At 35.3% G+C, this 144179-nt stretch overlaps 1 protein-coding gene across 11 annotated transcripts; it reads left to right on the top strand.

Moving 5' to 3' along the window:
- The first annotated feature begins 54595 nt into the window (after positions 1-54595).
- Positions 54596-136833, top strand: LOC127384259 (heparan sulfate glucosamine 3-O-sulfotransferase 1-like). Of its 11 annotated transcripts, none has more exons than XR_007889396.1 (5): positions 54596-54794; positions 58763-58819; positions 62067-62148; positions 128930-131433; positions 132656-136833. XR_007889396.1 is itself a non-coding variant. In XM_051618364.1 (3 exons), the coding sequence occupies exon 3, from the start codon at positions 129049-129051 to the stop codon at positions 129976-129978; it is 930 nt and encodes a 309-aa protein (XP_051474324.1). In that variant the 5' UTR covers positions 54596-54794; positions 58763-58819; positions 128930-129048; the 3' UTR covers positions 129979-136833. The 11 variants fall into 11 exon arrangements, 5 of the variants coding, with proteins under 5 accessions (XP_051474324.1, XP_051474322.1, XP_051474321.1 ...); XR_007889393.1 differs by having other exon boundaries at positions 128930-131496; XR_007889397.1 differs by having other exon boundaries at positions 128930-132757; positions 134057-136833.
- The last annotated feature ends 7346 nt before the right edge of the window (positions 136834-144179 follow it).

Here is a 144179-nt window from a genome sequence, read left to right as displayed (position 1 = left end):
ATCCTAGAAGTGAATATTTCTAAAATTTCTAAGTTTCAACTTGTTTAGGCCATGGATCGGACTTGTCTTACTAGTGTGGTTGTTTAAATATCTTAGACAATTGTGGGGTTTCTTGTTGTTTGTTTTTTCTTCAGAGAAAGCTATAAGCTTCAATGTACAATTTTGCTTAAACAAGGAATCTGGGTTGTCTGCTCTTTATTTTTCCATTAAAAAATTGCACACAGTCATAGAATAAAGTTTAGAAAGAAATAATCTGTTGTTTGAAGAGACTCTACTGAAAAAAAAAAAAAAAATCCAGGTCACTTATGAAGATGTTAAACAGCACTGGCCACAATATTGATCCCTGGGGGACCCCACTTGTGACCAGGAAAATCCATGTTAGCTTTTCTGCATATTATGCTCTTAATATACATCAGAAATAATTTCTGAATCAGCTTACCTAGGCAGATATTTTAAAGATTTGTGGTTTGTTGTTGTGGGTTTTTTCCACACCTAGTGTGATATAAAGATCATTGTGTTATCGGATACAGGTCTTCTGTTTTCATTTTTATTGGAATTTTAATCAGCTTATTAGAATGCCTATTACTAGAATACATATTAGGAATTAGCAGTATAGGAAATTAGAAAAATGGGTGTAAAATACAATTTTCATTTCCAGTTTCTGAAGTTCTTTCTCAGACCTACTCATTTTATAAAAATCTCACAATTACTATCCACATGACTGACATAATGTAAGTTTCCTTACTATGAAAATGTAAAATAATCATTAGCCCAATGTCAGTGTTACTCAGAATAGGCTAAGTGCTGAAAGTTTGTTCACTGTAAAGCCTACAGCAATTTGATACTAATTTTTCATGATAATACAACTTGATATTGTCTCTTTTAGTTTAAAGCATCTGCTTTTAATACCTCTCTTCATCTTTGCGTGTGTAGATACATACATGTACCCAGCAAGTGCCCTACATTTATTGTTATTTTGTAGAAATGATAGGAACTTTTAAATCAAGCTCTACTTTATGTTGACTCTAATGACTTTGTCCTGTCTCCATCACCCTTAGATTCTTGTGTATATGCTGTAGTTTGATCACCAAAAAGTTCTCTGTTGAAACATATTGTTTTAATTCTTATTTATGATATTTCTTGCAGTCTGTTGTATTTTTTTTAATTCAAAAGACCACAGTCATGAAAGACTATGGACTGTGAATGCTAAGGGAAAAAAAAATTATTTCTCAGTAATTAATTCCTCTGTGTTGTCACTATTAATGGAGCCCAAGTTAACAATTTTTGAACCCCATAATAATCTCTTGACAGCAGAATACATGACGTGAAGACAATCGGTTTAATGTAGGTTTTGATTCTTTTGCTGTAAGGCAAACTGTATGCAAAAACTTTTTGTGGCATTCCAGTTCACTTGCTCTAAGCAAAAAGGAACTGGCTGTAAGAAAACCTGGTAACAATAGCTTAAGGAGAATTTTCTAGGAATATGAGGGAAAAGTTACAATGCATGTTGAGAGATTGGAATAATTGTTTAATTTTCAAAATCTGTTATTTATGACAGCACCAAAAATCCTGTGTGAATGACAGTAGTTAATGAAGATGGATCCTGAGGGATGCCTAATGTAGCTTTCTAGTAGTCATGAGGTACTTAATCAGAATATGTCTTTACTCAGAGACAAATTTGAATAGGCATCCCAGAGAGTAATTTGTCTCACCTATTTGAGACGGCTGATTTCAGATGAAGAGGTGCCTATATCTTACACTGACTATGGAGAGAGTTCACTTCTTAACTTAAACTATATGCTTGCTTTTCATACAGCTAACTATAAACATGTTAATGACAGACAGCTGAAGAAAACTGCATGATTAGTATGTCATTATTAATATGTCTGCAAAGAACTTTAAAGCTGAGAAACACAACTGACAATTTAGTGTTAATGGACAATCTGTTAGTGTAATTCTGGTGAAATCCCTTACATCTAAGGGCTCTTTTTCCTTTAATCTCTTATTGCAAAGTTGCTTTTCTCAGATTATGTCCAAAAGTATTGTTGCCATAGCAGCAGGTTTCTACTTTTGAAGAAAGGAAACAAATAATGTAACATACAAAAATAAGCATAAATTTTTTGGGTGGAGAGAGGGTATAAAAAGTATGGACCTTATAGGAAGTTGATTTATGGATCAAGAGATAGTGTAGTTTAGTTTACCTTCTGCCAAAGGCAATTTTAATAGTGTTGAGAGTGTTTTCTACTGGGTTGGAGCAAGGACTAGAGAGGAAAACCTTTTTTTTTTTTTTTTTTTTTGGTAGAGGTGGTGGTGTACAAAACACAGCTGATTTATATATCCCAAAAATAAGGTTTAGCACAGATTAGAATTAGATCAGCACAGTAGAATGCATTTTAAAATTCACTTATATTCTTTGCTGTCCCTTGGTTTGTCCATGATGTTAGTATGCCTGTTCATCCTCTGCTCTCATTTTCATACCATCTGTCTCTTGCACTAGATGACAGATACAATAGCTTAAAGTGAGTGAACATTTGACAGGTATTATGGAAAGGACATGGGAAATGGAGGATCTATTCTTGATCTAGAAGAAGGCGTCTGTTTTAGTACTCATGGGTTTTATGGGAGAAGTGAGTTTTCTGAAAAAGACAATTCCGATACAGGTGAAAGGTTGGATATGAAAGATGGAATATGTTGTGGAAATAAAGGAGTTAGGTTGCCATAGGAAATTCTTGAAAGCTGATAACCCTTGAAATTCACGTTATAGTTAAGACATTCACTACACCTATTGCTGCATACCAGTTTTAGTGTGATATGACTTGTTTTATGTCAATTTGCTGATTTTCATATGTTGCAGTGTTCCCCAATCTTATTATAAAATTACAGTAGAGAAGAACAATGCTAAATCCTTAGAGTAATTTATATGCTGTCCTCAAAATCCATAAGCCTTGTTCTATTGCACTTTTTACTGTAATTGCTTCTTAGCTCAAATGGTGATGTTAATTTGAAACATTTACCTCTAAGCTGATTCCATCATTGATACTTTTATATCTTTGCAGTACTCTTCTCAGTAGTTACTTTGTTACTTCATAATCTGTTTCACCCAAAGTGAAACCTGAAGAAAAACCTGAAAGAAAAAGTAGATCAGAAGAAACCTATTACTAGCAAGGGGATCTGTAGTAGCAAGTGCTAGTATAATTTTGCTTATTTCAGTGCTCAAACTATAACATGGCCTATGCCCAGCTCCTACAGAATATTCAGATGCCCAGATCTTGCTTAGTCTCCAAAAGTTTGAGAAAAGAGCATATGCACAAATTGGTATTGATTTTATTCCCATGCATTGCCTTGGAAACACTTCTATATGCTGAAGATCAGTTATAATAGGTTGCCTCTCCAGTTGTACAGAACATTGCTGTGAGGTCCTTGATGCTTTCACAGTTCTTACGTTTTTCAACCACTGCTTCCCTTTTTTACACCCTGTGGAATTACAGCAGACAGAGACTAGGGGTTCCATGTTACTAATTCCAGTCATTGCATTTTTTGCTTGAAAACTTGCAAGTCTTTCCGGTGGACAAGAAATCGCTGTGTTCACCTGGAACTGAACTAGTTCACCCACTTTACCCAAGTGTGCATGGGATTCTTAGAATCAGTGTGTACAGTGAGGTTGAGCTGAAGTAGGTGTTGCTGAGAGAATAGTGAGCTCCTCTTTTTCTCTGAGAATCCTGGTGTTTTAGAAAAAGGTTGTGTTGTGAAAGTTGTGTAGGTGTCCCTTGTGAACAATTTGGAACTCGCCATTATGGTCTTGTAAAACATGATGGAAGCTCACTAGAATGTATGATGAAACTATACACCAAGAAGCTTAGTTTTTCCAAATCTTATAATCAGACTCTGGATTACACCATCCTGTATGACTCACTATGTGATGTGGATGCTACTATGTCAGTGAACTATCATAATGGCGTTTGTAACTTCAGGCCTATGCCTTCTTAACTGACAACTGGACTTGCACTGGATCAATGCCACTTTCTATTCTAAGGCTGTCTTCCACATGCTGTGTGCATGTGGCCAGCTCTTTAAAATTCCTCTGTGTTTAATTTCATGGTCCCCTTCTCGGTGTGTAAAGCTTTGGCAAACATTGTGCAGTTATTAAAGGACATTTACTGGTTTGTTATCATGGGTTAAAAGCACTTATTTGGGTTTAAAGTAATGAATTTTCCAGGAGACTTGTGCAAATAAGCATCTTTCAATGATTAGCATGATTATTTAATTATCTGCATGCTTAATTTTAACTTGTCTGTGAGATACAGAAATGCCACCACAGATAACTGGTTGTTTTTTTCTATAGTTTGTGTGCATAGGTATTCTAGAAAACTGTTCATTTCAGCAAACTGCAAGTTATATTTAGTCATCTTTATGTTAATTTTTGAAAATATTAATTTTCTTAGTAATAGATTTATTTTCAAGGCTTCTATGAATTTAAGTGCTTCTATCAAAATTTCCATATGATCCCAAGATGTCTTTCCACAAGCCAGTGTTTTGAAAGCTCTGCCAAGATTTTGTGCTAAATGTCTAGCAAATAAAAAACTAACAATTGGTAAGGATTTTTTGGGTTGTTTTTTTTTTTTATTACTGGATTTGAAAAGAGAACAGATTTTGTAAAATGAAACTAGGTGTCAGTTGTCTATAGTATTGCTTTTGAACGTATTAATTCAGTCACAATGAGGTCAGTTGGGAGTGTTTTGTTTTGACTTTTCTGATTTTGGGGGCTTTTATTGTGTGGTGGTGAGTTTTAGAGGGGTGTATGTGTTCTGGGTTTTTTTTGCTGTTGTTTGGGGTTTTTCTTGTTTGTTTTGTGTTTGTTGTTTTGGCTTGTGTGGGTTTTTTTGTTTGGTTTTTGTTTGTTTTGTTTTTTATCTTACTGATGTTTGTACACCAGTTTCCATGAGACAGTAACTGATTTCCACTGGTAAGGATGAGAGGAGAATCAAGGCTGCCTAAACAACAACTTTACAATATCTTTCTGATATTCTCCTAGCATTTTTTATGGCAATTCTATTTCTCAGTCATGTTAATTTTTAATTGTAAATAAAGACATAACTTCTCATTTCCCAGTTTGTAGCTGTGAGCAATTAATGTGCAGGCACTGGAAGAAGGTACAGATTAATACCACAGCTAAAGAAAGTTTCACATCTGTTTCTGCTCCTCCATCAATTTATGGTGCTTTCTTTTATATAATTAAAACAATCCTATGATTTTCAGACACAACAAACTTTCTATCTTGTGAAATTCATAATTCTACTCAGCAGGAATCTCTGCAAGTTCTCTCCAACTGAAGCAAACATGCAGGTACGATCGTGCAGATCTGTAAATTGCCTTCTTTTTGTGTGGTTTAGTTAATATAATTTATTTTTCCTGCAATGCTGATTTAACATTCAGTTAGAAAAAGCAAGACAGAAATGATGTAATTAAATGTGTATAAATTTAACAAAAACAAAATAAAATCTTTGTCTTAGAAGGGTCGGGTTTTTTTCCTGAAGCATATATGAAAAGAAAGCAAATGGAAAGATCAGCCTTTACTGAAAAAAATTTCAGAGAACTGTATGGGTAATAATTCTACTTATGTAATGGAATCTATCATTTTCTCTACCAGTACCAAGTAAAAATCAAAATGATTAAATGATGCTTAGATTCATTTCCACAAAACACAAGTATGACTAAATAGCAGGCTTAGGTCACTAATCTAAAATGAAAGTAGGTAATACAACATGTACCTTTCAGAAGGAACTGTAGTAAGCTTTTTGAACAGCTAATAACCTCTTTTTTTTTTTAAAATGCAAGAAAAAAAGATTACCATAAAAAAAAGATCACCTTAGATTCTCTCTCCTAGAGTACTTCCTGAAGGCAATTAGAACCAGTAGGTGATTAAATTTGAATTAAATTTCAAATTCATTGGACAGGAAAAAGAATATCTAACAATAAATTTATTTTGGCCTGCTCCCAGCTGATTTTAATAAAGCAGCATTTCAGTTAGTTGGCTGAAATTGAGTATCAGTAAGATGATGGGAGAAAAACTAGGTCACAAAGTGGACTTCCCTAGGCATTTATTTTTTTTTTAGGATGTTTTACTTTTCCCAGTTATTTGCATTTGTTGTTTTTTTGGGATTTTGTTTGTTTCTTTTGTTGTTGTTTTTTTTTCCTGTGTATATTTTTTAGGGGCTATCAAAAAGTATTTTGAACATAATTATTTGTATGTCTACTGTCATCTCAGAATTTAAAAAATATTTTCATGAAAATATTATTCTACTCTAAAAATATTCACTCTGAAATAATTTTAAATTAGTTACATGAGTATTACCAAAATCTGTCTCTTTTGATTTTCCACTTTCACTTGCTGCAAAGCCTGACATTATTGGTTTCCAGTTCTGAGTCAACAACAGTAGGGTGTGCCTGAATCTCTGTGAGGTTATTTCAATTCACATCTGTTCTTAAATCAGCTATTCAGCAGTATATTCAGCATCAAAAAACATATTTAAAGATGTAGTTAATTATTTGATATCTAAACGTCTAACTCTTATTAACCAATGCATCAGTAATGTGGTACTTTTTGAGAAGATAAGCCCGTGTTCATGAAGCTGTTTCTGCCAGTTTCTTTGGCAGTAACTTTACACATTGGAAAGCCTGCCTTTTCTGAGTTGGGGTTTTCACTGAACTGAAGATAATGCTATTTGTATAGTTACTAGATATAGCAAGACATTCAGTTTGTCCACAAATTCCTAGAGTAGGGAAGTGGGCTCCTTTTAAGGACTTCAGGGAAGTAAATTAGAAAAATAATCTTGGATATGCTGAACATTTGTATGGGAAATAATCTATAAATGGGAAGACACTTGGATGAAGGGGGAGCAGGAAGAGAAGGTAGTGGACATTTAAATAACAAAGATTTTTTAAAACTGCATTTATATGATGTATTGTGCAACTTTTTCCTTCTGGTGCAGTGAACTCTAAACTTCTAGTGGTCTGCTTGATATCCCGAAGGATCAGAACAATTCCCTTGTCTCATGCCAAATTTCTGTGTTTTTTATTAAGAATAACATTTGTGCATAATGCTTGAATGCTGAACTGAATTTTACCAATAGAAACAACAGCTGTGTAATGGGGTAAGAATTACATAAGCTTTCATTATTTATTTATTTAAAGGTTGTTTGAGTACTCTAGAAAAACAGGTGTAGCTTGGTAGAGCACTTGGTGTATCTTTTTCCAGTTGTTTTATTCGCAATTGCACTAGTTATACCTGAGGTTACCACGTTTTTTCTTTTCCTGTTCCACCACAATATCAATTTTTTTTTTGTGGTGTGTAGTTTCTTTTTTTTAATAGTGCCTTCCTTCTTTATGGGTGACTTCTGTCATCCCTTTATTTGTCCTGGAGTTTTGATAATGTTGCAGGAGTCTTATGTAGGTAAAAGCAATATGTAATTAATCAAATTTCCCAAGTAAACTGTGTTTCTAGATGTTATACTCCTAGCTGGTTTACTCTTTAGTTCATCATGTCTATTAACAACATGCTCGGATAAACCTTCTTTTTAAACATCCAGTGGATTTTTACCTGCAGCAAGGTGTAGTAAACCTATGCTTTTACCTAAACAAAAAGTAGTGACCTATTGAAAACTGATTAAAAAGTAGTTGGTTAAACATTAAATTATCACAAACTTTTTGCAAAGTGCAGCTGGACTCTGGTTTTTATTTTGTCTATTTATTACCAGTTTACATCATCATGAAGTTATTACATGCTTGCTGAATGTGAAGAATACTCCCTCCTTCATATGATAAATTCAGGTGCTTCAATAACACAGTCTCAGAAGGGTCTTCTTAAAAAGACAGAGCTGCTACCATACAAAAATTCATGGAAAAGTTTTCAGTTCCTACTGAACATCCTTGTTCCATCTTTCTGTGCTAGCTAGCAAGAACCTATTCATCATAGACAAGTAATGACATTTTTCCAAATGTAACCAGGGAGAAATTACTTTTTTGCTCTATTGACTATGTCGTAGAGGATTTGTCTTTTATTGTAAAGTATTTTGAATGCTATTTTTAGTTCCTTAAAATGCTGTTTCATGATTCACTGCTGCCAGCAATCTTTGTGTATAACTAGGTTTCTTCAAGTGCAGTGTCTGAATGTATTTCTAAGATTTTCCTTCACACTTTGAATTTGAGTACTTACATGAATCATGCTGTGTACTTGGTGAATGTTTTTTAGGTAACTTTTATTAATTCGTAATTTCAACCTTCTCCATGAGTGGTGTGTTTAAACAGAGGTGTGCCTGGTATGCCTTATTAATTCTGTGTTGTATTTTTTCCTCTTAGTGCGTTATTAATTCTGTATGTTACCACATATCTAAAAACTCTTCAGAGTGGCAAGATGTTAATTTATATGGTATTTGGAGATTTTAAAAGATTATTTCTTTTATTTTGCATTGCACAAATACTTATTTCCTCTGCCTTACAAAACAAAACCCTCATCTGAGGTTTACATTACGCTTCATGCTTAATGAGACAATCCACAGTCTTACAGTCTTGTTGCAAAATATTTTTATTTTCTAGTTCGCTTTGACTGTTTCCAGATACTGATTGCCCAGAGTAACTGAGGCGAGTAAAATTTATTTATGAATATAATAACTTTTGTAAAAACAGTCCTTTTTCTCTACTAAGTATTATTTTATTGTAGTGTATATGATTGCCTGTGGTCTGGTATAATATATGTTCGGCAAATGACAGCAGTAGGTAAGGCTAAACAGCTTTCAGACACTGATTGTTTGGATACTCACTGTGGGTGTTTATAACACTCTGGGTGTTGTGGTTTACTTACATGCTATGTTTTTGCTCCATGAATGAAAGTTTCTGAACAGAGGGACATCAAAGAATGAATTACAAATACTGTGTGCATATTTACCACCCTTGCTTCCAGTATATTTGACAAAGAGTAAAAGCTAAAGTGAGTATTCACACTGTGTAAACTCAGGCATTTAGCTGTAACATCTGTGTTAAGAACTGGTCTGTATATTGTAGGATAAGATGGGGAAGCTGAAGGTTTGTAATTGTGTTTTGGAGTTAATATTGGAACTATTAAATGGCACCGACTTCTTCTGTCTCGTTACCAATGATAGGACCCAAGGGAAGGGTAGAAAGATGTGCAGGGAGAAGTTTAGGTTGGGCATTAGGTAAAGATTCTTCATCCAGAGGGTGGTGGAGCACTGGAATATGCTCACAAGGGGAAGCAGCAATGGCACCGAGCCAGACAATATTCAAGAAACATTTGGACAACGCCCTCAGGGACATGGTGTGAACATCGGTGTTGTCCTCTGGGGTGGGAGTTGGATTTGGTGATCCAGGTTGTCCGAGAAGGTGGTTGAGCCACCATCCCTGGAGACATCTAAAAAGACAGATGTGGTGCCAGGAGACAGGGTTTAGTGGTGGACATGGCATAGTTGGGGTAGTGGTTGGACTCAATAATCTTGAAGGCTTTTTCCAGCCAGAATGATATTGTGATACTGTTTAATCAGAGAAGATGAGAAAATGTGGAACTTCTACAATTATCTTGGTAGTTTACAAAAGATTTCTCTTCAAAACACTAGCATTGTTAGTGAGTTCAACAAGCTGGATCAAACCTCTTCTGCAGTGTATAAAGTACAAATAAATTTTGGACTGTTCATTTTTTTTCCCTCCTCTGCTTTAGAAATCAGTAGCCTTGTAAAAATAATTTAATCTTAACAATCTTTTAGAACATACAGAATAGAAACAATTAACTAAATAAGTACCTTCCTGAAACTAGGATACAAAATTGGATTACTTTTATCATATTTTATATTACTGACATTGACTGATATGGCACCAAATTTTCAGTAAGCATAGCTTATCAGTGTTTCAAATTTATTGTTGTTTTGGAAATATGCAACAGGTTCAGTAGTACAGTAGCTCTATTTTAATTGATTAATACTATGTTATGGTCTGGGGCACCTTTTGAACTGTTAAAAAACAGTTCTTACAACATGCTGAATTTTCTTCAGTAAATCTCCTTTGGATCTTGTTTGGATCTAGTGTTGTTTAGATAAATTCTCAGTAGGACCACAATTTGAGATGCTTTAGCAGTTAGAAGTTTCTCCAGAGGGGCAGAAGGTTGGGTATCAATTTTGAAGAAAAGAGCAAAACTAATGAAAAGGTCAGAAATGTGAATGGACTTTGCTGTCTGTGCCAATAATGGTTTAGTGTAGAGGCTCATAGAATATATGTCGGTCAAGAATACAGAGCTGCTGCTAGAACAGTTTAAGTGGCCTACATCTGGCCACTTTCCTACCTCCTGGCCTTTGAGATGGAGATAGGAATCAGTTAAGAATTTACTTGACAAAGGAGAGTGGGCTATACTGTGTCCGATCATTAAATGTGATTCTGGGAAGTGTCATACATAACATTTTTTTTTATATGGAATATGTGGTATGTCTGGAGAAAGTCTTTGATAACCAGCAGAAAAAGCAATGTGATCTGCAATGGCAGGAAAACAGGGGGCCATTACCATAAGGAGTTAATGTCCTAACACTCTGGCTGTAATTTCTTCTGGCAATTTGAAGGCTCATACTTGAGGTTGCAAGGTGGTTCTGCAAGCCCTCCACTAGTTGTTGAAGAGACACGTCACTGAAACATGAACTCAAATTTTTTACTCTTCACTTGTTATGTCCTTCTGTCTCTTTCATCAAGTAATCACCCTGTAATTTTACCACTACTGTACTGTCTAGTTCATCCAGAGCACACACCTTACCTTGTCTTACAAAGGCTACACATCTCTGGTTATACAAATATTAAGATGGTATAGTGATAATGAAGCGAGATGAAGACATTCAGAACTCATTCTAATACACCAAGTTCTTCACTACCTAGAAAAGTTCATGTGAATTTATTTTAACATGAAAACCTACCTCTACTGTAATTATTTCATCGATAACATTTGGAGAGAAGCACAAAGGTAATATAGTCTCATAAATAAAAAATTCTATTTGTAGTGGCATCAATACAGTAATTAATAATTTTCTGTCTATTTTTTTTAAACTATGAAAAGTGTTTTGATGCTTTGCATCAAAAACCTGGTATGGTTGCAGTAGCTATAATATTTCTTTTAAATTATACTTCATCTTCTGGACTGTAACTGTCAACAGTCATGATTAACTTTGAATTATTTTTTAAATGTTTTTAATCTGCCCAGTCTTATATACTGCCATATCTTATATCCCATTTGTAACTTAGACCAGCTGACTTTGAAAAAATTGGTAGTTCTGCACTTCACTAGTAATCAATTGTTAATATATTGTTAATTGGTTTTTTTTTTACTCTCAGATAGTTGCTCTTTTAAATAGTGCAGCAAACTTTTCACGTAAATGGACTTTTCTAGCTTCACCTGAATAAACCAACTTCAATAAGCCTACGTTCTTTCAGTTACCCAAGCAGAAAATACTGCAATTCATTGACTTTTCCCCTCTAACTGTTCTATTCTCAGTTGAAATAATGTTTTTATTGCTATGTTTTGGGAATGCTACATCTGGACTAAGTTGAAAGGAGCATAGTGTCACATAACTGTAATTTGCATGGGGAGACTGGAAAGAAAGAAAGGTCTTGCCAAGTATGGTGGAGCCGTGGGATAAGGGGTGGTTCACAGCAGAGCTGTGACAAGAATCAAGTGCTAAAGAAGGTTTTGCAGCACTTCTCCATGGGCTGTGAAAAGATGCTGGCAGGCATGGTATCTGCTGCAGTGCAAACTCTGCTCTGTACCTGGGCTGTGTGGGTAAGAGAAGGCTCTGCTGACTTCATACACTCACTCAACCCACGTGGGACTGTCTGCTTGTGCCTGTTAGGCAGAGGAAGCCAGGGTTAAGTGCGGGACCTTTGGTGCTTTTCACATTGGATCTGCTCTCTCCTCACTAGCGAGGCATACCTTTTCTGCTGAAGTTCCTGATTTGTAGCAACGAGTGTGTACACCTGAAGCGCTCAGTCTGCGAGGGCAGAAACCTGCCTTGGAAGACTAAGGACTCTGCAATGACTGTATCTCAGAGTGCCTTATGAATTTGTGAGCCAATACAGTAAATAATGCTGAATTTATTTCCATGGGCACCAGGAAATAAGTCCTTACAGGTTTTGGGGTCACAGATTATGGAACATATGCTTTCCTGTGTTCATGAATAGAAGAATGAGGAGGGACTTCTGAGAATTGTCTGCATGAATATGTGTTGCACACTATGCTCCACCTCTGGGGATATAGCATCTCTGGGACTTGAGATAATATTAGCTTGGCATCCTGAGGGCATGGAAGGGAACCCAGGGGGTTTGCACAAATTTCCCTTTTGGGTTAGATGCCTGCTGATTTCAGCAGATAATTCTCCTCTGGCTTAACCCTTCCTGCCTGCCACTATTTTAATAAGCAAGAATTTTTAGGCATGAAAGCTCTTCAATATTGCAAGTCAGCTGCCTCATGGGTTTATTATGAGATTTATAAATACGCCTACATACTTCTCAAGCTTTCTTGTTCATCAGCTTCATAATGAATAACTAATTTATTTCAAAAGAGGATTAACTTTTTCAAAGTTTTTCCCCCAGTCACCAATTAGAAATGTATATCTCCATTTTTGGTTCTCTTTCATATTTTAACAGTGATCACTATTATTACCTAGTAGTCATTGCATACCTTTTTCATATAAACAGCATCTCAGTTTCAAAACTACATACAGTCTTTCAGTGAAAATCAATGTCAGGGGCAACACGCTGTTATTTTCCACCTCCATTACACATGTGCAGTGTACAGTATTAAAAAAGTAGAAGATGGATCAAAGTATTATTCTTTCTCCAGTATAAACAAGAGTACATGACATTCACATGGAGAGTCATGGCTTTAGCCACACTTAAGCTTGCTGGAATATTTTCTGTATCCAGCTTCCCAATTAAAACATTTGTCTGAGAGAAAATCCTGATAACTCTGCCAACTGTTCAGGTCATAACTTTTTAAAGAAATACTGGGGGAGAATATCTTTTATTATATATTATATACAAGATGGTATTTTTACATGATCCACAACACAATAGTTATTATTTTTTTTTTAGTTGCAGTTGATTGTGTTTAGTAATGGCCTTTAAAAGTTTTCTTCCTAGTACATTATAGTTACTGCTTCTAATCCTGGGGGTAGGGGAAAGCTGAAATTGTCTGGCTAGAAATACACCTGATAATATTATAAATAACATGGAAGACACCTTTGCCTTTTTTCAAAGCTTTTAATCTCTGAAGCTATAAGCTGCATGTGGTTTTACTATTTAGGAACTCTGGACTTTGCCAATGTCCTTGAGGAAAATGAAGGAAATAGAGAGCTGATATTCCTGGCACTCAGCATTTAGAGAACTTGGATAGAACATGTTGCTTCCAAAAAGCTTTGGCTCTTGATGTTTCTTTTTTTCTTTGAAATAGTAAGTTGTTCCTTTTTTTCCTATTTATATTACCTATTGACATGATATTATTTAAAATATAATAATATATAGATTACAGAGGTATACTCTGCTAAGAAATATTCTTCATCACAGTAAGAAGAACATTTCAGCTTATTCTATTAGTTTGGTAATTGAACTATTAATATGAGTAGCTAATATTTTTAATATTTTTTTGCAGTTGGTAGGCTGCCAGTTTGACTCTCTGATCCACTTTAAAGTGCAGCTGTTTCATCAGGTGTCATCTTGACAATGGAGAAGGTCAGAATCAACTAGTTCAAAGCAGCTGACATAACATCACATATAACTCAGCTTATATTTGAAAATAAAAATATTTCAAGGCCCCTATTTTGAATGCAAATCTGTGTGAACAATGCTTGTTAGAGTGTTAGTCCAGTACTGTGTTGCAGACAGCAATCCAGAAATAATAAATGAGAAAGATATCGCAATGAATATCAGTGAGCAGTATGAGTGGTGATCATTATTTAACAGCAAAATTCAAGTTCTCTGTTTTTCATTTTAGAAAGAGCCTTGTTTGTGCAGTCTGCTTTTGGTGGTGTTATGGTAATAAAAAGTAAATTTTCAAATTGTAGCTACAGAAGCACAATTAGAAATAAACTATGGAAACAGTACCATCTATTAGAGAAGCATAGGTAGCAATAAAAGAAAGGAGTTCTAGGAAGTGTGTTGAGGATAAGATGAACTTGGCATTACTGATAGGAAATAAATTAGGCAGTAGGAAGAATTTGTAATGAAAAGATTCATGGGCAGAATGTTCTTGAAGCATTCTTATGTTGGATAGTCTCCATTATGCAGCAACCTTGTTTCTGAAAAGTCATCCAGAAATTTAGTGGGAGGGGGGTCAGAAGCAAGACATGTGCAGCTTTGTCTTACAAATCAGATTGTGTGACCTAGCTGGATGGATAATCAAGTTAACTGTTAGCAAAATCAGATTTGTATGTTTGATAGTGCTCCTCATGAAGTAAATGATAGGGCTCCATTGGTTTCAGTTTAATAAGGAAGGTTTGGTCTTATGTTTGATATTCAGAAGAGTTTTACTTTCAATCTGTGGTTGAATTGTATTCTATATGGCTTCTTTGAACTTTCACAACAGAATTATTGCCTGTCTTGAGGAAGCTGGGAAAGGAACAGTCTTGAGTCAACATCCTGATTGGGTGCTATAGATGTTACCTCCTGCTTGGGAGAAACATGCTTTCAGTGTCTATAACTCCTCATGACCTAAGAAAGACACAATATTATTTTTAATGCTGTAGCTAATGCCTAGGATAGTATGTGTTTTGTGTTTGTTGCTAATGTCTGTTTTCCCTTCATTTTTGCACCCTTCCTGAAAACTCTGAATGTTGCCTGTCTTTCATCCTGTGCACTTTTTCTTTATCCTATTGTAGTAAGTGGTATAGATGGGATGTCCTATGTCCTTTCTTGTGATACAGTTTGAAGGCAAGAGGATGCAAATTCCTTTGCATCAACACCACTGTTTCAAGGTTTACAGCACAATGGAAAATAAGCAACACAGTCAGTTCAGATGTTCCCAAAGAGCACATGAACTATTTGGATCTTGTTACTTCATCTCACCCTATTGTCAAGCAATAATAAAGTATTAACAGAACTGCAGCTGCTCTCCAGGTGGTCGAAGTGCTATTTGCTCTAGCTAAAACTTAGTAGATTGGAAACATGGAACACATAACCTCATATCAAAACACTGAATGATGTAATAAGGTTCAAAGTTCTTATTTTAAACTGCAGACTGAATTTAGGTAGGAATGAATGGTACAACTGCCATAAGTATGGATGGAATTTTTTTATTATTTTTTTTTAATAGGCTAGAACATAGACCTCCAAATTATATGATCTGCTGTTTCTTGATTGGAACTAGTTTTCAGTCTTTAGTTATTCACCACTAATGCAAACTGATTCCTATTAATGAAAACTCTCAAATTGTCCTTCAAGGGGTTTTACTGTAATCTCTTTTTTGGCCTTGGGCTTTGAGAACCATACACCAAACTGACTGTAAATCTACTCTAGGGTAAAGAACAAAATCTTACAGTGAAATGTGACCCTGCAATAATTAACAAGGTGCCCCAGAGGGTTTCATGTATTGTGATAATCTTTCCTCTGGGCAAATTAGTGGTCCTTGTGATTCCTTGTAGATTCCAGTGTTGTTTTTATGCAGATGACTTTACAGTCTGCATTAGTGGGCCATCTGTCACAGACCTTCTAGTTGAAGTAGAATGTAATTTAAGCCTTGTGCAATTGATTGCCTAAAAAATAGATTTAACAAGCTCTTCCCATTTCATCTTGACTTTGAACTCTGTAAGGTTTTTTTGCAAAATATGCCATTTAAGCATAGTCTTTTTAGAAAATTAACATTTTTTTTCCACCTAGACGCTATTCCTTAGTTTTTATTAATTTTTTTGATTAACTTATCAATTACTATTGAATAAAATTATATTATTTTTCTACATTAGGAAGGGATTTTTTTCTTATAAAGAGACTTAGGGTTAGTTTCCTGTTTTTTGTTGCTACAAATTCATTCCAGTGGTCATGTATATAGTGTAGCTTTTTGTCAATTTACTTAACATTCAAAAAATGTGCCATATTTTTGTTTGATTTATTTTACTTTTTACATTTGGAGTTTCCTTAGGGACCCATCATGGACTGAACTGATTATGCTGAAATGCAGACTCTACCAGTGTTAGTTTTTTTACTTATAGATTCATCTATAGAAGCATGCTTACTTATAAGTAAGACTCCAAAGTCTTGTATTTTACATATTAGCATCCTGAAGACACTGATACATTTAAACATTCAAAATGAAAATTTTCTTGAGGTATGATCCTAATTATAATTTGTTCAAATAGTAAGTCAATGGTATTCCGTGATCTGTGTTTTCACTTTAATTTTTATAAAGTCCTAGATTTACTGAAATGGACACAAAACATTTGCACATTGGATATATTTTTTAAACTACTCATTTGTTTGTTTTTCAAAGCTTAATTTAGGTCCTAACTCTGGAGGTTTTCATTTAAATGAATGCATGAAGGTCTCTTCAGGGTTTTTGTCTTGTTTAAATAAACTGAATTGAATTGATTTAGTGTTCCTCTTCAAATTTGTTGAACTATAGGCTGTTGGAAGATGTAAAGTCACTGGGCTTTATTATGTATTACAAAGGGAGAAATAAAGGGAAATCCTCAGCAGGTTGTTTTGACATTAATTCATCCATTGTATAACATGCACAAAATGCTCACTTAAAAAAAAAAACGATCCTGTTTAATTATGTACCATTGGTTTATTAAAAAAAGGTAAATTTAAAAGTTTCCTTACATAATTCTTACTTTTACAACAAGTCTTCACTGAGTAAATATAACAAGCATCCTTATTATAATAGACATACTAATCATAGCATCCCCATTTAAAAAAGAAAAAAGGTATTTTTTGATCAATTAAGAGAATCAAATAACATTGATTTCTTATGTCCAAATGAAAACTCATCTCGAAACTAGTAATACTGGCCCTACCTATGTCATGGGAGATGTTATGTTGCAAATTAGGAGTTTTGAAAACTATTTCAAGCCAGGATGGAAAGCTAGTAAACTATCATAGTGACTGGAAGTCAAAGGGCTAATGTGACCTAAGATACAAAAGCAGAATAATGCCAAAAAGGAATTGCAAGATGAATACTATCTTTGTAGGAACAGGACAGTATATGTTCTTGGAATCCTAGGTTCCATTGCAACCCATAATTTGAGGAAGATGCTAAGTTATTAGAGTGGTACAGACAAGACCCACAAATAGAGTGGTAAGATTGGAAAGGAAGGACTTTGTAGCTCTAACTAGAATCAGTTCAAGGAAATCTTCCTGTGTGATGCAGAACAAACTATCTGATTGCAATAATCCTTTCCTGGAAAAATAACTATGAACTGATGATTATTTTTTATGAGGAAATATTATTAGGGTATTGTTCCAGAAATTTCCTTAAGAACAAAACATTCTTTGAGCTCTGATATAGATGTAATTAATCTATTAAGTTTTAAAATTGCTGATTATTTGTTTATGATATGTCATGGTTTATAATCATTCCTGGTTTCATTTGAAAATAACCTGGGTTAAAATATATATATTTTTAAACTCCTTTTAAGTAATCTATTGTATTGGCAATATGTAAAAGGTTTTCAGTGAGTAATTTTTAAAAGGCTCCAATTTACAATAAATACAATATAAAAGGCTTGTCTCCAGTATATTCTTGATAGCACTACTCTGGTGATTTATTACTGCAGTCTATTACCACAGCAACCATTTTTTGATAATGTGTAGAATTGAACAATAAATCTCTGGTATAACATCTGAAAATCCGATACTTTCTATGAATTTAATTTAGCAGTGTGTGAAGGTTTGTGTGTGTTGTGATGGTGTTAAGAATGCAGTCAGCTGTAGTCAGTGAAGAAACATACACATTTTAAGGGAATGACTCAGTTTATGCAGGGAAGATGTCTCTCATAGAAGGCTTTAGGAATTCTGGGTGACAAGTCTTATGACTTGGAAACTGGAATTATAAGCCTAAAGTTCAGAACCCTCATCGCAGAAGTATTTAGGTAATAAATTCTCATTAGTACATTTTCATTTGTATTTGCCATCTAACTTACATAAAGGATTTGAACCTGAAGCTAAGTACCCAAGGTTACATAGGAGCAAGAAAGTGAATGTCCAGGCTGATGGCTTGGCCATGAGATCATGTTTGCATGCACCCCATTCCCACCTGCCAGATCTTTCTAGCATCCTGTTACTCTAAGAGGAAGAATGAAAATGACTTAACTGTTGTGAGCTATTCCTGAGAAAGCAGTGATACCAAAAGGGTTTAGGGGTCACGGTGTAGAGCCAGAAGTATGAGACCTACCAAATAAATGCTGTAACAAGCAAAGTTCCTTGGTTTACAAGTAGGCAAATACTGAGTAAAATGAGTGATGCTGTATTGCATTGCGTTAATGAGACCATTATAACTGTGTTCCTCATGCGTTAAAATAGACACTGAAAAATTTGAAATTGTTCCTCTAGGAGACACAACAGTGATTCAAGGTCAGAAAACCTGCCTTGGAATGAAAGACAAGAAGCTCTATCTAGTTATTTTATTCAAGAAAAAACTGAGAAGCAATTTAATCTATTGGTATTCCCATGGAGAGAAAAATTCTGGTAGTAAAGGGCTCTTTAATCTATATGATAAAGAAAGAAAAATTCAAATTAGGCACTTTATACGTATTTTACAAGGGAAATTTGGGAAAGCAAAAGAGTGAGTGCATTTTTTATTGCTTTCAATATTTAAATATGGAGGCATTTTTTGATGTCTTGGTTTTTGTTTTTAATAAATTATAGTGAATTCAAGAAGTTATAAAGCTGATTATGGGCATGTTTGTGTGAAACTATGGTATATGATGCAGGTGACAACAGATGACAATAATCCTCTTTTCTTGCCTTTAGAACCCCTGTCTGATACATTTTTTTACTGTATGACTTGTGATAGCATCTAGACAAGGCTTAGATTTTTGAGTATTACCCAGTTAAACATGTGCATCTTGAAAACATTGCTCTGGCTCTAGAGATGTGTCAGTCTAAATAATTAGTAATGAACAAGCTCTTTGCTTCAGTTAAGTATAGAACTCACATAAGTCTGGAAGGGTTATCTGTGGAGAGTGAGAAGCTGGCTTTGCTCCTCTGTAGCAACAGTGGTTCTGGCAGAAATTAAGATTGCTTGTAAGAAGATTAACTGTGTGCTTTCATTACAACACAGGAGCCAAACTCACTCTGAACTGTTTCTTTCTTCACTCGGTTTCAATAAACAGTGATCTTACTAAGTAGTCTGGTAGATGTAACTTTTCTTTGGGTTACTTAAACATCCCAAGACTTTAAAACTTGCAAATGATTTTCAGTGATGCTGGCTCTATCCAGAGAGGACAGGTAGAATATCATATAACAATATGTAATAAATACATAAATGTCCTATGTTATTTAATTTCTGATTTGGAGTATTCCAGCTATTCAAATACTAGGCTGCTGATAAAAAGGTGTGATTTGTACTCAGTTGCCTGCAACTACAGACTGAATTCACAAAATCCGTCACTCAAAATTCATAGACAAATAGTTTTCTTGAAGTGAAAATATACCAAACTTCTGTGAGCTCTCTCTCACTGTCCAACTTTAAATTTAGTTTCTATGTGAATAAAATTCTATACTTCCGAAGTGTGACTCCAGAAAGAATGGGCACTTACATTTACATTCACAAACAAATAGAAAACCATGGATTTCATAATTTACACAGTGAAATAGATTAACTAGTCAAGTAAATCACACTGATTAATAATAAGCTATACTTATTAGAATATAAGCTTGATTAATTTGTGTTCTAGTTTTTCAAGTGAATTGAGATTTCTTTTGCAAATCTCATCTCAGTAATTTGCAAATTAATATATTATTAGGTGGCAAAATATGGGGTTTTTGATCTTTTCCTTATAGAGATGTCTTATAGATTTGGAAGCATGGAGAAAGCAGTAAAGTTCACCAAGGGTAAAATTCACTCCTGGCAGAAAGCCAGAAATATGACTGTGCTCTAGTTACTTTATGCTTGAGACCTCTTACAACATAGCTCTATTGAAAAAGAATGTGGGACTGGAATTCTTGAAGAATTTTTCTCAAATGAATTCTGGTATGCTGTGCTGATACTACTGTAATATCAGAACATCTCAGAAAATCAATTCATTTACAATCTGTACCACTCATGAGGAGTGAGTATTTTCCCAGACAAAACTGAGTGAAATTAAGTTTTCCCAAGGTCATGCATGAAGTTATTATTGAGGTAGGCAATAACTAGAACAAAAAGAAAATAGATTTTTTTATTAATTCAGATTTTTTTTGTGGAATATAGAATGAGAGCAAGTGACAATTCCTATGTAAAAGTTATTGCAAATTCATATGTGGATAATGGCATTATGTGTTGTTAAATTTTAGGTATTCTTCTTTGATCTTGATATTTTGAGCTTGTTTTGTACTTTGAGAAATAAACAAATGAAAAAAATCTATTAAAAAAATTGTAGACATTATGTTTTGCTGGAATAGAAGAAACATTTGTTGTTTTGTTTTTTTCCTTAACTGTGTTTGTGTGAAATAATCAAATCTGCAGATTTTCCTGAAAAAAAGGCATTTTTTTTCAATGTTTTCATGGAATGCTTGATGTTTGAAACAGGTCTGTTTATTGGTCTTTGCATTTCAATTCAGTTCCTTGACTAAAGGTTCATCCTTATTTTTTATTTTTTACAAAGGACAGAGTAAGAGATATATAGTTTTAAAAGAAATGAGAAGTGCATAACTTCAAAGGAGAGATTGGCAAACTGGTTCACATTAATTTTTATAGCTGTTGTCCCTATTCCGTTTTTCTTTTTACAACCTAAATTCTAAATGCATTGAAGCTGCAATGATAAGCACTGCTACTGCTCTGGTATGGAAGCAGTTTTGCATTTAGTTTTACTTCAGATTAGCAAAAATACATTCTCTATTAGGGAAAAGTAGATTCTTCATACACTTATTTAAAGGAGAGGTGAGAATGACCTATCAGGTGATCAATTTCCTACCAGTGCAAGAGGCGTATTTTCTTTATTATTAGAGGGAAGTATCTTGCCATGTACTTATTTAATTCCAGTCCTCTGAGGTTTTATAATATTTTTCACAGGAAAAATCTAACAGTGTTTAAAATAATAGCAAGGGATAGGTTGACTGTGGGATTACAAATCCTTTAACAGTTCTGACAAAATTAATCTTAAGGACACTGGATTTCTATGCTGATGGATTTCTACACTAGAAGGTACCAAAGAAAAGAATGTTACACAGTTCACTGCTTGTCCTTATGCTATAACTTCTTCTTTGGAATTGAAGTGTAATTCTGTGACAAACTAGGCACAGATAATAAACAGACCTGATAAATGTTTGCCCTACTTTGATTGAATTCTGGAACACTGAAAAAAGAAAATTTTAATCTTGTTTGAGTACATCTTTATAAGAATAATTCAGAGCTTAGTTCAAGATGTTTGCAGACCTCGCAAGCCTTTCTTTTCCCCTTCAAATCCTGTCAGGTTTTCTGCACATGCATGCTGGGTTCAGTAAATCAAATCTGTTTGACAATTATAGATGAAATTTGGAATTAATTTACATTCTGCAGTGGAATATAATTATGTATTCAAATTTCATATATAATGCTGAGTATCTATAAAGCATCAATAAACTGTGAAAGATCAAAAAAGTAACAAATGCCAAGAAAAGTGATAAATAAACATGTCCTGTTTTCACGTCTCTCTGTATATATATATTTTATAAAGATCTCAATTACATACCTTGAAAGCATATGTATTTTTAGAATTGTTTTTCAGCTTTCACTGTACTGCTTTGATTTGGACTAGATTTTTTGTTTTTGTAGGTATGAATCTGCACTTAAAAATTGGAGTGTGAAGATAGTAGTGGGTAGCAAAGTTTTTCATTTTTAATTGTTTTTCTGCAACAAAATTTTATCTGACAAAGTTGCAGAAAATACTACAATAGTTGGCAGGGAGACAGAGAATCTCCTCATTTGTTTATACATGTAAACTCGTATAGTTACCTACCTGAATCTCTCCATTATTCTCAGAAATAAAGCTGAAGTTCCTGCTCCCATCTCATTGCAATCACAAGGAAGGAAGACAGCATTTTTGGTTTAAGCCCCAAGCAACTCAGAATTTACAGAAAGCTGAAACCTAAATGCAGCTTTGGCCTGTAAAATGAACATTTGAATTCTAAAGCAATATATGAGTGAGGTAATCACTAGAAATACAAATATTTTCCACATTTTATCACTCAGTGCCAATATACCTGTTATTGCAGTATGCCAATACGGACTTGCCACTGAATAATTGCATAGTGGAAATACTCAAGTCCACTTAATGGGGTAAAGGTTACTCTTTCAAATATAGGTTTTGATGTTCAAAGAAGAAAAACATAAAACCAGACATGTACAAGCTCATAGTACCATGCAGGTAGGAAAAAAAAAAAGGTGCTGAGCCAACCATCCACTCTATCAGCTTTGGAAAATTGTGGCAATAAAGGAAGGTTCCCCATGACTAGAAAAAATGCAGGTGTCCCACCCCGCTTTCAAGGTGAATGAGCAGAAGGTGGAGAATTACATACTTGCTTCAGATTACAGGGCAATGCTGGAACAGATCCTCCTCCAAACCATTTCAAGGCACATGAAAACACAAGAAAAAAAAGAGACTATTCAGTGTGGATTCCCCAAGGACAAATTCTACCTGATTAACCTCATTTTCTTCTACAATGGGATGACTAACTCTGTGGATTAGGGGAGAACATTAGAGTATTTCCCTTGACTCCATCAAGGCTTCTGAGAGAGCTTCCTCCAGGATTCATCTAGCCAGCTAGGGGGGTATAAACTAGCTGAGTGGACTAAAATTTATGGTCAAAACTGACTGGCCTGCTGGATTAAAAAGTAGTATTCCAGAGTTGGTATTCTGGGTAATCCATTATAATTAGTTTTCTTCAGGGATCAGTACAGGATCTGAGACTGTTCAACATCATCTATAGTGGGTTGATGTAACAAAGTGCACCATTATAGACCTGTGGATAAAACCAGATGGGGGGGGAGCAAATACTGCACCTGGGAAGGAACAACACCATGTATCATCAGTTCAGGCTGGGAATCATCTGCAGAAAAGTACGTGGGGTCCTGATGGACAAATAGAATATAAATTAGCCATGTGACCTTTTAGTAATGGGAGCTAAACCCATATTTATCTGCATTAGCAAGAATGAGGCAATGGCGTTAGAGAAGTGAATATTCCTCTCTCTTTAGGACTTATGTTGATACATCTGAAACGCAATGTCTAATTTTGGTCTTCCCCCACCCAAAATAAATAGTAATTGACAAACTGGAGAGAGTGTATTAAAAGACTTTCAAGATACTTCGGTGCCTAGTGTGTATGAGGTATGATGAGAGGTTGTGGGAAGTGTATTTATTTAGTATGGACAAAATCTAAGCAGAGATCTAATTGCTGTCTTCCACTATGTAAAGAAGGATTATAGAGAAAAGAGAAAGATACTCTTCTGAGAGATGCAGAGTGAAAGGGCAAGAAGTAACAATTGCAAACTACTACTTAAATTGCCATTGCATGTAAGGAAAAAAAGCATCTCTTGCTAGGAGAGATTTTGAAATCCCCATCCTTGGAGATATATGAAAGTTAACCAGGTAAGTGTTTGTTCACATACATTGTGTGTGATTCTGTAATTATTTGTGCTCTGCTTTTAATATCCCTCTACCACCTATTTTGGTGAAGTGCCAGGTAATTCAACAGAATAAATACCAGCACTATTATCTACAGGAAGCCTTTTTTCTTTAAATAATTCCATGGAATGCACTGTTACAGACAGGTAATTTTCTGAATTACAGTAAAACAAAATGCTTGAAATAGATTAGAAAATTGATTATCAGGAAAAGGTTCCTTTCACATGAATAGTCATATACATCTTATTTCATATTTATATTCAAAAGAAGTGTATTGTAATTATCTTACACCAGCTTTCTCCAGGGAAAGAAGCTAAAGCACTTAAGTAACATTTCAGATAGATTTAAATTCTTTATTATGAACATAGCTATTCAGTTGCTGACATATAACAGCCAATGTTTTTTGCACAAGCTTAACCTGCAAATCTGATATTATTAAACAGTGATATGCTTAATAACATTAACTTACTCATTTAGTGCATCATAGTATCAATCTGTCTATTTAGAAAACTGCAGTGGAGCTTTAGCACGAATCACTTTGCATGATATCGCAACTGTGTTTTCACTGTGTACAGTTCTTAGTCTTGAAAGTGTAAGTAATATAGTCTGATTACTCACAGTAGACTTCAAACAGTGTCAGTGCACATACCTGGCCTAGGACTTTACTATCTCTACCCGTGTCACAGTTTCCTCAGTATCTTAGAGCATTAATACTAAAATCTAAACTGTAAATTTCAGAAGGGTGGATCTGATAAGTTTTTTCTTTTCACCTTTTCATCCCTAGCCCATTCTAGTAAATGCATTGTTGCTCTGTGAGGGTTCAGTGTTGTGGGTTTTTTTTTTAATAAAGTTTGTTTATAATGTTAGCAGTTGATATTGCATTTCTACTGGGAAAAAAAATGAACTGGATTCTGACTTCAGAAGACTAGGCATGCTACTGCCAAATCCATTATGTTTGGGCCCTAGTAATTTGCTGTTCTTAGTGTGTCATCTCACAGATAGCAATCCATCACATAAAACTAAGTCATTTTCACAGAAAGGACAAAACAAAACATGACTGATCTTGTCCTTTTTAAGAAAAGTTTTTAGGGGTCCAATTCAACAGTCAGATATAAAGTGAGTTCTATCAAATCTAGTGAGTGCTGTAGCAGTCCTAGATAAGAGGTAACCCATATAACAAAATATACCCTTTAAAACCAAGAATTTACTATGTAAAATGCAGCCTTTATTAAGTCATAAAACTACCAGAAAATTTCAGACTTCTCTTTAACAGTTATTGTAGCTGATGAAGCTCTATTTTGTTTGTCATTTCATCAACAAAACATGTAGTTTCTTTTGAAAAACATGTTGTTCTTGTGTGTTTGAGCTGAAGTTTCACCCTCAGAAAGAGAGGAAAAGACTAGGGACTACTGAATCCCAACAGAGCCCATTGTCCTGTTGTGCTTGGTTTTTGTTTGTGGTTTTGTTTGGGTTTTTTGTTGTTTGTTTGTTGTGGGTTTTTTGTGGTTTTGGTTGTGGGTTTTTTTCTCAATTATGTTATTTTGGGTGTATATGTCTGTGACCCAACAAATCAAATACTTGGCTGTGCTTGCAAAGCGGAGGGAAATTCTCAACAGCATGTTGATATGGATTTTCTAATTATACTTCAGAAGCTGTTTAGCAGTTCTAAGTAAGAATAAATCACATGCATATTTTACAGTTCATGAAAGAGAATTTTAATGTATAACTTAAATTAAGACACCAGGATATATGTTATGTGTTAGATTTATTTTGCAGATGTCAATCAAATTTATGTTTGGAGAAAAAGTACTCAAAGATGAAAATGGAGTAAGTTTAGAAAAAAGTATCACAAGTCATTCCTCACTTAAAGATCGGATGGGATTCTTGTTTAATTGCTTTATTAAACACAGTTAAATCCTGTTGCTATAGAAATCTGTGTTTCACAGAATGAGACTCCCATATACTCCTGTTATATTTCTTTATATAAAACTAGTTTCCTCTGTCCTGATAAATTTTGGTTTGCATAAAAAGTAAAAATAAAAGGTTTTAGTAAGCAAATTCTCAGGTAAGAGGTCTTAATTTTGATGGCATGATTACACAGAGCAGGAAAGTTTGCTTTCATGTTTTATTGGGAAGGAAGTGATAGGAATAAGGGATTTTAAGAATAAATAAATAGGGGAAAAACAAATAGGAAATAAAGTAGAGGTTAATTTAAGAAATTAAAGATAAAAATACAAGAAAAAAATGCTAAGAAATAAATGGTTTGAGGGATGTCATGAAGAATGAAAGTAGGAAAGAAACGCAAAGCAACATTTTGCTAGACAAGAATTTGCATTGTGTTATGATTGGGAAGAGTATGGGTTGTTGGTTGGTTGGTTTTGTCTTGTTTTTTGTTTGTTTTGCTTTTTTTGTGTTTGTTGTGGGTTTTTTTCTTTTTAGGGTGAGGGGGAACAAGGAAGGCAAATAAGCCATTCCTGCTTCTTACATTGCCATAGTTCGTAGTGTCCCAAATAGAGTGCTACATTGTTAGGAGGTAGTGCAGTAGAAAACATCCCTCATGCTATAGTAAGTTCATATTGTTCAGGCTTTTTACCCTCAATGCGTAGTGCAATTTGTGAAAATCTAGCTGAGTTGTTCTTGGAGTAAATACCATCCTAAAATTAATATGAAAGAAACACAACTTCTTAATTTCTTATGAAATATTTCTTGTGATCTTAATGCCACTAGTACATTCTCCACTTTAAGTAATAGTGTTTCATGCATATCAGTGGTGTCTGAAATCTACTGTGGTTGTATGTCAAAACCTTCAGTTGTCCACTTCATAAAACAAGTGTGGGGAAATCTGTTTCATTAAATCTGTTTAATTCAGTGATGGAACCTATGTTCCATTTTTTCTGCTTGTTTTTCTGCTTACTATATAACTCTTTTTGCACACCATTGACCAACAATACTGTAATTGCCTAGATCACATCTGGTTTTTTTACCTGTTATTGAATATAGGTTCCTTATTTGCAATGTTCACACTGTTAGACACTGTGCTCCTCTGACAGTTAAAAATTTTAATATGAGGGATACCTGTTTCCCCCATAATTCAGCTGCATGTGCTGAGCCTACTTTCGCTTTTATTTTAAATTTGAGTAGTTTGCTTCTTGACCTCACTCCTGCTTTGCCTTTTCCTTCATAAAACCGTACTGAGGATTAAGGTAAGGAATTTGTTTCAGGATCCTATTTAATCTCCTATTGAAATCCTTCTTTCCTTGTCTTTTCAGAATTCTGGATCAAGGACCTCTTGATCAATTCAAATTTTGGTGCAGACTGAAATTTATTGTGATTTCTGAAAATTCTAATTGTTCCCTCTATATTTTTTTAATTCCAGGGTGGAGTCCTATTTAGTAATAATTTCCATTCTTTATTTTTTTGGTTTTGTGTGGGCTGTCTGCTTGCTTGCAGCATTCAGAAGAAGTTTTTCCACTACAGCTGAAGCCTTGTAACTGAGAATGCTTGTGCTGTTTCCACATAGTCATACCAGGTGTTCAGCAACAGGGTGACTTTGCACGCATAGCCAGATTTGTTCTACCTCCTTACGTTTTTATGTTAAAGTAAAAACCCCTAAACTGAGATCTTTTTTGAGGCTTGCCATCTAAAGACAGGTGCTATACCAGCAGGTAGACATCTCAGGGGTAAGCAGACTCACAAAATTATGGACCCTTCTCTCTTTCTTTCAAAATAGAGTAGAAGTCTTCTAATATTGATAACTCAGCTAAATCCTTAAAAAAAGTAGAAAAACCTTAATTCTTTCTATTATTTCTTTCCTACATTCCTTTAATTTTCAATAGATTAGCTGCTTTTTTCTTGGAGGATGAGTTGTACAAATTATTAATATTAAAATCAATGAGCAAGCTCCTAGTGTTTATATAGACATATATCTCAAAGCATTTGCATAATGTAAAAATACAGTTGATGCTTTATTTACACTACATCAGAGCCATAATCCATAATGAAATCACATGGGATCTTCAGAGTCACGTAGAGAAATAGTGATCATAATTTCTTCTGAGATCACCTGTGCTATATTAAAAATTTTGACTCGTTATTTAATGAAAAAGATTATTCGTCTGGCCCATATAGTTTGTATCTCAAAGCAAATGAAATCTACAGAATATACATACAAATTTAAGACTTACTTATTCCAATTAAAGTGCTTTTGAATGTGCTTGGATTAAATTTTCAAAGGACATACCCATAAAACTTTCCAAAGGAAATGCAATGTTTTAATTTTTTTTAATTAAATACTTAGAAATATGTTTTTTTGTGACTATCAACTATTTTTAACAGAAGACCCTTCATGTTTAATCAACTGAATAATCTTTATATTATTTGTCAAATAATATATTAAATATTTTGTCATAAATTATCAGATGGGTATTACTCAGCTAGATCCAGATAGCTCCAGATTCTTCCAGTAAATCACTGTCATCATTAGACAGTGGCAGATTTTAGAAAATCAGCTTTACACCCAGATGTAAGCCTAACTAAAAAATCTGTATACTTAAATCCAAGGAATTGAAAGATGTCCGGGGACAGTTCTGAACTTTTATTTACTTCAGTCTCCCCCAAATTACAGATATTTTGTAGATGCACGCTGAAGCGCCTTCTTTATTTTTTTGAGGCCACACCTCGAATATTGTGTCCAGTTTGGGGGACAGTACAAGAAAGACATTGAGGTGCTGGAGCATGTCCAAAGAAGGACAACAAAGCTGGTAAAGGGCCTTGAGAATAAGTCTTATGAGCGGTGGCTGAGGGAACTGGGGCTATTTAGTCTGAATAAAAGGAGGCTGAGGGGAGACCTCATCACCCTCTACAACTATCTGAAAAGACATTGTAAAGGGGGGAGTGCTGGTCTCTTCTCACAAGAAACTGGTGATCAAACAAGCAGGAATGACCTCAAGCTGCACCAGGGGAGGTTTAGACTAGATGTTAGGAAAAACCTTTTCACTGAAAAGGCTGTCAGACATTGGAACACGCTGCCCAGGGAGGTGGTTGATTTGCCATCCCTGAATGTATTTGAAGGTCACCTAGATGTGGCACCTGGGGATATCGCTCAGTGCTGGACTTGGTAGAATAGGGTTAATGGGTGAACTTAATGATCTTAAAGGTCTTTTCCAACCTTAGTGATTCTATGATTCTGAAACAGAAAGCAGGGTAACAGCTATACTTAAAAGATGTGTCATGAGGGATATACTGGGCAAACTACAAGATCACAGCAGTCCTTATCTAAGTGTTCTGCATGCAAGCACACAAATAGGTATATTTAAATGTAATCATGTGTTGAAAAGTGTAGTTTTCATCATTTTTTCACAGTTTTTGTATGACTTCAGAGTATCACCTTGCTGTATTCAGATTAAAAGTCCATATTCTTAGGGAAAACAGGTACAATTTGGTGATTTATGGCTCTTGCAATAAAGCTGTGTGTGTTATTGGGTTACTCTTCTATGGTGTAATTACCACTCAGTGTGCTGCATTCTGAAATGTCTTCCAATTGAAAGGGCTTACTAAGCTGCAAAGAGTGGTATGGCTTTTGTGTGAGTAACTTTTGTATTTGGTTGTTTCTTTTCTAATGTAAGACAGAAACAATAGGCTATCTTATCCTACTGAAATGAATTTATTTTAGTCTTACTGATGGTACTGTGGACATGTGTGTGCTGTTGAAGATGTGCTGCTTCCTCAACACCTGCTGGTCTAAATTACTTGGAGACACTGGGAGTAGGCTTGCTTTCACAGGTATTTCTTACAACTAATTGCCTGTGAAAATTCATTTGGTTATTTGCAATTTAAAACGACAGGAGATGTTATGAGAGCAGTATGTGAAATATATTCCCCGCTCACCCATCTCTGGTTTTTAATTCTGTTGACTGAGCTTTAGCATATAGACTGTATTGCTGCTCCACTGACTACTGTATCAACAATTAATATAATTCAAATTTTATTTCTATATGAAATGAACTCTATACTTTATTGTATGTAATGCTTGTGGAATGGTATTCAGTTTTATGGTGGGGAAAATTATTCTAGTTAATTGGGAGTAATAATAATGGTATGTGCTATCCTGAACTTCCATCATTATCCTTTCACATAATCAAACTCACAGTCTTGTTTCAATTGGAATAGTTAAAAAATGTCCAGTAGGATTCAAATATTTTGTTGCCATGTGTTCCGTATCATCAGATTCTACCTAAGAATTTTTGAGCAACAAGCTTGCTAGCCAGGGATCCAGAGTACACACAGCTGCTTTTCTCCGTTAGTCTGGCAGCAAAGCTACAGAAGTCTCACTCTTTTCAATTCATAACCTGTGTGGATTAATTATCACCTAGGAAAGATACAGAAAAAGAATTACCAAGAAAGAAAAATTAGATTATACTACAATGTTTAAATTCTTGAGATAGTAAAAAGGCTAGCTTACAGCTGCAAAGAAAAACCCCAAATGTGGACTAGATTTGTCACATATGATTCAAGATTTTCCCAATACATCATTTTAAAGAAACATTTTATTTAGAAGTTAGGAGACTATGAAATCACCAGTATTCTCTGTGTGCAAACTACACTGGGCTCCATGCTTTATAAATTTGTGCTACAAGATGTTGCACATCTTTAGCATTTATTTGTCTGTGAATATACAGATACACACAAGTTATCTGTTTTCTGCTAAGCATTCTTTGTAATTTCATTTGTGAATTAAATCAGGCATTTTAAAATGATACTCTGAGCATGTTTTAAATGCTACATTGAAGACCTTTTTTTGTACATTGTACCTTCTGTCTATATTCTCATTTCAAAAGCATGTTGATAGCCTGAATTTTTTTGTGAATGACCTTCCTGCTATTCATAATGCAATGTTTCAGTTGGCTTTTGGTGTTATACTGGATCAGTATTTTGGAGGAACTACTTTTGCCATAAAAAGAAAGACTTTCACTCTTAAAAAAAAATAAAAAAAAATATATATATATATACATATAAAAATAAAAATATGCAAGCAATTTTATTATTCTGTCATCACTTTTTCACTCAGTAACTTTGGCTAAACTCTTATGATTTTTATTGACAGAACTTTTATCTGTTGAAAACAACCAGTCAGTCATGTGCACAAATTTAAATTCACAAAACAGTTTCCTCCAAATTGAACTGATCATTGTAATGACATATTTTCTTCATAACAGAGTGTATAATATGTACTACATCCAGGTGTCTTGGCTGATATCTAAATTGCTGGTTTCTGTAGCACTCCACTGCAAATGCAGACATCTATTATAGCTCACCTGCTTGTTTAGGTAAGCTTAGGGCATACCATCCATTTTTCATGTGCTCTAATTTCTGCAGGAATCTAACTTGCATAAAGGGCCAGAAAACATCTGTGGTACACCCCAGGCAAGTCCTTCCTTAAATGTTTGGCAGGTTAGGCCCATTGATATGGCTATGTACATTTTGTACTATTGAAATGTCTGAGAAATTATTTTCAACAGGATATAGGATTTTCATGGTTACTCTCATAGTGTTAAATGACTAATTATCTCCTGCTTCCAAATCAGAGGAGGTGAATCCACGCTGTTCTACACTATTTCATTTTATAACTTGTTTCTTTACCATCTAAAGGATTGTTGAAGCATCACTTTTTATTTTACTATGTAGGTATGCTTGCAAAAATAAATGACTTCTCAGATAATGTGTCTAAATTTACAGAGAGCTTTGAAGGTGAGCAACTTATTCCTGAATTTACATTTGCTGAATCCAAGTATTCAGAGGGAAATCAGTAATAAGAGCAGAGCAGTGAACAGGTGTGCTGTCATTCTTCTGTTTGCTTGATATGGATTCCAAACTGATTGCAGCCCAGTTAAGGTCAGCAATTTAATTCTTAAGAACAGGGGTTTACAATGATCCCGCCTGAAGACTCAGGTCATAACACCTGAGTTCACTAACATTCTCACTTACATAGTTCCCTCCCATTTCCCTTTCTTATAAAAGTTGGTAAAGTTGGCTTGACCTGTTTTCTGTCCTTTTTCCTTTTTATTGCGAAGTATGTATCTAGTTAACAATACCTCCAAATTTATATTTTTCTATCTTTTCTTTGTACCTTATCTACCTTTTTCTGTACATTGACTGCAAATGCAAATTTTGGAAGTTTTCAGCACTCAAAGGTCTCATATTATCCACCAGATAATGTTACTGATTTCTTTATTGATCTACTATCTTCGTCTGCCTTCCATTTTTAAACTATCACAAAGAATATCTATCCCTTTCTTTTACTGGTTAGACAACAATGAGAAAATTGTTCTCCAAAATAAGCACAATTGATGCCACTGGAATTTCTTATGTGTTTCATCAGTCATCTTACCACATTCAAACACAACCAGAAATAAAAAGTTGGACTAAAAAAATAAAGTGAGGATGAGTACACTCTATAGCCTTATATACTCTAGGACAAGTCTATAAGTACAATGAGACTTCTGCATGTAACTTCTGTCATATTTTTGAATACTGAATTTAAAACATAATAATTTAATGTGTGATTTACCAACTGAATGAAAAAAATCACATCAGATTTGCTTTATTAAAAATCTTTAAAAGGCAAGAACTACTATTGTATGCAAAGAAAGACTGATTTTGTAAGGGAAGAGTTACACATGTTTTTTAGTAGGGAAATATGTAAAAGTAAAAAATGTTGGTGCCTCAAATTAAGCAGATGCATTATATATGTTTTGTTTATTGTTTTTCAGGTGTAATTCCATGTTTTGCACCTAATCAAGTGTAGTTATAGCTTTCATATAATTTTCCAGTCTATGTGTACAATAAGCTGGGAGATTGCAATCAGAGTAACAGCTTTGTTAGAGCTCTCATTTTGAAGGAAATACAACTCTACATCAAAAAAATAATGAGGCTGAAGACAATTGGCTCACCTGTTTGAGCATGCACAGCAAAAACTTTCAGTTGTCTGCACAGCAACTAGTGTCAGAAGAGGGATAGCACTAAAAAGAGCTAGAGGAGAAGGGAAACAATTACATACAAAGTATCTGAAGCAATCATTATAACATGCACACCATGACACCATTTAACACAGCATTCTAGTCCCCAGTTTTCTTCTCTGTCATTGTCTTACCCTGTGTCATATCTAAAATTACACTGTAAATTCCTTGGGGAAAGTTTTGTCTCTTAATTTACTTTGCAAACTGCCAGCAGTCTTGGGGTACTGTATAATAACATGGTTGATCCCATTAGTTTGCAGATAAATCTCAATACAAATAACATCATGTGTTTAGTTTGCTAATGAGGATAGTAAAAATCAGGGATTTTTTTCATTATATCCTGTTACTTGCTTCTGACTCTGTGTAAACCTGCATGCACAGACATTCACACAAATACCACTTTGTAGAACCTCAGTCTTGCATATCTGTTAAAAAAGCATAGGTTCAGAGTTCAAATTGACAATTTTTTTTTTTTTTTTTTTTTGTATTCCAGTGTGGCTTAAGCTTACAAGGAGACACAGGTGCTCAGTATCTCAAAGGATGTTCTTAGCAATTGAGCCTGCTTATCCCTTAACTTGGGCAAAATTCATGATGAAATCTGAAGAGCTACAGTCTGTAAGTCCATGAATGCCTATTGCTTCTAAAGTCTCAGATCTCGGTTGTTGGCTCAGTGGGAATTTTATCTTGTGTGGTACTGAGTTGCTTCATCTTTCACTGACTTCAGTGAGAGCTGAAAGATTCTCAGCAGGTGATGGCAGGTACCAGTAGAAATTCACTTTGAGTATCTAAATATTAACCCTTAGAAGGAGTAATCCAATCTTGGGAGTGATAAGACGCATTTTATCCTTATACTTGCCTGTCAGTAAGCTACCCTCAAAATGGGCAGTAATGCTTTGTCTTCCCTCCCACCTTAATTTGGTGATCTCATAGAAAACAAATGTTTGGGGATTCCTTTCTAATTTTTTTCTTATTAAATTGGTTACAATATGACTTCATCTGTGATTGCAAATTGAGCAGACTGGATCTGAATATTAGGCAAAGGATGGAAAAAGTGGAAACTAGTGCCAGCATCCTGCCATTGGGTATTTTTAAATTTTTTTACTTAAACTTATTTTTAAACTTATTTTTAAACTGCACCCAGTTATAGAGGTGAAGGAGAGATCTCACAAAATTCTGATGATTTGCTTAATTGCAGCTGGGAGACTAATTTAGTTAGAAATTATCAGCATGTTGGTATTCTGACATTTTTGTCAAATCACTGCCTAGACATTAGGTTGGTTTATATATCTGGAAATTTCCTTTGCTGATATTTTCCCTACAGATCATCTGGGTAATTCTGAATTTCCAGAAATTTGAAATAAATTAGAAATTCGAAAATAGCTGAATTTTGTAGCGATAATTCAGAAAGCCTCTGAATCATCTTTTAATTCTAAATACAGTTTCGTAAGTTTGTTTGAATTTATTATGATCCTGCATGAAACTACAAGTTTTCAACAGCCACTTTAAGGAATTTTGTAATTTTTTACCTTACATTAAATTTTAAAATACTATCATCATCAATTATTAGTAAAGTTATAAATAGAATCCACCTAACTTCCCAAGTTATTATAGATCTCATCCATCAGTGACTATGGATAACAAAAGAAGGCACATGTTACAGCTCTATCAACTCTTGTTTTCTGTATTGTGGTACTTACCTTCATTTTTTTTTCCACATTCAAGGTAAATCCTAAATGGATGGTATCAGATTTTGTGAAGAATACCGAAAAATTTTATCATAGTTGTATATGTTTTTTCTTTTTAGCTATCTAGCTTTTTAAAATTCAAAATTTAGACTCAAGACCAAACTGTTCTAGACTCAGAATCTGTTTTTTGAAACTGCACTACTCAGGGTGACCTGTAAAGCATGACATAAACTGTGTCCCAAGTTAGTTTTGCTTCTACATTTCCTTATGCCTATTGAATGTGCTTACTGAAAATATTGCAGTGTTGTTTCTTTATACTGTGATATAATTAATTTGCTTTTTCCAAGGACAATCTTTGTTTCTTCAGAAGGAAAGCACAGCCTTGAATTTTTGTAATCAAATCACTGTCATCTACAGTATGCATATTTTCTTCCTAGAAGCACCAGTTTCTTAAAAGCAAATTTACTTTTTTGTGTAACAAAAAAGAATCAGTGAACTTCCTGAACTGAAGACTGAGAAGAGTTTGTAAGCCTGGATTCATTAGCTGGTTTAATTCAGCCATTTAAAAGTTGTTTGTCACTCTGTCACTCAAACTCCCTTTGTAACTATTAGAGAGAAAAAGGACCTGCCAGAAAGTTGATCACTTCTATCTTAAACACTTACAGATGAGTCCTAGATCAGTCACCTTTTTTAAAGATTATTACAAAATTTAGGTGAAAAAAACCAAACCCTTTCACTGCTGGTGAATGTTTGCTTAAAAAAAAAACAAAAAAAAAAAAGAGAGATTTGGTGATTGACCTCAGTGGAACAAGAACTGTGTCCAGTGAGCTGGATCACCGGGCTGGGTTTTTTAGTATCTTTTAATTAGGCACCAAGTGGTTCTCACTATCTGACTGTAGAACTCTATAGTTAATAGAAGTTTGTTATTAGGAACTTCATCAAAGGCTTTCTAAAAATATAAATAAGTAATGTCATCTGCTGTTAAAATTTGTACGTTCCACTACAATATCCACAAAATTAGGTGAGTAGAATTTCCCCTATGCTGTACTATGCTAGTTATCTCTTATTAAATTATTGCTATCCCTTAGAGGCATGTTCTGGAATATTTCCTACCTACTTATTTTTCAATGCTATTTCTCTTTGCTAATTACCTGGAAATCTGTAGGTGACATCTGACCCAAATCTGAAGATTAAAAATCCTGTTTTCCAGTCTTTAAAAAGAAGCTGGTGGCTTTTTTCTGATTGACATGAAGTTTTATGTTTTGTGTGATGAGATAGCCTCAAAACATGCATGAACTATAGATCAGATCCTCTCAGACTCTTTACAGTTCAAACTGGGAGGAAAAGAAAAGGAAAAGAAAGAGCAAAGAATTAATTTTAAAAGTCAACTACTTGCCCTTTTGTCTGCAGTTTATTCAGGGTCTGAAACAACCTACACAACTTTGAACAACTAACAAGTCAGTTTGCATGGCTGTGAATCGCTCAACTGTAGTATAATCTGCTTTGTACTCTCCAGACCAAGTTCATCCAGAGATGTTCCTTACATGCCAAAGAGGTAAAAAAGTAATGGAAAGCTCACTACTCCGACAGAAAAGTCCCCTTAAGATCCTTTTCCTCTAGTTCTTCCTGTAAGCACAATTCCTTTTCTCTTTACAAAGAAGTTAGTGTGGGACGAAATTTAGCCCCAAACATAGATGGCAAAAATAAACTTTTGTCATGTGTGTGAAAGCCTCTACTCTGTCCAGAGCCACAATAGCAAATGCTTCTTTGTTGAAAGGCAGAAATACACTATCCCTCATTGTTCTCTCAAGAGGAAGAATACTAACACTATGGAAATTACATACTTCTGCAGATAACCCATTAAGTGCTCTAGGCAATATTGATCAAGAAAGTTACATAGAAAACCAAAAATATCTCCAGAATTCATGGTTTACCTCTTGCAGATCTTAACTGGCTTTGTGTAGAATGCCAGTGAATAGTGTTTGTTTGGTTTTGAAGTGATGCTTGTCTCCAGTGAAAAGAAATCAACAGTGTCTAAGCACTCTTCAAAAATCTACTGTGTCACCAAGGACAAGAAATTGAAGTGAGACCCTTACCAACATTGTGTTGTTCCGTGCCATTATTAATGACAATCTTTGAAAAACAATCTTTAAGTAATACTTAGTAATTGTAAAGAATTTAAAAATTAATTATGCCACTACATTAAAATATGCAAGCTTATATAAATAGATATAATATCAATTATTGTAATTAAAATATTATTTTATTCTAGTTACTAATTTAAGAAAAATAACTGTTTCTAGAATATTTTTAATTTATTCACAAATTTGATAATATACCCATTCATTTTGTATTTTATTTATCTACAATTTATTTTGTATTCTTGTTCTTGGTGTTTTATTCCATAGTTGGCTCAAACACTCAGATAAATATACCATCTCATCAAATAAGGAGATTTTCTGTTTTTATATTGAGTGGGGGTACAGCTACTTTCATCTTCACTGGAGATTTGCAGAGAATATTCCTCAAGTAATTGTATTTGTAAAATCTGATTTGTACAGAAATCAACTTAGCAACATGCTATTTTTCTTTCTCTATCACACCAACTGAGATCAGCTACATAGGGTTTGATAGATAGAGTTGTGGGGGTGTGGAGTTCAATCATTATCACTAAACAAGATTTGAGAGACACATTGTTTCCCCATTGCTTTGCCCCCTTTTTTAATTGTGGGCTGGACAGGGATTCTACAGTGGTAAAAAGCTAAACACCAACTAGATAAGCCCAGTGCTGACCTATCATTCTTACTTTCATCAGGTTTTTCAGTGTTACATTGGCACTCTGAAATTGTGGTTATCCAAAGGTTGCTTGAATTGAATTATGAGATGATACAAAGTGACCCAAGATCAGAAAGGACAAACAAGTTCAGCGTCTTGAGCTGAGCCATCTGGTCTCATTGCTGTAACTCATTTATCAGAAAAGTTTTGCCTTGGTAGGACCAAAGGCTGATTGCAGAGTATGTAAACACCATAATGTTTCATTTATGAGAAGGCAACTTAATAGTGTTCAGCAGATTTAGTAAGTTCTCTAAGTAAATAAATAAATAGCTTCTAATAAGCAAAAAAACCACAAAACAAAACTGACAACACTGCACTGACTTTTCCTTTATTCATTTCCAGGCACCATTTATTTAAATGTGTAAGATAAAGGAGTTGTTTGAGAAGAATAAAAATATTATAGATGACAAAATTGGATTGTAAGACTCAAAGAATAAATGGCAAGTTGTCTGGGGAAATGCCTAGGGTAGCATTTTTTTCCATCTCCTTGAGAGATTTCTTGATGCACACCGTTTTGGAGTTTAATATTTCAAAATATATATTTAAAAAAAAAAAACAATGTAATATTTATTTACATAGTCATAGTGGTGATAGGAAGAGTGTGCCTTCATGTTACTTTAACATGCAGTACAATAATTACATTTGTTAATATGTCATAAACAAGTTTATATCCTCTTCTGAGGAAAAAATCAAAATTATACAAGTTAAATATATTAACACAACATTTTACAAAATAATAACTCATGATATATCATTTATTTCCATGAGTTATAGATGACCTCATAACTCATGTGTGATGGAGCAAAACAGAGCTGGAAGTGAGTTCAGAAAAATAATCAGTAGAAATAAATGGTGTATACAGAATCAGCCTGCTCTACAAGTTCTCTTTATGGAACACCAGTTTTCATTGTAGACTGTGCATTGATGGGCTGTAATTTTTTATCTGAAGTGCGGAAGCAAAATTATTGCCTTAGTGTGAGTGCTTGATGGCATTGCCAGTGGAAATAAGCATGCATATAAAGATAAGTAAAGGGGTTTTGTTGCATTTTTTACTTTTGCTCCTGTAAGCTATTATTATCAGCACATGCAAAGAGGAAACAATTACAGATCAACAGGAAAGAGGAGATTACCAAATTGTTCATATTTTTTTTGTAAATTCCTCATCAAACAGTGCAGAGATTCTGTTTCCCAGAATTTGCAGACAGCCCTGAATCAAACATAGATGAGCTGGGGCAGTTTAGTCTTGAGAAGAGAAGTCTAAGAGGGGACTTTATTAATGTCTATAAATGTCTGCAGGCTGGGTGTTAAGAATAGGCCAGTCTCTTTTTAGTGGTGCCCTGTGATAGGGCAAGGGGAAACAGCACCAAGTAACAACACAGAAGTTCTACCTCAACTTGAGAAAGGACTTTACTGTGAGTGATGAAGCACTGGAAGAGGCTGTCCAGAGAGGCTGTGGAGTCTCTTTCTCTGAAGACTTTCAAGACCTGCTTGGATGCATTCCTGTGTGATCTGCCCTAGGTGTGTGCCTGCTGCAGCAAGGGGTTTGGACTTGATCTTCAGAGGTCTCTTCCAACCCCTATGATTCTATGAAATAGTGGAGAGAGCAGGTGGATACAGAGGATCATTCGGTAACGAGTTTAGAGGAATTTGCTTTTATACCCTACTGGTTATAGTTTACCCAGAGAGTAACAGCATTTCAGGTACATTGTAGACAGCTGAGTTGTCCTTGTGTATATCTCCTGTTCCTACAATGTTTTATTAATACCAAAGAGCTTCCAAATGAGGGTTTCAGTGACTCTGGTCTTCTTCACAAGATACATGGGGATAACTCACCTGAAATATAGGTCATCTTCTAAAGGAACTTATCTTTGTATCTTGATTACATAGGAAATGTGGACAACTTAGCTGAGCTTCAGCACCTGAAAAGGTACAGTAGATGCATTGCTCAAACTAACCTATCATAGACTATCATGGTCTGCGGAAACAACTACTGCACATTATACACAAGGATGAACAAATGTGGGTAAAGAATTAACTTTGACCAGTACAAGAATTTTTGGTGCTCATTGCTAAAAATGGGGCTGTTAAAAGAATGGAAAAGTTATTAAAGGTGCAAAAAGCTGCCTTATAGAGAAGCATGACAAAAAAGAACTTGTCCCCTATGGCTTCCCAAAGAAGTTGTGATTTGTTTATGATCTAGAAGTGCAAAAAGAAAGTATACTAAGTGTTAAAAGACTAGCAGAAGAAAAATATCTTGTAATAAGAACTCCTGGCTGGAAGCTGAAACCAAACAAATTCAAATGAGAAATAAGGCGCAATTTAACAGCAGCAATGGTATTTAACCTTCAGAGCAAAAAAGCCAAGGGCAATGATTCTCCATTTCTCTACCTTCAAATCAAGACTAGATGTTTTTCTGTAATACATTAAAACATAAACTACTGAACTGAGTACAACTGAAAATGAAATTTAATGACCTATGATATACAGGGTCAGAATAGATGATCTAATGGATCCTTCCTGTCTTGAACTGTATGAAAAAGTTAATAGACCTGCACCGTTTTATGGATAAAGAATTTGTATTTCATGTCCATTACTCAGCAACTTTTTTCCTTTTTTTTTGTTTTTGTTTTGTTTTTGGTTCGTTGTGGTTTGGTTTTTTCCTTTGCAAGTTTTATTCCATGTATTACTGTACTGAGAGACAGAAGGCCTATCAACTCCTCACATTATGTATGTTTTGCAAATTTTTTTCAGTTTTCTAAAAGCATTAATGCCATCCTTGTCACTAGCTAATGCCAAATAATTATGCTTGGCAATAGGATCTTTGCACTCACATGTTTGTGCCCCTAATTAATTCAGATGTAATAATTCACTACATCTTCATTCCCATATTTCTCTTCCTCTGTGTCTCTGAGGTTTTGGGTAATTGGTTGGAATTACAAATTCTCAGAGTGTTGTGGAGTTTTATTACCTTCTTTTTCTCTCCTCATCTTTAAGCAGAATTTTATTTTCATGTGTCTTCTTGCCCTGGAGGTCTATACTACCTCCCTAGTGCTATCCTTATTCTTTTTCCTATTTAGTAGCTTAATCCCAGATTGATTCATTATATTTCTCCAAGGTGCACTATAGCAATTTTTCAGTTCTGATTTTTCTCCTGATACACACAGTTCTACTTTCACCTCCATTTCTTTCATGTTTTTGTCTTCCAGAAAGTCTGGAAGCCCTGTGTTTAGAATTAATATCCTTTCTTAGGAATAAACCATGTTTCTTAGGAAAGTACTACACTACCATGCATTTGATTACCAGATGTGCGTAATTTTAATATCTTTCTGTAATGACATCTCCAGAAAGAGCATCCTAGTTACGTGCTGGGTGCAGAGGCACCCCGTGAATAGTTTATAACTCTTCTCAGGGAAGATTCCCCTAAAGTGTCTTTTATCATTTAGTTTCATGGTGACTCAATTGTCCCATTGTTGAACAAGTTCTTTTTAACCATTATAATTGGTTCTATTAGTTCTAAGCCTCAGATCTTGTTGCTCTAGTACAAATAATTATACGCACTTTTTCTGATTGTGAGAGGATCTTTAAAATTATTGTTGCTGTTTTGGTCAGGATCTGAACTTTCTAAAATACAATGGAAATTCTAGTTTTGGGTGGGAGAAATTTTGGTAACTGACTGAACTAGTGAGTCCTTTTAATTCAGTGTCATAACTTTAATGACAGATAGTGTCAGATGCTTGACTGGACAGTGAAACAGTTGTTCAAAGGAAAAAAAATTTGAAAATGAGTCAAGCACTAACTGGCTTACTTTTACTGGCTTTTGCTTTTAATTTTTACTGAAGTGTCTGCAGGTTTTTGACATTTTAATAAAAACTACTTCATGTATTAAAATACTGGGAAAATAGGTTTTGGTGAAAAAGTTCTTGATGAAATAGCAATAAATATTTAATTAAAAATGACAGTGTTATGGAAAACTGTATACATAACAGAAAATACTGGAAGCATGGACAGTTTTATCTAATTTTCTGGGGAAAAGTAAAGTATTAGAATGCAAACCCTGGAAAACCTTACATACAAAGTTATAATAGAGAAAAAAATTACAAGTTTGAAATATTCAAAGTTCACTTTTTTGTTTAAGTTCAATAGCAAGAACCATTATAATCAATGCAAAAATATTCACATTTGTCCCAGAATATTATATAATTTTTACATATTTTTTATTTTACAATTAGATTTTTAAAAACTTGCCAGTAATGCCTAGAGCATCTCCAAAATTCAAACAGAATCAATACTGATACTAAAATCCTACAAATTATCTCTGTAATTTTCCATATCACTTTTAGTATTTCATTTCCCTGTAAACTCTAATACCCATTAGAAGTCAGTAACCCAGTACTTTCTTATTATACACTCTGTGTTTTGTAGGAGAGTTCATAGTTAATTAAGTGATGCTGATGGTCTCTAATGCAAACATACCTGTTAGATGATGTGATCTAGGATTACCTTCTTAGTCTTTTTAATACAGATGTAAATCTGAGACAGTCAGGTGTCTAGAGTGCCCTGTCTAAGAATTATTAGAGAAACATCGTTTGCTTCAAAAACATTGTGGAAAATGTGCTTTATTCCACCACTAAGAAATAATTCCGAAACCTGAAATCCTATATAAGAAATGTATTCTCCTGTCTATTTGTGCATGCAATTGTAAATCTATAGGAATGGTAAGATTATCCACTGAAATATATTCTTAAAGCAAAACCACAGTGAACATTTCCTAATAATTCTTAGCTTTAAATTTAGTTTGTTAAATTATGTTGGGCATCATCATTATGGTTTTTATAGATCTACATGTCACAACCACAGGATCTTACTCCTGTTTGGTAATATTTTTCTTCTAGCTATCCTTCGGGTTTGTTCGCATGTGCAGAACTTTACATTTATCTATACTAAATTTCATCTGCCGTGAAGAGTTTGCAGCCAAACTGTCCTTCCAGAAATCAGGGCAGTTCATGACAGTGAAGGCTATTTCAAGCATGTGCCAGCAAAATTCACTTAAGAGTACAATTGTCTAGAAGAGAAGTAGTGTTCAGAGGAAGCTAATTTCTGCAGTAGGTTTTCCATCTCTGGCAATGGGCAGTCATACAGATTATATTTTTTTCTTTGGAGCACTCTTGAAATGGAGTAAATACCAAGGGAATGTAGATTCACAACCTGGGATGTTTCTCACTTTTTTTTTCCCCTTTCCTATTTAAAAAAAATGTAAATGAAAATTACTATTTTCAGCATTTCCTGTGAATTTATAGCAGTTATTCTCTGGGATAATAAATACCAACTTATTTATTTCAGAGGATTTGAGAGGATTACTTAGTGAATGTTTAAAAAGCACTTTGAAGATAAAAAGTACTATTGAGCTGCTTAAGACTTACTGAATAGTTAATTATCTCAAGGTCCCATTCTCTCCCCTACCAGTTATTTCTAAATAGGCTAGAGTCAACTTTAAGCTTCATATCATGGCTTTCAAAGCCAGGCTTTTAAAATATTATTGGTTTTTAAAATGTGCTTTTTAGTGGCCTGAATCTGATTCCTTTGAAGTCAATGGCAAAAGTCCAACAGATTCTGCTGGAGCACAATGTTCAGAATAAACAAGTTGAAACAATGGTTAGAAGAGCTATCCACGTTATTTACGTGTTATCTTACTTAATGTTTATAAATGTATATACGTGTATCTATACTTATGTATACACGCACACATATATGTTTGTATGTACACAGATGGTGGTTTGCAACGAGTAAGATATGTGTTTTTATTTGGGACTTTAGGTAGATGGAACTCATTCCTTTATGAAGAGCCGCTTCTGAAGAGACATACTGGCTTTGCTAGGAACCTCCACAGGCAAAATGTGGGGGAAAAAAGCTCTAAGGGGCTCCACCCGGCTCCTGTGCTTTGGCCAGCTCACAGCTAACATACAGGCCTTGTATGAAGAAACCAAGAAAAAGGTAGGTGTTTTTGAACCCTGCATTTGTATTCAGCCCTTGTCCACAATAGAATCATTGAAGGTGATTACCACTCCTTCCTTTGGTATCTTAACTTAAAAACGTCATTAGTGACCAGTGTAAAGTAAAAGTTACTGTTTGCTAGGGGCAGAAATCTCCCTTTGGACTAAATGGTTTGGGAAATACCACAGACCTTTACTGTAGTAGACATCAGTCCTCCAAACACAGATGTATATACCTAATTTTGTAAACAAGAAATACCTCTTGATTCTGGTATGACTGGTGATTAGTCAGATGTTAAGTATTTGTTAATACTAGCACAATTATGTCTTGAATTCATCAATATATGCTGTCTGAGGAAAAAGTAATGATACTTACATATTTAACGAGTTCATAATTGATTTCTCCCTAAGATAAAGAACAGTATCTCAACCTGAACTCATTTAAATTTGACCTTTTAATGTGCTACAACAGCATAATATCTTATGCTTTTAGCTGTGTTGGCTCTTAAATCAGGGTCTAGATGTAAAAGGTCATGCTGAATTCTTGAGTTACATTTTTAACAAGACCAAATCTTAGGTTTTTTTCATTGTTAATACCAAGAACATGCAGGGATTGCAAGAGGAAGGAGTAAATGAGTGAGAAGGGATTTTATTAACAAATTGTTTTCTATGCCCTACGCTTTCTGAAAGCGAACACTAATCTGATAGTAAGCACAGCTAAAGATGTGATGGTTGAAACACAAAGCTCTGAAATTAAAAAAAAAAAGTTAATATTTATAGTGAGAAAGTAAATCTTGAGTTAAAAAATGAATGCTTGACCCATGTGTGTAAGACATTTCCAAAGTCCAGAAGTTAATTATAACTTTATGGTTTTATGCTTCTAAAATATTCCTCTCCCACAGAATCTCATGAAATATGTGTGTGTTTACAGGAAATTGTGGAAATAGTGACTCATCTTTTCAATAATTTACACTGGATAATTTCTTGAAAAGCAAGATCAGCAGGGGCTTTTTTCCCTGATTGCAAAGGATATGATTTGCTACCTCTGGATACTTTCAAAACAAGGAGAATTTTCAGAGTACAGTGTGAGTGAAGTTTGCTCTTTGGGAATGCAGGTTTACTACTAGTTGCTCCAGTCCTCTAAACCATAGCCTGATGTCTCTTACTATGGTTTTTCAAAACTTCATTGCTGATTGGTGTTCTATTTTCCAAACACTGTTGTATGTAAGTGTCACAAAATTCTCCCAACATAGAAATTTCTCAGGATTCTCCAGCTCTTCTTGGGGTGTTGGTACCTACTTTCTGTAGGCCATGGTGTTTTTCATAAATATGATTTGAGAGATTGAATGCAAGTGACGGTCAAAGATTCTAAAATGTGATTGAAACCTAAATTATATGTTCTATCCTTGAATTCTGCAAAAAGGAATGGAATGACGTGATGTCATGGAGGGAAGTGGAATACTAAGTGTTGTGACACTGCTAAGTTCAATTTAAGTGGACCAAGCAACAAATAGGCTGTGTCAGAAAAAGGTTTTCACACATGTACACACAATTAACTGAACCCCACCCCAATTGCCAGCCCAGTTAGGCAGCACAGTGAAACCCAGAGGAATCTGGCAGTCCCTCTGACCAGTCTATATGTCAAGCTTCTGGGCAAAGGCTTGGCATCAACACATAGCAGTTCCGCCTCAGGCACCCTCCTTCTACACTGTGTTGGGTGTCCACATTCCAGTGTTCCGCCTCAGTCTCTAGTGTCAAGTGTCTTTATAGCCAGATGTTGACATAACTGCCAATTAGATTGTAGTATGCCTTTCCAGCAGTTTCAGGTAACATTCTCCTGTCAGTTGTTGATCCTTGATCCACACCAAGGCCCATTACACTTAGATCCTCTTAGCATGTCAGCCATGGCTCATTATGCTTAAGCCTTGTTTTCAGTGTCCTCTTGGCCATGGCATATTACGCTTAGTCATTCAGCTCTCAGTCAAGGCAAAGCCATATTGCTACTGTGTCAAATGAAGAATATTTTCTATGTATCTTCACTCAATGTAAACATGGTAAGTTTATGAAAGTTTGGGATGATTTTCTATACCATGTTCCTGCATCCCAAATACTGGAGCTGCCTGTAGATGTTCTAGTCCATGATGTGAGTTTCAAGATCTACTTGGGTTCCACTAGTTGCTAGCTGAAAACCATAGCTCCAAGGTGAAGGGAATAGCATAACAGCAATATAGATACAATGGCATTTTTCCTTGCCTACATCTCCTATTGCAGGAGCTGCAAGAAGAAAGGGCACAGACTTGCCACAACAGATAGAACATGTCTCCAGGTTATTGTTATAATGATGTCAGAAATATAATGAACCCTTTCAAGTGTTTTTATAGACAGCTTTGCAGAACCAAACAGTACTTTCTTAATGAAGAAAATTCAGGAACTTTGTTTCTAAAAAATAGAGCCGGTTCCTGTAAATGTTCAAACATAACATGTTGTTCAGCATAATGAATATGTTAAATGAATAGCCACAGGATACAGAAAATGTTCTACAAGTCTGCTCCATTAATCTTCTAAGAGAGTGAGAATCTGCTACAACATTGGAATTTTCTTTGGGGATTTTCTTATTTAAAGCTTATTGTAGTCTTAGTTTCATTCTGAGCCTGCAAATAATAGCTAGCGAAATTTGGCCTTGTAGACAAGAGAGTAAAATAAATAGTATTAGTAGTCATCAATTAGAAAAGCAAGTAGAAAGAGTAAGCACGCATTTCAGAAGTCTGTATATAAAAAGTACATTTCTGAATGGCAGAAGTATTTTCAATTCTTGCAGTGACCTATATGATCTTCTCTTCAATATGCCTCACATGAATAATGCAGCCACCCCAAACTCATGCCATTAAAATATCGTAATAACTGTCTGACATGCACATGTAACATTACACTGGAGCTCAATTTGGCCCAGAGCATTCCATTAAAACACAAAGTGAGTTTCAAATGTATATGCTAAAATGAAACATCAACTATAATGAAAAAAGGAAGCAGAACAGAATGGGCTTTAGATATTAGTATGCATTTTCCTTTAGAGAACATTTTGCCACGCTTGTACTATCCATAATGCCACTCCATATTTGATGTACAATCAGTCCACATTCTATTTTGCTTTCAAAATTATCCAATGAAACATACAAGGCAATCAATGTACTGTGCTCTAGAGAGATGGTGGTATTATTTGAATTGTTATTGTTATTTAATATTTAGTTTTCAATAAAGGCTTGATTATGGTTCATTGTGTTAGCTACCATACAAGTACTTAGGAAAATGTCCCTAATCTAAAATTCTACATCTCAGTTTGAGTTATGAAGCTTTGATAAGCTCAGAAAATGACAGGTAAAGCATATCACAGTGGCCTGGTTAATCATTTACTCCATATTACCCCTGACCATGGAGAGACTGAGATCATGCCATCATCTTGGCATTCTTGTATCAGTTCAGGATATCAAAGAAATTCTATTGGAATTAAGGTTTTTGAACTGTTTCCAAAGACCTTTGACACTGCACCATAGAGAATTGGACTTTACATAGCTTAAAAAGATTGTCTTCGTAATACTCTGCAGAGTTCAGGCCCTTAATTTAGCAGTGAGGATTTCAGTCACAGCTAGATGAAAAAAGAAAAACTACTAGTGGGTGTGTTTGCCTTTTGCCAAACACCCGTAGATGTCCTTGATGTGAAAAGTGTATTCCAAAAGGGCAAAGAAAGAGTGGATTAATGATTGGAGAGGGTAATTTAAGGTTCCGAAAATCCTGGACATATTTTGGCTTGACCAAGTGTGCAGGTGAAGGTTCTCTTAGTGAATTTATGTAACTTTATTGTGGTTATCAGTGAGGAAAGTGGTTGTCCCTAACACCAGATGCACGTGGAATTTTGAATGTGAAATTATGAGGCAGACACATTCCCAGAAGAAAATAAATGAACCCTTTGGATTCCTATGTCTATAAGGTCATTTGGGGTACTGAATATTTTACAATCTCAAATATTATCAATGCGTCTATTGCATAAAATTAAGACCTTCATTTATGCACTGCTCCCCACTGTAAGGTATTTATTACATGAAGGAAGGACCTAGTGCTTCACAACTTGCCGGTCTGTGTGAAGGTTTAAGCACAGTTGTATGAAACTCATGAGTTGGTGTCATTGTACATGTGCTGTAACTAATTTCATGTACCCTCACAGTTTTATATTAAATCCAAATTTTTAGTCCACTTATTTTGCATTGACTAAATCAAATTCACTCGTTCATTTCCTTGCTTCTTCAAATTAGAATATAACAAACAATTTCTTAGTTTTCCAATAGAAATAGGGTAGATTTTATATAACAAAACAATACAAAATAGTTATTTTCCAGATTAATATGATACACCAGATTTCAGCCTTTAGTGAATTTTGTAAGGAAGTGGTAAACAGGGATTTGAAAGAGAAATATTGATGGGCCTGGTACCAGCATTGTAATATGGTTGAATATTAACATTTTAAAAGTTTCTATCATATGGAAAGTACTTAGAGTACTTACAAAGCATTTCCCATCACAGAAAAAGGCTAAATTTAGTAACAACCAGCCTGTCATTCTGCCTCCTTTTCAGCATTCCTGCTTTTCTTGGAGGTCATTTTTAATGAGTATGTACAAGCACCTGAAAATTCAGGTGCATAACAATTAAGGTAGCTAAAAAAAAAAACCAAAAGAGAAATTTAATTACTAGTTTCTATGTATAAGTCCACTCATTATTGTGCAGTGTGTCTGCATGTTTATCATAAATAAATTACTGTGGCACCAAAGAAAAGGGATGCTTTCGTTGTATTGCAGTCATGAAACTGGATATAACATGAAGGAAAATAATTTGCTTTCAAACTTATATGTCAGTGGGTACAGTTGGAAGAATGTTATCACAATTTAGTTAGCAAGTGCTTAATTATTTCTGTATAACATTTACCCCCCATTTAATATAATTGTCTGTCTGGAGTGGCTGTTGACCTAGTTTTCAATTAATTGCAAAGAGAATAAAAAATTGCCTTTAAAGCAGTGAATTTTTTTCCACTGGATTACCCATGAAAGCTGAAATGGTGAAATAATAACTGATAAACTTTGTTTCCACCGTCAGTAGTGAACCGGCATTATTACCAAAATCTTACAGAACAATAATGGCATTAGAAAATATACAGAATGTTGAGAACAGGACTCCACAGAAAATATTGCATTTATTTAGAAGACAGAAAGAAATTCTATCATCTCCAAATATAAAATAAAAGGCTAATTTATTTGAGTATTAACTCACTAAGCTTCCTATGAAATATTATGAGGTTATTATATGATTTCCAAGAATATTATTTCCAAGAAGGAAGTGCTGAGAAAGTGAATATAATTTTGAACCTTTCGTAACTGTCCACTAAAGACCAACAATCAGTATCCCTTTCCAGTGTATAACCATTTAATCTTTCTTTTTGAAAATTTCAGGTAGCTTTAGTCTTCTTTTAAAATTTAACCGTTGAAGTAGAACGAACATGATAATGACAAGGCCCCTTCTTCACCTGAAAGGATTCAAACCTTGTAGTGTCAGAGACTGAGCTAGTCCTACATGCACCCAGAGTCAAAATACCAATCATCACTCTATAGAGTTTAGCTACCATCAGATGATATCACGATTTTATAGTGGTGTTAGTTTCATAAATTTTGAATCAAGAATTTTCATGCAAATAAGACACACAGATGGAAACTAAAGTCAGCAGATGGTAAATACTCCCAAGTACCTGTGACTTCTCTGCTGTGCATCCTTCATAATTCCTTCTAATTTTTTTAATTATTTTTTTTTCAGAAACTTCTCTCAAAGTAATGGATAGCAATTAGGTTGCTGCTGACATCTCAGAATACAGGATACCTGCATACAATTTAAGTAATATGCAGACTGTAACTTACAGCATTACAGACATTTACTGCATGCATTTCATTCAGCACTGTCATAGCTATGGACTGTATTCAGCACTTGTTAGCAAAATCAACCTCAGTTAACTGAATCTTATTTGTCTCTTTCCATTTCATTATTCACCATCATTTGTTGTTGGTACCCACACTATTAGCACCTCATGAATCATCTTAGAGTAATTTAATCAGCCAAGTTGTCCTGCCACTTTATATTGGTCAACTCATGCTGCATTGGTATAAAGTGAAAGAATAATTTAGCCCAATGACTGTAAATTAAAGGAGAGGATGCTTTTAATATAGAGTACATTCTTATTGTTTGGACTTCAAGTTGGTTTCCCTTTAGTAGGTCTTTTTTCCTGTGTAGCTCACATTGATGACAAGGGTAACAGTGGCCATTCGTAGCTATTAGTGCAGTATGGCTCATAGGTATCAACCACTGCCAACTCCCAGACTGGCTATTATTCCCCATAAAATTACTTTTAAGTCAAGCATGCCAGTATTGACATGCTTAGCCATGGACAGTCCATTATCTGCAAATACATAATAAATGTTCAGGTCTTTGTTTAAAAAAGCATTTTATTTTATTTTTTTTATTCCCAGTGTTTATCACATAGCTGGATAAGAGAAGGACTGAAGACGAGTATAAAAGAAGATCAAGGAAGAATATAACACAAGTAGGAATTCTGTACAGGCAGGTAAAATTATAAGATCTTATATCAAGAGACTTGTATGTAAGGCTTTATTCATTAACACGAGAGGTTACCCACTGGTTTGTAGGGGAAAAAAAGAACTGTGAAGAAAGCCTTAGACACCACACATGTAATTTATTTATTTTTTTTAGAGTTGATTTATGAACTTTTACAGACACCTGTAAACTACAAAATACAGTGAAAGGTACGTAATATTCCTTCCTTTACCTTGACCTTTGATCCGTCAAAAAGACAGTACAAAATGACATTTTGTAGCAGGTAGCTAACTCCTTGCTTAGTTAGGGTTATTCCGGCCCTTTTCTGCATGTGTTATATTTCAGGTGCTGAACCTGCAGTAGTGAGCCATTTCTGTTGCTTTTGACTATAAAATAATTGGCAAACAACCAAGCTCATGAGGGGTGAGTATTTCAACACTGCATTTTTCACTAACTGTTGAGGGGCATTTTTAGCCTTTAAAACCTGGAAGGTGATGTCACAGGGAAGTGGGAATTTGAAAGCATGGTGCCATAGATGAACAAAATATACTCCAAAGACATGCAAATGTTTTGCACCCGTACATATATAGCATTTAATAGTATCTGTTCTATATAACTAACTGCAAACAACAAAAAAAGGGCATTCCTAAACAGTAAGCTTTCACCCAGAAAGCAATTTTTGTTGTTTTTTCTAGGACACTAGAAATACTGATAGTATTTAGACACAATATTGAGTTTTACTTGGACAGTTTAAATCAAGGATGCTCAATTTGCAAGGCAGTTGGTGCATCAACAGTTCATGTCCATTTAAATTAACCTAAACAATGGTATTATGGAGTCAGAATGATTTAAAACCTAGGAAAAATATTTTGTCTCTTAATAGTTTTCTATAGAGAATGTTGATGAATGTTGGACCCAAACATTTCCGGACACCAGTGTTTTTCCTTTTTTTTCCTTTTTTTTTTCTTTTTGTAGCCAGAACAAATACATATGGTCATTTTAATTTTTTTTTTCTGTTTCAAAGCTGTCAGTCAACTTGTGGCAGTAGAGACTATTAGGCAAATGACTAGAACCTTCATTGCATTTTTGTGATCATATAGCAGGACTCAGGATATTAAAGGGAGATGAGGCAAAGCAGCTGAAAAGGTGTGATAGATGAGGGATTTTTCCAGCAGACTTCTGGGAAAAAAAGACCAAAGTAATAGAAAGAAGCTGTCAGCATATCAAAGTAATTTTATGTTTTGTTTTTGTATTTAGGAATACAAATCTGATAGTTCTTGTAAACAGGAAGAAAAAAAATTCTGTTTAGTTTATTGCCATAACAGTCCCTGTGCACAGGTAATCCTCTCTGATTAAGTTTTTTGTGAGTTGTTTGTTTGTTTATTTTAATAGTTAATCTTAGTCCTTCCAAACTCTCTGCTCCATATAAAAGACAATGCAAGATCTATTTTTATCTTTGTGATAGGAAGTACAGAATTCTCCTTGCTTAAGGATGATGATTTTACCTGTGTATGTTTATATGCAGTAGCAAACAAAATTATGTGTAGAAGGGAAAAAAAAAAAAGAATGAGGAAGTGATTCCACAGTTCCAGATTGTAGAATACTGCAAATTTGGTGAACTCAGATGAAGAATCTGAGAAAGAGCCAGTTCCTTACCCAGTGTGCCTTTATATCTCACCACAGACGTGATGTGTACCAAGAACAAGGGCTCTGGTACCAGAAGTTGGAGTCACAAGTAGGTATTGTCTGTGGTTTTTCAGGTATCCTTGTATTTTACTAGGAAGACAACAAGTAACTAGAAGCAGAAAGGTGTTTCCTTCTCCCCCACTAAGTGGGGGAGAGAGGAGAGTGGAAGAGTGATATCTCTGAATTCCACATGTAGAATAAGCTTTAGTATAGTTATCCGTGGGCACTATCAAAACACAAGATGTTTGTAGTTTTTGAAAGATGTATTGGATGGGGAAGCTGATTTGTATGTCATGCACATAAATTTAAAGATAAATGATGCTTCTGCTCCCAGTGGAAAAGATGTTAGAAACTTCAAAGTCGTGTATTTACTTGATCTTTCATCCTTCATTCTGAAGTCAAGGAAATGAAGTCAACTTATCTAACAATATAGATAGGCTGTTAAGCAGCAACCAGAGCCAGAAGAGTTTACTGGCAACTAATGAATAGCAAGAGAAGATAAAAATCCCAGGCGGCAGTCATAGCCCTCAAATAATCTTGTGTGAAACAGAAATGCTGTAAGTAAGAATCTTGAACTTTGAGAGTTGCAGTTTAAAGGGACAGTGCTGGAAAATTCTACAGCATTTTGTGGAAAAATAATATAATTGTTCCATAACTAACTTTTATAAAAAAATTAACACTGGATTTTTCTCATTCAAAATACTCCAGATTTTATATCCACACTTTTGCATTTTATATTTTGACTTTTCCGTTCAACAAAACCATGTAAAATCAAAATGGCTGAGTATTTGAAATGCTATGCATATGAAAATGAAACTGACATTTTCATATCTGAAAAGAGCACACTTGGGACAGGATAAAAATGTAAACATTTTAATATTTTTTTCCAGAATCAATAGAAAATTGATTTGTTGCATCTGCATAGTCTGTCTTATTCCAGTCTTATGTGTTTATATGATCATCTCAGCTTTGGGGGTTATAATGTTGTCATAGAGAGAACATTTGGGCATTGATAAATATGATTGCCATGCCTTTATCATCAGTTACCTTCTGTAGCCTTTCCAGAATACAGAGATTTTCTAAGGAGCTTTTTTATTCACTCTTAATTCATTGGTGGAAGTACTGAGTAGTTTCAGGATTTATACTGATATCTGAAGAACTCCACCATAAATATTACTTCTTGTCCTTCAATTATTAAGTTTTTGTTCTGTTTAGCTTAAGATCTGTAGCTATTTTATGGTGCTAACTTATTATCAGATCTTACAGCATTGATTCAAATGCTGTATAAGGGCTATTGCATCTGTTCTGTTACTTTAATCAACTAAATAAAATTTTGTTGAAGAGTGAAATAAGGTATTTTGACAATACAGAATAAGTGTAAATTTACTCCTGCCATATTTGCAAATATGGCTGACATTGTTTTCCATCTGTAATTTTTGTCAGTTGACTCCTATAATAGTATTTCCATATTCTCTACAGGGTTCGTGCCAGGCTAACCAGCCTGAAAAAAACTATTGTCACTCCCCGCTGTTTATTTATTTATATATTTATTTCATACTGATACAGCATTAACACTCTTCCAGGCATCTTCTTCAAGACATTTCTACTACTAGTAGTTCAGATTAGTTCAGAAATCTCTGAAGATGGAGATTTCCAGTATAGATAGGTCACTAAGACAGTGAAAGAGACCAGGGCTTATGAAACAATGCGGTGATGCATAGCTGTGCAGTCATATTTGACAATCAAGCACTAAATTATAAGAAATGTACAGTCTTTAGATTTTTGTTGTTGTTTTCTTTTAAAGTTTCTCGTTCTTATACTTTCTCTTGAAATGCATCACAATCTTTCCCATTACAACATTCGAAGACTGTTTCATAATCATTCTAAACATGAGTGCCAGATGGACTTGCCCTCAGGCCAAACATACCTTCTGTCTTGACACTTCTTTTGTTTTAATGTGTTTTTTGAAAGACTGATAGCTTTGCAGAAGCTGCAGCAGAGATGTTAATGCACTTTTTAAAGCTACACAGATCCTATGGTTTACCCTTTGCTTTCCACAACCTTCACTGAATGCACATTGGGCAGACAAATGATCAATGCATCCCTCTCACAGCAATCCTTTTCACTGTTCATTCACTTCTTATTAGTAAATTGGGAAACGCAGTGAATTTTACTTGTTAATGTAGTTCAAACAATTATCAACCTGCTCTGATGCCAAGAATAAGTGAAACAATGCAAAGGAACTCTCATAGTCTGGCAGTAACTATAAAAATAAAATTTTATAATTTGTTTAACTTCTTTACTCAATTAAGAGCATGGTAAATAGCAAATGAAAGTTGATTTCAAACTGAACTTAATATTGTCCACTCCAGTAACTATTCCAATAGCTCTATATGGTTCTAAAAACTTCAGCATCTTCCTATCGACCCTTCATCCTTACACAGTAAGTATTCTAGCTTATCTTCAGGTAGAGATGAGAATCTCAAATGCAGTTGCTCTTGAGTTGTCTGCAGCATTCCGTTCTAAGTTAGCCCACATTCACTATCATATTTGCAGCCAATGCCATCACATTTTTCCCTTCCTAGATGTTCAAATCCTGGTAAAAGTATTGTAATAATCTTCAGTAGACTTTCATCATCTGTAGCCAGCCTGTCCTGTCATGGGTTTTTCACCAAGTTAAAAAGCACTGCTGTTATGAATAAAAAGACATTCCATAGAAACAAACAAGAGGAGTTTCTGTGATCAAATTCTACAAAACCTTATTTGACCAGTTGGTACTGAGTAAATATCTTCTCTCTTTGAAGACCTGCCAGTTTACCAGGCATGCAAATGAAGGCAGTGAATTGCTTAATGTTTGTAAAATAGTTTGTTAATTTAAAGCCATCTTATTGGTGCCCTTTGCTAAAGTGCAGGCAAGAGGTAAAGAATTATAAAGAATAGCAATGACTCCTTTCTTATATTATCTGTTCCTTTTCTGAGTTCTAGAAAGTCTCCGTGGAAGACATTACTGAAATAAACCTCAATCATAAGGAATTGCTGGATTGTCTTGCCTTGTCCTATTTAAAGGCTAGATCCAGGGCCTGAGGGAGCTCGCAAGACCAAGATCAACAAGGTGAGTTTAGTTCTGGTGGTTTTTTTTTCTGAACTAGACTTGATTAGCTATTGGGACAATACATTTTTGTATTTTGAAGCATCTATAGCTTTTAAAAAATACCTGTAAATGCATGATTTTTAACTGTACTACTGTCTTTACAACCCTAAAAGGTCACATCTATTATATTCTGCAGTCAAAGCAGCTCTGCAGGGAATTTTATCTCTGACATATGCCAAATTATGCAGAATCTCATCCATCTAATTGCACACCATGTACAGTGACTTTTAAAGAATATTTTTAGGCCCTGAGACTGATACTAACCTTTTAAACGTGCTCAATCCCTTTGATGTGCCACCTCCTATCACCTGTTTAAATTTTATCTTGTATGACTGTTAAAAATGAAAGCAAACAAACAAAAAATACACTGAAAAAAAGCCAAATAAACCCAGCTTGACTGATTTCTTTGTGTAAAAGCACAGAAAAATCTGCACCATCCATATTCAGGTGAAAAGATTTTTTTTCTCTGAACAATCATGTTACGGCTCATCATGTCATTAAGCCAACTATGGCTTAATTCCAGTGCCATCTTCTACATGAGATTCAAAACTGTTAGCACATTCCTGTAGTATTTCCAGAAAATATCTTCCTGCGTGGCCTCAGTGTGTTCTTGTACTCTTGTACTGCTAAATATTAACTTGTAGGACCATCTTTTGTATGGGTATTCAAACTGTCATATTGATTTTTGTCTCTGAGTAAAAAGTGCTGAAATGTACATTTAGTTCTGAAGGAATCTTCACTGAGATTAAAAGGAGTACATAGCAGATATCAAATTTCAGTGGCAGATGAGGCTTTCGCTCACAGAATTTTCTGTAAAAATGTCTGCCAGTATCTTTCCTGTACTTTTAAGAAATTTAGAAATTAAACTTCAACATGTGACAAGGCATTAATTACTGCAATTTATACTTTTAAGAAAATTATATGTGCCTACATATTTTATTTGTATAAAATGTTCACAGAGAGCTCTAATGAGTTTAAATTTACCTCCTTTTTGTTCAGCTTCTGCAAAACTGAAATTACTGTACATTTCAAACTCTGACTTATCTCTCTTCACATTAGAGGTTACTGGTCAGCATAGATTCCTTAAAATAATGCTTATCCGTCAAGAATTGTGGACTTCTCAAAATCAAAGAAGCCAAGCAAAGTTTACATGGAATATGATTGCAAAAATTTTGATCCCAGCCACGATATGAGGGCTTTGTATTTAAAACAGGAAAATGGTTTCAAATGTATAATTTCTTACCTGCACCCCAAACAAACGAACATAAATATCTGCCAGAATCTGTGAGAATTAAGAGTCGAAGAAGCTTTCACAGCTCCAGTAAAAATGTTTCTTCTACATTAATCTTCCTCGACTTTGTGTGTGACAATCACAAGAACTAGATTTGTGGATTTTTTTTCTGTCATGCGTATATGCGTATATTTTCTGTCATGCGATATTTTTGGTACAAATTTAACAGGAGTAGAAATATTTCAAAGTGTTAGCAGTTTGCTTTTAGTAATATTAATCCCTAAAAAACTTACCCTCCATACAATGAAATGAAGTAACTTTGAAGTCCCTTGTGCTAATACATGTTTTGACAGAGGTGCAATTCAGAGAAAAAACTACATGTAATTTAGTGTGGGACTCAATATATTTATGTAATTAGTTAGACTATAAATTAACAAACTACAACACTGCCAGATAGCTTCAGTGACTAAGACACCACAGAGAAAATGTTAACTGTTCTTTTTCCTAAAAAATATCGTGTGGTTAATAAGGATTGAATAGCACAAACTATAATTTAAAATGTGTGAAAGCTCTCTAGTACATACACCAATTCATACAGTACATTCTTCCTAACACCATTTAGGATTTTACATTATTATCTGCTCCATAAGGAGAACTCCAGCCACGTACAACAACGTTAGTTATGCCAAAGTGGAGCATTTGCCATGTTTCTTCCTGCAGACAGGGACTATACAAGGGTTCACAAACAGAAAAGTGTATAATTCAGAAATGTAAAGGTGAGTATTTTTTATTTGCTGTTCATGCTCATTTTAAAGTGAGTTTATTCAGACTGGAGTGCATTTCATTATTACATTTTAGAATTACTAAGAAGAAGGATATTTCCTCTTTAAAGCCCCCTAGAAAGAATAACTACAAGGGTAAAGGTGATGTGATATGGTTAATAAATATCACCATATGTGTGACTACTGAACATCTTTAAAGGCATTCAGAAAAAGCCATATTAAACATCAAGACTCCTTAAATTCCCTCGATGTCTGTGTTTGGTAAGGAGATGTCTGAAGTTCTAATCGATCCTAAGAACTAATGAACAAGTAGACTATTTTCCTTCCAGTTCCAATAAAACAATAATAGAAAATTCTTTCTTTAAGCTCACCTTGCTGCCAAACACCTGAGTTCAATCGGTGCTATCCCATGTGTGTTTTGTTATAGTATTTAAAATCTAAATAATCAAGATAACTGTGTCCAGAGGTGTTTCTGTTTCAGGCAATTGTTATTTCCTACTTTAAGACTGACTTGGTTGTTTTTGCAAAGTAATCGAATTGTTAAAAACATATTTTATTCTCATACTTAAACAGTTTAATTCTTCAGAAAAGCAGTAATATCTTCTATGCTGAAGGAGAAACTGTATTTTTTTTTTTTTAATTTATTTACACAGATGTAAGTCCAGTAGTATTTCAGATGTACATATTCTGGAAAATAGTTGATTGGAAAGATTAATATCTGTGTATTGGCTTGCCATTTCTGAAGAAACATAATACCATATGTTTACATGGCAGAAGTTAATAAATGATGGCAAATTCCTCTAGGCATTATCAAACTGTGTGAATTTGTGTATCTAATCAAATATTTATTAGCTGCAGCCTCTTCCTACACTGATTTCTCTTTTCATTTATTGCTCTAGGCCTTTCCGCACAACACTAAGGTGATACTCATGGGCATTTGACCCCTAAAGAAAGGCTATCAGTATGAAATAACCAACTTCAAAACCTCTGGCTGCCTGAATTTTAATTTTTGTTGGTTTTTGTTTTTGTCTTTAAGTAAACTGCCACTCCATTTAATTGTCTTTTCTAGCTCATTTACTTGAACTATATTGAAATTAAACAGAAACAAAATTTAATTGTCTATACTGATAATAATAAGAATTTCTATTAAATTGTGTCCTAAGCTTTTTATACTTTTATGTAAGCCCTTCTCAATGCTGTATACAAAAGTGATTTGTTCTGATTCTTCATTCAGTGTTTACTGTCTTGGTAGAAGTCTGCTCTGTATTATTTTCCTTTTCCATAAATGTATTAGATACGCAACAGATTTATTGCACTGAACTTGTCTGAAACTTTGGAACCAGTAGATGTACCAGTAAGGCTTGTGGGAGACTGATAGTTGCATAAAATGAAATGTCAATGAAAAAGAAGGAAATTTGTGCAAATTTCCCAAACAATACTGAGCCACCATTCAGTCTTTTGGGTGTGATGCCTTATTTCAACGCAGTTGGCTCAGAGGAGGTGCTTTGTGCTACTGAGCCAGCAGGACCAGCGTCCACTGCATTACAGGAGCATGAAGGAATGGGGCATCTCCTGTTTCCCCCCATGACCTTCAGCACTTTGCTGCACGAGGAAGTTCTCCTTTACTCAAAGATAGCCTTATGACAACATCTGGTTCTACAATGTTATTTTCAGAGTTTTGTTTACCCTGTCATATTGTATAGATTTATAGGATGGAGAATCATCTTCTGGGCTGTGATCAAATACGCTTTGCAACAAGACTTTGCTTCTCTCAGCACCGTACAGGAAATTGCCAGGATCTCTTTTATAATTTGAACATCTGTCCTTGAACATCTACTTTAAAACAGATTTTAAAAAAAAAGAAAAAGTGATTTGCTCAGGAAAATATAACTTCTGTGGGTTTTTCTTTATTTCAGTAGGGGCATAAGAAGCTTTGGAGGAACCTGTTTTCACTTGTTCTGCCATAGGAAATGGTATGTATATAGAGAAAACCAGAAGTACTAGTTTCTCATTCTGTTCTCTTTAACGTCCCTCATAGATTTTCCATTTACCTCAGAATTGTAGGCCAAAACAGGCCATGCAGGCCTTGTGTAAATAATGTTCTTATATGATATCCCATGCTCTCTAAAACAAAGACATCTTCAGAACTAAGCTAAAATTCATACTCTTGCAGAATGCAAACAAATGCACGTGGGCAAAATAATTCTGAATTGTAACTTAGAACACCACACGTTTAATAAAGAGCAGTAAGGGGAAAGTCTCAGGTGGGCACAAAGTCACAGACTTGTGAGATCTCTGTATTTATTTAGATTTATACTAATAGATGAAGAGGTGTCTACACTAAGCCCTGGGCATCCTTGGCAATCACAAAAAAAACATAAGCAACATAAAGAATGAAGCACCCTGCAGCAGTCTTTGCCATCCACAGCACTGTGTATTAGACCTTACAGCAGCAGGAAATGAAGAGAAACCAAGCCTCCCTCATTCCCTTTCACCCTGACCACCCTTCCAAAGAGAAACTTAAGTGCAGGATGACATAATGCATATAATATATCTGTTTGGTTTTTTTAATTACTGAGATATTATTCACACAAGATTCCCTGTGCACACATATACAGTCTTGTGCGAAATCTGAGTAACATTAGTTTCCATTTCATTTGTTCTGTGGTAATGAAAAACAAATCCCCAACAAGTAATAATTTGGCTAATAACTTGTTATAGATTCTTACACAGTGTTTGATGTGATAATTTTTTTGGTTGGTTTTTTTTGGTTGTATAATCATTCAAACATGCATATGGACAATTGATGTAACTAGAAGAAATTTAATATCATTCACAATATTCCTAAATTATCCGTTGAAGATAAAGAGCTCTCACCTACATTATTAAACCAATTTGGAGAAATCTAAATTTTAAAACTGATTTTTTTAATAAAACAATGGTTAACAACAACTAATGTTGTTCCATTAACTTGGCCCTGGACACTTCTATAACTGGGGCAATATTTAGGTATTAAGGAGTACTATGTTTCAGGTTCTGAATTATTTAGACCTGCTAAACCATTGAAATTGGCAAAGCTTTGTCCACTGCACTAGTCAAATATCTAGAGTGTTGCTGGTTTGTTGTTGTTTTTCCAAGTTGGGAAGCTAGTTGATCATATCGTTAAGCAACTTCATTAAGAGTTGAATTAGAAGAATACTTACCTCTTACCAGTTATCAGTCCAGTTTTTACACAGAGCAAAATTTCATAATTCCCTCCTGGGAAGTGCTTTGGTATGCTGATTGTTTCCCTTGTTTGCTCTTTCCTTCCACATTCTGAGAAGAGGCATGAGGGAACCATGTGACATTTAATGTCACTGCATGAAGTTGAGTCAGTTATGTGTCTTTTTGCTATTTTATTCTAAAGGGGTTTTTTTGGGTTTTGATGTGCACTTGGAGAAAGTAACTACTGCACACAAGCTGTGAAGGTGTCTAAGATTACTCCTTTTTCATCTAAACACTTATCTCTGTTTGAAAACTATATAGAATGAGATTGAATTTTTTTACAATTATTATCACCTGTTTAGTTAAAGCAACCAAGTAAAAAGGTTTGTAACAAAAATTTTAGGACTTAAGCATTTAGAGTGAATCAAAATGTCTGAGTTTGAAAGCATTACAGAAAACAATGCAGAGTAAAGGTTAAAAAAAAAAAAAAAGGCTTGTGTCAATAAACAAGGAGCTGACTGATAACAGTAAAATGAGTAAACTGTGGAATGTGCTTTTTTGCAGCAAGACTAGAAGGGTTATGTTTCAGTAGGATCACACATGGATCGATAGTCGTACAGTAACCCTCACTCTGAGAGCAGGAAATGGCAACATAGTTATAGCACTTCCCCCTTGTTATCCCAACAGAAAGACAGACTGTTCTCATATAGATACCAAACTAGAGAAAACAGAAACAGTGAACTGTAACCTGGCCTCAGAATGACAGAGGTCAAAGTAAGCGAGATTCTGAAGCAAAAGACTGTGTCATAATTATTTGACATGTGAAACGGTTTAAAAAGCCAGTCCAAAAACTGGTTCATTATTAGCAATTAAGAGAAAAACCTAAGAAAGCAAGGTCTTTGTACTAGCCATCCTGTGTCTCCATGCTTGTACAAGAGATCTTGACCAAACCACAGAGATCATGGCAAGACCAGAGATACACACATCTTGGAAAATACAAGAATATGAGTGAATGAAATACAAGAGAATGAAAGTGAATGACTGGAATCTGTTTTGTTTAAAAGAAATGTCACTCTCCCCTTCCATAAGGTTTTAAGCTGAATTTTGTGACAGTAAATACCTGCAAAAGCAGGCACTTTTTGTTTCCAGAGACCTGTTTGCATTTTATGAAGTGTGCAATATTTTTGTGTCCACCAAGGAAGCTAAGCCAAATTTTATTCCAATATCTTTATTTTCTTTCTTTCTCTAGAGATCCCAATGTGCTTTGCTTTTCATACAGAGAAGGAGAGATGATAGCTAAATGACTTTATGCACCTGTTTACATATGATACCTTGTCTCTAGGCAGATTACTTTGGAATTTAAGGGAAGATTTTTAAAGGCAATTCGGTATCTAACTCAACTGAGAAAACCACAAGAATTTTATTAAAGAAATTGATAAACACTTGCTTTACCATAAGGAAAATGCATTTTATTTCTTTTTTGTTTGTTTGTTTTTGTTTTTCTAATATGAGCCGATGTTTCTAATGAATGCAATGCAGTAACTGCTGTAAAAAATGTTTTCACACTGAAAGCTTACTTTCTTCTATACCATTGTAATTATAGAAGAGAGGGAAAGTAGAATTTGGGTTGTAAATGCAAGGAGGCAAACGCACTCTTATCTTGGCATTGTCCATCATATTTATTTACAAGCATGAGGATAACATTTGTCAGTATTTTGAGACTTTTGTTACATAGGCTGTTAAGCTTTCTGAATGCAAACACTGATGACCGTTATATGAATGGTAAAAGTAGTGTGACTCAATATATTGTATAAAGCTGGGTTTAGATTATTGATGTTATTTTAAATCTGAACTGATTTTTTTAAATTTGCACTTTAATTGGGGAGCATTTTTGGGAGAAAAACAAAAATAAATTCCACTTTATTGCTGGAGCTGCATCTTTAGTCTGTGGAGAAAAAAATATGTTAGAGGGAGAGAATGGAGTTCACTTTCATTTTCCTCCCTCATCACTTTTAGCTGAATCAAAGAAGACAAAATAGAAGTTGAGGTGTTGGATGAAGTCTCTTGCCACTTGGTCTTCCAAAACAGAGGCCTACAGGTAATTTGGAAGTTATAGAACTAACCATTTGCTTTCCATCCATCTCCTATTGGTTTAACAGAATCTCCTGAATGATTCGTTTCATGCTCATTCCTGGAAGCATTTCTAGAAGAAACCAGCTCCAAGAACAATATGGATTCTCTGCCTTTTACACTGTTCTGGCAGCAAAAATGATGTGGAGAGCTGAACTAACAGGTCACATTCTTAGTTTGCAAAAGTTTTGCCAAGAGATGTTGCAGATATAACTATTTTAGCAATCACGAGGTGGTGGTGAGATTAGGGAATACATTTTCAGGCAGCTTTGTGCTAGAGGCTGGTCTAATCAAAGATTGGGAGAATGGCATAGCTTAGATTATTTGGGGTCTTGTCCTAGATGAATTTTAGATAGACCTGGTATCCTTGTCCCAGTTTCTTCATGGACACTCAAACCAGGTCTGTGGACTTTTGATAATGAGACTGGCCTGACTAAGCACTATCAAAGTAGGTGGGATAATTCAGTAACTTTTGTTTTCTGTATAAGATCTGAACTTTATAGGAAAAATTTGCTAGAATTCTTAGAGCAAGAGATGCAGAGAGTTTTGTTCCCATCACTTTCTCCCTGTGGTTTGGGTTTTGTTGTTGTTCGGGTTTTTTGTGGTTTGGTGGGTTTTTTTGTTTGTTTTGGGGTTGTTGTTGTTAGATTTGGTGGGGTTTTTTGGGGGGTGGGTTTTGAGGGGGGATGTTGTCCCTGAGGTGTTCTTACGGTTTCTATTCAATTGTGTTTTATTGTAATTCTGTAAAGCAGCACTCCACATTGGGGTTTCTAGTGTTTCTTTCTTGGTAATGTATAGATGACTGAGTAATTTTGGATGAGCACACAATACAGTGCAAGGCTGTGTAGATATACGTGTGCTAGTTCTGAACCAGTAATCATAGGTGGTAGGAGACCCTTAAATATAATATATATTCCAGGAAGAAGGCAGCATTGTAATATACTGTCCTCAGCCAAGCTATCTACATCTGGTAAAGCAGCACACAGTTGTGATTATTTTGTTGTTAAAACACAGGCTATTATTTGTATACTTAAGTGTTCTTTAAATACATTAACATGGTTCACTGGGTCTCTACTGTCAGGCACGGTCTAGACTCACAAATGCCCTGTGGAATATTAAAAATTGTGTTTTGATGGTGCAGTACACTGGCGCTGCACAGAAGTGAATTATTATCGAATCTTGCAGGATAATATAGATTTGGTCCCAATTTGTTAATTCATGGTGAACTTTGCTCTGATAAAATCACTCCTGTATGTCTTTATTTGGAAAATTAGGGATACTATGGCCTCAACTACTATCAGGGTCCAAGCAGTATAAGCAAATTTCTGTTTGCTTGGAATAACATCAAGAAAGTTAAAATCTTATATTACAGTGTGAATGAAAATGTGAATTTCTGTAATTAGGAACAAAAGCATATTAACCTTAAATGAAGGTCATATTCTTACAAGGAGATTTATAATGAAAGTGGCAAGTACACCTGCTGCTGCAACATCATCCTCTGAACTGTACTGTATATAAGCTGTAGTAATGACTCATGGGTTTTGTGGGGTTTTCTAATTAATTCAATGATGGGTGAAATCACTTATGTCTTGCTTTTATTGTCTCTTTGTGACATTTGCCACATAACTACAATCTTTTAATGTTTCATAGGATCTCCCAACTATCTTATGTCCTCAGTAGTGGTCAATAGCATTATGATTGATTCTTTAAGAAAATTAGATCATAGCATTGCAGCACAGACTCCTAATGTCCAAAACTCTAAACTGTAGTACGTCAGCATTTCCCAGATTTTCAAGGGAAAGTCTTGTAAATTAAGGATTTATAACCGGAGTTGCATTGCCATCTCAAATTGCTTCTTTCATCAGATGTAAAAAAGTAGTATTCTGAACATCAACAATTTTTTATTATTCTCAGGCAAGAAAATTTGTTTATGTAAGTTTGAAGAATATTGATATAATTCTATTTCTGGCATATATCCAAAATAGAAAAGTATGGTCCTCTCAGTGGAACTAACAGACTGACCAGAAAGGGTTAAAATTATATCAGGTCAGAACTAGCAACTGCACAGACCTAGCAGCTTTGAAAAAAAATCTCAAAATTAAATAATTTCAACTGTTTCAGTTTACTGTGATACAGCAAACGATGTGTAAAATAATTACTTCCCTTAAAGATAAGTTCTAAGTGAGACAGACAGCCACAATATGTTTTCTCACTGTAGTATCTGTTAATTGTACATCTTTGATATCAGTTTGAAATTAGATAGTTCTAAGATTGAAGGAATATCCTCTGTCTTGTCCAAAACCCATGGCACATACACACAGGGAGTAACTGATGCCTGCATGTTTTCGACTTTTGGGTTGGATCCTAATCACACTTTTCTCCTTTCCCAACAAAGATTTTGGCCAACTTCATCTTGTTAATTTCATTTGACTCCATTTAAATCACTGCTTCAGGATGATGTGATGTTTGTCAGCACTTTCTTCATAATTCCCTGTGTTGTTCTAATTGCTGTAGTACTGTCCGAAATTTCTAACAGGTGACTCCAGTCAGATCTTTCTTTGCTGTTTACAGCTTCACTGATATTAAATCTTTGGGGAAGGAATATTCCAATTTATTTTTTTGAAAATGGTCCAAAGAAATCACAAAGTCTGAAGAGAGTAGTGTGAGAAGTAGATGTCTAATATAAAGGCATATTAAGTGGCAAAAAGATTAATAAAGCTGGCAGACTGTTCAGCAGGAAGATGCCTTTTACTTTGTTATGAAGTGTTACGGATGTCTTCTGGACTTGGCAGAACTAATGGCTAAGAGTCAGGCCTGTTATATATATAAGGTATTACGTATGTGTAAGATTGTTGGAGAAAACCAATCAAGAATGGAACCTTCATTAAAATGACAGCTTTTCTTAATCAGTTCCCTTCACGGCTGTCTTATTCAAAGGGTACAAGAATGATAGCTGACCTTCTGGATATAAAAATGACATTTAAAAATATGAACAAAGTCCAAATTAATTCAGTTATAAAAGGAAAATGCATTATATAATTTCTTTGTCTTTGGTATTACTGTTCTGCAGTGATAACCTGTCTCAGTTGAAATCTGTTGGAATTTGCAATTGATTTTAACTCATCAAAATACGCCATGTCCTGACTTTGGAAAAAGACTGACTGAAGAGCCACTCTGGTGGCTAAGATATGCTCTTGCAAAACGAGAGACATAGGTTTGAATTCACACAGGCTAAGGAGAACAAAACCACAGGTTTTATGCTTTTGAACAGATTAGCCTGATTGGTGAGTTTTGTGAAAGGCAAATATCATCAGCCAGCCAAGTTCCAGAAAAAGTGAGTCCAGATTCATTAAGTCCTCTTACAGACCTTACAGACTGAGGGGAACCTGGGTGCTGGAAATAAGTCAGATCAACTGTGATAATCACAGCTAATGTGGTAGTAGCAGTTGTCCACAGACCTCATCTGAGAATGGGATAATAAGCTGGAATCAGTGTTTTGATTTTTGTCCCTGCCCTATTAACCTTGTGCTGCAACCAGTTAATTTATAACAGAGAACAGGCCTGTTTGGAAAATTCATGATGGAACACTTCCATCAAGCAGCATTGCTTTGTCAGGAAAAAAAAATAAAAAGGAAATGTAATTGTTATCAATATTTTGAATGAAACATGAGCAACTTCTAATAAAATCCTGTTTAGCTTCCCATTAACTCACCTGACCATCCATTTTTCAATCATAAAAGTACAAACCCCCACTTTTTAAAGCCCCCAGTACCTTTAATAGAGAGAACTTTTTTGGAGCCATTTTATCAATGGTCTAGAGCAAGAGATTCCAAGGCATAATAATCTAAAGGCCATGTTGAATAGTGGCCATGGAATTGCACAGCAGAATTCTCACCAAAAATCTTTTGAAATTTATATATTCCAGCTTCTGGAATATGCTTTCAGAAGAATATTTGCTATTTCTGAATTTCTGCTTTCCTAAGAAGAAAAATGAAGGACTTTTCTAATATTTTTTTTCTTCCAGATTCTTTAAGGTAGAGAAAAGGCTGTTGGGTTTTACTCTACTCTTATGACTAGATTCTCATTTTTGACAGAGCAATGTACTAACTCAGTTATCATAACAGATTTTTATAACTACCTCTTTAATCTTGTCCTTGATAATTACAATAATCACCATCAGTTTTGTGGGCTTGTAAATGTGCAGAGATTAGTGCTGTATCTTCTCCTACCTATTGTGTCTAACATTATCTTTAAAAAGGCATTGGAGAGAGGATGTGGTAGTAATTTCACTATAAAGAAATCTGTACTTTGTTAGAATATGCTTTAACTAAATTCCAAAGAGCAGTAACTTTTCCTCGCTTGCTTGCTTCTGTAGCATAATCTTTTACTAAGCCAATGCTTAGTGAAAAAATCTTCTGTGACAGGTAAGAACTGCTCTTACTTTACAGCTGCAATATCTATAGGAGGAAAGGGAAATTCCTGCTCTTTTAAAGCAATGTCTGTTAATGACAAATACATCACTTCATATTGAGGGTTTCTTTTCATTAGTTAAATCAGCCAATAAACTATGGAAATATTTGTTCTAAATCTGAATATAATTATAAGCAATGTATACAAGTTGCTGTGTTGAGAAAATATTCTAATATGTTTTTCTTTTATGAAGCAATAGTAGAAAACAGAGGAGAGGGGCAGAATCTAAACCAGCAAATCCTTAAGTCATAGTTCCAGCAACAAATTTTGATGTGGTGAAAATCAGTATATGCAATGGAAATTACTCCAATATGAAAACATTGATCTTGTGGAGTTTTGTTTGGGGTTTTTTGGGTGTTTGTTTTTTTTTTTCCTTATTTTTCATCAAAATCACTGTGCCAGTGCAGAATATAACATGTTAGTGTATTGATTTGAGTTTCTCTACTACCCAACCAGCCACAAGCCAGCAGTGTATTGTAATGACAGCAGGTCATAGCAGTGTGTATCCATTGTTTCTAACACAGTTTCTTCTAAAATAAGGCCTATTTAGGTCTGAAGCAACAGATTTGTTTATTTTTGCCAGCTACACTGTATTGTTAAACTAGCATTTTTCAAACTCCTTACTGACAAAACCTCTGGAGCATAATTTAAGACTGGATCAAGTTTCAGATAAAAGTTTTCTCATATTTTTGCTAATCTAGAGGTACAAACTCCAGTCATTGTTCTTTTTCCAGTAAAGTGCAAGACATAATTAAGGAGAGCATACATGTGTGAAGTACTGAGTACAGCTTGCTAAATGTCTTAATCATGTTTATTCCACTGTGAGGCATTTGCTAATCAAATGCAGATAATTTAAGTTATTCTAGGTCTATCTTTAGATGTAAATAAATAGATAAAGAGGAAAAGGCCATGAAGTATTTTATACTCATGAAGTAGTTTATACTGTATCTCAAATGTGACTTGCCATAAAATTAGCATAATAGTTTTGGATTACTAACACCTTCCCTCTCCAAAATATACTAATTTATTGCAATGGAAAAATTGACCTTATTTGTATAAAGGTTTCAATATCTTGGCTTGACACATTTTTCAAATTAACAAAGCCTTGGTCCATACATATATTTTTTTTCTATATAGTTTCCATTTTGCATAATTGCATAGTAATTAATACCTTATAAACAACTACGGCAGCTGTATCCATTGCAGCAGAGATGACAGAGCTGTGTTGCTGCGTTTGGCTTTTTAGTCTAAAGCCATTTAAAAATGGCTAATGGAATTTCATTTTTCACCCTGGTATTTAAACGATGATAAATTTCCCTATTAAAGATCCCTGACATTCTGATATGAGAGTAGATTAAACTGAGTGACATAAGCCTCTGCCCTCTTGTGGCAGATCAGGTTGGTGAAGTAAGCTGACACTTAGGGAATATTTTCTTTAACTTCAATAGGGTTTCTACAAAATTATACGAAGTTTTAAGGGTTCAGTTCCAAAGATACTGAAATCTTCATCTACTCTCAGAGTTTCCTATTGGAGCAAGGCCCATGGAGTGAAAATGAGTGTCCTTTCTGATTCAGCTCTGTCTTTCAAGCTCTGCTTTGACTATTGGTATTTTCAATTAAAAAAAAAAAAAAAAAAAGTCCCTGTGTTACAGTGATGGGTGGAGTTCTGTTTGCTAAAGGTTGCTCAGACATTCTGCACCTTCTCTACTGACACTAATCAAGCTGGTTTGTCATATTAAATATCCTGGCATCCCTGATTACACCACTCAAATCATCAAATACAGGAAAAAGCCGTTAACAGCTCAGTCCCATATTCTATAGTTATCAAAGAGAGTCAGCTGAAGGGGTATTTAATCGAGGTGTACTGCAATAAAAATGTTAGAGAAAACTAGTGCAGGAATGTACTTGTATTACAAGGAGCCTAAGGAGTGTAATTTGGACATTTTGGCAAGGAATGTCTTTTTCAATGTCTTTCAAGGCACTTGCTGATTCAGCAAATTCCATTTCTTATTTTGAGCTTCTGACAGTTTGTGGGTGGCTAACCATGAACAGAAAAGGTGTAATAATAGGAAGAGGGGAGGGGCACAGTTGTGAGCAGAAGGGTCATGAGTAATTTGTGGACACAAGCTAAGAAGCTCTGGGTAAATCAAACAGCACAGGAGGTTACAGTAAATGAGTGATAATGGTTAAAATGTAGCAATACAGAAAAATGTAGCTAAGGGAGACTGGATGTCAAGTTTTGCTTGTCTGTGCAGAGCTGCTCTTATAAATCACTCTTGGAACCAGATCAGAAGGGTCGTTTTAGCTCTGATTAAGTATCATAAAAAGCCGAGAGACTTCCTGAGGGAAGAGAAATAGATAAGAAATGATCTGTAAAAAGAAAAATATAATCCAGAAAAACACCACCAAAAAAACTCTACAGGTTTGGCAAGTAGGAAAAAAAGCTCTGGCTAAGTATAATGTTGTAGTAGTATAATGTTGTAGTAGTATTTACTACCTTGAAACTTTGTAGATTTGAACTACATCAATTAGTTCTGTTTCAATCTTGTGTTCAGTGCTTTAAGATCAGAAATCCCATCTATTTAATTTATTGTGACATCCGTTTAGCTGTTGATTGCTTTTGCTGGCAATATGCACAGGTGCAAGAGTCTGCCTGCTACCCAGGTTTTGAGCTCAATAGTGCAGAGATGTCTCCCCCAGATGCCTTAGTGGCCACAAAGTATTATGATATGCTATTGTATTTAAATACTGACAGAGATATCGACCATAAATAAAACTAGATGGTATTCAGATATCAGATTGCCAAAGAAAAATGGCTGTAAACAAAGTAGCACAAAAACAACAAAAACAAACAAACAAAGCACACAAAAACCCCCCCAAGCCATAACAAAACAAAACCAACCAAAAATCAGAAAAATACAACATAAAAATAGGAAAGTAAAAATATACATGTTCTTAAAATTTGAAGGCCAGATTAAAAATGTAAAAAACATCTGTCTATGCCTTTGTAGTACAGTATCTGCTGAATGTCATAGCCAGTCAATACCAGGGAATATTCCAGGAATCAATCAAAAGAATACTATTGATCTGGGAATATATCAAAGAAAATAACAACAAAAAGTGGAAGAGAGGACAATGGAGCTTTGCCTGGTGTTTGTTCAGTGTTTCTGCTGTTGTCTGTAATGGATGGCACCCTTAATGCCTTTATATTCCAACCTTGCTGCTTTGCCTTATAGAGTTTTAGATATCTTGGCATCAAAATTATTATCTCCCAAACAAATAATAATAGAAAAGTGGGGAGAAAAAAAAAAAAAAAGGTGGTATGTGCACAGACTGAAAATATGAAGAGCCCAGGCTGACAGAAGAAAAGAAGGCATTTGAGTGGGTGTTGGGAGTAGGTAGGAAAGCTGCAGAAAGATGTGAATGAGAGAACAGGAGAGCTAGGATTCACAGAATCACAGAATCATAGGGGTTGGAAGGGACCTCGAAAGATCACCTCGTCCAACCCCCGTGCCAGGGCAGGATCACCTAGAGCACATCACACAGGAATGTGTCCAGGCAGGTTTTGAATGTCTCCAGTGAGGGAGACTCCACAACCTCTCTGGGCAGCCTGTTCCAGTGCTCTGTCACTCTCACAGTAAAGAAGTTTTTTCTGGTGTGATGAATCACTTGTGTTTGCAATGAACTTGGCCCTACCAAACCTATTAGGGTTATGCTGTCTTATGCATTTAATTTAAAACAAAAAAGAAACATTGTGGATTAGAATCCATGTAGTTATGAGGATATTTATTATTAAATCCCACTTTTTAATGTTCTTTGTGAACTGCTACTGTGGGCAGACAGCCTACCATTTCTCAAACATCTGTTTTGAAAGATTTGTGAATATTTGCTTACAGTAGCATGTATTCAACATTTAAGCACTTTCAGCAAATCTTTGAAACAATTAGCTTATAATGAGCAGCTTCCATGGTAGCAAACTATACTAAAATGCTTACAAAAACTTTAAAGTGTTAAAACTCTAACTTTAACAAGAAAAAGGCCACGTGATCATCAGCTCGCTCTTGGAAGCTGATGATGCCTTGAAACATCAACTCTTCTCATCTAAATGAACCTAATCTGTAGTTTGTAACTTCTGGTCACTTTGCAAAATGAAAAAATGCCTAAAAGGGATTTACCACAGTTCATTTCAACTGTTCTATTGGAGGTATTGCTTCACATCAAATATGCATCAGAGGGAGTTATTGTAAGATTATTACAAATTTAGAAAGCAGCAATGCTATGACAAGCGCATAGCTGTTTAAAACCTACATTTTAATTATTATTTTAATCCATACCTCTGCATCCTTAAAACTGAATGTTAACTTTCAGGACTCCAGCATCTGGGTGGTCTGCCCAGCACTCCTTCTGTTGTGCTGGACACTGGGCAATTGCATAGTATGAGATGTTGCATGCCATGAAGAGCTGATACTTCAGATAGACGAGAGATGAAGAAAATATTACTAAGGGATTACACATGAAGAAGTGAGAGCCAGACAGAATACATGTCCTTTTGTAAGACCACATGGCTTTCTAGCCAAAATAAGAAATAAACCTTGTTCTGATGTGTTGATCTATAAATGTTGAGTCACAACAAAAATTACTTAAAGCATTGACAGTAGGTATGAGATGTCAGTGATCTTTAGCAGAATGTAAAACTTGGTCCTCATACACAATGTTTCTTGGCATAGGCAAGGTGAGTTTTAGCATTATCTAAAATGAGAATAGGATTTCAGCCACTCAGTTCACCACAAATGTTATTCATGTTTTAATCTTTGGAAAGAAATGAAAGGTTTTCCAGCAGAGAATTTTATTGGTTGTTCAGAGTTTGAGATACATCCCCTTTAGTTAATGCTTTAATACCTTGGATCCAAACATCTATAGGCCCACACAGGAATTCTATCCAGAATCAGATCCTGTTTTCTTGAGAATTCAAGCATGCTGCATAACACATCTGCTAGTAGGATATGGAAACTCAAGACCATTCATCTGTTATTGATAGACCTCTTGGTCCAGAAGTAGCCACAGTGCTCTCAGTAACAAGAAGCAATTTCTATCATGACTTCAGTGGCCTTGTGCATTTCTCTTAATTGCTTCACTCCAGCATCCTCTGTCTTTGTTCCCTATGTCTTATGTGAATTGCAGTCTCATGGATCATATACTGTGATAGTGAAAGATACTGCATTTGTGAGAAAGTAATGAAAACTTAAAAACATTCATTTAGAAGACAGACCTGAAGTCCAGACATTTGGAAGTGGCTCCTTTTTTCCTTAGTGGTCAAACACATTTTAAATACTGTTGTAAAATATACATTTAGGACCACAGTGATAACATGTTCCTTCACTTTCTCTAAATAACAAAAGAGTTCTTGCAAATTGTGCAGATTTTAAAGACATAAATCAAATAACTGATGGATTCCAGTACCTGAAGGGGGCCTACAGGAAAGCAGGGGAGGGTCTTTTTACAGGGGCTTGCAGTGAGAGGACATGGGGTAATCGTTTTAAGATGAAAGAAGAGAGATTTAGGTTAGAGATCAGGTGTAAATTCTTCAGTGTAAGGGTGGTGAGACACTGGAACAGGCTGCCCAGAGATGTTGTGGGGGCTCCATCCCTGGAGGTGTTCAAGGGCAGGTTGGATGGGGCTCTGTGCATCTGTTCTAGTGGAAGGTGTCCCTGCCCATGCAGGAGAATTAGAACTCGATGATCTTTAAGGTCCATTGTTCTCTGTGATTATCTGCATAATTGCCCATTGTATTCAGTGTATTTTAGTAATATTCTAATTGCTATTATGTTCCTGAAAATGTCATATTTCTAGTCAGTGTCAACTGATGGTATATGTGCTTGGCATCATAAATTATATATCATATGAAAGAATTTATACTTTGCTAACTTGGCAAATTTGAGGGAGGGGAAGAATCTACTTTTTAAAAAATTATATTTTAAGTATCTTAGTATTGCTTTAGACTATGGTTTTGCACACGTAATGAAATTAACATCTCTGAATAAATTGTGCAAAATGACCCAAAAGACTACTTGACCAAAATGCCCTGTGAATACATTTACTTTCAGCTTTGAGTGTCTGCATCCACAGCAAATAGAAGAATAAGGTACTTAGTAACAATTTTTAAAAGCATAATAAGAGAAATAAGCTGTGGTCATATTCAGCAAAAATTCTGAGGCTGGTTCTTCTTCTACTCGTAGGTATATGTATTTCAGCTTTTAAAGGCAAACATTATTTCTGCCTGATCTTCTCTGAAGCAATGTGAGACAGTTCTCACTAAATATGAACAGCTGTGCAGCTTCAATAGCATAACACTAAAATGTAAACAGGCTGAACTTGCATTTGATGGCAAAATAGGGCATAGATAGATGCTGTGTTAACTTTATCAGATTCACTGTGTTATCCTTTAGGCCTGAACTCAGACTTTTAGTTAGTTCTAATCAGAAGACTTCTGCTTTCCTTGTTGGAGATTTTTCAAATAAGAGTCTTCTGGATACAGATAGAGCAGAGCCTGCATTGTATCCTTTGCCTGCAAAATGTATATCTTAATAGCAGAGCGGTTATTTCACTCATAGGCCTTTTGTTTTGTTCTTAGAACATTTTGTGGTACCTGAAACCACAGAAATACAATTATTCTTTGTTTCTTTGGGAAGGAGGTCTAATTAAGCGGGTCTCCACTGTCACAGGCACAGCTGTGAAAGATTTGACTGTGACATGAGTTATGTATCCCAGACTGAAGGCAAGGTTGCTCGATAGGTTTATTATTTGAGAGACAATCCACAACAAAAGAGATAACTGACATCAGAATAATGCAGATACAATTATTTCCTTGTTTTAGGTAATATTTTTTTTTGACAAGTACAGTAAGTTGCTAGTTGAATGTTAGCCTCTTCTTTAAAAGACTAAATCCATTACTGAATAAGCTTATATGATGGGTTAGAGTCCAAGAGAAACTAATTCTATTTAAAGAAAATATCCCATTTATCTCTAATATGTTAAAATGACCCAATTCATGTAGATATTTACCAAGAAATAAATCTAACTAAAATATCAAAAAAACAATCACAAAGAGACCAAGTATCAAAAATTAAGTTCAAGGGCCATCCTTTTTTTGTTTTAATTAATTTCCTCAGTACCCCACCTATAAAAAGTATACATTTCCATGTTAATCTCGTTTCTGATATTTTGTAGTTAAGCTCTTTCAGGCAAGGACAGAGAAATATCTAGCTTGCTTTTGTAATGCAAATCTTGCACTTTTCAGTCAAATGCTTTCAACTTCCTTTGTCAAGGGTCAATGACTAAGTCTCAGTGGACTTCCACAAAAGTAGATACAGATGCGAGAGGTCCATTTTATGATATATGTGTAAACAACTGAAGATGTTTTCAATGGGAAATCAATCCTTCCTGGAGCTGAGAACTCTGAACTTTGAAATCTGCAATGTATTAAAGAAGCTCCAGCAGATTCAGTCTCCAGGCTACTATAAAATGGAGTGAGCCTAGAAAATAATTTGGGAGCTGAACAAAGTGTAACAAACTCACTTAGAAGTATTAAAAGTATTCATTTTCATAATTTTACATTCAGAACCTTCCACATTTCCTCATATTGAATTAAGTATTTTGCATTTTAGATATACTTCTTTATTTTTAACCCCGGGTGTTTCCTTTCAAATGTTTTTTCCTTGAGACTTATCTGCTATCAAGCCTTTTTTTTTTTTTTTTTTTGGCCAAGGATTTCAACATTTGAGGCCATGGAGCAAAACTGCAGATTTTAAAAAATGTAATTAAATAACTGTCAACCAACCATACAGGTAAAGGAACTTTGAATGACCTGAACTTTACAGAAATGGAGACGTAAACAGGAGGAAACACAGAAAACATGGAGGGGATAAGATACAGATATGGGGTATTATTATTGTTGTTAGCGTAATAATCTACCAGTCTCTTTTCACTTGGCTGATTGACTTCACATTTCCTTTGAAAACTGTTTCCTTTGAAAACCCTGTTATTTGCATTAGTCTTTTCTGAATCTTTTACTATCATAAATTAAACCAGTGAGTTTTTATCCTGATAAGAGGATAATGATAATTCTGTAATGTCTAGGTAAATAAAAAATGCAGCTAACATTTTCTGAGCACCTACAGGAACAAAGCTAAGTTTAAAAACTTTCAGGAAAACAAAGAAAATTTGTAAGGTATTTCTTAACAGACTACTGTATTCTCATTTTCCTGCTTATGAAAAAGAGAGGAAATAAATTGTCAAAAACACCTAAACTGAAATTTGACCTTTTCAGTTAAGTTGCGAAGTTCCATCATCTTTTTACAGCCCTCATAATGGACCAATAACAGTCCTTTAATCATAAGTTCATGATTCACCCTTTGACATTTCCTGCATTCTGAGCTTCTCCATGAGGTAGATACAGTTGAAGCTATGAGCTTGTATGTGCTTCCCATATGCCACTCAGAAAACCTTACGTGGTTCCTGGAATTGATTACCCATTGTAAAAGTGTATGCCTCTGCCATGGTTGTTTTAGGAGCACTGAGAATACATCTCCTTTCCTTCATGGCTTCATGTGAAGGATGTTCTGCAGTGCTTACAAAATGGACTGCTGATATCTTCCTGTAAATTATTTTGGCATGGGTACAATTCTTCATATTTGCTGTGACACACTTGAACAACAGTGGCAAGGGTCATAACTTTTCAACCATGTTAACTGAACTCTGTTCAGAAAAGATCTAAGAGTAAATTACAAAGTTGTAGTAGTCTAATGACTTATCTACATTATTATTACTACTATTGGCAAAGAACAGTAAAAGAAAAAATTATATCATAGATGGATTTAATGAGCCAGCTAAGGTTATTCAGTGTTATCACAGCAATCAGTCTGACTGTATATAAAATGCTTTTCCGTGAATATTTTTTCAGCCTGAAGAATAATCAGTTATGCATCAAGGTAGGCTGACTAACAATTTCATATATCTTGCCTTACATACTAAACATACTGTTTTAAATCCCTCCCTTTGAAATCATTACTGCATTGGGGTTCAGCAGTGTAGTAGATTATCACAAATTCCAGGAATCAGGCAGCTGAAAATCTATACCAGTTGCTTCAAAATACAGGAGTTTAATGTATGATGAATGGCTATTTATAGTATGTATACCACTGGTGTGAATAACAATTTATGCCATAAAAACTGACAGGTTTCTCTCCTGATTTTCCAATCTAGTACTGAAAATAGTAATGCTACTGGGTTCCACATTGCCAACATATTACTATCACTACACAGAATTTGGCTTTTTTTACCTTGAATTAATGTACAGTTCATTTGCTTTCCTGTCCCTCCCCACTCATTTTCTCCTCTTCCTACTCTCCCTCCTTACCTCTCTTTGGTTCCTGTTCTATATCTGCTGCATCTGCCAGGCAGCTAAATTTTAAAATAGCTTTTCCCTTTGAAGTGCTAATGCCAGCACTACTATTGCTATAGAAAGTAACTTTACTGACTGTTGTGGTTTGCTTTTACTCTTTGTTTTATGTATTTGTATGTGCATCTGTAAGGTGTTAATGTGATTTAACAGTGAAGAGCTGGAAAAAAATGAAGATAAATAAAACTCAATTCTGAGATTTTTTGATTTTTTAATTTTTTTTCTAAACACAAGTTAAATCCCAGTTGCTCTACCTCAGGCTGTGATTTTGTCAGATCTCGCAAGCTAAGCAGGTCAAACATGGCGAGTAATTAGATAGCAGACCTCTGAGGAATATCCGAGGGTGCTGTATGTGGTGGCACTGAAGATTCAGTAGCTGCCACTATGCCTTTTCAGTAAGTGTTAAATCATTGCTTATGTTGTTTTTTCTTCATTCAGTCCATCAGTGGCTATTAAACATGACAAGCCTGTTCTGAACTTCTTCAGAAAACCGTAACAATTTCCTTCTTGCCAGAAGCTAGGAGGATGTTCTTCTGAAAGGATCACTTTGTACATACTCTTTTTATAGTCTTTAACCATCTGCTAGTGGCCAAGGAAAGAAAAGCAGATGGACTATACACTGGAGACAGAGCACAGGACCTTTGATCAGTTCCAGCATGGCATTCATATGCTTTTTTAATATCCAGAACTTTCTTCTGTATTGAGAACTAGAGCCATCACAGTTGTCATCTTCAAGATTGTTCTTTTTGCTGTGGAATAAAATACGTGTGTGTATTTATTTTAAACATCTAAACTTACCTTATTTACAGTAATGACCAACTGCTCTAATGTAACCATTATACACAGCATTTCATACTTGGGTTTTAACCTTAAAGAGTTTGGGAGTCCTTACTGATACTGTGAGATTTAGAAAGCTCAGAGGTGCCCATTTAAATATTTATTTTGTTCTTCTGCATTGGGAATGTTTCATTCATGAGTGCTTTGTATCTTCCATGTAAGTTGTTTCATGTTTTAACAGCTATAGAAGAAAACTGATTAATAATACAGTCGCTCATTATGTGTGCACTGAGAAAATCATTTGCACTATTCAGATTACCCTCGAGTTTTGGGAAAGATAACCTGAGATAACTGTTTCCTGGTCTGTGTAAGTCAGGAATGTGCTCATACTCTAGCAAGCTGAACAGTGGGTCAAAGCCTGATGGGTTGTCCTCTTGTATGGCTGTTGCTTTGAGCTGATCCTCTGTGCTTACAAGAAAGTACAAAAATCCTGTTTCCCTGCACAAGTCAATGGATTATTCTTTCACTGCTTGCTCCAAGGCAGTGTCAGCTCACTGTACCCCAAAGGATTTTTCCCTTTTATAAGCTTTTTTTTTTTTTTTTTCAAGGTTTCTGCGGGCAAATTCAAGAGATACCCACCTGCATTTTTTTCTTCTTTTTTTCCTAGACTTGTTGAAAAGGAAATGTAGGTGGATAAGCTGGACAGGTTACAGAACCTGAATCTCCCCATAGAAGTTGAGAATTAAAAACTCTTTCTCCTGTATTGGAATGTATTTTTTATTTAGCAGGTCTTTGGGGTGTTTGAATGATTGCTAGATATACCAGTTTCAGCTCCCAGAGTAAAAATAATTCTCATGAGCACCTTAAAGGAAGGTGTGCCTCTGAAAATGTGAGGTGGGAATTCTGTAAATCAATTAATAACAGTGTGTATATTTATATCTGAGATTTATCACTTTAATAACAGCATGTATATTTACATCTTAGATTTATCACTCTGTGACACAGCTTTGCTATTGTGCCCAACGGCTGATCAAAATTTGGGAGTTTGCAGACTATTCCCACTAGAAGGAGGACCTGTTAATAGAGATTGATTTTCTTTTCAGTGCAAACCCATTTCTAAAAAGCAACATTAAAAAAACCCTGTATCCTTAGGCATATCAGAAGTTGTACATATTGAAAAAGCTTTTTTCAGGCATTCAACCCATGTCTGCCTGTGCCAGCAGTCCAAAACCTGTCTAATTTTTGTCCTTGCTACCTGTTCTTTGGCAGTAATTTGACATTAGCTCCTTCTACGTATGGGCTGTTCCTGCATGTTTATGTATGTCCTGCATACATAGTCTCTATTTCTTTCACTTATACTTATTTTCTGCTTTAAATATTTTGCAAAACTGCTCCACCCACTTAATTCACATTCAGAGCTGGCTCTTCCAAGCTTTTGTTTTGTAGAGAGACATGTAATTGTGTTTGGGGTTTAGAGACTACAGTCATTCCAGAGCAAAGGTGCATAATGGCTTCTTACATCTATCTTAAATGAAGAGGGACAGTTATACCCAAGAGCTGCAATGAGGTTTACCTGACCTATAATTTTACAGCATTAGAAACCACATTTCAGCTGAAACTTCAGAGCTAGCAAAACAATAAAGGACACGGTTCAGCATTGTGGTGTAGTGAGTTTTCCTTCCAGTGATCTCATGTCTGTTCCTCCAGAAGCAGGAAATGCATTAGGGTTCTGAAGGGCAAGTCTGCAAAACCCTTTGCTTTTGGCTAATTGTACAGTTCCAGGAGGATGCTCAGAGATGTCATAACTGCAGCCCTGTCTGCAACTTATCCAAGCTGCATAGTGATAATTTTGGACTGTTTTCAGAATGAGAGAACTACAAAAGCAATTTTACTTTTAGTTACAGTCTGCTCTGATTCTGCAGAAGGCACAACTAAGCTGGCCTAGCAATCTGGAGTAATGTCTTTTTTTGGATCATCTGTTCCTTGCTGTGACTGTTCATTCACCCTTCCTATTTTCTCTCTTTCTTCAGTTCAATGCCTCTGGTGACACAATTTAGAGCAGTGGAATGGAGATATGAGTGAGGGTATTTAAAATCAAGGAAAATTTTAAAAATCAGAGATAGAGTGTATGGCAGTGTGTTTCAGCTTCAAAAATTGTCTACCGTTGTTTGGAATGCCTTCAATAACCTTTCAAGAATGACCAAATTGCCCCATTTTTAAAAAATAAATATGTCATCTTTCAACACCATTGATGTCCTCTCAGTAACTTGTGTCTATTGCTTTGCTGTTAATAACAGTCATCATGATTTCAGTGAGAAATAGTCATTTAATGATAATTAAGATGTCAGGATTTACAATGCTGAATCACTAAATAACCATGAGAGAAAACACACTTTTCTGGAGTATTTCAAAGGTTGGTGCTGTACTGAATACCAGATATTGCCTATGTCAAACCCTGAGGTTTCAAATTATAAAGTTTCTGTAAATTTTAAGCAGATTGAAATCCACATTTGTCTAGATAATATCAATTATTTTTATTACACTGTGAAAAAAAGGCCTTTGGAGAATGTGGAAATGTTGAGTTAAATTCACTTTTAATGAATTCTAGTGATGAGTACAGAAAGTTAGATTGGTGCCACTATTTGTCAGATGTTTAATTCTGTTAAAAATAATTGAAAATCGAGGCAAAAGACATTCTTGCTGCCTTGAGTTTTAGTCTGTGCTTCAAACTGAAACAAATATGCAATCATAATTCAACTGAAACCACAGGTTCTATGTGGTAGATGGAATTAGTCGTAAATCAGGCCAGTTTCATGAACCTTAATGGATAAATAATTGTGACTAAACATTGAGTATTCAGCCTTAAATCAAGCAAATGTCATACAGCCTTAAGGCTGGAAATACTTCACCTAGCTGTACTAATACAGTTAGCTTTTTGTTTTACTAAATCAGGAATGATCCTATCACAAAATATACTTCCTTCAATATAATATATGTTCTAGAAAACTTATATGTTTATATTTTATATAAGCTACTGTAATTATCAATCTCATATCAAATACAGTGACCCCTCAGAGAAAATGCAGCGAATGAAATCCTAGCCCTGACAGAGGAACTGGCAGAATTTCTTTTATTTTTGTGTGATCAAGATCCTGTCTGAAGTCTGATAGAGATGCGGGAAGACTAAAGGTCTAGCTGTGACAGCACCGAAACTTGAAGTGATCCACAGTATAGGCACACATATTCCTTGAAATGTTTCCAGTGAATCTGTGTCCATATAAATTCAGATGTTGCAGTATTGGAAGTATGCACCTGTATGTAATAAAAATCTCTCCATCTTATAAAACCAATAAGGCATCGGCAAGGATGTTAATCCTTTAGTAGAAACAAAAACTTGCACTTCGATAAATAAAAACAATAAAAGAAATCCAGGCATTAAAATTGAGCATGCTTTTGTAGGCACATAGCCCTACAGAAGTAGTCACTGAGATGATTAATGAATGAAATTGCCAATGCAGTTGACTTCTGTGATAAGGAATCTGGAGAATTTTCAAAAATACTCAGAAGAAAAAAGTGAAAAGCATTGAAAATTGGTCCTTTCTCCCCTCTCTAGCCATGGTGATTCTTTGAGACATAGCCCTAGGACATTTGTAAGTAGTAAATCTAGCACAGCAGACAGCCTGGACTTTTACCGGGCTAGCCATATACAGTTTTCTCCTTAATCCTTTTAATTGTACTGTACTTTTATCCTTCTATCACAAACATATGACACCTCACCTGCCATCCTTTTAACACCTGTGCTTATTCCAGACTTTAATGCTAGCCACCTGGAAGCAGGTGTCTGTGTGTGGGCAGCTATTTAAACAGAAGGGATGAAAACTAGTTAAAAAATGGTGAAGCAAATAAGGAGCTGCAAAAGAAGATCGATGCATAACATGGAATTTGCTAGATTCTTTAAGAATCAGTCTTATTATTTCAGTATCTTTTAATAATTTCACTAATAATATTAGAAAAACAGAAAATATGCAATTAACTGTTGATTCCCAGCTTGTCAACAGCACACAGGATATTGGAGCCAAGAAATGTGACATCATAGAATAATAAAATTTAAGATTATGCACCAGAACCTAAGAGAAACTTTTGTTATAATCTAGCAGTTTGAGAGTCAAAAGTGGTACAGCATGAGAAAAAATTGTTGTTAGTACTGAGCACAAGGCAGAATATAAATTGTCAACCTAAGAAAGTCAAGAAAGTAAGGCCAATCTCATCTTTATTTTTGTTCAAATGGAGATGAGAGAAAATGCTGTTAAGCACATTACTAATACAAGTTTACCAGTATAAAATTTTGTGTATATATATGTGTATAAAACTCTGGCCATCACTGTGTAAGACAGGCTAATTCAAACTGTAATTCACCATAGACATCATCCGGTAACCACAGAACTTGTTTTATGAAAAGAGATTAAAATAGTACCTGGGTCAATTAAATAAAGACTTGAGTGTTGCGTACAAATACATCAAATGGTGAACAGAAGAGAACACAACATCATTGAGAGAGAAACAAATGAGACCATTTCTAATCAGAAGAGTGATGTTCAGGCACTGCCTTCAGTAGAAACAGTGAAACAAACTAATACTATGTGAAACTAATCTAATACTATGTAATTATGTTGGAACACCAGTACTAAGTGCAATGAAGCAATATGGTGGCTATAGCCAAAACCAGTTAGAACACAATAAAGAAAATCAACCCCATATGAAAAACAGACACCAGAATTAAAAGAAAACTTTGTTTAATCAGAATACTTATCCAAGACACACTTTTAAAAGCAAAATCAGAACTGGCTCTCTCTGACAAATCTCTGTCAAATGTAATTGGGCTGTGTCAAATAATGAGATTACTTTATATGCTTAATTTTATAAGTTCAAAATTGGCCTTACTGGTGTTCCTGTCCTACAGTAAGAATGGCTTGCATAATACATGGGAACCCTCAGAATTCACAAATGTGAAGAAAATGTGAACATTTTGAAAGAGAGTGCAATTAAGATTTTTGTCTGCAGAAGGCAAATAAATATTATTTTTAAAAGAAAATTCAGCTGTAATTTTCAAGTGTTATTGTTCCAAATGTGTAGTCTAAATGCAAGCATTCAAGTACTAAACATGGAGATTTTAGTCCTGCTGCAAGTGCAAACCACAATGCAACCTCAGCTGTGGAGTTACAAGTAATTACTGTTTTTTATACAACTAACAAAATCTACAGCATAATGGGAGAGGAGAAATAATGGTATGTGTGTCATGTAAATGAAATTTTCACGGAAGAAAGAGCTCTACTTTTTAATTTCATTTTCTTCTTGCTCCTTACACAGCTTTAACCCTCATTGTCTATGATTATTTAAGGTCTTGTTAGAGTTTTGGGGGATGTTTCTATGTAAAGCTTATGAATTCTGTTTGATACCTGGGAATCTCTATATATATCTGTGTTGAGTTGAAAATCCTTTGCTAATCTAAAATCCACAAGAGGTAACAGAAGAAACTTTTGCTCCTGGCACATAATCAATAAAGAATTGTTAAACCTTGATAATATCCTATTCAAATACAGTCCCTTGAAGCATGATGATGCTACCAGGTGGGCAAACCTAATTTTATATATTGAGGTAAGAAGGTGATGAATAGGTGATAAATTATCTGTTCTACACAAATTTCATCACCTGTTAAGGGAACTACCTGACTAAGAAAATGAGATGGCAGTAAAAGCAAGTGTTTCTTGCTTGAAATTGTAGACTTGGTACATCTGGTAGTAAATATTGGAAGGGGATGCTGGACTTGCAGGACTTCTACCTGTTTTTGAAATGGTAAATAAAGGCAGAGAAATGCAAACCGGCTCCTGCCTTTAACAGCTGTTCTGAAATCCTTAAAATCTGAGTTGCTGCTTAGCCCTGCTGTGAAGAAACTGCAAGTCTAGCGTACTGCAAGTTAAACAAATGGTATTTGAATAAATCAGCGCTGCCCCTCAGAAGAGCGGGCAGCAAAAGCCCCGTGCCAAGAAAGGTGCTGCAGGACTGGGGAAGGAGTTGGTGTTTCTGCTTCAGCAGACCAAAGCAAGCTCCCATGCACAGTACAGGCGTGTTGCGTGGAGAAGCCTCAAACTGGCAAGCAGCCGAACGGTTGTTTTGACCAAGGCTGAGATTTTTGTGCAAATAAGCCCTGTCCTTCTAATGCGGTCACGGCCACACGGATGCTCAGTGGCCTCTCTGCCATCAGGGCTCTTGCACTGCCCGATCATCCCCTCTGCGCCCGGCAGCAGGCAGCTCGGGACTCTAGGGCCCTTCTCCACGGCCAAGGCATTTGACGGGCCGCTGGCAGCGAAGACAAGCGAGGGGAGCACCTCCCGGCCGCGGGCTGCTTCCCGCTGAACTGGGTAATCCCCCCCCGCCTTCAGCTGAGCCGTGACTGAAACCCGCTTCGTGGCGCGGAGCCTTTTCAACTTCCCGCGGTCACTCCAGCCCCCCCGGCACCGCTGCCCGCCCCGCTCTCTCTCGGCACCGCGGCCAGCGGGGCTGAGGGCGCGCGCGACGCTCCCGCTCAGCCCCAGCGGTTCCCCGCGCGGGGCGGCCCTCGCCGGCCGCGGAGCCGGAGGTGCCGGCGGGGCGGGGGAATCGCCCTGTCCCCCGCCCGGAGGCCTCCCCCGCCCTCAGAGCAGGCAGAGCGCCGGCAGCCAGCCCAGCTGGGCGCTCGGCGCAACCACCGCTCCCCTCCTCCTCCTGCGCGGCAGCGGAGCCCCGCACCGGGGGACGAACTCCTGCGGAAGGGACGCTCCCCTGCGCCCTGCCGCTCCCCAGCCCCCGCTCCGCTCCGCGTGCCTCCTCCTCTGGTCGCTGGGACTGATGAATTAATCATGATGTGGCTGCTGTTAACGCGTTTATCTGGAGCGGGCTGCGCCGCCGGCTCGCCGCGCAGCTCGGCGGGGTGAGGGAGCGCGGGGAGCGCCGGCCCCTCCGCTCCTCTGCGCTCGGGCGCGGAGCCGCCGCCGACAGCCGCGCGGAGCCGGGGCCGCGGCTGCACCGCTCTCCATGGCTCCGGAGCAGGTAACGGGAGCCCGGACTGCCCTTTCCCAGCCGTCAGGGAAAGGGGTAGGGCCGGCAGGCGGGGGTGCGGAGGGGCAGCGCGGCGCTGGCAGGGCAGCTTTAACTTGCCGGGAGGGGGAGAGAAATGCGCGTTTTGGAGCGGGGCGGGGGGCTCGCCTCACGTTCCCATCCCGAGGTCCCCCCCAAACCCTGCCCGTGGTTTAAAAATTGCTCTGTTGGCACAACTGTGCGGGAACCGCTGTCATCGCCGCTGACGCTGTCAAAAACGTTGTGGCTTCAGCACTAACACCAGCGAGCCCCCTCCCTCCGCCGGGTCACCCCTCCGCCCGAGAGATCAAACTCTGATAATCCATTAGCTTCATCTTCCCCCCCCTTACGCGAGAGTGATGAAGGCTTGCTAATTAATTGACATACGAGGGAATGATCGAGGAAGGAAGGAAGGAAAAAAAATACCCCGTTGCACCTGCTCCGCCGAGACTTGTCATCTGAATCTGGAAGAGAGCTATAAATCATGTGAAGTGTTCGCGGTGGAGTCGGCTTCTGAGAGCTTGTAGGATTATGTATCCAAACGCTGAATTTATATTTCCCACTAGGAAAAGACTGAAACTCAGGTCAGATATAAACTACCTAATTTCATTTAAAACTAAACGGTAGGGTTTTTTATTGTAATTCTAGAGAGGATTTTTCTTCTCTCCTGATTAAATAGAAAGTGCTGTTAGAGCATGTAGTAGTGATTTACACACTCTAGCCTGAAATCTCTTGCAGAGTTGGAAGTGGCTGACAGTATAGGATGATGCTTTAGAATTACATACATCCAATCATTTTTGTTACACACGGAAAGACTGAGAATAACCAGGCTGTTAAATGTTACTTGCAGTTTTTAGTCTGTAGAAAAGCATATTTTCTGAGATACCAAATGGAGAAAACTTGGACTAGGGACACCACAAATGCCACTGGAAAGGCTGACTTTCTTAACTGCAGCAACTAAAATCTGTGTGATGTCTGCTTTGATTATTTCCATCATTTGAAAAAGAACTTTAAAAATGTGATAAGCTAGTTTCATGAATTTCACTTACTGCCTCTAAGGCAATACTGTAATAGTTCTTGACACTTGCTTGTTAAATGAGCTTAACTAGGGGAGAACTACTGTTGAGTAAGATGTTTGTGATTAAGGATATTTATTCCTGTGGCAGGTATTTACTCATAAAAGAGGAAATAAGGGGTTTGGGCTGTTAAGGTCACGTTTTCATATTGCAGAAATTATGAATAATTTAGTTTTATGGCATCTGTGAATTTTCATGTATTTGACTAACTAGTCAAATATATTTTGCCACTATCTTGCAAAACTATATTGAGGTTTTGTCATTTCAGATGGAACTAATTAGACTGGGGTTAATTGCTTTAGTGGCCTAACATATTTTTGATAGTTCTGTAAAAGACAAATATTAAGTTCTTTCATTCCAGTTACATTTTTTAAAATTGCTTTTGGATTAAAAAATGTTGTATGTTATAGATGTAGACTGTACCTTGGATTTGGTCGTGTCATCAGAAAGAGGGCATTGAGGAGTTTGTGTTCTTCAGTAGCACATGTGATTTGCAAGTTTCTTAAGTTGTGAGCTTATTGTAAAAGTGTGTGTATGTTTGTGGCAAAAGAAGGCTATATTAGTAAAATAAACTGCTAGTAAAAAAACCCAATAATAACCCGGAAAATATATGAGGTTACTAAGAATATGTGAGCTAGGCTAACCACTCAATATGTTTACTTTGAAAACAAGGTGTGTATGCAGTTTTTGTATCACTGTTCTACAGCAACAAAATAAGGGAGCCAAAAATAAGCACAAGCTGGAAATAAAAAGACAAAAAAATTTAAAGGAGACTAAGGGAAGAAACATTTTTTAATTGAGTCTTTCTGCCAAATTCAATACTGCATGTCATTGTTGAACTAAATCATACTCTAATACACAGCAGTTTATGTCACTTAAGGTGGAAGTCTTGGTCTATAACAAACCACTTAAAAGAGCGTCTGTTGTTGAGGATTTGGTTTATCACAGAAAAACCAATGGTAGTGGTCAAGTGACAGTCAATAAAGGTAGACTTAACATTTTAACTTGGAACAAGAGAGCAATTTGTTTTCTTCTCTTATTCTTCTGTCTCTAACTGGAAATGCTATCACGAACAACAGTCCCTGAAGTAATCAAGGTGTTCTGTGGTGAACATTTATTGGTCTGAGATAACTCTTTAATAGAAATACTTTTTCTGTGTTACCAGCATTGTTCTGCCCAGTGCTTTGGCTTGGTACATCATATGTGGATAACATGGAAGGAAAAATTAGGGGTTTGGACAATTTCTATCATTGCTTATGCTGCAGTCCAGTGTACATTTTTAAATGAAATTTATGTGCAGCTGCCAAGGTGTTGATCAAAATACACTGGAAAAACATTTGCTTCTCTTCCAATCTAAAAAGAAAAAATCAGCCAGAAGGATGTAGGGAAATCTGCTTACAGTCACTAGACTTTATTGTACATAAAATAACTCCTTGGCTATGTTTGATATAATGGATCTGGACTTGATGACTTCAGTGAATGACAGGCCCGTATTTTGAACATTTGCAACAGGTTGAGGTTTTATGTCAAAAAACCGTAGTGCTGCATGTATCTTGATGGACATAACTTTGAAAGGAGCTGGATGGAGTTAGACATCTGCAAATTTGCTTCATTAATGCTATACAAATAGTTACATGGTGACTGGTCTGTATCTGTAGTCATATGAACATGCCCTCTCTGTTTTCTCTAGCTGTTTTTGAGTTACACATTGCATTAAGAAAACTTTTGAACAGGTTGTTCACTGATTAACACAAAAGTAGTATGTTATGAGGGGTGCAGAATGCTGTATGTCCTAACAGAAGCTTATGTGAAGTTTTTAGATAGCAACACAAATGTAGAAAGGATACTGTCAGCATTTGAGGTGTATATTCAGAGAGCACAGACACATTCCTTTTTTGGCTGTTTATATAGTAAGCAGGAGTCTATTAAACTGGCAAGGAGGACAAATATTTAATGACGACCTAGAAAGGCAATGTCATTTCAGTATGTTTGCAATGCACTTCTCTGTTTAGTTGCTGATTAAATCTTTTGATCTCAAGAACAACTTCTAGTCATCTGCTTTGATGCAATATTGTATAAACACATGTAAACTAGAGGAGCAGGGGTTTAAGTCTTAAGACCGTTTTCTCTTAAAGATAAAAAACTGTGTGTAGTGCTCTCGTAGCCCCAGCTGAACTTCAGTGGGAATAGGGGGAACAAAAAGACTAGGAAGGAGAGAAATAGAACAGAGAGCAGTTCTTCACCATAGTAATTCAGGACTGATGAAAAGGCCTTTCTGAGTTAGGCAACCAGTTTATCTAATCCCAGTTAGAAAGTTACCACAGTCTACCTTAAAGCTAGTTGTTGCTCTTTTTAGAAAGATGTTTCAAATCCTCTCTCCTAATGCTTAGAAATGTCTTTGAACTTCCAGCCTAAATAAATTCCTTTATTCCTAATTTTTAATATCTCAATATTGTTATTTAAAAACAGCTCCTTCCTTAGATCGTACCCCTTGATAAATTACAAATATTGATCATGTGCCTTCCTTAGCTTTTATGTGCTAGGATCAAACAAGCAGAGCAAGCACCTTTTAGTCTGTCCAGTAAAACAGAATAAATAGGAAGATACAGAGCCTATTCACTTGATTCTCCTGAATTGTGATCATACCTCACCTGCATCAAATACCTTGTAACTGAAGTGTTTCCTCAAAGTCTTGAATAATAGTGCCAATGCTCCACTTGGTCTACTGAAAATACTTTATCAAATATTTGTGAAAATCAAGTTTATTTTACAGCTATACCAGGTTGGCTTAATCTTCTTGCAGTGAACTAGACATGGGGGTGTGATTCCTCTTTTCCTCTTGGTCTCAAAATTCCAAGACACTATGTAATCACAGAAGTGCTATTATTTACAATCATGTGGTGATTTTAATCAGATGTTTAATCAGGTGTTTTCTTGAGACTGAACAAAAACACAGGCTGGAGGCAGAATGTAGTGGAGTTTTCATTATGACCTGGGCAACGCTTGAAAATTGAGTCACTGAATTAGTACTGAAAACACACTAGAATTGGAAAGTAGTAATTGTGACTGCATAATTTTAAATTTAATTAGGTTATTCTGTTAAATAACAGACTGACCTATGTTTGTAAAGAGTTAATTTGTTGAAATATTTAAAATATACTGTAATTCTCTACATACTACTTTAGGACAAGAGTTAGTTGATGTGGCTTCACAGAAGAAAATTATGTCTTGCTGCTGAAGGGGCTTTGAAGCCCTTTTCTCAGTTTTACGTTCAAGTTTTCTTGAGCTCAAAAATAAAGAATCTCTCCAGCAATTTATTTATTATTTTATTTTATTTTTTTCCTGGGTTGTCTGTATTTCTTTTGTAGACCTTTGTAGACCAGGTTTATATTTTCAATCCAGTGCTCATTTCTATTGGTTTCTGTGAAACAACTGACAGTTACCAGATAACCAGACAGTTATCAGCCTTTCTTTTGCCTGCAAAGTTTTGAATGGAAACTATGGAATAGACCAGAATCTTCTGCTATTGTTGGTGCAGGACTTCACCTCCACCTGTATCCTCAAAAACCCATTACCCTTTCATGCATATTTAGTTCAGCTTTTCTAATTATTAATGTAAGAATCTATTCATTTCAAATATTGAAGAAATTTCTACAGGGAAAAAAAAAATACATTTGAGTCCCCTTGGCTAAAACTAACAAATAGATTAGAAAGTTTTTAAGCCTAGAGTAGAGAGGTTATTAAAGAAATAGATGTTTCCAACTGAAATCTGAAGTGGAAAAGCTACTAAAGGGAAATATGTGCTGCAATGACTTGAATAACTTCAGCTGAAATAAGAATATGGGTACATTTAATAGTTAAGTTACTATGGTTTCGAAACAACTATATTGTTTGAATGTTTAATTAAAAAAAAAAATCGTCTTTTGCATTAATCTTACTTTTCTTGCGTTTTGACATAGCAACTGTCTTTTTAAGCCTTTCATTAGTTCTGGTTTTGCTTAGTCCTCAAATTGTAACAGGATTTCCATGGAAATTTGGTGCAATATTACTCTAACTTTATATTTAAAAATGTTAATTGTAGATAAGAAAGTGTAGTATATCATGCAAGTCATACATTGAAAATTCAGGATAGGATATTAACAGTATCATTATCATGCTAAATAGCAATAGTGTGCCTTTTTATATGTAATGGAGCTGCTTACACAAAAGGTGTATATATAGCCACAGAAACACAGAACTGAAGATGATGTGGTAGACCTCTGGAGATCATTTAGTCCAATCCTCCTGCTCAAAACAGGGTCACTAAAAGCATGTTGCCAAGGGCTGTCTCCAGTTGTGTTTTGAGTATCTCCAAGGTTGGATGTTTTAGAGCTTTGTTAGGCAACCTGTTTCAGTGTTGGACAACTCTCACATGAAATATGTTTGGGTTTGTGTTCAAATGGAATTTCTTGAATTTCTGTTCATGACTTCTGCCTCTTTTCCTTTCACTGGACGTTACTGAGAAGAATTTGTCTGTCTGCTGTTCTACCTCCCATCATGTATTTAAACATACTGATAAGATCCTTCCTGAGCCTTCTCCAGGCTAAACAACTCCAGCTCTCCCAGCCTGTCTTCATATGACAAATTCTCCAATCCCTGCATCATCTCTCTAACCCTTCAATGGATGCACACCACAATGTCAATATCCTTCTTGTACTGGGCACGCTATTCCACATGTGGCCTCACTGTTGCTGATGGGAAGGATCACCTTTCCAGCCTGGTGGCAGTTCTTTTTCTAGTGCAGCTCAGGAGGATGTTAGCCTTCACTGCCACAAGGGCACTGTGCTGGTTCATGTTCAACTTCTTATCTACCAGGACTGCCTACCCCCATTCTTTTCTGCCCAGTTGCTTTCCATCTGGTTGGTCCCTAGCTTTTTACTAGTGCATGGGGTTATTCCTCTCTGGATAACAAGTATGCATTTCCTTTTGCTGAATTTAATTTCTCCAGTTTGTTGAGGCCCCTTTGAATTGCAGCACAACTACTCCCAATTTTGAATGGTCTGCCAACTTGCTGAGGGCACACTCAGTCCCATTATTCAGCTAATTAATGAAAATGTTGAACAGCATTGGCCCCAAGATCAGCCCTTTGGAGTGCACCACTAGTAGCTGGACTCCAGCTGAAATATGTAGCACTGATCACAATCCTCTGAGCCCGAAGTTCCACCAACTTTCATTTCACCTCACTTCTGTACTTACTCAGTAATGTAGATTTCTAGTGCTGTGGGGCCAGGCTGATTAACAGCTAAGTCTTTTCACCATCCTTACTTGTGTACACACACATACCAATTGACAGTTGTCCTTTGTGTATGTTTTAGCGTATGATTGTGAATTGCCCATACCATGTGTTTGAGACAGAGAAGATAATATTATTTTATATGTCACACAGACAATGCATCTTTTTGCATTAATTGATTTTCCTCCACATTTTTAAGGGAGAAGGACCCTCTGGGCTTGATATAGTTATGGGGATTTTTAAATGGGTAGTCTTGAAATTGATTGTGAAATGGGGGTGAATTAATCAGGCTGTTGCTGAAGTTCATGAAGCCTGTATGGCCTTGCATTCAGCTGAAGCAATTGTGTGTCTTATGTTGGTAAAATTAAAGGGCTTTTAAATATATGCTTGCTTCAGATGGAAAGCAAACAAACAAACAAACTTGAGAAGAATTACATTAGTATTCTACTTTTTTTTTTTTTTTTTTTTTTGCTATTCCACACTAACTAGCTTTGCCAGAAGAAAGCTGGAAGTGTCTGCAAGTAGTCTTACTTTTTTGTTGTCTAAAAAGGGTTTAAATAGAAAAAAGATGCCTAATTAAACATTGTATAAACTGCAAACAGAATACTTTACTTTTTTTTTTGCAGAGATCAACCACAGAAGATGTGTTTATTTATTTACAATGACAGCTTAGTGGATACCTAAAAAAATCTGAAAGCCCAAAAGCAAGATAACAGGGATATAGACTGTACTGATAAATCACAACATTTCAGTTAATAGCGATACTGTTTTCCAGATATGAGTGAATTAAAGTAATCCAAATACTGTGTGTAACTTTTTAGTTCAGAATGGACAGAAACAGAGCTACTTCTGTCCTTGTCATATTTTAGCATTTATATAGTGCTTACTAGGTACAAAACTCTCTTCATTACACCCTCTGAAGTGGGTAGGTGATTTTCTACAAATGAACAGTATAGGGTCCATATATTTTAGACCTTGAAATCTGCTAGGAGTTTGAATTTTGATGCAAGTTTATATCAGCATATAAAGGGCAGACCATACACTTCAATACAAAAAATCTGCTCTTACAAGACCTGCTTTCTTTTTTAAGGAACAAATGTACAGACTTTCATTCTGAACACTTGAATAGCATCATGTCTCTTTGATAATGGAATCTAGTCAGATGTCATTTTTACAGAATTAATGTGTTGACTACTATACAGAACAATTTTGTAAAGGTTCATACAGAATAGAGCTGTAATTTACAAAGATTATGGCAGATTTCGCTTTTATTTTATTTATTTATTTATTTATTGTGGAAAAGAGATTACATATGGAAAGAGGAAACTTGTCTTTCTTGTCTCCACTCTCCTTGGTTGACAGCCTTTCCCTCCAGCAATCAGTTGACAGCAATCAGATTGAGGATTATTTCTGGAAGAAAAAGGTTTACAGCTTTACTTCAACAGTAAGATTAAAAAGAAGGTAGCTGTTATCTTTTTCCTTGGCTTAACTAGTTAAAATTATAGCCATAAAAATGGCTATACTCAACTGAGCTGTTCTCTTCATTTTATACAGTAAGCAGACCTTATTGAATGAAAGGCAGTCAAGCCATGCAAACAGCAGTTTGTTAGACAAAAATACAAAAAAATTAAATTTGGACTCAAACTTCAGAGATCGTTATTTATTGTTTCTAGGTTGTGGGTGTTTTTTTTAATAAGCCTTACACAGATATTGTAGTGAAACATTTTATCTTGTGACCTTGTCATATATGAAGAAAGCATAGATAATTCTCAGGATAAAAAAAGTTCATGTCTTGTAACAGCCAGATTCTTGAGCATCTTCCTGACTTGCCTCACAGTAATTCCCACACGGCTGTGTTTCCCGTTGTGCAATTTATAAAGGAATGTACTGTCAAGTTTAAGATGGAAAATCATTTACAATTGTCAAATTTGACACTTTTTAGTGATAGATTTCTAAGATGCAGTACGAAAACAAGCACTTAAGACTTTCTTTATTTTTTCTAGGTTGCAGGAGGTGGTCATCTTTTAGATCTAATCCCCAAAAGTTAGGTTCTGTCAGTCTCAGAATGATCTGATTTTGCTTCCTTTGTACCACATGCTACCTTTAGTTTATTCTGTAAATAAATAGCTCAATTTAGTTTGACGGTGTTTTATTGTTGTTCGGGGTTTTTTTTGATCTGTTTACTTAATGTACAGAATTTGATTTTACAGCTTTAGTTTTGTTCTATAATATTGAATGTTGGGTCTTCCAGTATTTTTAGTAACCTGTGCATCACTGATTTTCTGGCTGTGATACTTTTCCCTTGCCTTACAAATAGCCTTTCAAAGTGTAGACCTTTTTGTGCTTCTAGGGTTTTCTAAATTCAAAATCTGACATGTGCACTGGAGAATAAAGAAAAAGAAAAAGAAAAGGCTTGTTATTTTTATACTCTACTGCATTCTTCTGTTTGCTCCAACTTTCTGGATCCTAAAGTAAGATTTGTGCCTGCACACTGCAAAAAATCCTGAGAGATTAGGCCTCTTTAGCAGGTTAAAGAGCTTAATGCTTTTGATTTTTCCACCTTTTTTTTAATATCCCCTCAGCAAAATCATGGAAGTTTAAGATGTTAATTTGAATGTTTGGTGGCTGGCTTTTTATGCTTGTACCGTATCTCTTCTATTCTGATAGCATAAATAGTGCCAGTGATAGAAAACTGACATTTTAAAACTAAATTAATCTTGAAAAGAGTACTGTAATGATAACTACATATGGAGTTTTAGAAAATGGAAATAATATAAATCTTCACTAAACAGTAGTTCCTCAAAGTCAGGTTATAAGATATTCAGAAAAGAGCATTGTATATCTTTTGTTTTGAATCCTTGTGTGCTGAAATGCGCAGAATATTGTGCTTTAATACTCCAAGGAATTGTTCTACTTTGCTTCTGTAATGAAGCAGTTTCCTTTAATCAAACAGAAGCCAATAGAAATACCCAGCATTGAACATAGCTGTATATTGCCCACTGGGAGATATTTAAATTTGTGCTAGCTTGCACTAGCAGGAAATGCTGTTAAAGCGTTTTGGTTTGGTTTGTCTTGTTTCTGTAAACACTCTATATACTCAGTGTGTAAAATTTCCATTTAAAGAAAAATACAATATCATATAAAGTGATTAAGGCAATTAACTTTTTAGCCAATTGGAGAATAATACTATGCAAGTTTCACCATGCTATTCCTATTCAAGCTGATTATATTACTTTATATCATAGATAAAAAAATATGGGCTGCTCTGCTGTTTCTAATTTACTTTTTGAGATCCTAGGGTATTCTCATTTATTAAAAGGAAATAATATCTTGTGGATATATATGTGTATGAGGAAGGAAATAACTGTCTAGGTTTAAATTGCAAGTGTTTGTTTTGATGGAGATGATTTTGTGTTTCTCTCTTACAGATTCCTTGCCGAAAAGGTTCAGAGAAAGATTAGGATCACAGAGCAATTTTTTAAAATTCTGAATCCAACAATATCAATTTTCTCTGTATATAACTTATTACATGTGCATTAGTATTTAGACACAGTCTCTGCCTGTGCAGTCATGTGCTGTTGATCCTGATCCCATGAAATTTGTTCACTGTGCACTGTTAATAACAGTAACAGATACATTACATTTTCATGTGTAGAGTTTAATGAGGATAGTAAGATTATTATGAGGTTTATTTTTATCATCTTATTATAATTTTATTTTTTAAACAGATGGAGCAACCAAAGCATACACAGTTATATGAGTTGTTATATAGGAAGCTTTGGGAAAGACTCAGAAGTAAGTTTTGGTTTTATACCTATTGAAGGAGAAACATTCAATATGGGTCTTCACTGAACAGTATGCTTCATGTACAGTAGTTTAAATCTACTGCAGTGTGTAATTGAGGTGAGCTTGTTTTACCAGTTAAAGCTGCACTAACGAAAGGCTTGAAGGAATTTTAGGTATTAGTGTAGAGTTGGTCAGAGACTTTTGGAGGGAATGTCATTTGTTGACAGACTACTCAGCTTAGTATTTCTTGAGGAAATATTAATTCAGTCTAATAGAATTACTTTCTTTCCTACTTTAAGGGAACTACAGTTCCCAGGAATCCCAGCTGTAAGGCAGAGTTTACCATGCTGGCAGCAGGAAATCTGTATAGCTACGGGAGTTCGTTTCACCTAAATGAATGGAAAATATCTTTCTTTTAACAAATAGCTTGAGAAAAACTTCTGTCCCCTTCTCCAAATTATCTAAAAAATGTTGCTTCTGAAGTGGAACAATTTATTGTGCTACTGAAACTTCAGAATTTCTCAGAACATTAAATCTACCTTCCAGTTAGTTAAGTATACAAGAATAACATACCTCTATCTTTACCTCTTAATGTCTAACTGATTCTAATTTTGATGCTGAGTAAACACCTACTTAGCTTTAATACATTCCAGTATAATATGAGATAGCTCTGAAAAGTTAATAATAAATATTGCAGTGTAATTTGTAAGGTCATAAGGAAAACATTTTGCCTGTTTGAAATTTTGGTCCCATTTTATCTGATGTTAAGGGAATGAGTTTAGGAAGGCTGCACAAGATAGAAAGGACTATAAGTAGTTTTCCCCAAAAATAACTAGACAATCCTTTCTAAGGCCTATTCAGTGTCACGCAGACAAGTACAGCAAAACAAGGTCACATCCTCCTCTTTGCTGGTGATAAAGTTATTATTTCTTACATTAATATATAATGCAGCTATTTTTTTAGAGAATTATTTATTCTGTGTTGAAGAGGAAGGAACATGCAATGTAATTTAGTGATGTTTTCTTTTGGATTACAGTTTAGTAGTTTAGTTTCTTGCTCATTTGTCTGTTTCCTGTTGTCTGTTGTTAAGCATAATCCATATCTAGTGCAGACTTCATTTTATGCGGTTTGGTTTTTTTCCCTTAAGTCTGTGATTCTCTTGACCCGTAGTTATGCTTTAGTTTTCTAGTTTCTCTGGGCATTTTTGGTAGGGTTTTTTTGTTTGTTTGTTTGCTGTTTTTTTGTGTGGTTTGTTTGTTTGTTTTAGTTTTATTTATTTATTTTCCTCACACTTGCTTTTCAGTTCTGTTTTTACTTTCTGTTTGTCATTCTTCAGCATCTTCCAGTCTCCCGGATTTGGTTTTATGAGTTCTGAAACGAAACCTCAAACCCTGTTGAAATGCAGTTTTTGATTAGTGCTGCTAGGGATGGAATTTTCTTCTGAAATGTTTCTCTGTAGATGACACCAGTTTGTCAAAACTCTACCTGCTCCCCTCTATTTTGACAAAATCAATAATTCAGTGGCTTGGGTGCTCGAAACCTGGTATTTGGATTGCAGTAAATTGGGTAGAGTAGGGGTTTTGCTTGACACATTTTGCTTATACGTTGCACTGGGTAATTTTTAATATTTTTTTTTCCTATTTAATGTTGAGAAACTTGTCTTTATTATGATGCAGCAGAAACTGTCTGTAGAGGATAACACTGTATTTCTTGGTGAACAGATCTTTGGCTGACTAGCTTTAGATGCAAATTAACTTTGGATCTGGGACATTTTTATCACTTCTTAAAGTAAAAAAAAATAAATTGGAAGTAACGGGTTGCCAAAACATGTAGATGCATGTAGTCCATTTTTTCTGAAGGGATCTTCAGTATATTGTAATTCACTTCTGTGTTGTAGCTACTGGCTATGACAGTGAGTATGTAATTTAGTACCACAGCATATGCGAGCATAGGACTCACTCAGGATTTGAAACCTGGGTTGTTTCCTGCATGTTTTTGAGTCCATGACTTCTGCCTGCTGGGACAGTGTCCACATTGTTAATTGATAGAACATTTTGTTGCAGAGTGTTGGATTTGGATCTTTACAGTGTAGCTGTTTTATTATTTTAAATGTTAATGAGGTGGAGGGTAGAGCCATAGTACTCATATCCCTCCCCTGAAGAAGTGGATTGCACTTCCGATCTCCCTGTCTTTAAGGGCAGTTGCCTCAGATACAATTTCACCTTTCATCTTGGGTGAGTTAATAGTGCCTGCGAAGTGAAATAGTTTCACACAATGAGTGAGGACTAGACCTTGTTTTCCTGATTTTCCTCCAGCACCTGGAAATGGATGGGCTGGTGTAGTGGAAGGTTTATGTTCAGATCCTTCCAGGCAATATAATTGTTCTTGGTTTCCTGTTGTCTCCTGAATACATTCTTTGACAGTTGGAGAAGAATGGTGACAGTGGTATTACCCAAAAAGCAAGGAGAGCTGTGCTAATGTGAGGCCAAAAGCATCCCAGAGTGAAGGCTGTGTTGTGTCTAGTTCTCTGAGTTCCCTGGATAAATGGTGTTGCAACAGGAGAGCTGGAAACTATCTGATTTGCCATGGTGCACTATTAGGGGAGAAGACCCAGGAAGTATTTAGATGGCAATAAAACTATCTATTTAGTCAAGTACACTTGAGTGAAGTAAAGAAGCAGAGATTTAAATCTGCAGTAGTGCTTCTGCCAGCACAGTGTCAGAACTGGCTGGTGATTTTGGATGCTCTTAGTTTTGTGTTACCAAATGTTACATTTAAAAAAAAATATAAAATGCACAGAAAACTGATATTTAATGTTTCTCAAAGTTAGACTGACCTTGAAGGAGTCAATTTTTCAAATTCTATATTCACTCTTAAAGAAACTATTCCTACGTATTCATGTACTTCAATATATGTTCATGGTGCTTTTTTTCATAAGCTTGCTTACAAGTAAATAGAATAAACTATTTAAAGATGTTTTTCCTCTTGTTTTTCACTGAAAGCAGGTTATAGACCTTCTTAAAATCAGTAATTGAAACAGAGTGGTTTTTCATGGTCATATTTCACCAGACATTTTAGCATGAGGACTTGCAAACATAACATTAATTCTGCTGAAATCCATAGAGGTGTATGTGGTTGAAATTACAGTTGCTTAAATTGAGCATGCATTGAATCCTTTTTAGAGGAATGTTTCTTTAATATTGGAATACACTCCATATATTCAATTAATACTTAAACAAGTAAAACATTTTTTTTTAAAGCCCATGGCATATCAAATTTTGAAAAGGACTGCAGCAGAGGAAAAGCAATATTTGAAATTTAATTTTGCAGATTAAGAAGGTTTTAGCGAGCTGGCATAGGGAAACCAAATTACTTTTAGGTGATATCTGTATTGTGGTATTAAAAGAAAGGCTTCCAGTTTTTCAACTTATGCTGAATTGAGAGAAACCATACAGTCACATTTCTTACAAATTAACTTAGATTAAGTATCCAGGCTAATAAGTGTCAGATGTAGTTAAATACAGATATGTAATATTACTCTGAAGCAAGATTAAACTGGAGGGTATCTACTGGCTAGAAAAATCTCAGAGCATGCTGAGCAGCAGAGGGATAGAAGGACCTGTTAGAAGAATGCCTGGTGTATAAAGCACTATTTAAGTACAGCTGTACTGTATATAGGGAAAAAAAAAATTAAAAACCTAGTTGTATACACAAATAGCTTGAAGTCATAGAAGTTTGTGAAGTCTTATATACATGGGAGCATTCTAAGTTAAAGCGAACTAAACATTTTTGTTTACATCACGTGAAGTCAATAGATAAATAACACTTCTTTCTTTTCTCCATTTGTTGTATTTCACTGAACGACCATTTTATTTCTTAAGAAATATGTGTACACATGGATCAATGTATTTTAGATTTCATTTGGTTTAATATTTCTGAACTTTCTTATAGTGATGTGACCTCAGAGCCTATATGGCAAATTAAGGTGAACTGTGTGCCTTTGTCTGAGAATAGTTACTTTGTGTGCTCGAGTCATAGATTCACATTATCTCCCAGTGAAAACACAGGATAGAAATACTTTATTGATGAATCAAAAACATGGGGCTGTCAGTGAAAAAGCTGAGCTTTCTGCTGTGCATAATCAACAATTGGCCAGCAGCTGTGTGTGGAAGGGCTTAACTGTAGAGCCTTGTTGTGGAAAGCTAATGTTTTATCATCCATATAATTGGTGTCTGAAATCCATCTGCAGCCATGTGTCAGCAGATAGCTGAGGTTAGAAATTAACAGTTTCTAGCAGTGATAGCCACTTCCTGAAGAAAAACACAGATGCTGTAAGAATGTCATATTGCTACAGTGTTGATGTTGAACCAGCATTAGAAGTCAGGAAAGGGACTGAGCTTAAGCCAAAGTTTTAGTCCCACAACCCCGGCCCAATTCTAGTTTAAATGTATGCTGCCTGTCTACCCTGACTATCTTTGAGGATGGTGTAGGATGAAGAAAAGAAGTTGTAAAATGTCCATGGTGCAAAGGAGCAATTCAAATTGTGGCCTTATAAAAACTGAGACACTCAAAATAAACCTTGTGAAGTTAATCTTGCATGCTGCTCATACTGAGTTCTTCAACATTAGAAAATGAGGGGGTTTGGCTGTGGCAGACACTCACCTTACATTTCTGAGGCTAGTATAAGGAAATAACATCTGTTCAGCTGGAAATTCTTGCTATTTGCTTTAATGTAAAGTAGCCAGTTCCCTTTTGTCCCTCTCTCTGTTTTTGTGGAGTTTTGTTTGTTTGGTTGTTTTTTTTGTTTGTGGGGTTTTTTTTTGTGTTGTGTTTTTTTTTTCTTTCTCAAGCATGGTGAATGTGTTTTTGTGGAAGACAGCCTGCATGCCCTAAACATCACCCTGCCATTCTAATTCTTAAATTGAAACCTTTATTTTTAGGGTTTTATATATAATTTCTGCATATATACTGTCTTTCATGTTTGTCGGAAAGATTAAAGTGAGAGTAAACTATTAGTGTAGTACAACAGAGGATTATATTAGGTATTACTTGACTCTCTGGAAAGGACCTCTATTCGGTTATTGTATGTATTCTTTGATTTTGTTGACAGTAAGACTGTGATCTTACTAAAGGAAAAAATATCTCTTTGGAAAGCTATCAAAGGAAAAATTCCATGTAACAGAAGTGTCATAGAAGAGTGATCATAGTTTTCATTATTTGCAACTTTAGAGTAAAAAGCAGAAACTGTTCCAGTCATTTAGTGTGATTCTTGAACACAATCATAGTAGTTGAGAGTAGTTGTGTAAGTGGACAAAGAGGAAAATAGTAAAAGCATGTCAGCATTTAAGGGTATATTAAGTTTGAATTATTTCCTGAAGAAACGTGGGGTCACTATTTTTCACACTAAGGCAGGATTACAGAATAATTTAAACTCCATTTCTAACAGTGTTGACTGAAGTTGGTGAGCCACAGTTTTTCACTTAAGAAGTACCAAAACAAAAATAGTCACTCAATAAGATAACACTACATGTAGCTGAGGGGTTTTGCTGAATAATTCTTAGGAGAAATGAGGAAATGATACAATGGTGAAAATGAGCCAAATCCTCACTTCCTTGCTTAAAGCACTACTTGAAAGTGAATCCAGGCACTGCTTTGTAAGAGCTCTTTAGATGGAATGGTAAATGAAAGTGAGTAGTAAGGAACAAAAAACAATTGCCTGCTTGTGTTTTGTTGTGCTAAGAAAAGTGGAAGTTAAACACTGTGTAAATAAGTAGGAGTGCATCATACACCAAGTTCCAAAATCTTTGCTTTTTCTTCCTTAATCTATTCTTCAGAAAAATGAGCAACACTAAAGGTGTTCCAAACACATTAGAGGATTCTGAGCTGCTTCACTTAGCAAACTGTGATATGATATATATACAAAGGCAACAGTTTATAACTTCTGGCAAGTAACTGATTTTGAATAGAAACTTCGCTGCTAAAGTGATTTAGTATTATCGGCAGTGGTAAAGAACAGTGCTTATTGTTTCAAGAAACAATGCTACCTTCTAGATACTCCATAATAATTTTTTATTTAAATATATCTTCACTTACCAACTACCAAATTAAAATACAGTTTATTAAGTTTGATGAATTTCATCACTTTTACTACAGAATGAATTATTTTGCAATGGCTTTGTGCAGGGCTAGATAGAACATTACCAGTTTGAGACATGAAATTATACCAAGCAGGCTTTATTTTCACATGCTTCAATCCCAGAGTTCAAGTTTTCTTTTTTGTTTTGTTTCCTCCTGTCTATGGTAACCTGCACAGATAGTACTGTGGCACAACAATGTTATTGTGCAGATGTGGTGCTTAGGGACATGGTTTTGTGACGGACTTGGCAGATTGTGCTAGGTTAATGGTTGGACTTCATTATCTTAAAGGTCTTTTCCAACTGAAACAATTCTATGATTCTGTGATTATAGATTCTCCAAAGTAAAGTGAGTCAATATTTTTAATAGCATCCTAACGCACACCTGTAAGATTTGTTGGGAATTTTGAAGCCCTGAAAATGCCACAAATTAGATTATAAATTATAGTCATTTTTATGGGAGTTATCCATACTGTACATTGTTAGAATTATGGATTACTATACTTCTAATTAGTCAGATGTGAAGGTTTTTCAGCTGTTCTTTGAAACTTCTGGTGTTTTTTACCATTTCTCCTAACTTTGATCCCTGATTAAAATTAAATAATACTAGCAGTTGTTTTCTGAAATTCTTGCTGCTTTATAATTGTTTCTAAGAGCATCAAAGACTAGAAGTAAATTGATATTCTTATAACTTCATTAAAATATTGTTTTAATCAAGAATACAAAGCATAACCTTCATGATCAGACTGCGTATGAAACAGTTCATTATTAGACTGCAAAAAAAGAATCTACACACATTTAAATACAAATACGAGATTCAAGCCAGACTTAACTTCACACTTTAATTTACATCTTCTTTCCTTAAGCTTATCTGTTTGCTCAAATGTCTTGACATTTGATGAATTTTCCATGCTGTATTCACAAATGGGTCAGTTTTCAGGGCAAATATTCACAGTATCCGTGGACAGCCACACTTCATTTCATCCTCAGCTGAGGTCATATCAAGTAAATCCCTGTGTACTAACATAGGCCACAGAAGTCCTTAAGCTTTGTATATAGATTAAGGTATAAATGGTTCGCTTCCTCAAGGGAGGAGAAGACTTCCTGTGCTTGCACTCATGAATTCACACAGGTGTAGTAGCTCTAATGTAAAACGCATTGATTTTGTTGATGCACTTTGCAGTCTGATGTGAGCACACATGGCAACTTCATGTATATCTGCTAATGTAGCTACAATTGTAGCTCTTATATTAGCTCCCAGGGGGCTGTTTTGTTTATAAACTATATCTTACGCTAGTAAATGTCAGCTTTCAGCAAGCCCAGATGTAGACTGGAAGTGTAACCCCATGATCTCTCCAGAAATAACAGTGAGAGCTATAGAAAAACACCTCTTGAATAACTGAAAATGAAGAATTTGATTTATATATTTTTTTAGATTTTGGATTTAATCTTATGGGGTTTAAATAATCTAAACTTCTTAAAGCTTCCTGTTCTACTTTTTTCAGGGAAAACTTAGGGAATGAGAAGGTGATGCTTTGATATATTTCTTGTTTTTTGTGGGTTTTGGTGGGGGGGGGGTTGTGGGTTTTGGGAAGGCTTTTTGTTTGGTTTTGTGTTTGGTTTTTTTTTTTACTATGTTCCTGCAGCCATCTGTTCTTTTTAGATTTTTTTCTGTACCAGAAAGTTCTTACTCAGGGTGAAACTATCTGTATGCAAAACATTATCTACTTCTTACAGCCTCATAAAAAGGTGTTGGATTTTTGCACAGGGATCACATTCCTTTGAGCAAGTCTCAAGCAGAAAAAAAAAAGTTAAATTTAACTGGTGGCTTTTCTGTAACCTTTTTTATTGATAGACTTTTTAAAAAACATGGCTAGTAATATATTGATGTTTAAAAAGTGGCAGTTGATGTTGCAAGGAACTCAGAGACTTTTTGTTCTTTGTGCTCTGATGAAGAATTTCCTGTGTAAGGCTGCTGGTGGACAGCACTGCTTACTCTAGCATTTCCTGTGCTACTTTTGTCTGTGGTGCTGAGTGGATCTTTAGATATCTCAGTGGGATGTGGCCAGAATACTTTGGTTTGTGGGCATTAACTTTTTCTACTTTTTGTTTTTGCATCATTTTATGTTTACCTGTATCAACATATGTTTCAGCGAAGTCAACAAAGTATGCTGATTTAAGAAGTACTCACTGGAAACCTAAAATTTGGCATAAAGTTAGATAAATAATTCTTGGAGAGAAAATAGCATTGTTATAATTGTTCATGACATTTGATCCTGATTAATCATCTTTCACTTCAGAAACTAATTAACTGACTGTATGTGACATGATGCTCTACGTGTCATATATATAACTGAACAGGAATCACCGTTTACTAGAAACTCTTGTTATTTGAACTTTACCATTTATTACAAATGTTCACTAAAAATACAAATATAAATACAGCAAGTTGATAAGGGCTTAATGACAGTGAGAGCAGCCACGATTAAAACCCAAGAGGAGTGAAGCTGATACCACTCTGTTTTTGCAGTTTGCTCCTTTCCTCTCACATATCCTGGCAGAGAAACTCACTGTTTTAAATGCATGGAGACAATATGTTTGTTTGCTTTACCTTCATCTCTTGATAATCATTATGGAATCCCCAGATCACTAGAGGAGGAAATGCTTAATGGGAGAAGGGGAGATGAATGATACATGTCTTAAAGGCACCCTGGTTCTGTTCTTATCTGGCCAGATAAAATTGTACTGATTTCTGAGAGCTAGGCTACAGAGTAAGGAAAATCCCAGAGATTTCTGTAAGCTGTTGCTTTTACTGTGATGTTCAGTGGGTTTAATATGAGTCTTACTTCAACAGAGAGGAAGAAATTTTGTGAAGATGAGTTTCAGGCTTTTAGCACCAATTTGTATCAGAAGGATTCTGAAAAGTAGTCCTCCTCAAGAAGGCCGCTTAAAGGACCATTTAGCCTCTTACAGTTTATTTGAATTTGATTTCTTTAGTCTTAAACGACAATTTCCTGAATTTCCAAACCAAACATTTATTTCTCTGCTCTTGGTTCCCTATGAGGTGGCAAATTTTTAGGGAATAGGAGTAGCAAGGCAACTTGTCTGTGAATGTTTCCAGTCCTTTTACCTGCAGGCAGGTGAAAGCTTGAAGACTGACTCTCAGCACAGGCAATTATTTAGAGCATGCTGCAAGTGTTCCACAGCAGAAACTATTTTACTATAGATGCAGCCAAAATCCATCAAGATGTGTATTTTAAAGCATAAATAACAATGGAATGATAAGGCATTAAAAAAAACAACAAAAAAAAATTATAGCAGAAAGGTGCAAAAAAATTATCAGAACCAGAGGGAGCTCTTAGTACAGCTTCATCAAATTGAAATTTAAAGGCTTTCTAACTCTTCCAAAGACTTTAATAAAAAATTTTGGTAGGTTTCTTTTTTAATGTATTTTTAACTGTGCCAGGATTTTGATTCTTTATTTAATTCTACTGTGTGTGCCTCCAAACAGCTTAGTAGCTCAACCACATTTACTATTAAGGAACTTAAAAAAAAAAATAAAAAAAAAAATAGCTGAAGGGCAGGGAAAGAATACTAGTCTTTAAACGAAATCTTATAGAATTTTTAATTGAAATATTTTTATTCTTTTACCTATCCAGGGGATCTTTACTTTGTCACTAATGGAAAAAAAATTATTTAGGCCTCAAAATTAAATCTGTGCAGCTTTTAAAGTATTATTTTCTTCAAAATCAGTTTTACAATAACACTATCAAATATTTTTCCCAGCAGAAGTATATTACAGAACTTATGCTGAGCAGAGCAGACATTAATAGCACTAGCCAGTGTCTAGGCAGGAGTGCTACCTCATCACTCTCAATATCCAAACTGAAGTCAAGACTGTTTATAGTGGAAAGAGGTGTATCACAGCTACTTCTTAAAAACAGTTTGTTGTTGTGGATTGAGGTCTGCTCTGCATGCACGGACTTGTCACCCAGTAACACCCTCCTTTTGGAACATGACTCATTGTTGCCAATAAAAGCACTGGATCCTTTTATTTCTTTACTAAGATACATAAGGCAACTCAGGAGTTGGTAGAAGCTTAATATTTCAGGTCTAATCTCTATTACCAGAAATTTGGGAAAGTAATCTACTTTTCAGATTTCTAAAACACTAGACTTTTAAAGCCTTTTAATGCCAATTGCCTTTCCAACCATTATCTTCTATTGCATTTTTGTCCTGAAAATTGCAAAAGGTACTTTATTTATTTTTTTACAATTATGTCAAATGTCCCTTTTTAGAGATGGTGACTAGAAGGCATGGATGGACAAGAATTTAAAAGTTGCAACCACAAAGTAGATACAAATTAATTTTTATTTTATTTAAAGAATTTGAGCATGGCTTGTAAATGGTCAAAAACATGCTTGGATGTGTACAGTTCCTTGTGGAGTGAGTTTTTGCTCTGAGTGGTAAAAGGCCTTTCAGTCATCTTTGATAGTTCTAATACCTTTGCCATCTGAAGATTTCTCTCAAAAAAATTGACTTTCACTGATGTATTCTAGTTCATTACCTATTCAGATTAAACAACCTGTTCTTAATTAGTAGTAAGACTTGGTTACCAGCCACTCCAGTGTCCTCCCTGCACAGAAGGAGCTTAACAAAATAGAGAAATCTCTACTGTGGGAGGAAAACTAGTGGGGTTTTTTTTGTTTTCTGTATGACAGTGTGTCTTGAAATTCAAGTCTGGGACCACTGAGACTGTACAAATACCAAAGACGTCTGCTTACTGGAGTTTATACTCTAAGCATGGGCTAAGAGACAACAGATGGATACCAGCCAAAAGGGGGAGGAATATGAGGAAAAAATGAGATGCTAGAAAGCAATTGTTCAGGAAAGGAGCAACTGGGCTTTTGAAGGCCAAAAAAGCAAAGAATTTAAAATAGGGAAATGAAGTAGCTTTCCTGACACTTTCTATGATATTTTGTGTGCAGGAGAGCGCCACAATTGAAAACTCTGCAATACTTTTGCGAATAAAAGGAATGGACAACAGAAATAAGGTACAGGTGGATGATGATAAAGGAAAAATGGTGACAAGGGTAGATTATGAAGCACTGAAGAAAATGAGGAGAAGTATTAGATATTACAGATTTTTTTTACCTATATTGTGATAGCTTCAAATCCTTTTAACTTTTCTTTTAAAGAATTCTCTTGTAGAACATAAAACTTAAACATCCATCCTACATACAGTATGTTATAGTCTGTCAGAAAAGTTGCAATTTGATCTGGCATACTATTTTCTATTATCTTTAAGTTGCAGTAACTACAGAATCCAAATGATATAAAGATCGAAGTCTTCTGAGAATACATCTGAGTTTTTCCTTTTGTGTGTCAGGTTGTTGAAAATTTCACCCTGAATGGCTGCTGCCATGCTTAATTAGCAAGCAGATCATAAGGGAAACAGCTTCCTCTCCAACTGTGACCAGCAGGTATTGACAACAAAGCCACATAAACTCTACAAATTACTGCTGGTGTGCTTAAAACAGCAGAAAAATATGTTCACTTCAATGTCCCTGGGGCATTTAGCTTTGTATATTAGACAGCAGCCTTTACGGGAAATGTAAGCACAGGGCTTGTGAACCTGCAAAAATCTATAGTTAATGTGCCAGCTGTTTGAAAAAGCCGACACACACTTGTTGGTAGAATATTGTTGATATCTAACTCAGCAAGTTCAAAACTTTTTTCTAGGGGATATAAAACAACAAAAAAAAGATTGTTCATTTTTCCACTTCTCAAAATAATTTCTGGACTATTTTTAAGGCCTTAAAGCAGTCCTTTTCCCATAACAGCCAGGTCTTCCTTTCTCTACCACCATGAAAAATTTAATTTGCCTGGTAAAATCATTCTCATAAAGCAGAGGGGAAAAAAAAAAAGTGTAGAAACCAGTCTGTATTAAATTCTGGAAAGGACTGATGCCTTTACAAATAAAATCCTCTGGTTTGCTATGCTGTTAGTAGAGAATTAATTCTACATCTTGACTAGAAGCAACTGGGATTCCCAAGTCATGTATGCAAATAAACTGCTATATTGACCCTTTGTGCAAGTCAGGTGAAGACAAGTGTCAAGAGCTGGCTGGCTGGATAATAGGATCCTCATTTGTGAAAACGCTAATTTATTTATTGTTAGATCCTTTGGCTTCAACAAATGTAGAACCCCCTGGGAGTACTTTGTATTATAAATCTGCATTAAACCAAAGCCTACACATAAGGGATGGGTGTATATAAATATATATGTGTACATGGAAGCATCTCAATCCTTCTGTTTTAAAATAATATGAAAGTAAGATGTAATTCATGCAGGACACAAATTATACAGTACTGGAGAGTGCAGTGTATTTGTGCTTTGATTAATTATGAAGTCTTGTCTAACTTACTAATTTAAGAGCACTCATGATCAGTGACACAGAATTTCTCCTTTTATAAACTTGAAAACCAACATACGGTTTGTATGCCTTGTCACAAAGGTATCTGTGCATTATTATCTGTATGAATTCGAGAGTGCCATATTGTGCATTAAAACTGGCAAAGAATTAATCTTGGAGGTCAGTGTCAGTAAGAACTTTTTGCTACACTGAATAGTAGGAGCAAATTTTAACCATATATGTGTAGATTGCCTAAGGAAGCTGTGGAATTTCTATCACTGGAAATTTTTTAACATCAAGTTATACAAACACCTGACGAGAATCGTTTCAATATAGTTGATCCTGTCTTGGGGCAGAGAGGCAGACAAAGGGACCTCTTGAGGTTCCTTCCACCTCAGTTTTCTGTGATTCTGTGGCATTTTGATGCCACATACTGTATACTGTAGAAATGTATACAGAACTTCCTCAGCTGTAAAAGTTTATTTGTATACTTTCTCCCACTCCTATTTCTTAAGCTTGGGGGATTCACATGTATAAGTAGGAAGGAAAGTGGAATGTTTCCTAATTAATTATGGAAACTTGAAATACCATTTAATTGGATGCTGCATTTTAAGATCTACCTTGAGACTGAGAAAGAACAGAGAGAAAGGAGGAGATAAAAGCAAAGCAGCAGATCAAGACTTGAAAGTTTGCTAAATCAACCTGTCTCATTAAAATGTTTTATAGCGAATGCATCCATAAAGACAGGACAAAGTACTCATATCAGAAATTTATGAAGAGGAAAGACTGGCATGGCTTGAGAGGAGACTCAAATGTTAGAGGTGACAGTGAAGAGGTGAGTTTAGTGTTAAGTCCCAACCAGGCACGTTCCTGAGGATTCACAATTCCTGTTAAGTTCAGCGTGATCTCAGGGAATGTAAAAGACTTGCAATGACCAGTACTGCTTTACACAGTCTTGTGCCAGAGGTTTTTACATTTGTGCATTAATAACTGTGGATGAAAGAGCTAGAAAACAAAAGGTAGACTGCTTCAAGCAAGCAATATTTATTGAAGAACATTGCTTTTATTTCATCCTGACAATGATGGTATGTTGCGGAGTTAGCCTTCACCTGTTGGTGATATAAATAACATGCTTGTTCAGACTGTTCTTCTGGGAAGTTCATTAACACTTATGTTTCCAGCCTCTTATTGTGTGCCTTGTCCTGTTGATGGAATGAGTGATCTTTAGGACTCCTCAGAACTAGACGTGGCAGCAGATGGCAGCAGCAATGTCCACGTTTATGCAGCTCTGCCTGCAATTTATCATCAGCTTCCTAAGCTCAAAAACTGAAAACCCAAGGGAGGTGGTAATTAAACTGGAATTTTAAAAGTACGCTGTTCTGCAAGACATTTCTTTTGTTGATAAAAGGATGGGAAAGCTGGCAGATAAGGAGGAGAAAACACAAGCATTCCTGAAGTGGTGTGGTAAATTAATGGAAATTCAGTTCTCAATCAGACAAATCAGGTACTTGACTGCTCTCCCAGAGCCCACATTAGTATCCTAACAGGGGCCCATCAAATATATTTTCATGAAATACTATTTCTGTTAAACAATTGAATGTTTCAGTTTCGGTTTTCTGCAGAAAAACATCAATTTGAAAACCTTGGAATTTATACAGCTTTGCAGTCATGATCTCCAGTATATCTTGTAACTTCAGTTAATAGAACTTAGTTGGTGTGAGAAACACATTGTGGCTTCTGTCACCCAAACTAGGGTAAGCTTGCTCAAATTAACTGAAATTAAACCTCTAATGAAAGTACAGCCATAGTTTTACTGATATAACAGAACTCTGGTATCTTGACTTTAAGTGTGCCTTAGAACCTTGAGTCTTCTTTCAAGCCAGTAACAATTTTTACATGTGCACACACGTCAGTGTTTGTTGCTTTTGGTCAATTGAAGACATTTATCATTCTGCACGATGGGACTTCCCATGAATATTACTGAGTTCTGATTTGTTAATATTATTTGATATTATTTAAAATTTATGTCGTTGAAATACATGTCTACTATTAAACACTAGTTGTTGAGAATACTCTTTAAATACTACTGTATAATAATGGACTGAAAGTATTTAAGTTTTTGCAACTGACCCATTTTTAGAAATTTCTGCAACATTTGCAGATTTAGAATAAAAACAGCTACTCCACTTACAGAACACTCATTAATAATGAAGTAGCAATTTAGTATAGGAATGGTTAAGAGGTCAATGAAAGTCCCTGCAGTATGGAGCTAAAGCATTTTCTTATATTTGTTATACTACATACCATTTTCCATCAGTAAGATTAAAAACTTGTAACATGTAGGTAACTAGCTGGTTGTTACCTCAGTTCTACATGCATGATTCAATTTCTTATTCCAAGTAGAAGTATTGAAGTAATAAATGCTGATAATGGTAAGCACGTAAGCAAGTATTCATTTTCAAATAAAATAATACGAGAAAATATTTTCAGTTGCCTATAAAAATATTTAATATCCCTTTTTAAAAGCGCTTATTAATTTTATACACCTCTGTTCTTAGCTGTTTGGTGTAGTTATTATCAGGTGATATGTTCCTGACTCTTATTGTTAGCACGGGCTGTACTTATAGAAGTCTTGCACTTGTGAAAACTTGGACTTCAATATTAAAGATTATCTATTTAGAACAGAAACATTAAAATATATTAGTAATTTCTGAAAAAAGTTTCCTTATGTTTCTATCTCTATGGAATCTTGAAATATTGTTGTGTGTATATTTCTGAATCTAGTTTTTATAGAATGTGACTAGTTTGAACCTTTTTGGTTCTAGGTGTTCGTTTGTCACAGTTAATCAAGTATTTAAGAATATATGAGCGATTCAAATGGATTTTGAAAGTAAGATATTAATAGGAGCCTAAAGGTTTATACTTTCTGAAGTGAGGTCCAAGTGCTAGGTACAACAATCTAGTTAAAATATTCCAGGACTTGTTGTGAAGATATGTAAAATGAAAAAGATGTTGCTGAAATTGCCACATGATATGGAAACAATTACATATATATTTTGCTTTGTTAGAGGATGAAATCTGTGGTAACAGAGGAATGTAAGCAAAGACTTCCACACTTAAGTGCTGCTTTTTTACCTCCAGGAATTGCAATGTGTGTTTAAATTCGAGATCATGGCTAAAAGCTTTCTTGGATAGTTCTCTTCAGTCACCTCTGGAATAGCAAGAAAATGTGAAATTCTAATTCTAGAAGTTATTTGAGATAGTGACAACTAATCTTCAATAAATAAGTTGTGAATTACCAGATGGTCTTCTGTGAAGTGTGCTTCAAATGTGTATTACATTAGACACTTTTATTACTTACATTCTGAAGAACCTTGAACCTGTAGGCATTAATTTACTTAAATTTTATATGCGATCATTTAAAGTAATCTTCACCTACAACCATATTTCACTGATTTCATAGAATCATAGAATCATCCTGGTTGGAAGGGACCTTGAAGATCATCAAGTCCAACCATAACCTAAATCTTCCTACCATAACCTAAATCTTCCTACCATAACCTAAATCTTCCTACCATAACCTAATTTACCAGTTCAGGCTTAAATCATGCCTCTAAGCACTATATCAACATTTCTTTTAAGTACTTCCAAGGATGGTGACTCTGTCACCTCCCTGGGCACCCTGTTCCTCTATCCAACAACTCTTTCAGTAAAGAAATTCTTTCTAATATCCAGTCTAAACCTCCCCTGGCACAGCTTCAGGCCATTTCCTCTCTTCCTGTCATTATTCACTTGAGAGAAGAGGCCCACTCCCACCTCCCTACAACCTCCTTTCAGGTAGCTGTAAGAGGGCAATGAGGTCTCCCCTCACCGTCCTCTTCTTCAAGCTAAACAATCCCAGTTCCTTCTCCTCATAGGGCTTATTCTCCAGACCTTTCACCAGGTTGGTAGCTCTCCTCTGGACATGGACTATTAGTCCTTTTGCTTTTTTTTCAGTTCTTCTGTTGTGCTTAGTAGTTCTTGTTTCATGCATATTGGGGTTATTTTTGTGGAGCTTTAAATACAATACAGCCACAAAGCTGGCTGTCTAAAATATAACCACAATGCCATATATGATGGAGACAAACAGTGGAAGTAGAGGAAAAAAAGCTCAGGATGACAAAAATAAATTCAGTATAAAGACATCTTATCATTGTTTTAATAATGCTTCTAAATAGCAACACATCAGTCACTATTTAGAATGCAAAATTCAAAAGTTCACACATTACTACAGGTTTTCCAACAGCTTGTGTGTGGGGACATTCTGTGTGCAGTAATTTTGGATGTATATATGAATTATTAGTCATGCTGTGATGAGTGTTTTCTTCATGCACAGCATAGGAAGCTGTTCATTCAGGATTTGGAGACATAAGTGGACTGGTGAAGGTAGTAGATTAACTCCAAGGCCTATAGAAAACTCAGAAAAGTCATCAAGCGAGGTGTTAGCATGGCCAGGTCTATGAACATTTATTTGCAAGGGTTTGTCCTATAGAGGAAGCTAGCAGTGGTGCCTGTATTTCATACTGCACATAAATAGCATCATATTGTCAGTTTATCATAATGCCCTAACAGTCAGCTATTAGAGGAAACTAGCTCAAGCTGAATGTTTCTCAAAATTAACCTTTTTCAAGTATATCTAAGGATTGCTTAAAAATAAAATGGGGAAAAATATGTCTTAAAACTATAAAGTTTGAAATCTCTGTTAGTTGTAGAAAAGGTTTCCCTCTTTCCGGTTCACTTTTTGGAGCCTGTAGGGAATCGGCTGTTAGTTGCCACACATACCTGAGGCTCCAGCTCCTCTTTGGTCCTGGTAGTATTGAAACACATCTCGTCTTCCATTCCAAGTGTCTCATCCATTTCTGTCTATTCCTTTTGGCTTCTTCTATGCTCAGAGCTTCTGTGCTCCTTCACGCCACATCATGTATCATGGCACTGCACTTGAGTGTGGCTGCTGCGGCACAGCCTAGGTGCTAGGCCTGGAGCACTGAGCCCAGGAGAGGGGTTTCCTCTCCTGGAAGAAGAGGTATAGTTGGGCAGGTTTGGGTTAAAAAAGCTGTGGGAAGCTGGAGTGGGCTGTGTGTAAGTGGTGATTCAAACCGTTTTGGCAAGCAGGTTTCAAAAAGTGTGGCGTGTGTGTGTATAATTTATTATTTTTAATAAAGAAATTAATAGAAACACTGTAACTTGGCCAACTTTGAGGGCAATTTTCATGGGCTCGGTAAAGTGCTGGCAATTCTTTGTCATATTACAAAGCTCTAGTTAAAAAAAACAACAAGGGTGAAGCTTTTCCAAGAGCTAGTTACTATATTATGTTTTTTAATAACCTGAACAAAACAACATGAATTTCTCCAGCTTCATTCTTGGAAGCAGCTCAGCTCAGTAAGTTGCCAATTTCAAGAAAAACAAATCACCTTGGGCAGGAATCCAGTGTGGAGAATTTCAGCTGGCAGTTTTTTGGTAAATTGGCATGCAACACAAAATTGGATTTGCTTGTAAACCACGTTGAGCAGCATTGGATTTAGTCATTCTAACAGTAATTAAAATGGGAAAGGTAGGTGGGATTTTGGGGTGAGGGAGAGAACTGAGAAAGAAGGGAATAATAAAGTGGAGGAAAAAAAGAAGTAAGGTGAAGTCAGGAAGGCAAATGCTGAGAGTGCAGGGCAGTTTAAATAGGAAATAAAAAGATCATGGAAAGTATACAATAGTTGGATAAAGGTAGATGATGATGTAAACAGATGTTTGCTGTTGTGTTTTGGAATGAGCAGTGCACAGAGTTAGAACTTGAGTTCAGAGAAATTGAATAGTCTTAATCAAATAATAAAGTATTCAGAGAGACATTTTGGATTTATGAACATTATTTAACCCATTTTTATGAACTGTTCCAAAGCTATTAAATTCAGTGCAAATAATTCTTACTGACAGGTGGGATTTGTATCATATACTTATTGTAGAGGATGTTGACTGCAAAAACATCATCAAATCTCCATAAATTACCTACAGAATACTTTCATCTAGATCACTTCCAAAGCAGTGAATTAGCATCTTGAACCATCTGCTTGGTTTTGGACTTGAAGTACCAAATTTAAATTCTCTGGAATGCAAAAAGGCTCCATTCAAATTATTTTGACTATATTTTACATTACTTTATTCAGCTAATTTTGATGTATCTCTAATAAGCTTCTGTTTAGTCTGTTCTAAAATTCAGATTTTGCCTAAATCTCCTTACAAGGAGGTATGAGTTCATAAGAAATAAAGACATTCCTGTTACTCCATTATTCAAGGATAATAGAAACATTGAAACCACAAAGAGAACATAAAAACACAATAAGGTAGACTTAAAAAAGCTTACAAAACTATTTCTGAAAGACCTAAGACTAGCATTATTTCAAATGTACCAGGAGCAGCAAGCCTGTCTTTATACATCAAAATTTGTAGGTGATATTATGTTATTCAGAATAGGAGAAATGAAATTCAGCTGCAGAAAAACACCTCAGTGATACTGAGTGATGATCTGACAAGTGAAATTCATCATAAATAAATTTAAAGTACTTCTCAAATGGAAAAATAAATAAATAAATAGACAAAGCCTTGTGTCCAAGAATGGACTTCAAACTGATAATTGTTGTTGAAGAACTTCACTGTGAGATAGTATAGTCACAGAAACGAGTATTCACAGAGGGCTATAAAATTAGTATCAGTCAAATCAAAGTAAATTTACTATTAGGAATTTTTAGAAAGAAATGGAACAAAGCAGGGAGCATCATGGTTACAAGCAGTGTCACAGTGGTGCCACATAGATTTGAAAAGTAATAAGACTGGTTACTGCTGTTATCCATTAAGAACTCTCCATGGCTCTCTGAGACAATTATTAAAGTCAGACTTGATGGAGGCTGGGAAAGTATGTTTGGAAAAATCATGATGTTTGCCTTGATTTTGTACACTCCCTTACGTGTCTATGATAGGCCACTGCCTGAGAGGGATACAGGACCAGTGAGATTCTGGGTCTGACCAATTACAGCCGTTCTTAGATTAAGCCTAAATTAAAGCTGCTGCCAAGATGCAAGCGTGCTTCAGTTTGCATGTAGCTTAAGAGATGCAGAGCTGTCTTTGTTTCTTTGGTGTGTTAATTTTAATTTGACTCAATCTGAAATTAACACTTACATTGAGATGTCTGAGCATTACTAGATCTGTGTTGTTATTGTTACATGAAAGTGTGTTCCTCTATCATGGCTAATTATATTTTAATTTGCTCACTGCATATATTAATATCTTTTTTTCTCCAGTTAATCACCTATCAACTGTTGCCTTGCATTTAATTCCTATACTTTCTTTTTAATACATCTTGAATGAGAGTTGTACTGTGGAGTTCAGTGTGTATTGGCAGTTAGCTACCTTGGACTACACAATTTTTAAGCCTAAGAAAAGCAGTATTCAATATCTTTTATTAATGACATGGATGGTGGAGGAGACATAGGTGACACAAAGCGAGGAAGGTGCAGGTACACTGGATGACATGGCTGGGTATCAAAATGTTGTTGCTATGTTCAATAAATTGTTTGAATAGAATAGGCTGCAGTTTAATAGAGAGACGTAGAGATAAACAGAAATGTTTAATGTACGAATTCCAGGTGCAGGATTATTGACTAGGTAAGAGTGCTACACAGAAGAATTTCATGTGTGCTGATGGATTAGGAACTGCCCAAGAATTAATGCCATTCAAGCAAAAACACAGGAAGAATATAAAGATTATTCACATGGGCCATAGTCTGGAAGCCAAGTGGGGTGGTTGTTCTCTGTGTTGGTGAGGTCTTATCTGAGGAAAGAGGCCTAGGATTTGGTGTCAAGATCAACGTGGATGAAGCAATAGAGTCTGGTGAGAATGGTCAGAAGTCTAAAAAACATGTCTCACAAGCTGAAATTAAATTAACTGTGACTGATACTATGTACCCTCTTGGGTTTTTCTTTGTACAGTATTCATTTTCAAATTCATTAAAAGCTGTTGTAAGACAACTGTTTAGGATTTATCACTTAATCGTGTTTCTTTGTGCTCTGGGAACTATAATATGTAGAAGGATCTGAGTTCCTAACTTTCTCTCTTAGCTTGCTTCATTTTTATTTTATTTTTTTACAGTCTCTTCTCCTTTGGCATGTGACTCTATCATGCTGCTGTCCTTTTTCTTGTCTTGTGTAAGTCATCCAACTTTGCTTATACTTTCAACATCATTGTCACACTGTGTGCTCTAATTGTATCCTTCCTGGCCTTCACCAAAGTTAGGGAAACATGGGAAGTGCTTTGAGCTATGACAGCAGGAACTGTGGTTCTTTCCTCAAAACTCAATGAAGCAAACAAATAATCCAAATATTTTAAAAATTATTTAGTTTTTATTTATATGTAATGTATTTGAAAAATGTTTAAGTTGTTACATATTTCATGTGATCTAGTCCCTAATTATTGTGATCCCAGGAGTGCAGATTTCTCAAACTGATTTGTTTCCCCTTGAGCTCTTTTAAATTTATTTTTTATTAGATTGCTTATTTAAGACACTAAGTACTGTATTTTGAAATAAAGCTTAAAATGTCCTTTTTAAAAAAATTATTTACTTTACACAGATCTTCAGTAATATTTAGTGACAGTGACACTCCTAGATTAATTGTGCATTGTTTGGAGTGTATAATTTTGTCAGTTTTAATTTTGTTGCCTTTTTGTTCCACTGAAACAGTTTTCCTGAACTTGCAAGGGAATAAGCTGGTCTTACCTCTAGTTCATTTATCTAATGTAGCAGTCAAAGTATAAACTCCCAAGAAAGTAAAAAGATTTTTCTGTGTCCTTATATGAGCAAATTATTTATGCTTGCAATCATCTGTTGACAGCCTCCTCAGAAGTCTCTCTTTCTTTTGAGAGAGGTTGACCAGAATGAAACACAATGTTCTTAGTCACTCTGAACTATTATTTTACCAATGTACATTAAAATCATACTGACATTTCTCTCACTGCTTTTGCATACTAATTGTGTGCCTGCCTTTGTCCACAACTGTGCATCAAGCTGAAGTTTTCATTGAGATTTTTTGAGTGTTTCACAAAGAATCCTAAGGGTAGGGCTTCCCAGGAAGTCGGAGAGCTCTGGGTGTCCACTTCTAATTTGAAATTCAAATTTCAAATGAATTAGTAACTGAAGCTCCCTAAGGCTCCTTTGAAAATTCTCAGCCTGTATTTTTCCCTGTGGTGATGCATGGTTCAAGGTTCTGAATTAAATCGGATTCTGAAGATTTCTTGCACATTCCCATACTTTGGTTTCTGAGCTATTTCTTTAATCCACGTTGAATCTTTGCTTTTTTTACCTGGAAACTTATAGTGAGGTAATAGTCAAGTAAACTATGTCAACCTGTTCTTTTCCCTGTGCTGTTTAGCTGGTATGGTCAATGGAATCTAAGAGCCATGTAAAAATTTTGCTTAGCAAAAAGTAGTAAGTGCTAGATTATATGGGAAGGGGGATGTAATCTAAATAAATTGATTTAATTTTAGCATATTGCGGTTCCCTTCGGTTTTTAAATTTTTTTCTATGTAATTTTTTCCAATTATATCACTGATAATGACTTTTTTTTAGTATTTTTCATAGCTTTAAAATTGTTATTTTTCAATATAGGGGCTAATGCTGCTTGATAGTTTGTCAACTCAGTAATTTAATACCCCAACAGAACACCCTGATATATTTCTAAATATGCACTGTAAATTTCCTCCACTGTTCAGCTGTGGCAATGCAACTCACCATTACAGTCTTGAGGAATCTGTTTCATGGTTGCCTCCACTGTTGATCATCTGGACATTCAAGGTATTTTTATTATCTTTGTAATATCACTGCAAGGTGAAAAACACAATTCTGAAGAGCATGAGCTTTCGAAAAATTTCACCCTCAAGGTTTGTCTTCAAGGGGAAATTACTGTAAGAAAGCTGAGGTGTAATTTTAAAACGTATTAGCTGTTGAGCTCTAATCCCTCATGTGAACAATCGGAGTTGAGGAGGTTGCTCCACTTGGAGAGCATGTAATCAACTGTAAATTCAAACTCCATCTCACTTTGTTATGGCATCACTGACCAAGGTATCTTTGCTCCACCCCTCACAGGAAAATGTGGAAATTGAACTCATTTGGTTTCCACTCCAGTCATAACCACGGTACCATCCTTGGCACTTTTGCCTTCCTACATACCTGCACTATAGTAGAATATAAATATTCCTAAGGTTTGATATGTTGTAACAGATCTAAATTCTTCTTTGTTTGTACAGCTGTTCATGTTTCCAGTTTATAGGCATTCATCTGTTTGCAATAAACTTTTATAATCTACATTTATCAGGTTCAGCTGCATTGCTCATGAAACAAAGTAAATTCTTCAGTATGACTCCATTATTTTCTTATTATGGCCTGTTTTATTTCTGTGTGTATTTGCACAAATATAGGGCATAACTCTGGTCTGTAAAATCATTAATACCATGGTTCTGCCTACAGGTGCTTACTTTTTTTATTTTTGTATCTTCCATTGCTTTCTCCACTCCTTTCCTCTTTCACTACCAGCATTGTGATGCTTTAAGTAGAAGCTGATTTTATGTTATAATTTAAAATGCTTCACATCCAATTTCTCTAGCATACTTAAGAGCACAGCAGATCCATAATGTTTTATGAAATAGGTCAGACTTCATCATTTATTTCTCCTGCTGCTTTTAAACTTCACTGAAATTTTGTTTCTGAAACATTCTCAGAATGTGAATCACAATTATATCAGTCTGTTTTTTTAAAATATCAGGAGAAAGAGCTTCATTTTATCAATGTTTTTAACGTGCTACTCCCTAATTTCTTGTATTGTTTTGGTAAGCTACATGTGTAGGCATTGACACTCTTTCACATTCAATAATTGAACCTCTTATTTCTCAAACACTGACACTTTAATGTTGTTTGATTGTAACATTTTGATTCTGATCTCAAAAACTTGCTCTGAACTCTTAATTATCTATAAACTCAGAGTAAGTGACTTTTTCTTTTGACTATAATTTCTTTTAAGGCATCAATAGGTGTGACAGCTTTCCAAATACATCCGTGTCAGACTTTTCCCCCCTGGACAGAAAGGTTCTGGAAGAAATTTAACCTGCTCTTAATATTAGGTTCTTTCTGTTTGAAATGTATTTAAATTGATAGATGCTGTAAAGAGTAAGTGGGACATGAGTGTGGAAATATTTTAGCTAAGAAATGTCAAACTACAAATCTAAGATGAAAATTCATCATTAAAAATATAAAATAATATACACGATTTATAGTTTCTAGAAAAAATACTGTCCTCCCTTGTGAGGAAAAGCTGTTGCTGTGGTTTTAAAACAGAGCTGACATCAGTAACCGGTAGCTTATACTGCTGGCTTGCATTACCTAATTTAGCATGCTATAAACAGAAGTAACTGTTCCGTGGTTTATAGTTACAAATTAAATCTAAAATACAGATTTATTTTCCCCTGTGGGCACATATTTAAGGTAAGAGGACTGAACATTCATAGTCAGAATGAATAAAAAATCCTTTATAGCTACAAAATTAAATATGAAGTTGCTTTAAATAGCACTACACATTTTTTCAAATGGGACTGGGGGGAAATAGTGTTATGACTATGATCTGCAAGCCGCTTTATGTTTCAATGACCAAACAATGAGACACTAAAACCTGAGAATAGGAGGATGGATGGGCTGTGATAAGTAATTCAGCAGAAATCCTCTTTCCCTAACTAAATTTCCCGTTAATATTTCAGAATTACTGTGTGTTTATGAGGGTTTTTTCAATTAAAAGTTTTTCTGAAATGGTGTAAGGTTTGGTCACATCATCAGCTGCAAATAAATAGTCTGTAAATGCCTGCCAGAGAATTGTTACACACACTGAAGTTTGTTTCTTCAGCTTTCTGAGCTGGAAAATGGTTTTATCAGTGTTTGAGAACAGGTGACCTTCAATGGAGTTCTCAGCCATCCTAGAGATACAAAATCTTCAGATGGTCAACATCTTTGAAGATTACACCACCATTTACGTAGGGACTTAAGATTCTCTAGTCTTCTATTCAGCACTATCCAGCTCCATTTTATTAATGAAGTACTATTCACTGTCAGTAAGTGTAACAGAGTATCTTTCTGATTGCATGTGCTTTCAGGCAGTCTGATTCGGAAGTGTTGGTTTGGTGCTTTGCTTTCTGTATTTTCTATTAATCCCACTGGACTTGGAAATTAACTGATTTTCAGATGTTGGCATTTGTTCTTCAAAAGGTTTAAAGCAACTACTAACTAACCTGCTAACGAAGATGCCACAGGATGCTGAAAATTTTTCTGTTAATGCTCTGGAAAAACTCGGAATACATTGAAAAAAATAATGTACTCAGAAGTAAAATGTACAGTGAGGTAATTCTTTTAAATTGCACCATGCATAGGAGTTGCTGAGTGTGCTTATGGGGCAAGAAAAACATTGATCAGCATGCACAAGATGTGTATTTTATGTTTTAAACTATCACATATGAGCTCCTACATCCTTTCTTTATATGACAGTGTTTTAGTGGTAATGGAGAACAGGTAAAAGAGAAATGAGGACTGACACTCAACTTTTCTTTTTTAAATTTCCTGAAAAATTAAATGGACTGAAACAGCACGGAATGTGTGGGTTGTTATGCTATATAGTAGGAAAAAAAATAATTTTGTCTAGACAATGGCAATGATAGTTCACAAAATCAATTGCCTCCTCACCTCCTTGGTCTGGAACTGAAGGAACAAAATTGTGTTCTTTGTTTTTTTGTCTCCTTTATTCAGGAGTGAAGGAGACTGAGAGGGAGAATGCAAGATAATGGAAGTACTTTTTGCTTTTACGCCATGTTAAAGTATTGATCCTTGGGAAAATGTCCAGTTGTTATGGCAATATAAGATCAATCTGCTGTCATGTTATCTTTTTGTAGTAGCTGAAATCAGGGTTTACAATCAATTAAAGAACATGTGTTGTACAGTCTACAGAGAGAATGTTTTTAAACATTCTAACCCTTTATTGTTCTAATTAGTATGCAGTTAATTATGATAATATATCAGAGCCTCTCCCTACCTCTACCTCCTTCTCCTCTGCTAGAGGAGCTTCTAGCACCTTGTCAACTATTGGAATACTGAGAACACCATTCAGACCTAAGGAGAGAAGTAGTAAAAGGTCATTATAAGATACCTAGGTGCAAGAGATGCTCTCCAAGTTGATACTATAATTTCAAATTAAAAAGTACTAATCATAGCCAGCAAATACAATATTTGAATCTGGAAGGGGATCTTACCATGCTCTGATGCAATCTCTGGCTACATCTGTAGTGGCTCCTAGTCAAAGTTTCTAATGTGACAAACCCTCAACATTAGTCACAAGTCTCACAAATTTGAAGTCTTAAAGTCCAGATCCTGAATGTATGTGATGGCTCCTAAAAATAATTTTATCTTAAAGACTTAGGTGAAAATTGACAGACAGAACTTAAAGGCTCCAAAGGATTGCTATAGGCACTCTCAGCCATCAAAGAAGCTGCAATTGATTTGAAGTGAAGCAACATTGAATTAATAGTGCAAAAGGCTTATTTGGGTGCCAAGTAGCTCTGAGCTACAGGGGAGAAATGGTGCTTCATGGCAGGGAACATGTTCTGCTTGAATTAACGGTGCTGTTTGATGCAGTGGTACTGCAGGTATTTTTCCCCTGGCTTTTCAGGTTTAGAGCACATCCACAGAAAGTGTTTTTGTGGAGAACCCTTAAACTCGTAGATGCAGAGATTGTTTTTGCACAAGAAAGTTGTCATGATAATACGCTGATTAGGAGAAAGAGGAAATGTAGTTGCTTCGTTTTACACTGAAATTTAAGAGGTTTTGACAAGTGTTTGTATATTTTTTTAAAATACTTTGGCTTTGGACTACAGACATGCATAAAGGTTCAGGCTGTACATGGAAGGTTGAAATATTTGGACTGTGGAGAAGCTTTTCTAAGTTCTGTCTTTCCTAAGTATGAAGTGTAAAGCATGGTCAGATAGAACTCTGACTACATCTCAGAAATCCTGGAGATAAGCTTAAGTGTTTGGTATTAGCTACCTGCCAGTGCTAAAGAGGCAAGAGTTTGGCTCACTGCTCTATTTTTTGCATGGTACTCAGGTTATTCAGGATTTTAAAATGTTTCCTCAGTTGCTTTCAATCCTGTGCTTCTGCAGCTGCCTGCTGGGTTGAACGTGCACAGAACTTGATACCAGATACGTGTTGAAGACATTAATTCAGTGGTTATTCAAGAAGAGTAGTACCTACTTGTTTCTTTTCCAATGTGTTTGCCTGTTCTGTATTATGGTATTATATTTACTTTCTTTGTTAGCAAGGATTTGCTTAACAGAGTAAGACAGTTTTGTCTTTTTTACTACTTTTTGTATTAGTCAGTTTTATGACTTGTGAGGCAGTTGCTTTCTGTGGTGTCTGACTTCAAGAGCTGCTTGTTTATTTACTTTGCAAAAAAGGAAGAGTATGAGGTGCACTTGTTTGGGTTTTTTGTAATTTTGGATTCTTTGATGCTGAAAGTCTCCCAGTGTACCTACATTCAATATGGACTAGATGTGTTTCTTAGTTTTTGCAAATCTTATTATTTCATTAAACATTCATACTCAGATCTCTTGTCCCTGATCCTTGACTTAATCTAGTCTCTTTTCAGGGCCTACAAGTCCCAAAAATTGCAAAATTAGACTTTCAACCTTAAATCACTTGTCTAGACGAGTTATATTTTCAGCTTCTTTATATTTCCTCATTTCCTCTGTTTTTTCATCACCTAAAAAAACCAACAACAACAACAACAAACCAAAACACAAGAAACAAACAAAAACCTGCTCCTGAGCTGTTTATTTTTCTCTGCAGTATTTTTCACAATCCTGAGTTACCTAAAAAGTATTAAAAATATCAAGTACTAAAGAAATAGCTGTAGTCAGAAAAAGAAATATGTCTTTTTGGTTGCACACAGTAATTAAGTACTTCTTAAAATTTGTTCAGTCATCCTTTATAAGGCCATTATTTCAACTCAGATGAGCCTTTCAGCTGCTTTGTTTTGTGGGTGAATTCTCAGCTCACTTTACACCTGTGCTTTTCAGTATATTCCTGAGTGAAGAATTTTGCTCCTTCTCTTACTGTCTGAATTTGACATTACAAGGTCTCCAATCTACTGATTGTTGGATAGTAGGACTTAATACCAGGAGAAGGAGCACTTCATTTTGTGCCTTGTGTAATGGGGATATGCAGCACTTATACAGGACCCAATACAATTCTTATGATTTGGCATCATTTAACTACTTCCCACAGGCTAATGCCAGAGCCTTGGAAAAGTTCTCCAAAATTGTATTATAAACAGAGGGTGAGATACTGACCTTGGCTTAGACTTTACTGAAGTGTTTAACTGTGGGAGAGCATTCAAGGTGGGGACAAAGGAATCTCATTGCCTGCAAGACTTTGTGCCTTCTCTGGCTGCCTTAGGCAGCTCCCCATGCAGCTGCCAGTGTCTGATGAGCTCTGCCTGGAGTGCTCTCACCCTGCACTGGGGCAGTGCTGAAAACATAAGGCAGAATATTGTCAAGGGCTGCCCAGAAAAATTCCCCTGTGAGTCTTCCCTTTTTGGAGTCCTTGAAGTTGTGATGCTTTTGAATCCCCACCAGTTCAGATTAGCAGGGATTTACGGTTTTGCTCATTTGTCACTGTTGTTTTTTTTTAATGTCAGGAAGATGTACTCTTCATAAAACAGTGTAACAGGTTCTAGAGTTGCCTGTTTGCCATGGATGTCCCGTAGGGATTTGCTGTTTTGTACAATAGGGAACTAACCTATCCTCATCTCTATCAAATGCTTCTATTACCATTTCTGACCCTCTAAGGTATCTTTTCCTTTTAAGTTCTTTCATAAAACCTCTGCAGCCAATTTAATTCCCAAATATCAGTGAGTATTAAATATTTCTTTGTGACAATGAGTGTGGGCAGTTATACCAGAGGTAGAGACATTGAAGTTTTACCTTAGTAAACTCTGTAAAAAATAAACACAAAACCTAGTTATCATCAGCCACACATTGTTACATCTTGTACCTATATAATTACACAGTTACTGCTTATTTGGCTCCAGACCTGGTATGGCATCTTTGTTACTTCAGTTTATATTAGTCCTGACACATAATTAACAATTAGAGGTGTAAATTTAATTCAACAAAACCATAATGTGATTCCATTTGAAATATGCCAATGTGATACATAGAGTGATTAGACATACAAAATTGGCCTTGTCACCTGTATTAATCTGATTGCTAGCTATGCTTTACACCTTAATAGGAACAGATTTTTTTTTAATGTCTATCTAGGCAGGCTTAGACTGTACCTGGCTTTATGGACTAAATAGATTAAGGCCCTTTATGAAATTGTCATTCCTTAACTTTGATGTGGATGGTTTGAGTATGATATTTTTCAAAAAGACCATAAAACATAACCTGTAGGCTACAGCTGTAGAAAGTTTATTTAGCTCAGAAATATATTACTGTATTTAACTGCATATATTACCGTATATAAGGCACTGTTATATATATATCTGCAGTCATATTATCATCAGGCAATTTTCTATCTTGAGTTATCAGAAAAAGGAATTAGAAAATATAATGCTGGCCTTAGGAAACCAAACTTTTTGTGAAACTACTGTCTGCTAATATCACCTGCCAATGATTTAATGTGTTTATGGATTATGCTAACCTTTCTTAGCTTTTCTTTTTACTCATTATAGTCTGTGTACCTGGTAGAAGGGAAGCCTGCAGCCAACTGCCATTACTTTGCAGCTCCTATCTTGACTCCCCAAATAGCTATTTTCTTTTTTTTATTCCTGTAGGGTAGGAATTGTTGGCTGTTATAAAACTGCAATCTCATTAGAAAAGATTCATCCAAATAAATTCACTGCTGATATTAGGACTTAAAATGTTAATGTCTTGGTCTGTCTTTGGGATAGTGTATGTTTTTTTGTATTGATGCTTAAAGAGACACCTTTAGACTCTTTCATTTCCAGAAGAATTATTACTGCAGCAAGACAGCATTTTGGGACAGCCTGTGGGATCATGTTTTTCTAGGTAGTGCTTAATTTAAGAATTCTCAGTACATCTTCCTGTTACAAATATGTCCATAGTTTGAGTAAAAGACAAGTGAACAAAATTCTGAAGCATACAAGAATGCTAACATTTTTCACCAGCAAGATGAACTGCTGTGATGTTTGTTTGACTCTGGGATCTGTGCTCCTTTTTGTACTTAGTCCTCTACTCCTTGTATAACCAGAGACCAGAAGAGCTTAACCTGAAGCTCTTTTAAAAACCTCCAATGTTGTATTTTATTCACACTCAATCTTTCTTGCTTTCTCCAGTTTGCATCAGACATTTTTCCACAATTGGAGGTGAGAGGTATTCTTCATGTCCAATCTGTGCATATTCATAGAAACGGACTAACATCTTCTCACAGATTTTGGTAAAGGCCAGTACTGGCATCATGGGAATGTTACCTAGTCATTACACTTAATCTGTCTACAGAGTATAGGGTAAACGTATAGCAGAATATTTCATGTCCTATCTGAAGAGAAAGGGTTATCCATGTGCAGGGGCACAGGGTCCTTTCACACACAGTGTTCAATTTCATGGAACAGGTAACTTGGGATTCTGAATCAGATCTCACTGAAACTTATAGGACACAGCTCTAAACATATTCAATTGCACCGATTTCTAATTGATCTTGTTCTAACATAACCCTGAAGTAATTGCACTGCTTGGCATAAAAGTAAGATCTACTCACAGCTGGTTTTATGTAGGAAACTTTTTCAAAATTCTAAATATTTTTTTTCACTTTTGGAAATGTGCTGCCGTTTTCTCCTGAACTCAGTCTAGGCAAATCTGACTGTGTGGACAGAAGCAGCTGAATTTTGTTTATTTCCGTTCATAATAAAGAAGATACTTTTTTTGTTCAGCCATTAGACATGTGCCAAGTATTTTTAAATGTACTTTATTTCACAAATGAGTCTATAAAGAAGAATTAAGGTATTATGAAGGTGGCTTTTGGCAGTTGTATTACTTCTAACATTTAATGCTTAGAATTAATAGAATTAGTCATTGAGTTACTGGCTTTGAATAAATTGATATTGGCTTATATTAAGTGATGTATGACATATCCACTGGATTCTTCATTTGCCTGTTTTTCAAAAATGTATAAGACATACTGAGAGCAGATTTGCTTTCATTATGTTAAGTATCTAGCCTTTATTTAATCGATTTCTTAATTTCAGAAACTTGAAAACTTTTAGAGTTGTGTTAGTGTTGTTGTTATTTAGAATGATGTATTACATAAAGCCAGTCTGTATATGGATACTTTACACTTTACTTTTTCACAGTATGATTTTCTTTTTTAAAAAATCCTGAAACTGTTCACCTTGTATGACCTTTGGCTGCGAATACAGGTAGGCTGCTATAGTGTTTTTTATCTTGTCAGAGATGTTTTTAATTATAGACACATAATTGAGGTGTTATAAATGTGTGTCTGTAAGACTTAAAATGTTTTTACTCTTTGCAGTGTCTGATCTCTGTGTTGGGAGGAGCTGGTATCTGATAGAAATACACAGGAAAAGCAGTACACGTTTAAAAACCCAAATATATTTTTTTTAAAAAACAACCCAAACATAAATTGGTGCTTTATTATCCTTGTTCTGAACACCACCCCTTGTAGTTTTCGGTAGCAAACAGGGTATTTCTGCACAAACAGCTTGAAACAAGAAGATCCTGAGTTTGTACTTTGTTTCAATTTGGGGGTAGGGGGTAGGAAGTAAGTGCTGTATTCCACAAAATACTTAAATCTTGTGCTGAGGGAATCTCTTCGTTTTTCAGTTCAGCATGTAACCCAAGTACAAGTTACCATTACAGATATGAATGCCTGCCATCAAATGGCACAAAGTTGGAATTAGAAAGGGAATTGGAAGCCCTGGGTTTTTTTTTCTTGGTTGGACTATAAACCTGTTATATGAACTTGAGCAGATCACATTAACCCTGATTTTCCAAAGCGTTTGCACTCGTGAACTGCATTTATAGGTTGGTCAGTTGCAATTTCCTGTAAGGTGAGAATGGAGCCTTAATAGGGTGCAGACAGTTCATTAACAGAAAGTGTTGTGAAATTCTACAGTGAGAAGCACTACAGCCAGTGGAAAGTATTATTAGCAATTAATATTATAAATTAGTAATAATAATATAGTTAGGTTTACCTTACCCTGAAGTGAGATAAACATAAGTTACTTAGAAGTATTTTTTACAATAGACTGCAGCAGTTAAGGGTCTTTAGAATGTTGCTACAATATTAAAATGATTTTTCAGCCAGGATATTTGCTCCTTTAGTCTAGTCTAAGGTTTTAGAAAAGTAAAACAAACAAAATCCCAAGGTATTATTTACTTACCTAGTCCTTTCTGCAGCATGCATTTATTTCTGAACTTCATTCCTGCTTATTAAATATAATATCTGTTTATGTTCCTTATGTTACTAAGCAACACTAACACTACTAAATAATAGGAAAAAAAAGTGTAATAAACCACTATAATTCTTATCATGTATCATGGGGTTAATTTATGAGGAATAGTCTGAGACTCAAAGAGTGTGCAGTGCAGCAATGTAAAACATATTGTTTTCATAATTAAAAGCAGTTCATATATTCTCAAAATGTGCATTTAAATGCGTGAAGGCAGAAAAGCAACATACAAATTATTCAAATTACATTCCAATTACATTTGATAAATCATCTTTAAAACCTTTATATTTATATAGCAATTATAACCTAACCGCAGGATCTAATGTCTTAGAGCTTCACCAAAATCAATCAAATATCTTAGGCTGAAGCTTGAATATTGTTCTGAAGGCATTGCTCCCAAAGACGGTTTTGATCTATTTAGGCACCAGTTTTACAGCACATTCTAAAATCCATTATTTCTGGTCTTATTTCCTGGGTAAGGCTTTGTTCTAGCAATGACTGTAAGAAATTTTCACTATAGAAAACAACTAATTAATTGCAAACTGATTAAACTTAACAATTGTTTTCAAAAGTGTTGCTAATACCTTGGTCCATAGAAAATGCAGAATTTCTTCTGTTACTTGCTTTCTAATTGTGTTTTATAGAGAGATACTGATCTCAGGTGGTATGTTAGACTCACACATGTGAACCTGAGGATATTTTGAAAGACCAATCTTTCCTTAGTTCTAGGTGTGAGCTTCACATTCAGCTTGCAGGCTTCTTTGCGAATGAATATTGTAAATGAGAACAGTATTTTTTCCAGTCTCTGATTACAAAGCAAATTTGTACTTGGGCATTTCCAGAATCTAGCAAGTGTTTGCTTACACACTTTACCTGATTGAAGCTGTGGTCTTTTGGAAGAAGCAGTTGGCTTTCAGGTCTTGCTTGGACGTAACAGAGAACGTTTTCCACAGATTTACTCACTAAAGGTCATAGTTTATTTTTTCAAATGGCAATTTTAGGGTTAGTATTTGCTATCTGTCTGTGAGTTTAGAGCTCATTCAGGCTAACAAGAGTAATTCCCTAGATATCCAAGAAGCTGAAATAGGTTTTAATAAGATTTAGAAAATAGATTAAAAGAATCTGCTACATTGGCTAGACCATTATTATAAAAAATGTTCTTACGTGAAATGTGTAAGTTTGTAAAGTAAGTCTCAAAGTAAACAATTTTAAAATAGAAATACTGAGTGCTCCCCAGAGCCATGACAAATGGGAACTTGCTGTGTTTTCTAAGGTTGTTTCTAAGAGGAAAAGTACTGTGACCAATATATTCAGAAAAAGAAAGAAACTGACAGTGAAACTAAATAGAAGGAGCTAAAGTTGTAGTATTTCTGAGACTACTTCAAGATATGAGACATAATTCAAAAATATTCCAAAACCAGTTACTGCTTTTAAAATGACTGCAGCTTGTTACTATGCTCTATATTAAAAGGAAAACAAAGATGTAGATCTGTAACTCTTAAAATGTTGTAATTGCTCAGAAATGGGATGAAGTCCAACAGTCCTGTGAGATTTTCACACAGAAACAGGCAATCCAAGCATAGTGGTTCCAGTACACGTGGTTGCATTGATCTGATTTTGCTGATCACTGCACTTGTGATGTCAGATCACTAGCAATCTGTTTCAAATACATACAAGAGTTACCCAAAGGTAACGTCAGTTACAGTGACATTTTCTTTGACTTACACGTGGCACCTGTCTAAACCTGCAAGCATGAAGCTTTTTTTTTTTTTCAGTTTTTATGAGTTTTAACATACTCCACTTTCTTAAAATTATTGTATGCTACATGGATTACAAAACTAGAAAGTGTCCAGCTCAAACCAGACTTGCTTCCCTGCAAAAGATTTTAGGTGCTCAGAGAACATCTAGGTACCTTTTATAGGGAGCTTTGGAGGAACTGCAGAATATTATCTGAAGATCTGATTTTGCCAAGATTTTTCTCAACATTTAAGTGACTATGTTTCACAGTACTTGGATAATTGCAAAGAATCCACCTAATTTCTTTTTTTCTATGCTGGCCCAACTGAGACACTTCACCCTTGCTTTGTCACAGTATTAGTTTTCTGTTCTAAAGAGTTCAGATTCCAATTTTTTGCCAATATCTGTACTTTGTCTTCTGTGTTTAGTCAACAGAACTTTTGTGTATGATCCACAGCTCACTGGAAATGAAATGGATGCACCCCCATCCAGTGACATTATTTAGATTAAGATATACTATTCCAGAAGGGAATTTGGGGAAAGACATTGACATAAAAGAAATGCTCTGTAATTATTATTAGTATTATATTGGGTACAGTACATAAGGCAGGAGAACTATTTGGTATATTTGGAAGAAGACTAGGGAAATCAAAGCAAGCAAATAATGGTCAGAAATATAAAATCAGGTGAATCAGAGGAAATACAAGCTATTGAAGGGTTAGTATCTCTCATTGGTCACCTAAGGAAAAAAACCCAAAACAACCCACATGGTATTTTTTTGTTCTGAAAGAAATTTGAGGGAAACACTTTCAGTATAGATTTTCTGTTGTGATCACAGATTTTGTGAATTGAATTACGAGTTGAATTTCAAACTGGTGATGGGCTTAGAAATACTGATTTGTCTTATTTTATTTTGTAGATGCTCCAGAAACTTGCTGTGTGTTTACCACGGGTTCTGCCAGCCAGCTTGGGAGGGCACTTACCTATTCTTTCATTAGTGAAGTACACCATTATCTTGAACTAATTATTCCTCTCCACATGGCCTTTCTACTAGTGTCAGCTTATCTCCTGCTGGCTCATGCTCAGGGTGCTCCTGATGAGAACGGGGCACTGTTGGAAACACTGAAGTCACAAGTAGGATTATTCAGCAATAAAAGTGAACACTATTCAGCACAGGTGAGACCTCCTGGCACAAGCCGACAAATACCTCAGACAATCATCATAGGAGTTCGTAAAGGAGGAACAAGGGCTTTGCTGGAAATGTTGGATATTCATCCTAATATTGTGGTAGCAGCTACAGAAGTCCACTTCTTTGACTGGGATGAAAATTATGTGAAAGGAATAGACTGGTATAGAAGTCTGATGCCGTTTTCTTATGGAAATCAAATTACAATTGAGAAAACACCAGGCTATTTTACATCACCAGAGGCTCCAGAAAGAATTCATGACATGAATAGCTCCATTAAACTGCTCCTCATTCTGAGAGATCCCACGGAGAGAGTTATATCTGACTATACCCAAGTATATTACAACAGAGTAGAAAGCCACAAGCCTGTTCAGCTCTTTGAAGATATTGTTATTAAGAATGGAGCACTTAATACCAAATACAAAGCTATTCAGAGAAGCCTATATGATGTTCATATGGAAAAGTGGCTTAAGCATTTCAGTTTGGATCAGATTCACATAGTGGATGGCAATACTTTGATCAAGGACCCTCTTCCTGAGTTACAAAAAGTTGAAAGATTTCTAAATCTTCCTTCCAGAATTATGTCTTCGAATTTTTATTTTAACCAAACCAAGGGATTCTACTGCATTAGAAGTGATGGAAGGGAGAGATGTTTACATGAATCCAAAGGGCGTCCCCATCCTCTTGTTAACAACACTGTTTTAGAGCAACTGTATTCTTATTTCAGAGAGCACAATGCAAAATTTTACAGAATGGTTAACCATTCCTTTGACTGGCATTAATGCATTTGGAATCAATGTTTCTTTTAAAGGGCCTGAATCAAACTCTTTTAAACATATGTTTCTAAACTGTAGAGATTCGTATTACAAGAACTTAACATACTGGTTACATGCTTCAATGGAATAGCACATCTTTTTGAAATGGTACCCTTTTCTTTGGGAAAAATAAGTATAATACATTTGTATAATTACTGTGAGTCATATTCTGATCTTTTCTCATCATGCAAATACATAAACTTCAGCAGACTTAATTCAAATACGTATCTGTTACAGGATTTGTGCTCTTTTGGCAAAGTGACTGCTTCTAACAGTGTAAAAAATGTAAATATTTGAAATGGTATTATTCTAACTGTTCTGTATTTTTTGTTGTGTTTTTTATATCACACACAATAATAGTGGCATTGATTTCTATGATTTTTTCATACAAGAACTTAAATTGTATGTTAAAACAGGGACATATGTAGTAGCTCAAATAAGTATTTAATCCTCTGTTAATATGCCAAAGTTCTTAATTAATAATAAAAGGAATCTATTTCACCTGTGATTTTAAATGGGAGAACTAGAAGGTCCCTGTCTATATACCATTAGCATTAAACCACACTCTTACTATCTTGGGTTTGCAAAACAAACAGACAAACATATAATCTCCAAAGTGAAAATATGAACAGCTTGAAGAAGATTTAAGTGAGAGTTCTGAATTTAAAGAAATTAAAATATCCACGGCAACCTCAGTTTACACTATTACTCTAGACACTAAAAAATATTAATGCAAAAAATATTAATATAATCAAATATTTGTACAGCTGCTGGTATAATTTACATCTCTTTGCTCTTGAGTGGGAAAGCTCTTCATTAGAACTGCCATATTATTAATGTTTGTATTCTGTGACTAGTTATTCTCTTGCTCTCCTGATGTTAGTTTACATATCTCCAATGGCACACTGATTCTTGTTAAAAGAAAAAAAAATTATTTGCTTGCTCTCCAAAGCATGGAGGATTTTTGTCATTTCTAATGCACACAATGGGATGTTCTCAAAGTTACAATTACATCTTGCTGTACTGTATAACTCAGATACACTGTTCAATATGCCAAGTATGAAATAGTCAGATTCTACATAAACCCACCCCCATCTATACCCCTGCATTAGGAATTTTGTTTTGTTTTGTTTGATAGTGTTGTGCTGGTCTGTTCTCCTTTTTCATGTACACATCTTATTTTATATCAAAACCAAAGAAGAAAATCAAGTTGAAATGTTAAATATGGTGCCAGATAGAACTACAAATGCAAATGTTCTTGTCTGACGTACCTTACAATCCAGAAAAAGCGTTCATTACGTGCATTCCTCTTCAAGCTTCTCAGGACACTTCATAGTGTGGGCCCACTCCGAGCATTGCAGAATCAAACTTCACCTGTCCCTGGAGAGGATCTTGAATCTGTTTCCTTCTGTTTAAACCATGGTAAAGCTTCAGGACTGTACGTTCCTAACATGGGATTCAATCTTCCATTTCACAGACTAAAACGTATGTATTGCAGTGCTAATTTTTAGGCTACCAAGAAGGGACTACTTAGATGTTAGGCAGGTAGCAGTAGTCCACTGAAGCTGGACAGAATTAGATCCAGCCAGATTATGTGAAAATAGCTTTCATCAAATGTTCCCTCAATAAAGGTAAAAATTTTTTAAAAAGAACAATTAAAAAATCTTATTTTTTATCTCTTCTGCTACTTGTATGTGTATATATGAGAGAAAATTACATTTGTCATTACATTAGCATATAATTAACTTCTGAAATTATCTTTCTGAAGTATGATAATTTATTTCAGCTCTGATTTCTACAGGGGAACCAAATTGTTATTTACTTCTTCCGCCTTTTCTGAGATTGTGGCTTCTTAGTCATTAATATGATCATATCTGGGTACTACTCAGGAGTACAAAAATTTATGTTAATCAGGTGCGGAAATATTAATGTATTTCTTTCAAATCAGCCAAACAGGATGTTTATGTGGGTATTACACCATCTCTACAAGGACATTGTACAGGCAAACTGTGATAATACATTGTGTAGTCTATAGTACCTTTTTTAACCCAAAAAATTTCTGAACCCTCAATCCGCAGAGTGATTTTATATTGGATCAACACTTTGTATTTGATGGGCACAGCATTTTTATCTAATAAGAGAAGCCCCAAATCCAGAATCCCTATAATGTTTAACATAACCTGTCCTTTCTGACCAATGCAATTTCAGTGATTGAAACTCTTTCCAGTCCCTTAATTTCAGAAATGCAGTATTGAAGGTAGCAGAACAACAGCAGTTTATATCATAGATTGTAGGTTTTCTTCAGCATTGTTTTCTGTTTCTTATACATTCCAAAACTTCCCGTATTCTCATTTTGCTCTTTTCAATACTGATTTAATTCAGTAGCATTGAATAAGGTTGGTGGGGTTTTTGTGTGTGTGTGTGTTTTTTGTTTTGTTTGTCTGTTTGTTTGGTTTGTTTTGTGGTTTTTTTTGGTTTGTTTTGGTTTTTGTTTGTGTGTTTGTTTGTTTTGCAAGAAGGTAACTTGAAAACCATGTATGCTTTAACAAAGGGTTTGGGTAGTTGCCAGTAACTGAAGAGTTCACTTGTCTTATGTGTCACAAAATACAAAATTTCTAATGTCTGTCTTTATTTATGCTTGCAGGCATCAAGTCTGTCTCTTCTCTGAAGTTTACAGCTAATCTTTAAATGAGTTGAGTGCTGGAACACCAGTTGGCAGAAGCTGCATGCATCTTTGACAATGCAGGTCCCTTTCCGGAATTTACATTTCAAGGAGAACTGCTCTGTATGGATTAGTGATGCATACATCTACTTGATTTGTTAACACTCTTCAGTCGTGCTGAGCATTTTTGGGAAGGACAGAGTTGATGTTCAATGATCATTTTAGAATGTATCAAAATAAATATTTTATGCATAGTATAATTTGGAAGAGGGATTAGTTATTTTGGTTTTTACATAAATCAAAATTCTAATCTGAAGTTTTGTTTTGGTAAGTGGTCTACAGAGATGCAATTTAACCTCTGCATAACAGAATTCAATAAATATAGGAGACTATAATTTAACATTACAAACTATTTCACTCAGTTTCTCATTTTGTGGTGCTGAAAATATTATCTCATGCATTTCTGACCTTCTCCATTCTTATTAGCTTCAAAAGATTACCCTTATTCCCTTATCCTCAGAAGGTGGATCAGATAAACTTAATAGAAGATGCACTGAACCATACTTTAGTAATACCGAAATAAAAAGTCCTCAGTTTTTGGCACTTGGAATTCAAAACTAGTCAAATTTTGGAAATAACTGGAGGCTCACAATCAGCTTAAAGATGTTATTAGCAAGACGGTTCTCAATTTAAGAAATTATAACTATCTCTTCTAAATTTCCACAATAGGTAGTAAACCATAAATCGTTCTTCTCCAAATTGGTCATCAAAGGACTTTCACCTCATCTGGTACTCAAGAGGTGTTCACAAAAATAAATTACATGTGGGAATGTTTCTCAAAGAGATCATGCAGTTGTTTTCAAGGTTGTTGGGAACATTTGAAACAATTGATACAGTCACATCTGTAAGACTACTGCAGAATTTATGATGATTCGAGGAGCTCTTTGATGTTGTTTTGTATTCAACGAATATTAAGCTTTCCTTTTAAATACTGTTCCTTTTTTATTAAAAAAATGACCTAATATCACTGAAAATTAGCAGTATCAAGCAACTTTAACTGTGACTGGATCAATTTAGCCTTTGCCACAATAAACAGTACACTCACATCTAATACCTAGGTGAGTCTAATATTAGATTTGGGCTTTTTTTATATGGGCTGTATATATCATCTATAGTACATAAAGAAAAACCATTAGGAAATTTAAGAGCTAGGGCTTTGCCCCTGAAAGCTGCTAGTACTTAAGTAATGGGAATAAAACAAAGAGGTTCCTCTATTGCACTCACCCCCGTTATTTTACCAGGAAGAGGATTGAGTTTTTGCATTGTGTCCTCTGTATCTTGATGCTTAAAGGCCTTGGGATGACTTCTTTTCTTTCATTTCAGAGCTTAGTCTGGATAGAGCATTTACAGTTCCTCTTCAATACCTGTTAAAGCAGAGACATTTTTGGAATATCCGTAGGACAACTTATGGAGAACTTTACAGAGGACGTACGGTCAGTACACACTATTGTACATTGCTACACAACATTGACACTTCAGTATCCTTTTGATACAAAGCCAATAGATAATCCTATGAAAAGCATCAAAGAAAAATTAGACTGACTGCTGTAGGGAAGTGCATCCACATAGAGAGTTTTCAGTCTTCATGCACATTCCAAGAGTGCATCAAAAAGAACTTTAAAAATGTGGTTACTTCCAGCAGGTTTGACTGCTTATTAACTTTGTCAATTCAGATGCTTTCTTAAATTGGACAAAAATGTTAGTACTATCATAATCCCTATAATTTCTTTTTTAATTTAGTTGGCTAAAACCAAAAATATTAGTTACTCCTTTGCTTTATTGGAGAACAGTTAAAAAAAGAAAAAGAGCGAGACACACTCCCCAGTACCTTGATTCTTAGTAAAAGTTTCTTAGTTTCACAATAACAATACTAAACGTAACATGTCCTTGCAGAGAAGAGAACATTTAAATTGTTCAGATAAAGATTGTATTCCTGTAGATATCTTTTTTTCTATACTTGTGGATTTGATCCTTCAATCCCTTTAAAAGCTTGAATTTTATTGTAGAAGTGAAGAGACACATTGAAATTAAAATTTGTAATAATTTGCCTAGAACATTAGTCATTACCAGCAGTTAATGGTCAATATTTTGTTACTGGCCACATAATTTCCACTTTGATTATTTCAAGCTTCAGTGACTTACTGAATTATTTTGCTATTTTATAAAACACATTCTGTGATTACAGAGGCATTGTCATGTCTTAAAGGTTAACTAACGGTAACATGAACTTACCAAAATTCCTGGAAAATTTTCTGAAGCCAAGGTACTAATGGAACTGCCAAGTATAAATTAGTACTCGAAGTTGAATTTGCTACTTTGGGAAAATACAACAACATAAATCAATTTCCTGGTAAAATAGATGTGATATATTAGCCCGCATAATAAATACTATGAAGTCTGCTTTCTGATGCAAAATTGTCTTACACTTTTACATTGTACGTTATTTTAGTTCCATTGCAAAAACATCTCAGTAAGTGATTAAAGAAAACCATCTTAATGGAAACTCTTTACCAGTGGTACAGTTTCTCTGTCAAAGGACATTTCTCAGGTTTTGTATTGTCTCTTCTGAGATAAGAAGGTGGTTTGAGTCACACTGCCAATAAATGCAAAGAATTATCATACCAGAATTCAGACTGTGAAGTGAATTTTTATATATAGACGGATAAGAGTTTAACAATCTCTTTGTATTTTTCCTCTCGTCATTACATACTACAGCTATGTCACAGTTTTGCTTATTCTGAAGAATTTTTAAACTCTTACATTGTTACTCTAAAGCACTGACTTACAGATGTAAATCAGATGGCAGTAATAAAAGTGAAGCAAAGGTAATTCAGAATCCATTCCCTTTGCCACTTGGACTGGCTAACGTGTTTTTATTTTTTAACTATTTGGATGTGACCATTCAGTCCATTGTAAACTTTCTAATATGAATATTCAGCCAAACTTGCAATAGGAAAAAATAAGACCAACTAGAGTGCAATAAAACGTGAGCTGAAGGCCCTCTTCTGCTAAATGTTTGTTGACATAATATGGCACAGTTACAAATTAATATTATGAATGGCCTGATAAGACAATGCACAGGACTAAGTGACATGCTATTCCAGGGATTTATCTAGGTATTCTAAATGCCTAAATTAATTTTATGGTCAATTAGGTTATTAGGGACTTACATTAATGTACATTTTCAAAACACTGTATTATTTCATCTTATTAGGGAATACTACAATACTGTAACGTCCAAGTACAGGTTGAATATATCATGTTTATCCCTGGGTGAAGAGCTGCAGTACTACTAAGGCAAATTGGATGGGAAGTAACAATTCTCTACAGTAAGTTTTGGGCATTTTAAATACCTTCTGGAAAGTTATAGCACAAGGTGCGATTGTTTTGTTGTTGATTTGACAAGGACTGTGAGCCTAGAAAAATACTGTGTAACTGTCATGAGAAGACTGAAGATACCTTTTCTATACTCTGCCACAATACAAATCTACAACTCAAGACGAGTGACACTGACAGAAAACTAACTGCACGGGGTGCATCGTTGCCTTGAGTGAAGAAAGATTAAAGGCTCATAAACAGCATATGCTATACTTAAACATGCACACATGCATCATACACAGCTTGCAAAATATACTCAGATTAAAACAAATCCAAAATCTACAGCTGTGAATTAAAGTGATCCTGCTGATGGCACACTAAACCAGAGCCAACTGTTGCAGTATGAGCTGTCTGCAACTTATGATTTCTTGTTGTAATAAACTAAAGTCTGTTTAGGTCACGCACTAGACATCTTCTTGAGCTACCACCATATACTGCTCTTAATACTTTCACCTTGCAGACAATGAGTATTTCATTCTCAAAGTAAGCTATATCCATTATGTGTTTTCCAGACAACCCATGTTCATGTGATCGAGGTTCTTTGTCAAGTGTACATACAACAAAATGAATACAAAGTTTCACAGATGATCTGGAAAAAAAAAAATACTAATAGGTCATATACTTACGGACTGTTTATGTTCAATGAGCAAGAAGAACAGGATTTAAGTAAACTGCTTTTCATACTTTTCACAAATAAAATTGGGTGTTTTCATTTCCTTTAATTTCCGTAAATCTCCTCTATATTGTTCAATAACAAAATTGGAATTTTTCAATTAAAAGTCTGAGAAGACAAAAAACTTTTTGTTTTGGTGTCTTAAATAAGAAATTATCATACAAATGTTACTACCTTTTATTAGCTTTATAAAACTGTTTACTGTATTTTTAGTTCTCGCATGCCTTGTGTCGCGCCCTCCCACGTCTCTCTTGAAAGAATAATTTTGTAGCAAATACCCTTTTGGCCAGCTGATTTCAATGTTACGTCAGCAGAGTTCACAATCAAAAAGACAAAGATTAGGTGGGGTAGTAGCCAAGACACATTTTCACAACTGGAAAAAATGGCATATGAAATAAAGCTATAATGATTAAAAATGATACCTGTTGAATCATACTGAGTAATGTGTGCTCCAGATTATATAGAGCCAAGGCTGCTTCAGCCATTCAGATGACTGCTTTCTCCTCAGTTTATCTGCCAGACCAATTTTTGCCAAGTTGCAGTCTGTATTCCATTGGTAACAGCAAGCTAACTTTGGAAGCTTCATGTAATTGCCTTTTGCTAAGTGCTGGGTCCTCCATTATTTTTGTTCCAACATGCAGCTGTCACAAATGGTGATTATTCTAGCAAAATAGAGCCATGCAGAAAAGTATTAATAAATGACACTAATCCAGCTTTCTGTAGCTACTGGATACAATGAGCCAGAAATACAGAAGCTTGTTGTCTTGTTACAGTCCTTTTTCTGTGACTCCTTTTCATCAAGTAAGTATTGGGTACAGTAATATATGCTTGTATGACTCCCTAATCTGATCATCTGTTAATTACAATCAGAAGGAACAGGATTATGTTACCTCACTTTAATACTAAGGCCCAGGATGTTAATTTCACATAAACACAAGTTCACTGCCAGTCACCCACTATCTTTGATTCTTTTCTCCATCTATGGATTCTTCTCTACTTTTTTTTAATATATTTTTTTTTTTTCCATTTATTAATGAATTCTGGCTTTTCTCTTTCCTGGAATAAATAGTTTTAATCTCAGATTGCGCTTTCCTGATCTTAGAAAAGTAAAAGCTGAAACATACTATGCTTTCAAAAAAAAAAAAAAAACAATACATTTTGTCTCTGCTGTTTTAGTATGTTCAGGAAACCAGATTACAGACTTGCAAGCAATTAAGACAAAATAGCTAATCCTAACATGCAAAACAAACGTAACAAATCAGGTTATTTTTTGGAGGACTGGAAAAAAAATCACCTTCTATTTTAAAAAATGCGTATTTATTTTATGTTTAGCAGAAGTATTTGGATTCATGCACTTCACTAATGTAAGGTGGCACTTATTTCAGTTAGCTGTAGTAACTATGAAAACTATTCTAATTCAAACTAAGGATCTAGCCCAAAATTTATAGATGTAGAGAATGCTACTTCAGTCTGAGGTGTCTGATAAGCCAAATGAAATAACTGTACTTTCTGAAACATAAATACTCTTATAACTTAATACACAAATTATACATTTGATAGTAATGTTAACGTAGAAGCTGTTTCTCTCTTCAATTTTATTTTTCTGTAGAAATTCTAGTCAGGGTATTAGTCAATAACAAGCAATAAACTGCAAGAAGAGAGAGTGGAAAAATTCCTGTATTTGCATCGCTGGCCTCATTCTGTCAACATATCACCCAGGTTGCTGGATACACACAGAGATGAGTCCTGGCAATGCTAGGAAGGGGCCTGCACTTCCTGCTGACTATTTCAACTTATTAGTAATAGGATGATGCTTCTGGCATATCTAAAATAAGTTAATATTGGATTAATTAAATTTTTAAAGGTTTTGGGAAGACACACTGAAGATTCATTCATCACAAACTCGAGACCAATATGCTTAAAAAAATTGTACCATAGTAATTATGTTTACATGTGTAATTGCCTAAAGCTGATCCAAATGATAGAATATATTCTAACACTTTCCAACATACCTTCAGTGCTTATTAAGCCACCAGTTCATGTAAGAAATATAAATACAGTATTTTCAACACTAACAGCAATGCAAATAAATACTTTTGGTTTACTTTAGAAAGCATTTTATCCAAACTACCAAAAGATTTTTTTATTGCTGCTGATTCAAAGTTGTACTCACTGACCATTTCTTTGTTGTTAACTGATGATCATTTAGGTCTTTCTGAATATCAAGAGGTGGCAGTTGTCACAGTTTGGCTCAGGATCAGAAATTAAACCAATGACAACAATTCTCTCCATCGCCTCCCCCTCCCATTCCGGTAAGGAAAGGAGAGAGAGAACAAGGAGAGAGACTTTCCAAACTGAAAACTAAACTAGACAGTTTTAATTAAATACCAATGATTAAAGAAAATATGTATAAATATATATAAGTATGTGCAGGAATGTGCAAAACCCTACTACCTTTCCCCACCCCCAGCAATTCCCATGGCACTCACCTAAGCTGTGAGCAGTTTCGAAATGTCCTGGAGACAGCAGCAGAGCAAAACAGGGATTCTGTTTTAGCTAATCTTGTGTTTCTATAACATAGTTCAGTCACATAAATGGAAAATAATTCCAAGTCTTCTTTCATTGCAACTGGAGATTAGATTATGCTAATGATAATTTGGGCCATTTTGCTCTTAAATTCTCAATAAACCAGATTGCACTTTACACATAAGTTTAGGAAGAAACTAAACCCTTGTGAGAGACAATGCCAGGTAAAAGATAACTAGGTTCAAAAATATGCTGGCATCATCTGCCGTCCCAGGTGGCTTAGAAAAATAAGCCAGTCCCAAAGGAACGCAAGACTAAAAGAAAAAGCACAGGTTTCTTTATAATCTTCAGCTTGATTTTACCTTTCTTTTTAAGCCTTAATTTGTTCCAGTGTTATATATCCCTGCTTTTCTTCTCTACAACCAAAAAAACATAGGCATTTCCTTCAATTAAAAAATAATGACAAGATACTTACACAAAATTCCAATAGTTGAAACTTTTTGGGAAAAAAGAGCAATTGCCTTGACACTTGAACTTCGAACATGGAAACTGACGAAGTTGGAGAGAGGTTCATCACAGACTTCCTATTCCCAACTAATTAGCTGGAAAACTATCTGAATCTGCAGTATCAAGAGGAGGTCATGTAAAAAGGTGGTGAGGTAAACAGTTAGAGGGGCCAACCTCTGCTCATCAGATCCTCATTTAATTTTGTGCTAAATGGTGTAATTCAAAGGTAAATCTTGTGCTAATTTAATCTCAGTTTGGCTCATGGTAGAAATTTGTAACATTTATATAGAACTCTATTAACACTCACTTTTTTAACTAGGGGATGTATTATTCTGCTGATAATAGTCAGTGATACATAATCTTTACATTCTTCTTTTTCTCATAATGAGACGTGATACTTTGAAAATATTTGTGCAATATGCTTTAAACAGAAACTCTAAGCTTTCGGTCTCTGCCCTGTAGTGTTCTTTAGATTACTTAGATCATCAACATTTCATGTGGGATTTGCTATTACTCAGTCATGAAGCTTTCCTATATGTTTATGCAAGAACATTTAAACCAGATTAGAGCTATATTCATTCTCTAATACTGTCCAGCATTCTGTTTATGAGAATGAGGTATAAATTACATAATATAATACATTTGTGGTTTGATAGTTAACATACTTTTGTTTTCTTGATGAATTATACCTAGAAGTTCGTTACTCTGTTATGGATGGGAATGGCATCAAGTTTGCATTTATAAACCTATTAACAACTGAAAGATTATTTTTTTTTTAAGTGCTTGGAAGCAACAATTTCACAATAGTCTTGTAGTTTATCCTCAACTAAATACTTTCACTCTGGCACTCAGAGAAAACTACAACGTGAAAATTTTCTTCTAGTCTTTGGAAGCCAACTGTGTACCTCTCCTTCAACCAATTCATACCTATTTCAGCTTATCCGTACTGTGACCAAATAACTGAAGAGACCTAGCTCGTTTCAAAGCTTTTAGTAAAGAGGAAGGAGCAGTTTTCTCTTCAAAGCCACCAGGCTTACCACCAGCTGTTAATTTTCTGTGACTTCCTTCAGGAGCAGTCAAATAGGATGCACATTTAATCAGGGAAAATGTTGCAAAAAGGAAAAGCAAGTGCTGTTGGGACAATTTATTTACATGATGCTATAGAATTTTAAATAAAAGAGCCACATTCCAGACAATGCCTCTATTGATGCAAACTTCATCTAGCATCCTTTACATACATAATTCTGCACCAATTAATGCGCAGTCACAAAGACTGTAGTAGTATTCCCTAAGCAGCTCCTTGAACTATCCAGACAGAACACAGCCATACTGTGCCTGTACTTCTGCTACAGGCAGCGTGTTGTCTGTAGTGATGGTTTATCAGTCTGATCTACTGATAACCTTAATAAAGAAAAATGGAAGAGAAAATAAATTATTTTCCAAATTTCTTAAATACAATGCATCATGTCTTTCAGTAATAGGAGGGAGTGGTGGGGAAATCAAACTACTTGGAACTTCTGAGAAGGGAGAGAGAAAAAGATATGGCTTTATTTACACCAAAAGTAGATATTCAGAGCTTCTGTACTGAAAGAAATTTCAAACCCTACAGTGTAAGTTAACATTAAAAGCATACCTGTCCTACATGGGGCCTACAAAACAATGACTATATTTCGTGTGTAAAAAATTGAAATGTATTATGATAAGATGCAGGTTTACTTAAGTGGTCCTGGGGCGTATCAACAAATGCTAAATGGATCTTTATTTAAAAGAGAAAAGAAGTAGACTCAAAGTGTATAGAAAAATTGGATGTACCATATAGGAGAACATTAGATAAAATGAAGAGAGGTATTGTTTCTCATATATTTATGTCATATTTTTAGATCTCTGTTGACTTTTTCTTCTCAAAATTACTCCATGTTGTTTGAATACTCACTGCAGTGTAAAGAGAATACTGATGGCTTTAGAAATATTCCGTATTATAAGAATTCTTTCTCAATTACTCTTATATAATGTGCTTCTAATGATAGAAAATGAAGATGTGAAGAAGCCAATAAGAACATTTCTCATATAAACTTAAGCCAAGGTGGCTCTTTTTGCATTTTAAAGATACATCTTAACTGTGAAAGTTTCATCCAGTTAATTAGAATGACTAGCAGTCTGTGCTGACAGATATAAGTACTTTTTCCTTCCACAGCAATATTTTCTTATTTTTTCTACATAGTTGTTTGTATTTCTTGTGGGAAAGCCAAAGAGAACAAAAACAACACTTCAAAATTAGCCTTCCTTGAATAAGTTCTACCTAACCATTTCATTTTGGCTAAAGTTAAGTTTTAATAACAAATATCTAAGTTGTTTATTTTTGCATCCGTATATGTATTAGCTTTACTCATCAGTGTCAAACAGGCATGCAGGATTTTCTGGGTAGCCAAAAAGATTATTTCCCTAAATATGGAATATTTTTTTTAGTACATGCAAGAGTCCAATATGTATTTCTAAATAAGGATGTTTAAATTTGGTATTTCTGTGTAAGTACAAGAAGTGGTACTGGTGATAGGCTCATTAGATTTTTCAGACGTATCTGTTTAAAATTCAAATATGTGTATATGTGAATATCAGGGTCTATAAAAAGCCTCTTTAAATGTTCAAATCCCTACTTACTTTTTCAAAAGATTCCTGGGGATTCTTTCACTCAGATCACCTTTCAATTTTTAATTTAATTTATTAAAATATCCATAAATCATCATATTGCCAACTTCTCTATCTAGAATTCATTAACATATCAGAAGATAATTTATGTCACATCTCATATATTGTTTCTGATACATCAATTTGTCATTTATCTGCTTTCATTCTCCTTTGTACAAACTAAAAAGTTTTATCTCATTTCAATTTTCTATTCAACAAGGGCATAAATTTTAGCTGTTTAAAGTCATCTAAGTGCTTACATTAGCTAAGTTTACATATGTCAATTTAAAAATTTATTTATTTATTTTGCTTGATAGATGAAGAATATTCTAATAGTTTAGAGAAGCATAAATTTAAGATTCATGAATGCTGGGAAAATCTTTCAATAACTGCCTACACATAACTCAGAACCATTTAGCTCTAACAGTACTAATAGTGTTGAGATAGCAAGCTTTCTCTTTTCTGTGCAGTCTTGGACAAGTCACTTAAGCCTCCCTGAATCCCAGAACATTTAGGACATAAATCAGAAGAATGGAATAGTGCCCTAGGTATACACTGTCCTTCCGACATACATAAGACACTATGAAACAACTACACGTTGCCCTCACTTAGAAAAAAAGTGATCCTATTATGTGGAACTGTAGTGAAGTTTAATCATTCAAGATGATAAGGCAATCAGGCACACATAAAACCTAGAGCAGACAGATAAGTAACCATGCATGTTTGAACTAATACAATCAAAATTATACTAAAAATGCTTTTGGTAGCTGGCCATCTGCCTCCATTAGAAGCCAGGTTCTCATCTGGTTTTATATTCAGGTGAAATACATAGTATCAAATTGCATCTACACCTTTTCTTTCTCTTGATGGCTAGGGTGACAGAAAAGAGCTACTGCATAAATGAGTTTCAATCTTGAAACACCAGATATTTTCTGCAGGAACAAAGATATATTTTACAAAATACAGTTATAATATGCAGACTATCATTAGACTGATGAAAACTCCATGTGAATTAGCAGCAACTGGAAAGTCACAAAGATTTTATGTCAGGTAAACACATTATTGTCTGAATTTTTAAAAACACAAAAAAGCCAACTTTTGTACACAATGGTGTTAGCAGGTTCAAAACAGTCCTATTTTAAAACTTGGTAGTATAAACAGAGGACCAATCATTAATATCTGCAGAAATACATTACCGAGGATAGTAAAAGTTAAATTATTTTGTTATAGAACTGCTGCAGGAGTGAATATGGAGAACTTACGGAATGGAGACACCAAGTAGAAGCAGAAGAGACTGTAAATAATCTCTCAATATTTTGCAAGACTGCAAATATAAAAGACAGTTGTGAGCAATCAAACAATGATCTGTATGAGAATGATCTCACCTAACTTTAGATGCTTACACTTTAGCTACCTGCATGTAAGTTTATTGTCTAGATTTGCTCAATAAGAAGTAATATACAACAGGGGAAGTAGTATTCACTTCTAGAACACAGTTAATCTGACATATTTTAGACTTCTGTGCAAGATAATACAAATAATGTCATATAAGTATCAATTTCCATTCACCGAATTTTTCAAAAGAGGTAACATAGGCTAATACTTACACTAGAAATATTCAAGTTTAACAAATAAATCTTATCCAAACTGCTGTCAATCAGAATAGTAATAAAAAGG

Source organism: Apus apus, chromosome 4 (genome assembly GCF_020740795.1).
Source record: "Apus apus isolate bApuApu2 chromosome 4, bApuApu2.pri.cur, whole genome shotgun sequence".
In the NCBI taxonomy this organism is placed as follows: domain Eukaryota; kingdom Metazoa; phylum Chordata; class Aves; order Apodiformes; family Apodidae; genus Apus; species Apus apus.
This window is presented reverse-complemented; position numbering and strand designations above follow the sequence as displayed.

Coding starts and splice junctions, on each gene's coding strand:
- LOC127384259 (XM_051618364.1), top strand. CDS start 129,049: ATGGCCTTTCTACTAGTGTCAGCTTATCTCCTGCTGGCTCATGCTCAG.